This window comes from Canis aureus, chromosome 18 (assembly GCF_053574225.1).
Source record: "Canis aureus isolate CA01 chromosome 18, VMU_Caureus_v.1.0, whole genome shotgun sequence".
In the NCBI taxonomy this organism is placed as follows: Eukaryota; Metazoa; Chordata; class Mammalia; order Carnivora; family Canidae; genus Canis; species Canis aureus.
Genome location: NC_135628.1, coordinates 13,289,488 through 13,432,675, shown reverse-complemented (window position 1 = coordinate 13,432,675; position 143,188 = coordinate 13,289,488). Strand labels below are relative to the sequence as shown.

At 47.6% G+C, this 143,188-nt stretch overlaps 1 protein-coding gene and 1 long non-coding RNA gene across 2 annotated transcripts; both read left to right on the top strand.

Annotated features, from left to right (window-relative positions):
* The first annotated feature begins 22,109 nt into the window (after window positions 1–22,109).
* Window positions 22,110–23,818, top strand: LOC144288586 (uncharacterized). Its single transcript, XR_013356555.1, has 3 exons — window positions 22,110–22,163; window positions 22,767–22,900; window positions 23,569–23,818. It is a non-coding gene; the product is annotated as an uncharacterized LOC144288586 (long non-coding RNA).
* Window positions 23,819–29,030: 5,212 nt separating this feature from the next.
* EEPD1 (endonuclease/exonuclease/phosphatase family domain containing 1) lies at window positions 29,031–138,662 on the top strand. The gene is made up of 8 exons (XM_077856209.1): window positions 29,031–29,416; window positions 29,848–30,927; window positions 98,442–98,493; window positions 125,194–125,304; window positions 128,886–129,020; window positions 131,782–131,920; window positions 136,190–136,384; window positions 137,983–138,662. The coding sequence occupies exons 2-8, from the start codon at window positions 30,050–30,052 to the stop codon at window positions 138,180–138,182; spliced, it is 1,710 nt and encodes a 569-aa protein (XP_077712335.1). The 5' UTR covers window positions 29,031–29,416; window positions 29,848–30,049; the 3' UTR covers window positions 138,183–138,662.
* Window positions 138,663–143,188: the final 4,526 nt, after the last annotated feature.

The window sequence follows — 143,188 nt, the reverse complement described above, 5'->3', positions numbered from 1 at the left end:
ACCTTGGGGTAACCACATTATGGACCTGAGTGTCGGGTTTCTCTCTTGTAAACGGGGTGCAGATTGACTGATCTCTGGACTGGACTTTATTTTGCTGTTAAATTCTCGAAAAGAATTGTTTCCTTGCTGAGCATTTCAGCTTTAGGATGGAAAAGGAGTCCAGAGAGAGGAAAGGGCATCAGCTTTTCAGGGATGGATTTGGGGCTGAGGGTGAGGCTGAGGTCTCTGTCCCTGTCCTGCTGGGATCTGCAGGAGTCACTGAGCATTTTCAGAGTCAACCCCTCCCTGGTGGGAGAGCAAAGAGCTGAGGCTGGTGCAGCGCTGGCGGTTCTGATGCTGGAGGGGGAATGGACCAAGAGGGTCAGGAGAGAAAGTTAGGCAGGTGTTCTCCAACGGCCAAGTTACTCTAGAATTTCCAAATGGTGCAGGTAGACGTGATCTTCGGAGACCTGGTCTAGTGCTCCCTCCCCACAGATGTGGAACTGGCAGTTCCAAAGGTCTGAAGGATTCACCTAGGCCTCCTTCCTGGGAGCTTGGTGATTCCCCCTCACTGTGTCCTCCCCACGGAAGCCACTTCTTTCAGTTGGCTGTGACTCCAAGAAGGGAAGCTTTGGTGCATGTTTCGGCCCCAGTAAATGGCAGGACCAGTTTTCTTTAAAGAGCTTTCTGGAGGGGCGCTGTTGGTCTCATGCGGTTTTCATAGAGGATTGTGTTTCTATTTCTCAGCACCGTCAGTTGCCATGAGTACAAACTTTCATTTTTAATGTAGCATGATTCACAGCAATGCTGGGTGTAAAAATGGGAGAACTTCTCTTCTGGCGAAAATCGTAAGGCGAAACTAAACGGGGGTAGGAAACAATCATTTCTTAAAATGAGATAAAAAGAAATATTGATTAGGCTTTCATTTAGTTAAAAAGTGGAACCCATCAGACCAATCGTTGCGATTCAATTTCTCCACATTGTTCTGAATATTTTAAGCATTTCCCCCTCTTTCTGTTCTCTAAATAACCACTAGCTGTTCCAAAGCAGTTAACTATGTATATAGGGAAGGAGCTAGAAAAATTGTGAAAAGAGAAGCCCAAAAGGCAGCTGTTGGTACAAGCCATGGAATCTCCTTCGGCCCTTTCTGCTTTGGGAGACACTTTGATAAGAGACACCCATGTCCTTTGTAACCCCCCTCCCTCTCACGTCCCACTCCCCTGCCCCACCCCCTGCTTCCCATTCTTTTCCACTCCTCAGGTGTGGGAATCCTCCTCTCCAGGCATCGAGCACAGACACAGTGCCACACAAGGACCTTGGCTATGGGCAATGACAGAGGCTGAGGGGTAGCGGCTTTCCAGGGGCTCCCTAAAGACCACATGAAGGCCTCGTGGTGTCTACTCGGAATAACCGTGAGAGCCAACCTTAGTGGGGTGGTAAATGTACGACAGCTGAGAGGATGGGACCATTGTTACTATTCCCATTGAACAAATGAGAAAGCTGAGGCAGGGAGTTGGCCAAGGTCGCACAGCTAGGTAAAGGGGGAACCAGGGTAAGGAGCTGGGCTGTGAGGTCCAGAGTCCACACTCTTCACTGCCACCCAGACTGCCTCAAAATGAGACACCCAGAGTGCCTGGTGCAAATATGCCAAGTATTGGCGAGGTAACCCATACGCTGCAGCTGGGAGTGGGAATCAGTACAACCGTGTTGGGAAATCATTTGGCCTCTTTTTACAAAGTTAAACATACCTGCGTGCTATAGCCCAGCAATTCCACTTCCGGTCATGCACCTGAGAGAAATGAGTGCAAGTAGCTGCCAAAAGACGTATATGAGAACGTCCACATGTTCGTTGCACTTGTCACAATAGCCACACCCTGGCAGCCACCCACGTGTCCACCGACAGGTGATGGTAAATGAATTGTGGTAGGTCATTCAGTGAAGTACTGTACAGCAACAAGGACGGACCGACTACACCCAACAGTTAGGGTGAATGTCGCCCCCAGCGTTGAGACAGAAAGAAGCCCAGCACCAAAAGCACATATCGAGTGTTTGTGCGCATAAACTTCAAAAACACTCTGAGGCAATCCCTGCTGGGGGAGGTCAGAGTAGTGGTCACCTTGGGGGGGAATGTCTAGAAGGGGGCACAAGGGAGGCTTCTGGGGTGCCGGTAATTCACTACTTCTTGAGCTGAGTGCTGGTTACAGGGGCCTGTTATCTCTCTGGAAATCCATCAAGCCATACACTTAACGATCTGCACACTTTTCTGCAGGTACGTTTTACTCGAATACAAAGTTAAGTTTAAAAGTGAAATGTCTAGTACAGCGCCTGCCAACACAGAGAGGATAGCAGCGTGAGCCTCTTGCTTGTCTCCCTTCTGGCTGCCTGTACCTGCTGATGGCTGGATGTCCCTTGCTGGTTCCTCTGGTCCAGGCACTGGCCTTCCAAAGATGTCACAGGGCCTGGGGTCAGGGTCTGCTGGGTCACTTAGGGGATGCCCAGAGTCTGAGACCTAGGAGGTCCATGAAGGGCACCTCCTGTCTGGGTCAAGTGCAAGACAACACGGATCCCCTCAGTGGGGGCTGCTCAGTAGGTCCACAGGGGGCCTCCGCAGGTATCAGAGCTGGCTGTGGTGTCCTGGGAAGGGTTCATAGGCCAGCAGAGTCTGGTTCCAGTCTAGGCTCTGCTGGAAACTTGCTCTGCCACTGGGTAAGTCACTCGACACAACTGAGCCCCCACTTGCTCATCACAGCTTTCTCAATGACCTAATATGGGCAGAAGTACAGTGTTTGCTCCCAGAGTGATGTAAACACAGGGTCTTGTCCATGACACTGTGGGGTTAAGGGAAAGAGAAGGAAGCCCAGCCTGCCTAGAGTAGGGCCCAGCCATGCAAAGAATGCAGCATTATCCATGCTCTCCTGTCTTAGACTTTCATGCTCCTTCCACTCACCTGATTAATAAAGGCATATGCTTAACTTCTGGTGCTGTGGGCCCCAGATTCCTGCAGTGTCCCAATAACTGAGGCTGCAGCCCGCAGAAGCTTCAGGATTTGGACTTATTGCATGCCCCTTTGTGAATACCGCTTTCTAGATTCGCCGAGTTTATTTTTTAAGATTTTATTTATTCATGAGAAACACAGAGAGGAGAGAGAGAGAGAGAGAGGCAGAGACACAGGCAGAGGGAGAAGCAGGCTCCACGCAGGAATCCTGACGTGGGACTCGATCCCGGGTCTCCAGAATCACTCCTGGACCGAAGGCAGCACTAAACTGCTGAGCCACCCGGGCTGCCCAAGACTCACCGAGTTTAAAAGCAGCACCAGCTGGTTGGATTTATCAACAGGAATGGCCCTCGTTTTTGTGAGCAGTCAGAGCTTTCACATGGGAGGGATCTCAGAGGGGGTGGGTGTCTTTCCTGTTGCCGAACCCTGTCCAGAACACCCTGACAAGGTCTTGGCCTGCCTCTGTCTGAAAATCTCCAGTGCTTGTGAACGTGCTGCTTTTCACATATGACCTTCCACAGAGAGCTCCTGCAAAGAGATCTTGGCTTCATCATTGGAACAAGATTCATAAATGAGTCTCTGCCATGATGTTCAGAGGAAGGGGCACTAGGAGGGAAGGATCTGACATGAACAGAGCATAGAGTTCGCCCCTGGTGGAAAGGATATCTTCGGGCGGGGGGGCCTGGATGGCTCAGTCAGTTAAGCATCTGCCTTTGGTTCAGGTCATGATCTCAGGGTTGGGCCCCTTGTTCAGCGGGGAGTCTGCTTCTCCCTCTCCCTCTGCCCTTCTTCCCACTCTCACTTCCCACTTCCCACTTCGTACTCTCTCAAATAAATTAATAAAATCTTTAAAAAAAAAAAAAGGGTACTTAGGGGAGGTTCATTATACTATTTTAAAAAAAGAAAGATAGAAAAGGATATCTTTGGCCCATCCAGCAGAGCCTCTCTCTCAGCCTTCCTGCCATGTGGAATCAAAATGCCCCAGAACCACCTCTCCTGAGGATGCCCAACGGAGGATAGGGGTGAGGGAGGCCTAGCAGAGGTTCCAGCATGGCTGGTAAGCTCTTGTTTTCACAACATCTGTGCAGAAAGACAGCTGGGCTGGGTGGGCTGGGCTGGGCACAGGACCCAACCATATCAGGAAGGTGAGACTGCCCCTTGCAGCAGTGGTTCCGAAGCCTTCTAGAACCACGACTCTTTGATAGCATTCAAAAGTATTGAAGAGCCTAAAGAGCTCTCCTGGGTTATATCTAGCAATATTTAAAATTAAAACTGAAATTTTTTGTAAATATTTATTTGGTGGTTTATTTAAAATGACAAGATTGCCTGGATTTGAATCCCATTTCTGCCTCCTAGCAGGTACTCAAGTATATACTTGGTTGATTTTATTTCTAAAGCACAAGATCTGGAACCTCCTACAGTGAGATTCAAACCAGGGCCTCATTTCAGCAGCGAGCACTCAGGTTAGCATTATTAGCATTATAGGTGCATCTCGCTGCTGTTTCACTTTCGCAAATAGGATTAGACTAGTAAAGACCCTGGTGACAGGATGGACCCTTGCTGTAGAGATATCATCTTCTTGGCCAGAGGACCAATGGCCCCGATCACTGAGAGACCTTGGCCAGTTTTTTTAAATCTCTCACTTTCATTTTGCCTGTTCTGTGAAATGAGGTCAATAGTAATACCAGCCTCGTAAGTTAGCTGGGAGAGTTAACCACGATACGGCACTTGGCTCAGTATCTGGCACATCGTCAGCACTCGATAAATGCTATCTATTATTACTTTTAACCAAAGGTTTATGATAGCAGGTCTGAGTCACACCTCCGGAGCCCAACCTTCTAGAATACGACAAGGGTACTTGTTGTTGACACAAATTAATTGCCTAGGTGAGCCAATCTGGGATTCTAGATCATGAGTAATTAAATTATATTTCTAGTATTTTCTTTAGGTGCCTGGGTAATTAGAGGCAAAGTGCACAACCGGTCAGTGTTCATAGACCCCTTCGGGGCTGAGCAGAGCTCCTTGGACATTGACTGCACCTGCGGACACACGGGTTCCCCGCGGGCTGAGTCATATACCTGGCAGTTCCATGTCACCTGCACCAGGAGCATTATGATGGGCTCCGGCCACACTTCGAAGGGTGGAAGCTCCAGCTCCCGCCCCTTGTGCCCAGCACCCCGAGCCCTTCTAGCCTTGGATAGTGATGGCTTCTGGAACTCAAACTGATAAAATTAACAGCAAAGTCCCGAAATCCCATTTTCGGCCTGAAATCCCATATTGCTTCCACGGTCTCCCCCATCCTTCCTGGTAGTTACTGTAGATGTTATTTCCCCCCTGAGAATCACTGAGAGATGATTCAAAAATTAAAAGACGCTTCATGCGCCTCTGGGAATTCTTCTCTCAACATAGCACCGTGGACCTCTAGGGTATGACTGGCCGCTATCGGCTTTGTGGTCAAGTCATCGTTATTCAACAATGCCACAAGCATTTATTGAACTCCACCTGTTTGCCAAACATTGTGAGTAGACACAAGGATGAAGGAGTGGGCCACGTCTAGGCCCGGCCCACGGAGCTGGGTCTTCAGGACACAGAGGTGCTGCTCAAACAACTGACCAGAGTGCAGAGGGTAGGTGGGGAGGGGGGCAGCCGGCAGAGGCTGCAGGAGGCGGGGGTAGGGCAGACGCCGCCACACCCTGTGCCCCCTCCGCTTTGCCCTCGCCTCCTCTCCTTCAGTCCCTGCTGTGTGGCTGGCTCCTCTGGTCATCAGGTTTCATTTCAAATGTCACCTCTACAGAGAGGTGCTCCTGTCCGTGTGACCTGCAGTAACACCCTTGTTCCAGCGCTCTGGCACGCTGGCATGTTTTATTTCTCTTACAGCATGTATCATTATTTAAACATTTCATTTATTTGTCAGCTTGGACTTACCCTAGCATCCACCCGGTGAGCATTTGTTGGATGACCAGCAGCCTCTATGTGAATGCATGAATGATAGGCCCACAGATGTCAAATTGAATCATTAGCTTATATCACATGGGTGATCTGGAAAGGTTAAAAACAATTAATCGGACAGATGTCATTACTGTCTTCAGCATATCAGAATTGTTTCACAAATGTATCGGTCAGAGGTCTTCTATGATTACAGAATAAAGTGGACTAAAATTAACGTGAAAGAATTTTGTAACAAGGCCCTACAACTAGAAACATACATCTTAGTAAAGACTTAAGTTCTGAGACTCGAGGAGAAAGTGACTATTGCTTTTGATGGCTTCTCCCTTCACCTGTCTCAGTGTAGGAGGTCCAACCAGGTGGGGGAGGCTATTACAGGTAGCCTGACAGCCGTGCGCTGGAGAATATTTCCATAGAGATACATGTGTCTGCACCATATTTATATGTAAGTGTGTATATACCTACACACACGCGGAGGAATGGTAACACCATGGGGAGACTGTTTAGCCAGTCCAGTTTGAGCTACACAGATATCCCTGAAAGGTCAGTTATCTCTGTCCTAGATTTTACGCACACCTGCAATGATGTATTCTGGAACATTCTTGAAACTATTGAATAGTGAGTTCAATAGCTGGCAAAAGTGTCATGGACTTTTGAACCATTACCACTGATCTGGGCCACGTTTTTACATTTCTGGAGACTCATTCATCCAGGAAACATATACAGGGCTCCTGTTAGTGCCAGACCCAATGTGAGGACCAGGCATGCGGAGAACTTGCCTGAATCATAGAGACAGGTGAGTAAATGGCCGCGACGCAGGGCGCTGTTGCTCAGGTACACTTGGGGAGCTAAGGGGGAGTGAAAGGTGTTGTAGATATGACTGGGGTTCTTAGAAGGCTTTCTGCGGCTGGTCCCATCAGCTAGAACTGGAAGGCTAACCCAGGGCTTGCTGGACATAGCATAGGGGGGCAGGATCCAGGGCTGGGGGGGTGTGGGTGGGGGGCACGGCAGGCAGAAGGAACAGCAGGTGCAAAGGCAGGAGAGAAAAGGCAGCCTGCAGAGTTGGAGATGCGCAGAAGTGGACAGGGGTTATGAGGAGTTGGGGTGCAGAGGCAGGCGGGGCCCCTTTGGCAGGGACCTCATGTTCCAAACAGGGAGTTTTAACAGCATCCTGAAAGTTAAGGGATGTCCCTGAGGGATTGCTGCAGATCTGCTCCTTAGAAAGGCAGCTGGGAAGATACCCCCAAAGGGAAGAGACCCTCTGGGGAGTGGAGACCAAGTAGAGGAGCTACGAGAGAGCGTAAAAAGAGGGGCTGTCAGCACGTGGAGGGCAGATGGGATGTGAGCAGGAAGCTGAGAGGAAAGGAAGAGCAGGGGAGGAGGAGAGCCACCATGCGCCAGGCCCTGGTCTAGGCTCCCAGCTCCGGAGGGACAGAGAAGACGCATAGCTCCGCCTTATGGCTCTGGCCCTGGCATCTAGTGGGAGGGGCCGGCCAGGAATAAACAAGTCAGCAGCTAGTAAAACCAGAGCTAAGGTCTCAGGAGAAAAATAAAGATAGCAGTGCTGGCAAAGGGGCAGGAAGTTTGAAAGTTTAGACAGGGTGTCCTGTGAAAATCTGCAGGGTGTGGGGGAAGCCAGCCCAGTGGCTCTCTGGAGGGAGAGCATTCCAGGAGGAACAAACAGCAATGCAAAGGCCCTGGGGTGGAGGTACTGCCTGTTGCAGGAACTTCAAGGGGACCTTGTGCCTGGAAGGGCCAAGGAGGCAAGTAGCAGGTGAGATGAGGGAGCTGGGGGTGAAGTAGGGGCCACAAGGTTTGTGAGGGACCTTATAAGCCACTGTGAGGACTTCAGCTTTTCCTCTGAGTGAGATGGCAGCCAGTGGAGCATTGAGAGCTGAGGAAGACATATCTGGCTTCATTTTTATAGGCCGATTCTGGCTTATGGTGAAGGTCGGACAGGAAGGGCCGGGGTAGAAGCAGGGAGAACTGTTATGGCAGTGGAAGCGGAGGGAGTGAAAGTGGTCAGATCCTGGATTTATTTTAAAGGTCAAGCCACCAGGTATTGCTGATATCTTTTTTTTTTTTTTAAGATTTTATTTATTTATTCATGAGAGACACACAGAAAGAGAGAGGCAGAGACAGAGAGAGGCAGAGGGAGAAGCAGGCTCCATGCAGGGAGCCCGATATAGGACTCGATCCTGGGACTCCAGGATCACGCCCTGGGCTGAAGGCAGATGCTCAACCACTGAGCCCACCCGGGCATCCCTAATTAGGTGTATCTAAGAGAAGTTAAGGTTGACTTCAGAGTCTTGTCCTGAGCAGATGGAAGACTGGAATTGCCATCTTCCAAAGTCAAAAGGCCAGAAGTGGAGTTGGTTGCTGGGTGGGGATTAGGGCCATTATGGGTTTAGCTGGGGAGAGGTGACATTTGAGAGGTCCAGTTAGCAGTGACTTTTAAAGGTCTGGTGTCATCTGGCCTTCAGAGGGAGCTACTGGGCAGATCCGGTAGGAGGGCCAAGCAGACAGCACCCCCAAGGTGTCAGGATAGGACCATCCTCCCATCCCTTAGGGTGTCTGAAATTCTGTCCTTAAGGTCATGGTTCCAAACGGAGCTGCCCATCATAATCACTGAGGCTTTTTAAAGGTGCCGATTCCCCGGTCTCACGTCAAACAGGAATCTCTGAGGTGGAGCCCAGACCTAAACATTTTCTCAAAACCCCCTCAGGTGGTTGTGGTGGACACCACTGGGTAAGATACTAATATGGTGGATGCGTGTCATACTATTGCCCAAACCCGTACAATACCAAGAATGAGCATTGATGTAAACTATAGACTTTGCTGACAAAATGAAAACAAAACTAAGAGAGTGGAAGTTTATAGGGGATGATGGAAAAAAAGGGACGCAGCAATCTGACTCACTTTAAGGTAGTAATGACTTATCAATGTCATTTGACTGCAGCGTGTCTGTTGTGTCTGGCACTCCGCAGGTGCTAGAAGGGGTGAATAAACAGATTGGGGCGTTCATCGTCCTCGCGGAGCTTCCATTCTAGAAAGCCTATTTGAAGAGCATGGAGAAAGGAGGACAAAGGGAAAGCGCCTGAGAACTGTGCCTCAGGCTGATCCGTCTCTGCCGGAAGAGAGGCTCCTTGTGGTGTAGACGAGGAGGGTGGCAAAGCCAAAGCCATGGGCCAGGATACAACTCCGAAGAAGGGCTCCTCCTCGCCTCACCTCACCTTCTTGGACCCCAGTTGACTATGTACACCTCTACCCTAGGTAGTTTCATTTCTTCCTGTACCCCTGCCAGGTGACACCCAGAAGAATTGAAAACGGGGTCTCAGGGGCGCCTGGGTGGCTCAGTCGGTTGAGCATCTGCCTTCGGCTCAGGTCATGATCCCAGGGTCCTGAGATCAAGCCCCGCATCGGGCTCACTGCTCCTCGGGGCCTGCTTCTCCCTCTCCCTCTGCCTGCCACTTGGCCTACTTCTGTTCTCTCTCTCTCTCTCTCTCTCTCTGTCGAATAAATAAATAGGGCAGCCCCGATGGCTCGGCAGTTTGGCGCTGCCTTCAGCCCAGGGTTTGATCCTGGAGTCCCGGGATCGAGTCCCACATCCGGCTCCCTGCATGGAGCCTGCTTCTGCCTCTGCCTGTGTCTCTGCCTCTCTCTCTCTCTCTGTATCTGCCATGAATAAATAAATAAATTTTTTTTTTAAAAAAGGAAGACAAATCATCTTTTTAAAAAACCAGGGTCTCAGAGATATTTATACATCTCTGTTCATAGTGGCATTACTCAGCCAAAAAGTTGGAAGCCGTGCGGAGTGTCCATCAGTGGACGAGCGGACGAGCAAAATGTGATCTCTACACACAATGGATTATTCAGCCTTAAAAAGGAAGTTCTGACACCCGGTCTGACATGAATGGAACTTGAGGATATGATACTAAATGAAAGAAGCCCGAAAAGGATAAAATGTTGTGTGGTTCCTCTTATATGAGGTTCTCAGAGGGGTCAAATTTACAGAGGCGGAACACAGAGGGTGTTGGCAGGCAATGGGGAAGGGGACAAGGGGGAGTCATTTTATTTTTATTTTTTTATTTTTTATTTTATTTTTTATTTTTTGGGGGGGAGTCATTTTTTTAAAAAAATTTTTCATTTATTTATTCACAAGAGACACACATAGAGAAAGAGAGAGAGAGAGAGAGAGAGAGAGGCAGGGACACAGGCAGAGGGAGAAGCAGACTCCATGCAGGGAGCCCGACGTGGGACTCGATCCTGGGACTCCAGGATCAGGCCCTGGGCTGAAGGCAGCGCTAAACCGCTGAGCCACCCCAGCTGCCCAGGAGTCATTGTTGACAGGGCACAGAGTTGCAGTTTTGCAAGACAAAAAGAGGGGGTGATGGACGTGGGTGGGGGTGATGGTGGCACAACACTGGGAACATACTTCATGTCACTGACCTACATTTCAGATGGTTCAAATAGTAGATTTTCTGTTGTGTGTACTTTACCATGACTGGAAAAAGGGAGTCAGGCTCCCTCACCCCTGGCAAGCCCATGACCCTACATACTGCCCCTCAGGCCTCCCTCCCTCATCAGCTTTCCTGATCACTGCCTCTCCTCTGGAACCCCCCGGGCCCAGTTTTGAGGGCATCGGCTCTGTCACCCCATTTGCGGGGGAGCAAGCTCAGCATCAGCATCTGAGCGGCTTGCAGGCTGGTGCCCCTGAGCCAGGGGCCTGTCACATTAGGGGGTGCGGGCGGCAGGGATGGAGGGTCTTGATGGTGGGATTCACCGTGGTAACCCGACCGGAACCCTCGAGCCTGACGGGTTCTGCATTCATCCCAAAGTCAGCCATTCCCTCCCTCTCCTCCCTGTGCCCACGATCTTTCCATTACTGGTTTTTCTGCTGCTCGTTCACTCCAGAAATAGTAAATGGCATGCAAGGCGAGGTCTACCTTATTCCTTTTTTGTAGTCCTGCCTCACCACATGGTAGCACGCAAATGTTTATTAATAAAGTAATTAATGGGAAAATGAAAACAGAGAGAGAGCACCAGGTTTGGAGCCTGAAGTCATCCAAGGTCACTTTCTGCCTGTGTGACCTTTGAAAAAGCATCTAATTTCTCTGGGCCTCAGCTTCAAATTCTGTGAAGTGAATGGGCTGGAATACATGAGTAGTCCAAAGAGTGTTCTACGGTCTCCCCCAGAAGGAGTTGAATGGATGTCTTTCCAGCAGAATTTCTCTGTCTTTAATATGCTAATGGGTCTTATGAACTTTCCAGAGAGAGATTAAAGTGCAGAAAACTTTCCAAATTCTGCTTGTCCCTGCGGTCCTTTAAACATGGAACATCCATTCTGTAGGTTGTCTTTTAGTTTTGTTGACTGTTTCTTTTGCTGTGCAGAAGCTTTTCATCTTGATGAAGTCCCAATAGTTCATTTTTGCTTTTGTTTCCCTTGTCCTCAGAGATGTATCTTGCAAGAAGTTGCTGTGGCCAAGTTCAAAAAGGGTGTTGCCTGTGTTCTCCTCTAGGATTCTTGTCTCACATTTAGATCTTTCATCCATTTTGAGTTTATTTTTGCGTCTGGTATAAGAGAATGGTCTAGTTTCATTCTTCTGCATGTGGATGTCCAATTTTCCCAGCACCATTTATTGAAGAGACTGTCCTTTTTCCAGTGGAAAGTCTTTCCTGCTTTGTCGAATATTAGTTGACCATTAGCTGACTTGAGGGCCCATTTCTGGATTCTCTATTCTGTTCCATTGATCTATGTGTCTGTTTTTGTGCCAGTACCACACTGTCTTGATGATCACAGCTTTGTAGTATAACCTGAAATCTGGCATTATGATGCCCCCAGCTCTGGTTTTCTTTTTCAATATTCCCATGGCTATTCGGGGTCTTTTCTGATTCCACACAAATCTTAAGATGATTTGTTCCAACTCTCCAAAGAAAGTCCATGGTATTTTGATAGGGATTGCTTTGAATGTGTAAATTGCCCTGGGTAGCATTGACATTTTCACAATATTAATTCTGCCAATCCATGAGCATGGAATATTTTTCCATCTCTTTGTGTCTTCCTCAATTTCTTTCAGAAGTGTTCTGTAGTTTTTAGGGTATAGACCCTTTACCTCTTTGGTTAGGTTTATTCCTAGGTATCTTATGTTTTTGGGTGCAATTGTAAATGGGATTGACTCCTTAATTTCTCTTTCTTCAGTCTCATTGTTAGTGTAGAGAAATGCCACTGATTTCTGGGCATTGATTTTGTATCCTGCCACACTGCTGAATTGCTGTATGAGTTCTAGCAATCTTGAGGTGGAGTCTTTTGGATTTTCTATGTACAGTATTATGGGAGGAGATATTTGCAAATGACATATCAGATAAAGGACTAGTATCCAACATCTATAAAGAACTTATTAAACTCAACAGCAAAGAAACAAACAATCAATCATGAAATGGGTAAAAGACATGAACAGAAATTTCACCAAAGACAACATAGACATGGCCAACAAGCACATGAGAAAATGCTCCACATCACTTGCCATAGGGCAATACAAATCAAAACCACAATGAGATACTACCTCACACCAGGGAGAATGGGGAAAATTAACAAGACAGGAAACAACAAATGTTGGAGAGGATGTGGAGAAAGGGGACCCCTCTTGCACTGTTGGTGGGAATGTGAACTGGTGCAGCCACTCTGGAAAACTGTGTGGAGGTTCCTCAAAGAGTTAAAAATAGACCTGCTCTATGACCCAGCGATTGCACTGCTGGGGATTTACCCCAAAGATACAGATGCAGTGAAACGGCAGGACACCTGCACCCCGATGTTTATAGCAGCAAAGTCCACAATAGCCAAACTGTGGAAGTAGCCTTGGTGTCCATTGAAAGGTGAATGGATAAAGAAGATGTGGCCTCTATACAATGGAATATTCCTCAGCTATTAGAAATGACAAATACCCACCATTTACTTCAACGTGGATGGAACTGGAGGGTATTATGCTGAGTGAAATAAGTCAATCGTAGAAGAACAAACATTATATGGTCTCATTTATTTGGGGAATATAAAAAATAGTGAAAGAGAATGAAGGGGAAAGGAGAGAAAATGAGTGGGAAATATCAGAGAGGGTGAGAGAACATGAGAGACTCCTAACTCTGGGAAACGAACAAGGGGTAGTAGAAAGGGAGGTGGGTGGGGGGTGGGGGTGACTGGGTGACGGGCACTGAGGGGGCACTTGACGGGATGAGCACTGGGTGTTATGCTATATGTTGGCAAATCGAACTCCAATAAAAAAATATACAAAAAATAAACATGGAACATCTCACGGAGTTTGGGCTGGGAAAGAAGAGATGCCTATTTGGGATGCACCTGACCTCCAAGGGGCTGATTTAGCCTCAGAGAATCTCAGACTTCATATGAGTCTCTTTGCGACTACTTATTTACTCGCCCAGAATAAATGACTTTGGATTTTAGATTTCAAATGCTCTTAGTTACCTTTGGTCATTGCCTGCCTGCATCATACTCATAGTTGTCTGAGGTTCATTTCCCTCTGTATGTTTCTTTGTGACCTGCAGGTAACCAAGGCCATGGAGTCAGATTCTGTGAAGTTTCTCCCCCTTATCTTGGGACTGTAGGGTACCTCCTGTTACCAAGAAAGATAAGGCTCTGACACAGCATGCTCCGGCTGATGACACACCATGCGCAGGCATCTGAGTGGGCAGCTGCTATCTAGGAAGTTTGCTGAGCTGTCATTTCACCACCAGATCGTTATCTTGGCCATGTGATTAGTGGGAGGCACCCTCTAACTTGTGGGTTTATTGGGGAAGTTAAGTGTTTTTCATGACTCTGATTAACGGCCAGGTATCATTACTGACTGGGGAGCAAGAAGACCTGTCAAATCAAAATATGGGCTGCTCAGGGCTGCCAGAGGACCTGGGGAGTACTCTCTTGGGGGACACTGTAACCTAGTACAGTTAACGCTTGAACATCACAGGGGTTAGGGGCACCAGTTCCCCGTGCATTTGGAATTCCAATATAACTTTTGACTCCCCCAAAACTCAACTACTAAGAGCCTCCTGTTGACCAAAAGCCTTATGGATACTATAAAGAGTCGGCGAACACATATTTTATATGCTACATGTATTGTATACTGTATTCTAACAGTAAGGAAGCTAGAGGAAAAAATGTTATTAAGAAAATCATAAGGAAGGGAAAATACATTATAGTACTGTACTGTATTTATTGAAAAAAATCCAATTATCAGTGGACCCATGCAGTTAGTTCAAACCCATGTTGTGCAGGGGTCAAATGTATCATAACCTGGTTGATGTGAAACAATAGAAATGTATTGTCTTGCCAGCCTGGAGGTTGGAAGTCTGAAATCAAGGTGTCACAAGGCTGTGTTCCTACAAAGCTTCTGGGGAGGATGCGTCCTTGGCTCTTCCAGCTTCTTCCAGCTTTCTTGGCTTGTGGCGGTGTAACTCGGATCTCTGCCTCCAACCTCACATGGCTCTCTTCCCTCTGTCTATGCCCAGGTGTTCCTCTCCTCACAAGGACGCCAGGCCTATGGCATTAGCGGTCTACCCTGATGACGTCATCTGAACTTGATTATATTATATTATATATTTCCAAATAAGATGACGTTCAAAGGTACCAGGGATTAGGACTTCAACATACATTTTGGGGGACATGATTCGATTCATAACACCCTTTATGTCAAGGAAAAGCATATTCAGGGGCCAGCTACATGCAATATGTTGCACTTGGCCCTCTGAGCCTTGTCTGTGAACAATGACTATCTAAACCCTTCCTTGGGGGCCTGTTCTTGGCTTTCAGAGAGGAGAGTCTGGAGTTCAGGCATCTTCAGCACAGAAGAGAGTTGAGGTCCAGGAATATCAAAGGTATTTGAGGCTCTCTTTACAGATAAGAATTCATTCTCTAGTCACCATGGTGCAGGGGTTAGGAGCAACTGGACTAATTCGAAACCTGCCTCCACTACTTGGTAGCTATGTGACTCTGAGAAAAGCTCTTGACCACCCTGAACTGTAGCTTCCTCACAGGTAGATGGGAAGGACAAGGATTCCTTACCAGTGTTTCTCACCTGGGAAAGATTTTATCCCCCAGAAGATGTGTAATAATGTCTGCAGATATTTTTGATTGTCATGACTGAGGAGTGCTCCTGGTATCTAGAGGGCAGAGCCTGGGGATGCTGCTAAGTATCCTACAAGGCACAAGACAGCCCATACAATCAAGAATTATCTAGTCCCAAATGTTAACACCACCAAGGTTGAGAAACTGTGCCTGTCCTATGGGGTTGATAATTAGCTTTGGAAATGAGGCATGCAGGGTACCCAGCACATCCTTGGCATCGAGTCAGCTCAAAAAATGGCAGTCAGTCACATTGAAAAGTAGGGCGTTTGTGACAGTTGCATAAAAACATTTGAACTCACTAGAATTTTCAGAGTATGGAAAGGAAAAAGATTCTTAAACTCAATGTAGTCCCTGAATTACAAATGCTTGAGAAACATAAAAAAAGTAAAGTATAATTGGCTAACATAGATAGTGAGGCCTATAAGAAGGGAAAAAATATCAATGGAATACTTGTTATGTCATATGCTGGCCACTTTTACCCACACCACCTCTTTTAATCCTTTTAGCAACATTATGAAGTAAGAATTCCGCCCCCCACCTCCATTTTATAGATGAAGACACAGAAGCTCATGAGGGTTTAGTATCTTGTCCCTGGGACTATCTCTAAGTGGTAGAGCTGGCATTTGAGGCCAGCTCTCTCTGTCACCAAGCCTATGACTCTCTGTTGCCCCACCTGACTCACATGTAATCACTGCAACTGACAACGGTATGAGTCATGAACCCAATGGTTGGATGTAGAGCAATGCAAACAAGGAGAGCCTTAGGAGAATCACGAATGTGGCAAAGGTGCCTCAAGGATGCCTCAGGATTTCTACCATTCTGAGACCTCCTCCCTTCTTCCCAGCATTTAAGTCCAGGCCTCACTTGATGGTTCCTCTGGTGATCCTAACAACTGGACCTAGGCTAGCCTCTGGGAATAAGGCAAAATGTTAAAATATGAACCCGTTTACTTTCCCTCCTCCAGCTTCCCACAACAAGTCTTATTCCCTCAAAGTCGCAGAATGTCCTACAAAGAGGAGAGCATGTAATTTAGCCTGATATGTGATAACAGACAGATGAAGCCAGAAGCAGAGAAATCAGAGTGCATGTTGGTAAGGTTCTTGAATACACATGAAGTGATAGAAGATCACACAAAGGTAGTCATAAGGATGTGTACTATAAACTCTAAAACAACCCTAAAATAACAATACAAAGACTTATAAAAATAAGCCATAAAAGAAAGAAAATGAAATCGTAAACAGTAATCAGTTCACCAAAGAAGACATACAAGGCCAGTGAGCACATGAAAAGATGTGCATCATCATTAGTCATCAGGGAAATGCAATCAAAAGAACACTGAGATAACTTCACGCCCACCAGGCTGGGTACAGGCAAAAAGGCAAATACTCACAAACGTTGGAGAAAATGTGGAAAATTAAAAACCTGATGCACCACTAGCAGAAATGTAAAATGGGACAGTCACTTTGGGACAGTCTGGCAGGACTCAGAATGTTAAACACAGAGTTACCATATGACCCAGCAATCCCACGCCTAAGATTATGCTCGGGAGAAATAAAATCTATGTCTAAATCGAAACATGAATGTTTACAGCAATATCATTTCTAGTAACCAAAAGGTAGAAACAACCCAAATGTCCATGAACTGATGATGGGATCAACAAAAATTGTGGTATGTCCATACGGTGGAACTCATCCGTGAAAAGGCACAAAGTACTGACACACGCTACGACATGAAAGAATCTTGAGAACACTATGCTAAGAGAAAGACGCCTGTCACAAAAGGCCATATTATATGACTCCATTTATATGAAATATCCAGAATAGACAAAGCTGTAGAGACAGAAAGTAGCTTAGTGACTAGGACTGGAGAATGGGTTAGGAGTGGGAGGATTTGGGGGTGATAGCTGAAAGGTGGGAGGTTTCTTTTTGGGGTGATCAGAATGTTCTAAAACTGTTACAATTTTGTGTACAGACTAGAAATCATTGAATAGTACTATTTATTTATTTATTTATTTATTTATTTAAAAGTTTTTATTTATTCATTCATGAGAGACACACACAGAGAGAGAGGCAGAGACACAGACAGAGGGAGAAGCAGGCTCCATGCAGGGAACCTGATGTGGGACTCGATCCCGGGTCTCCAGGATCACGGCCCGGTCTGAAGGCAGCGCTAAACCACTGAGCCACCCAGGGATCCCCCAAATAGTACCCTTTATATCTCAAAAAAGCTATTACAAAATAACAGTTCAAAAGTAGGCAGAACAGGAGCACACTGACTCGTCGTTGTGGTGGATCTCAGCCCCACTTTGGGCATAGAGCTTACTTAAAAAAAAAACAAAAACTCTAATCATATCAATAGCCACATTAAATTGAAGTGGTCTAAATGCTTCAGTTTGAAGGCAGAGATTGAGAGATTGGGTAAAAAGGCAAGAAGCACCTATAAACTGTTTATAAGACACCCACTTTAAGTAGGCACAAACAGGTTAAAAGCAGAATGATGGAAAAGGATGTACCATGGTAACACTAATTTACAAAAAAAGCTGGGGCAGATATATGAGTATCAGACAAAGTAGATTTCAAAGCAGAGAATATTACCAAGGACAAAGGAGGTTATTTCATGATGATAAAACGGTTAATTCATCAGGAAGATATAACAATCTTAAATATTTATGGGCCTGATAACAGTTTCAAACTACATGAAGCAAAAACTGATAGAACTCCAAGGAGAAATAGAAAAATCCTCAGTTGGATCAGATATTTTAATTTAGCCATTTGTCATACAATAACTGAGAAGGATATTTGGAGAGTGTCTAATCCAGGCCACTCATCTTACTGATAAGGAAAATGGGACCCAGGGAAGTCAACTGACTTATGCAAGGTCACAGAGTTCATTAATGCCAGAGCCTGGCTGTTTGCCCAGGTATCAGCAGGGCTGCTTAGTCCTGTGAGATTCCCTGCAGCAAATTCAGCCTCAGGTGGGGGTGAGAGACCTACAACTAACTACAACCGTGAATAAGAGGAATCCCACTAGATAACTAGTCATGGCTGCTTATGTTTTAAGAGACTACCCATTAGTTCCTTTTCACAAATACTAAGACCTAGGCACTGTTGGAGATGATTGGGATACAGCAGTGAAGTCAAATTCCCTTTCCTTGAGGAGCTTATGTTTTAGGAGGAAGAGACAGACAATAAACAAATATCTAAGTGATAAGCGCTACGAAGACAAATAAGGCAGGGTAGGAAGGGTAGGAGGGATAGAGAGCAGGCCAGAGCTTCAGGAAATTGTGCCCACCTAGTATTTCCCCCAGACAAGCTAGTTCTGTGAGATACTCCACATAACAGGGCAAATGAGTATTGCCTGTACTGTTTCCTTCTGGAAATTTCCTATGTGTGTTAATAAATTGAAGGCCCTGAGAAGTCCTGCCATGATGAAACTCATTCCAATTTCTTTAATCTAGCTCTTTCCAACTATCGAACTTACTTTGAAGAATGCCCGTGGTACCTCTTAGACTCTGTATACTGTCCCTCCTATGCACTTTCTGGAAGCTGGATTTCCAACCTTTTGTGTCTTTAACTTATTCTTCAAAAAAGATTGTAGTTTTTCTCCAGATCAATCCACAAATGAGGTACTTAGAGCCACCAGAGAGGCAGCATGGGGAAGGACCCCTACCCTGGACTCCTTAGGGATGATTCCCAGCAAGATTGTTGGCCTTTCACAGCCTCAGAGATAAAATGAATAAGATTCAGTGCTCTCAGACCCCCTCCAGCTCTAAAATTCCACAGCTTTCTGGCCTGAGACGTTAGGACTGCGGCCAACCCTGGTTATACATGTTTCAGAATTCGATCCTGCTGCTCTGGTGGGGAGAAATTTTCAGCATCATTTATGCTCAGACTTAGGATCAGTTTGATGCGCTATCTCTGAGCTGTGCACCAGAGTCTTCTGGGGGCTTAACAAATACCCCTACTTAAATCTCATGCCCAGAGTTTCTGATGGAATTGGTCTCGGGAAGGACTTGGGCATTGGGATTTTGACCACTGTGCCGGGATTCCTAGGTGTTGTGAGGTTAGGAATCAGTGCCTGTAACACAGCCTTCACACTGCAGCCTTTCTTGTGTACCTCCACGGTCCATTACCATATCTGAGGACCATCTGGCCATCGGGATGTGTGACTCTGTAAACAGTTGTATCTTTTGTTATCAATACAAGATGACCCAAAAACCAAAACCCCCCAAAATGGAGAGCAATGTAATTAAATTCTAGCTAGGCACTGGTGCCTGCCAAAACTCTGAGCCTGAGGTCAGCATTTTCTTTATGGAAAGACAGGAACAAACATGAGAACATATTCTGGTCATGGTGGCCCCAAACTGAGTTTCTCCTCAACACAACCACAGTGATGGTCAGAGAAATGAAAAGGGAGACATTCTGCCTTGAGGGGTTCAAGATCTTTAATGATGTGTCTGGGACCTCCTCAGTTCCTCTTCCTTACCACCCCTGGATCGCACTTTGGGGGATGCTCTTTAAGGCCTTCGAAGTTAATTCTTAAGGAGGTCATTACCAGAAGTGGGGCTGTGAGGTTGAGGACCGACTTGCCAGGACTTACTTTTCCAATACTTAGGAGAAATGTGCCTCCCTCCAACAAAGCATGATTAGTAGTGGTAGAAGAGAAGAAAAAGTGAGAATCAGAAAAGTGCATCATGAGGTTGAAGCTGGTAGGGGGTGGGCAGTGGGGACCAGCTGTATGTAGCCAGGTGGGCCTAAAGGGGAGGAGGTGCAGGTGAGGTTTACCGGCTGCTCCTGTGTGTATGGGAGCCTTTCGCCCTAGCTCCAGCCAGCAGTGCTCCCTCCTCCTGGCCCATGGCCTGGCTGAAGGAGCCTCCTCATCCCATCCCCCCAAAAATGTAGGGTCCAAGGGCATTGCCATGATGTAACCTTAAGGAAGGAATAGTTGCCTCATTCTCTGTTCTGATTTTGGAGTATTCTGTGCTAAGGCGAAGCCTCCTAATTAGGCATTCAGAAACCGAAGTAATAGGCTCCACTAAGAAGAATGTTTTTATAAACCCTCAAATTTAATAAACAAGAAAGAATAAACTGTTCTGTGAAAAAGTGGAAGTCTGAAGCCAACCAGAAATGTTGCTTTTAGGAGGAGACAAATACAGCAAATGGGAGCGAGAGTGCCCCAACGTGATGATGATAATCACATCACTTTTTAAAGATTAATGAATATTATTTTCTGTAATAGCAGTAATTCTGGATGGGGAGAAAGGGAGGGCAACACAGTGCTTCTGATGGTAAATATTCCCCATTGTGGTGCTGTTAATGAAGCCATCTCGTTCCGTCGGGACTTTGCTGCAATAACCTCCAGCCAAATGCTCCCTAAGAAATAAAGTGCCAGTTGGAGAGGCATTTACCATGTCCGGGAAATGACAAAGGGCTCTGCTCTTCAGCCATGCAATGAAACAATGCATCAGCCAGTAGACTATGGGCTTTAAAGGAGAAATTTGATGCAAAGAAACCCAAACCGGTACTGCCAAAGTTTCGTTTCTGCCTTTCAAGCCACTTCCCTGGGAGAAGGCCAAGTCCAGCGAAGGAAGGAGAAACAACACTTCTGAATTCCCTGGAAGTTGTGAATGGAGGTGTCTGGTTTTAACTGGTATTGAGCTCTATTGTGGGGGCTGATGCTAAGCCATTTAGTAAAACCAAAGCGGATGCAGGTTTGCATGTAAAATTGATTGGAAACTGTCTCCTCGAGGACCCATGTTGCTAACTGGAAGAAATAAGCTCCTCTATTTCTGTCAGCAGTCAGTGACCTGGTGACAAATAGGCCAGCATTATCTGCAAACAGACAGAGGGAACCTCAATTCGACATTTTTCCCCACAATCTTTTTTATTTAGTTTAACCGTCATGGAAATGTTCGTGTTAATTCTCTCTAAAAACTTCATTTGGGGTGGGGGGTGGAGGGGAGCCTACACAACAGACAATCTGAATAGGCCTATAGCTGTTAAAGAAGAATCAGAATTAGTCACCTTCCAAAACACGATCACCCGCCCCAGATGGACGCATGGGTGAATTCTACCAAATATTTAAGGAAGAAATGATACCAATTTTCAACAGTTTCTTCCGGAAGAGAGAACTGGAAAGAATACTTTTTAAACTGATTCTATGGGAGCAGTATTACCCTAATACCAAAACCAGACCAAAAATGACATTGACATTGTTTTATGCAGAGGAACATTTCTGTATGGTATTGTTATGTCAGTGAAGTTGTGACTTTGAGACCAATCAATCAGAGTTAAAAAAAAAAAAAAAAAAGAATTGAGTATTGTTTTAGTGTAGACACTGAGCTTTTTATAAACCAAAAAATGTTTATAGCTTTTCAAACCAGAAGTGAAAAAGCCACTGAAACATCCTACAGGTTTTAATTTCTAATAAGGCAAATATCTATTGCTTTAATCCACATAAAAGCTTAAAAATTTTTTTTAATGGTTCAAGGGTTCTTGAGACAAAAAAGTCAGAAAGCCATTGTGGAGCATCCCTGGCCGTGATAGGTCCATTTCTTGCTATGACTTCATAAGGAGCCATTGCAATGGAATTCCAAGCATCTATGTCCCTGGCTTGGCCTTGATTTTTGGTCTTTCTAGCTCAGGAAGCTGGCTTTTGGTCACTTGAGGGACTTTTATCAAAGTTAAGTATTTTCCTCTTTGGTATTTTGTCTGTCTTGCTTACTTTTATTTTTTTAAAGTAAATTTCCTCTATTTTTAAATCTTTCCTATTTTTTAAAAATTTATTCTTTTATTGAAAGTTTTCTAATTTAAACATTTTTTCTGTTGCATTTCTCCTTTTATTTTTTTATTTTTTCCGGTTTTCATATTTTTCTTAACCTATTATTTTTCTCATTTTTCTTCATTGTTTTTTTCTCATCTTTTATTTCATTTATTTTTCTAAACTTTTTCTTTATTCTTTTAGTTTTTCTCATTTTTATTCTCTTCGTTTTCAAATTTTTTTCTTTATTGTGGCAATGAGTACTGAGCAGAATATATGATCTTTCTTTCTACATGTCCACAGGGTGTGAAAACCTCAAGAAATTCTTCATCCTCAATCCCATCAAAGGAGGTACTTTAGAGGAAATCCTGAAGGTTATTTGGGTGGACATGGATCATGGGAAGGAACTGATGCCTTACATAGAGCCACTCCCTAACTACTAGGAGCCTGGGCAGACTGAGTTGATGGTATCCATGGGGTACACTCAGGAAGGGATCCAGGACTCAGAAATGGGCCAGAAGTATGATGACATGATGGTAATCTGTGTGCTCCTGCCCTATAAGAAATTTGAGCTGGAGGGCTACACCATTACCCTGAAGCCCCATCCCTTGGCTGGCTGGTCCCACCAACAGCTACCCTTTATACTCATCTTGCAAGGTATGGCATAGCATCTCTGCCAACCCAAAGTGGTAGAATTTCAATAAGCCTGCCATTCCTACCTTTAATTTCTACTCTGATAATAGTCAGAGCAGCAGGACAGAAAAATCAATGGCTTGAGGACAGCCAGGAGTTAGGACAGAAGGCCAGCAGCTCAGCCAAAGTGTCTGCTAGTCCCCTACCTGGCCTAGAGAAGAAGAACACCCCAGCACAGCCCCCAGCGTGGCCCTGTACCCTCCCCAGCACCCACACACCAGAACCAGTGATGGAGTCCCAGATGGAAACACTTTCCCCCAGGTTGTATCCTCCAAAGGAAACACCCTCCACACTGGCGGCTGAGATAAGTGTCTGACCACCAGAATTTGTCTGACAGCGTGACCCCATCATCTCCCTCTGGCAGCAGCTGGGGCCAGCAGGAAGTCATTGGCAAGGTAAGGGTCCTCCACCTTCATTCGCACCTGTGTCTGAGGTCAGCCAGAAAGAACTAGCATGAAGCTGAGAGTGGAGACCAAACCTCAGGTAGGCAAATCAGTGATCAAAATAAGAAAGCATGTTGGGAGGTCAGGCATGCTCCCCGCACTTTACATGGGGCATGAAGTCATGATCTCCATGGGGCCATCAAGATAGTGTGGGAGATTGGCCAGGTGCTGGACTCAAACAGCTGTGGCAGGAACTGAGCAAGATGGACATGATGCTGTGTGGGCATCATCATCAGCCCGCAAAGAGAGGACTTTGTGCATTGGAGGAGAGAGGTGCCTCACCTGTCCAGCCTTCACTCACAGGGTTCAGATAAGAGGATATCTGGCATCTCCATAGGCTTCAAAAGCAGTCTCCAAGATGACTGCTGTGCATAAGGCATGACATGCAGCGACCTGAGGGACAAGCGGAGGGGCCCCTGGCCTCACTGGCCCCCTGGGGGAACTTCAGAGATGGGACCTGGGCACTCAGGGTCCTCTCCTCTTCCCTGGTCTTCCACATTGTCTTCCATGTTTGTGCGTGCGTGTGTGTGTGTGTGTGTGTGTGTGTGTGTCGGGGGGGATGCTAATTTATTGTTTTAAATACAATAGTTCAAAAAATCCACCTTGCTTTATTGCTACAGCTGTCATAAGACACTCACCTCCCACTTTGTAAGAGAAGAGCCCTGAATGCTTTGAAATTTTCTTGTAATCCAACTGAAAAAACCCTTCAAACCACTTTCACTGAGGGCAATCGAAGCCTGGTGAGACCACTCTAAGAATGGGACAGATGTCAACGAACTGTAAAGGGGACTCCATTTGGAGCTATGACACTGGCTTTTTTTCCTAGAAAAATAAAGCCTGAGGGTCACATCAGTCTGATAAATATTGCTGAGAGGCAACCTTTTCAGTATTTATAAGCCTATAACAATGGCAGTGTATTCTCTTTCCTAGTCCTTAGGTTGGCTGGGCTCAGCTAGGTGGTTTTCTCTGCCCCTTGTGGTCTCTTGTGGGCTCTCTCCTGTGGGTTCATCTAGCTCATGGCTGGGGTTGGCTGGAAGGTCCTAGAAGGCCTCTCTTACCCATGTGAGGCCTTCATGCTGCTTGTGGGCTGGGGTTCCCCTTCTCACAACAGGAGAACCAGAACTTCCCTAGAGCATGGCAGTTGGGTACTAAGAGGAAACATTCCAGGGGCACAAGATCCAATGGGCAAGTGCTTATCAAGTCCTTGCTTGCCTCTTGTTAATGTCCCACTGATCAAAGCAAATGGCATGGCCAAGCGCAGAGTCCACATGGGAAGGGATCACCCAGGGCTGAGAGTATCAGGAAACATGACTCAGTGGGGCCCACCAATGTCACAGTCTACCACATACTGCTGTATAGCAGAGCAACAGATTCATTTAGAGAACCCAACGAACATGTTGCTAATGGTGAGGTTCGTGGCTGAGTTCACACAAAACAGAAGAAGAAATTTGAAGGCTGAAGGGATATCCATTGCCACTGTCTATGGGGTCCACCTGTGGTCATTCTGGGCCACCAAAAGCCTCCTGGGGAGGCAGGGTTTGATTTAGAAGGTTCAAGTACACTGCCAATGCCTTGTGTTCCATCAGTTTGGGAACACAGAAACCTCCGTGATAGAGAGTGACAAATCTCTTGCTGAGGTCACACCAATATTCAGGACAGAACCTAGTTTGGTCACTGCACAAGTGTTGGTGCCGGCATAATTGTCAGTAGCCTGGCTAAACCCCTTGTTGACTGGGAAAATGGGGGCTTCTCTGCAAGGGCTAAGGTTTTGGGGGTTGGGGCATGTTTCCTTATTCATCTTTCAGTTCTCATCCTTACCTCCCAAGGAGGAAGTCCCCTACACTCAGTTATTTCTAATTTACAGCTATATCCTCTTCTCCTTTCCTTTATTCTAACATGCTCTGCTCTTACTGATTTAATGCCTGCATTCCACTGGCCTCTCGGCTCTGGGAATAGAGAAATCACGTATTCATATATTTTCCTCATCATTGTACTTCCAGAGCCATGGATGTTGAAGTTGAACATCAAAAACTGCCTTCCTTTCTTCCCTTCCACCACCTTCCCCCTTCCCTGAACCATCATTTACCTTTGAAACTGCCAACTAAGAAGCAGGACAGTGTCCTCCATCACTCTGTCCCTCTGGGGCATTGGCCCCAGGTGGGATCTCTGTGCTAAGGAGCAGTGGCCACAGGATGTGGCGCTCAGCAGGAACGGTGGGACCTTTGCCCTTTGACATTCTCATGTAACACACATGCCAGCCAGGCCCTAACCTCCAGTCCTTGGAGGTCAAATGACACTGGCTCCAACTTCCACTCCCTGGGTACAGGTAGCAGGACAGCCAAGTTCCCAGTCAGTGGGGATTCTTGAAAGTCAGACATGTCACCAGACCTCTCAGACCGTGACTTTTGCTTCCAGTGAATCCCGGATCTTTCTCTCCTCTTGCATATTTCAGCTGCCCCCTTCTCCTATCCCAGAGCCACCCAGAGAGACTCAGCTCCTCTAGCTGATTGCCCCTGAACAGCACTCATTCAAGGCCGTTACACTTTTTATTAAAGATTCAGGGTGGGGGGGTGTGTGCCTGGGTGGCTCAGTGGGCTAAGCCTCTGACTCTTGGTTTCGGCTCAGGTCACGATCTTGTGCTTGTGGGATGGAGTCCCATGTTGGGCTCTGTGCTCAGTGTGGAGTCTGCTTCAGATTCCCTCTCCTCCCTCTCACTCATGCTGGTTCGCTCTCAAAAAATAAATAAGTAAAATAATCTTTTTAAGGATGTAAGTGTGGGGGTTACATCAGAGGAGAGCCCCGCAGATTAAACAGACTGTCAGATGTCATTAGTCTGAAAGCCTCTGGTATCCCCTCTCCTGGGCTATCCCTAACAGGGAATGTTCTTTGGTCTTCTATTAGCTCCAGAGTCAACTTCTTCCTGGGTTCTTTTGCTCCCTTTCACCGCCCCCTCCTCACCTTGGCTCACCTACTCCTCCTCCCAAAACAGTCCTGCCCTCCTCCTCCTCCTCCTTCTCCTTCCTCTTTTTCTTCTTTAGTTCAAAGAACATTTCTTTTTATCTTTGGAAGGCTTTTTTCAACTTCATTGAGGCATAATTGACTAACACTAAACTGTACATATTTAAAGTGTCCAATTCTCTATTTTGACATGCACACACTCGGGAAGCCATGACCTCTCCAACATTTCCATCACCCCCACAGTTCTCTTGTGCCCTTTTTCATCCACTCCTTCATCCATCACAACCCCAAGCAACTGCTCATCTACTTTCTCCATGTATTGATTAACTTGTGTTTTCTAGAGTTTGTATAAATGGAATCAAGCAATATGTGTTCTCATTTTTTTCCTGGCTTCTTTCATTCATTGTGATGTTTTCAAGATTCTTCAATATTGCATGTATTAATAGTTTGTCTTTATTGCTGGGTAGTATTCCATCATACGCATATATCGCTACTTGTTTATCCATCCATCTACTGGTGGATTTGGGTTGTTTCTTGTTTTTGGTTTTAACAAAGCCCCCAAAACATTCACGTACACGTCTTTGGGTTTCATGCTCTCATTTCTCTTTGGTAAATACCTAAGAGTGGAGTGGTTGGGTCATATGGTAGATGAATGTTTCATTTTTAAGGAAATGGCCAGGCTGATGTCCAAAGTGGTTTTATATCTCACATTCCCACCATCAACGAATCAGTTTCAATTGCTCTACATCCTCACCAGCATTTGGTAAGGCCAGTCATTTTAAATTTAGTTGTGTTGTTGTGGTTTTGTTTGTTTGTTTCAATGCACAGTGGTTTTGCTACCTCTTGGCTTCATTTCTACCAAGTGGGCACATATGGTTAGATTAACCAGATTAACACATGCTTAGATTAACCAGGTTATGTCTGCTGTGCCAGTGAAGTTAATAGTGTCCCTTTTACCTTATAAAGTGTCCTGGTTTGTATAATAAACTATGTGATTTCCCTATTTCTACTCCACTTGGTCATGCCCCCAGGCTGTCCAACCATAGCCACAGAGGCTCATCAAGGCATTCTGCTCGACAGAGATTTCCTTTCTCTACAAGAGATTTTCGTGCTTTTCCTGAACATTTTTTCCTTAAAATCACAACAGGATTATAGGAGGAGAGGAGTGGCATGATGTAGCTTAGTACTGGGGTTGCGGCATGGGATGATAAGTGGAGGGGATAGAGGGAGGGAGTCAGACCAGGTCCTGATGACAATCATCTGAGCTAGATGCAGCCATTCTTGACATAAGCTCTGTTCTTTAACTTTTGAACACAAGAATGGGGAAACCCCCCCCCTTTTTTTTTGGTCTAAGCTGGTGTTACTTAGATTTCTGTCACTTGCAATGAAGTCCTGACCAGTATGCGCAGTAGGGGAATGTGCCTAGCATTTTGCCAAGCCCTGGGTGCCTCTCATTTCAAATCTGAAGTACTTTCTTCCTTCCCTAAGAGTTACTGTTTTTGCTGACCTAGCCCTGGGAATGAATGAATGAATGAATGAATTTATTTAATGAGACACAGAGAAATAGGCAGAGACAGGGGCAGAGGGAGAAGCAGGCTCCTGGCAGGGAGCCCAATGCGGGACTCGATCCTGATCCTAGGACCCAGGACTCTGGGATCAAGCCCTGAGCCCTCCCTCAACCACTGACTGAGCCACCCAGGCGTCCCATAGCCCTGGAAATTTAAAGCAGGAGCATTGGTCACATTGGCTGGGGGATGAAACTTCAGAGGACACTAAATGCCCAGGGTCAAAGTATTCAAAACTATCACCACATGGTTTGTTTAATCGAATCCTCTAGCTCCGTGTATCTGCTGTAATTCCGCAGGCTCTTTAATCTTTAACCAAATCGTCATTCAGTGGTAGGATCCAAAAACTGCTCTGAATTTTGGTAAGCAATCTCCATTCCCAGCTAGCATTTTCTGTCTCCTTAATGACTAGATGTAATACTTACAGAAACGTATGGATATTTACTGAGAGCGCTGTGCGTGCAGGCAAGCAACCCTATTAAGTGACGTCTTGGAACACATCTCTAAATAACAGGTGGCGCATGCCCTGTCCTAGCAGCACCGTGAGTTACTAATGTTTGAGGACACCTCTCTGAGAGCAGTGCAAAGGTGACTCTCCAGTGAAACAGCAGAGGAGGTTGAAAGTGGGGGGCAGAGTTAAAAAAGATCCTATTCAGTGTCTCCCGGGAACGTTCTCAGCTTGAGTGCAGAATTGAGGGAGGCCCCTGACACGCTGGGTCGCCTTCCCCACAAGGAGCGCCCAGACCCTGCCTCACGCCCCAAAGGTGATCTAAACTCAGGCCGGGGGTGGGGGGTGGGGTGGTGGTGCCTGGTAGTGTTTGCGCCCTGGGCGCCCCTCTCTTCTTTGGGGCTCTTCTTGCAGTAAAGCAGCTTGGTGGGGCTCGCCGCGGGCAAGCCTGAACACCCTCCGATCCACACATCCCGGCCGGGGTCTCTCGTAGCAACCCCCCACTCGCGAGCCGCAGGGCCTGGGGCAACCTCGGTGTGACCCGCCGCGGCAGCCGGAGCATCGGCCCCGCCCACTCAGGTCCTAAATCCCGCCTCCGCGCCCCGCGGCCCCGCCCCTCCCGCCCTGGCCCCGCCCCCGCGCTCCCGCATTCCTTCTCCACCCCCACGCGCTCCGGCCACCCCCCGGGTAGCGGGGCCCCGCCCCCCGCGTGCCGGCCCCGCCCCCGCGCCCCTTGGCCCCCGCCCCTCCCGCCCTGGCCCCGCCCCCGCGCTCCCGCATTCCTTCCCCACCCCCGGGTAGCAGGGCCACGCCCCCCGCCCTCCCGGCCCCGCCCCCGCCCTCCCGGCCCCGCCCCCACCCTCCCCGGGCCCCGCCCCCGCGCCCCGTGGCCCCGCCCCCGCGCTCCCGCATTCCTTCCCCGCCCCCGCCCCCCGCGCCCCGCGGCCCCGCCCCCGCCCTCCCGGGCCCCGCCCCAGCGCGCTCGGGCTCCGCGCTCCCGGGCTCGGGTCGGCGCCGGGCCCCGCCCCCACGTTCCCCGGGAGTCCCGGGAGGAGTTGCCGCGCGCGGGGGAGGCGTGGCCGTGGTGCCGGCGGAGGCGCGGGCGGCGCGGCCAGGACTTTGGCTCCGACACGGACGCCGAGCTGGAGCCGGGGCTCGGGTGCTGGGCGCCGACGCGGTCCTGGCGGATCCCGCGCCCGACTCGGGCGCAGGACTTTTCGCCTCGATCCACGCAGCTGCGGCGACGCCGCAGGTCCTGGTGCAGCCTCGGGACTCGCCGCCGCCGCCTCCGCGCCGCGCTGCAGCCCCCGCCGGCTCCGGAGAGCGGCTCCGAGAGTTTCTCCCGAGGAAGGAGCCGCGGACGCGCGTCCCCGGGGGCCCCGCCGCCGACCCGCACGCGCGGGCACCAGCCCCGGAGGCGGGGGGCCCGCGGGTCCTGGGCTGGGCTCAGGCTCCGGAGCCGCAGGTGGAAGGACGCCCCGGGGGAGCCGCGGAGAGGTGGGGCGCGGGGACCGGCGGCGGGTCTGGCGGGGTCAAGCCCCTCTCGGTACCTGCACGGGTCGGGACGGGCCTCCCAAGTTGCAGGTGGCGCCGAGGGTCAGGAGGAGGGGTGGGCGTGGGAGCTGCGCCCGGGGGGGGGGGGCGACCTGGGGGGGGACGGCCGCATCGCCGCGAGAGGTGAGAGAGGCCGGACCGGAGACGGGGCTGCCGAGGTCTCTTTCCAAGAGAAGCGGCTCGGAGCGCTTTTGGGGGCGTCATGTGACAGAAGCCGGAGCTCTGCAGGGGAGAATCCATGCGGGCCGGCCTGGCTGTGTGTGTGCAGGAGTTCACGGACTCCTGGCTGCGAACTCCTGCTCTGGCTAGGGAGTGCTAATGCAAACTGATCAACTGATCCAATCGATTTGTGTGTTTATTAATTTGTTTTCCAGGTGGCCAGGTGAAAGGCGCTTTGGGACACCCTGGGCATGGAGATTTAGTGTTTGTCTTTGGTGACCGTTTGGTTCCCTGCATCCTGCGCGCCCCCTCCCTCCTTCCGGGCCAGTAAAGGTCCGTCGGGCTTCCCCGCCTCGCCAGGCCAGGGGTTCGGTTCTCCGCGGCGGCGAGGCCTTCCCGGGCCCGAGGCCCGCCGGCATGGGGAGCACGCTGGGCTGCCACCGCTCCATACCGCGGGACCCCTCGGACCTGTCGCATAACCGCAAGTTCAGCGCGGCCTGCAACTTCAGCAACATCCTGGTGAACCAGGAGCGGCTCAACATCAACACGGCCACCGAGGAGGAGCTGATGACCCTGCCCGGCGTGACCCGCGCCGTGGCACGCAGCATCGTGGAGTACCGCGAGTACATCGGTGGCTTCAAGAAGGTGGAGGACCTGGCGCTGGTCAGCGGCGTGGGCGCCACCAAACTGGAGCAGGTCAAGTTTGAGATCTGCGTGAGCAGCAAGGGCAGCTCTGCGCAGCACTCGCCCAGCTCCCTGCGGCGGGACCTGCTGGCCGAGCAGCAGCCTCACCACCTCGCCACCGCCGTGCCGCTCACGCCGCGTGTCAACATCAACACGGCCACCCCGGCGCAGCTCATGAGCATTCGAGGCCTCACGGAGAAGATGGCTGTCAGCATCGTGGACTACCGCCGCGAGCACGGGCCCTTCCGCAGCGTGGAGGACCTGGTGAGGATGGGCGGCATCAATGCAGCCTTCCTGGACAGGATCCGACACCAGGTGTTTGCAGAGCGGTCCAGGCCCCCGTCCACGCACACCAACGGGGGCCTGACCTTCACCGCCAAGCCTCACCCCAGCCCGACCTCGCTGAGCCTGCAGAGTGAGGACCTGGACCTGCCGCCGGGGGGGCCCACCCAGATTATCTCCACCCGCCCTTCCGTAGAGGCCTTTGGAGGCACGAGGGATGGGCGGCCCGTGCTGAGGCTGGCCACCTGGAATGTGCAGGGCTGCTCAGTGGAGAAGGCCAACAACCCCGGGGTGCGAGAAGTGGTGTGCATGACACTCCTGGAAAACAGGTGAGGACAGGAGCCCACCGGGGGTGTTGGCTGCAAAGGCAGTTCTTGCACGGCCTCATCTGCGCATGCAAACGAGTGGGCTTTTAATCGGGGGTAGGGAGGGGGCAAGATTATTTAAGCAGTGTTCTTGAGGCCCCAGCTAATATTGTCACCTGTGGCTGAGCTCTCCTGCTTCAGAATTTCCTGAATTCTGAAGCCATTGGGGCTCGTGGCCCGTATCTTGAACGTGGCATATCTGAGATCAGTTCATAATTTGGGGGTATGTGGAGATTATGTTGGTGTTATTGCTTTGGAGATCGTTGTTTGACTCAGAAGACTTCATGCGGTTTATATCAGATCAGGCGTGCAGAGTCTGGGAACTCTTGCACAATTCTGCACATGAGAAAGAGCTAGTTGGATTTTTTTTTTTTTTTAATGAGAGGGAAAGTCACATTTGTTTCACCAAATATGCCTATTTGTATGCACAAAATCATCTGAAAGGCCAGGTATTTGCAAACACATACACTGTGTATATTCACCAAAATGCTGTGAATGAATCACTCCTCATTCTTTTTCCTTATTTAGCCTGAAGTTGGTGTTCAGGTCCACAATTGCAGCCCCAAATGTATGTAACCTCTCGTGTCCTGTAGCCAGGAAGGGTCAGGCTGACATGTGGTGAATATTGGCCAGATTTTCCCATCTGAACCACAGGGGAAGGAAGGGCTCCTGACTTGTAGGAAGGGCTCTTATCTCAGCATGTTTACATTATGCACAACACTGCTCTCTGTAGGAACTTCTGTTGACCGCCCCCCCCCCCCATAAAACAAAACAATATTATTGTAGCAGTAACTCCTGCTGTTAGTAAAACAGTGTAGTATATAATGCAATCAGCTTTGGGAAGGAAAGAAGTCTTTATAGTGGTCTCTTCTGGGTCAGAAATCCTCTGATCCTGGTCTTGAGGGACTGTGCTATGCCACCTGCCAGAGCTGGAGTGTGTGTGCGGCCACTAGCTACTTTCCTTTGCACTGGGCTGTCGGTGAGCCTGGCGGGGCAGCCGGCTAGTGACCTGAAGTGAGTTCTCCGCGGACAGTCACGGTGCACTGTGGCAGAGCATCAGGATAAATTAGTGAGGAATAAACCAGGTCACACCGTTTCTCTGGCTCTGTCCCGTGGCACACTGTCATCACAGGTCAGAGCACTGGACCGGGGGAGCTCCTGGGCACTCCTCCTGTGCTGCGGTGTCCTCTGTTTTGCGCTGTAACTCACTCCTTTTGCAAAATCATCTTGTATACAGGTGAGAACTAGACTGAGCACTCGGTGGTATTTATCCAGAATGGCTTAATAATTGCTCTCTTCATCCATAGCAGCATAGGTGCATGTATGGGAGAGGGAAGGGAGGGGGAGGAGAGATGGCTGTTTAATTCCTATTCCTGAGTTTTCTTAAGGCTTAATTTGGGGGGCAAGGGGGATGAATCAGGATCTGAAGTTGCCCCAGGGGGGAACAGCAGACCGGCCGCTCTTGCCCATTTACTGTGACAGTGATTTTTCAAGTGTGGTGTCTGGACCAGCATCAGCATCAGCTACTGACTTAGAGACCCTGGGTCTCTGTGTTTTCATGCATTCTCTGGGTGGTTCCAATACACACTGAAGTTTGAGCCCCATTGTACTGTGTATTGGGCAATCAGCTGTCCCTGTGGCTTGCTCTGTAAAGCACCTTCTCCTGTACTGGCTTTTCTGACAGGATCCATGAATCCATGCAGAGCTTTCCAGGTACTATGTTTTCTTTGGTTCTTCTGATCATCTCTGTGGTTGTTCAACCTCATGATGCTCTTTCTGGCCAGAGTTCGAGGGATGTATTCCACTTCTAGGGTAGATGAATGTGAAGGGTAGGAAACGGGAGAAAGGGCAGGGCACAGTTGGCCTCAGAGCAGGTTCAGCTCTGCAGTGTAGACTTGGGTCAGCCAAGGGCAGGCTGAGAAAAGCACTAGCGACTCCTGTCCAGCACGGAGTTAGGATTTGTCTTGGTGTTTCTTTTTTGGATTTCCTGGAGGGATGATGATTTGTTGAAGACATTTAACTCTGGCGAGAGTGCTAGAAGAACTTACCTGGACCTAGTAGGATGTAGAAGGGAACACCTGTAAGTAACCAGGAATGTGACCTATGTCCCTATCACATTTCTCACCCTTGGCCACGTGTGTTGTCCTGTGGGTTGGTGGTTTCTTTTGCCTGTTCACAATGTGCTCAGAGTGTTCTAGGACTCCTAGCATCTTATTAGGGTCTGGTAAACATACAGTAATAGGCTTAGGGCTTGATCCCCTGTCAAGCTGGAGCAGATCCATTTGTCTGTGTGACTGTCCTTGGGCACCAAAAGATGGCTGGCTGTTACACAGTGGGTCACATGTCCCCAGAACGACAGTGCACATTCTCCGAGAGCTGTGTGTTCATCCTGATTCACAAACATCTCTCGCATTCCAATTGATCCCCTTATTAGTAAGAGGAAATACATTTAGTTTGAGCAAGAATGGATGCTGGTAATTTTCTAGGCGGTTCTTATTTTTGTACATGTGTGTTTATCATCCAAGTATCCTTCATACTTTCTAATACTTCCATATGCATTTGGTTTCCGCATTAACCCGGGAAGTAGGTAATGCTTGTTCTTATTAATGATTCTGCATCTCTGGGCGAGGAAACTAAAACTAAAGACGTTAAATAATTTGTCCTGTAGCTCATTAGAGACTCAGCTGGGAATAGGACCCAGACCTTCTGACTTTAATCCCATGCTCTTTGCGAGCATGCAGTGTTCTGTAAGCAAGCCACCTTCATCCTACCTCTTGTTCAGGCATCCGACCCTCTGCCCAATCAAGGGCACTGGCCAGTTTGTGTGCTAGTCACATTTAAGAAAATAAATCCACTGTAAAGGCCTTTTAATGGATGCCTTGACTCCACCTTTTCTGTGTAAATTCGGTGAAATTCCTTAACCTTTCCAAGTCTCAGTTTTTCCATCTGTTAAATGTAACTAATGAAAGGAAGAAAAAAACCCTTCAAAAAAAGAAATACTTCTTTTGTAAAAGGAAGAGCTGGCTCTTTATTTTCCTTTCTGTGGGTTTGCTTTAGTAGGTATGTTTTCTTAGCCTAAAGGGTGCCAGTGTGGGACTCTAATGGTTAGAGTCCTTTCTCGCCCTGAGATGCTGCTGGGTAGACCAGCGTGTGTGAGCTACAAGAAACGGTGTTTTGCATGAAGACCGAGGTAGGACAGCAGAAAACTAGATAATCCTATGAGCACCAGGAGCCTTCAAGGACATCACCCTGTGGCACAGAGCTGACGAGTTTCATCAGATTCCTTTGCCAAGCCTCAGTCTTGGGCAATGTTACTCCTTGTTCAGTGTTTATGGAGCAAGACAAAAAGAGGAATGCTTCTGCTAAACATCCTTGCAAAATTTGGTGACAGCCCACATATGGAATGAAGATTAATTTTTAATTTTCGGTTTTTGCTGAGTAGTTGTTCTATTTTGAAAAGTCCCTTTGGTTTATGGAAGAATAAGCCCCAGTGGAGCTGACTTTGACAATCTCCAAAAAAATAAATAAATAAAGAGGTTTAATATCCCACTCGCACATTTTCCCCATGGCCTCTTTCAGAAGGGAACGTGTCGAAGTCTTTGGCCTTATAATGATCTCAATCTGTTTTCTTGCTACATGTCTGTCAGCAGTATCAAAGCACAAGGTGAATTAGTGCCTGGCAATGCACACTGATTGTGAGAAATGGGATTTTAGTTGATCAGACTTGATTAGTAGGATCAATGTAGACACAAGCTATCTTGTTGTTTGATTCATCCATTGAAAAATCCATGTTGAGTAGCTGCTGTGTACATGTGTATGCTAAATCCAGGAGTCAGCCTGGCCTGTTATTTAACTTAAGTAAACGTGAATCAGCTTGTGTGGCTCAACCTCAAAATAGTCTGAGAAACCCAGATTTTCAGGAGCGGGGGTGGGGGGGTGGCGGGGGAGTCACTGAGTGTGATTGATTTCTGGTTGTATTTTTCCCATATGAATAATGAATTTATCTTGGGAGACTGAACGGTGGGTAGATGCAGCCAGACATAACATCTAAGGCAAAACGGCCAGCAGCCCTCTTAAAGTAGAAATTACGAAAACTGTTTTGACTGTGGAAACTGAGGCTCAGAGAGATGAAATGGCATCTATGTGGCCTTCAGAAATGTAGATTGGAGTCAGGATCTGGAGCCAGGCTTTGTCTGATTTTAGAGGGGGAGTGGAAGTGTCTCTTCCCAAACACCGTGTCCTTTGACTGACCCTTGGCCCACCTGCTGTTCCCTCCCTGTCTTGGGTCTTAGCTGGCCAGGCATCAGGGCTTCACCCAGACTCCTTGGGCTAAGGCAGGCCCCTGGAGGCCTCTGCTCCTTTCCTGTTTTTCTTCCTCTGAAGGACAGGGCTTATGGTCAGAGGTAGAGCAATCCAGAAGGTGTCAGGGCCTCTCCACCCGGCCCCTCAAATGTGAGTCTATGACCTTGGCTCATCTCCAAGGTAGAGTTCCGGTTTTGTGAGCCAAGGAGCTCTGGGTGGTTTCCAGAGAGAAAGGTGGTCGGTAATAAGACTTCTGTGGATTAATAAGAGAAGATAGTGTGAATGGAGGGAAGTCCTGGTGTGTGCACAAGGCAGGCTTTTTTTTTTTTTTTTTTTTTTAAACCAAAGGAAAAGATGTTTATCCTACAAGAAAGATGGGCTCATTTGGGATCTGATTTTGGAGGTCTGATAGTATTGTTTCTCCCAGGGGATATTCATTCCTCTATTATATATTCATTCAACAGATATATCTTTTGAACTCTCACTAGGTACTGGGTTCTGTGTCAGACTCCTGATAACGAGACACAGTCCCTCCTATCATATTAGGTGGGGAGATGGACAAGTCAACCCATAACAGTGGTGAATGCTGAGGGGGGATGGAGGTGAGTTGAAGAGAAGCCCGCTGAGGTGGATGTGGGTCAAGGAAGGCCTCAGCTAAAGCTGATGGATGTAAAGGACCCAGGCATAGAAAAAGTGGTGTATAGTGGGGGGTGGGGGAACAGGGGGCAGAGCCAGATGGCTGGGGCCTCTAGGGCTCTTATTTTAGCAGGAGGAGGTCACAGTTGCAAACTTTGATGCAAAAGTTGATGATTTACCTGTTACCAGGCTGTTCTAGCTGCTGGGAGCATTGGAGGGGAGTGCTTGGAGCAGGTCCTGGAAGTTGGGTAGAGGGTACAATTTGAGAAAGTTGAGTAAAGGCTACCAAGGATAGGGAGTGGGGGGAAGGGCGAGTGGGTGGAGGTGAGAGCATCCTTTAGCGGCAAAGACTGGAAAGCCATGCCTGTGTTTTGGGTGCTGTGGGGATTAACCATGTGGATTCCTAGAAGGCAGGAGGTGGTTAAGGAATCCTGGGCTAGCCCACACGCCTCTGCGTTACATTGACATGATGCAACTTGCCGGCCTGACCGCTGCCCTCTCTTCTTGCCTCACTCTGGACGGGTCCACAGTGCCCCTTCTGGACCGGGAGGGTCTGGGTCCATAGTGGTTGGAGGAAGAGGCCTTGTGGTCTATCCTCTGTGCAGACCAGCTGTCTGATGGGGCCACTTTAGTTTTAGTATCAATGGTACGTGTAGCAATGGCATATCTGGGGGGGGGGTTTGGGGTAACTATTTCTATTAAAAGACACTTAAATTTAGTTCATCATTGGTTGAGAGCACCCCCTCCTGACGTCCTCTTCAGGGATGTTAGGGACCCAGGGAAAGCCTACCCTGTCCTCAAGGAGCTCACAATCTGACATAGGGACACATCTGCTGGTACTTAGCCGCGTGCCATGGGCTGTGAGGGAGGAGGTGAAGCTTATGCACAGGGATGTGGTACCTGTCTGCCGGGCTCCCGAGGTGTGTGCAGTCCTCCTGTAGGGGAAGGATAGGACCAGGTCAGGTGGTTGGGAGGGAGCTAATGTGGAGAGGACAGTGGGATCTGAGCGGTAAGAGCAGGGTGAAAGTCAGCAGCCCCCTGCAGTTCCTGACGCTCAGGGGTCCAGGCTGGCTCAGCGCCCAGGCTTATAATCTGAAATATTCAGGCAGGGAGCACAGCAGGTTTCCGTGAACAGTGCCTCACAGTAGAGAATAGTATTGAGGTAGGTGTTATTTGCAGTGTGTTATTTTTATCTCAAAATTACCCTACTTTACAAAAGGTTTTATCTCAGAGTTCCTCAATAATGATCTCTGCCAATAACAAAATGATGCATTTCACTAAAATTTGATGTGAGGGTAGTGAGGGTAGTGATGTATAGTTGAGTGGAAATTTCACACCAGTGACAGCTGGTGTCAAAACATCCAGCAGGTGCCACAGAAATGCCCCCCTCTACCTCTAGGCATGTAGTCCTCAGCAAATTTTTAGGAACCTCAAAAGCTGCCTGACCCTGTTGCTGTGACCATATGCAGGCATGGTCCGGCCAGCAGCTCTTATTGTAATATTTTGATTGGCAGCTGCCAAACAGCTGGAGAGGAACCCTGGGGAGGTATACTCAGAGTAAATGTTTCATTGTAAAGAAAAGTCTTGAATTCTTCTACCAAACTGCTGGATAAAGAAACCCTTGGGTTTTCTTTCCTGAGCAGAGCTGCCTCTACCTATGTTGCTTTGTCATTTGTTTCCAACAGTCCTATTTCCTGCGAATTCTATTTTGGTTCAGCCATTACCTGATTAAGCTGTTAAGCTGGGCCTTCAGTTGTTTTATCTAGAGGCCACTGTAAACTCCCGAAATGCAGTGCCGCAGCCAAGGGAATGTTGTTCATGTTGCCACGTTGAAAGCTGCGTGCATTTGGAGTGCGGTTTTGTCATGTTCCAGGGATCTGAATCCTGTTTGCTCGCCCAAAAGTTGCTAGATGAAAGCCGTACTTGGTCTTTCTTAGCTTGTGCTAAAAGCACAGTGTCTTTTGAAGCAGGAGGTCTCGGATGGATTGTTGTTTTTTAAAAAATACTGATCTAAAAAAAATACTGATATAATACTCTGTAAGGAAAAAAAATAAACCAACTTCTTTAGAATGTATTTTTGATAAGCAAATTCAGCCTGACTTATAATGTTTTGCAGTCTTCATTTTCTTAGACGACGAAAAAGTAAACATTCTGCTGGCCTTGAAGTAGCAATGATTGGCATTGGGCTGTGGACTCATCTGCCAGTAGACTCAGGGCTCTGGCCTTCCTTGCTCGGTGGGCAGCCTCTGCAGTGTCTGGCCACTGCGTTGCTTTACTGATCAGTTCTTTACAAAGTGGCTCCCATTCATTTTTAATTTGAAGACCCATTTAAAAAAAAAAACAGCAAAATACTGCAGGTCGCTCCCACCACCCAGTGGTGGTTGTATTTTCAGTGTCCTCGTGGAGAAAGTAGTTGTACTAAAAACAGAAATAATGGCAGTTAACATTGATCATTCCTGCAGCCGAGGCCCAGAGCCCAGTCGCTTCACAAGTGGGCATCACCATTAGCCCGCTGGTACAGCTACAGAGAGATGGCTCAGAGAAGCTGAGTAATTTTCCCCAAGGTCACACAGCTTTTAAGTGGTGGAGCTTGGACTATGTAGCCCAAGCAATTAAACCCCAAAGTTTGATGATAAAAGCTACTCTGAGCTCACTCATGCTCTTCCATGTGCTTGTCTTTATTCACCGCCCTAGCCTGCATACCTGCGACTGGACTAGATGTTCTCCTAACAACTTGGTTTGAGTTCCCTAGGTCATGATCTTTCATAAGTATGCGGATCTATAATGATATCTGTGGGTGTATCTCGTCCTTGTTTCTTCAGAGTGGAGCGAGGATATCTGCAACGTCGTCTGAGTGCAAGATACTATATTTTTACAACTTGTCAGTCTTTTACAATGGTCTTGCCCACACCTATTAAGACAACAGTTTCTTTAAATAACTTGCTTTTATAGAAACTTCTCAAGAATTTTTCTCAGTTTTCTTCAAAAAACTACTTCTGTTTCTGCTCACATTCCTATTTCATCTGTTGAGGTTACATTCCAGGAGACCACGGTAGCATGTACAACTGACATAAACAAATCCGGGAACAGATACAGCTGACCCTGGGTAAGCACATGATGGACAGCTGATCTGTTCAGGAGGACTCTGTGTACCATGGGCATCCATCCCTCTGCGTGTTTTCTGAAGGGACTGAGGATAGTCTTCTGGGTCCCCGAGTAGAGGTTGGTTAGGAGAACATCTATGGTGTCTTGAAAAATGCTGGTATCTGGGCACCTGGGCCCAAATAATATTATTTATAGAGTCTAAGGACAATATTTGCCGTATATGTGTATTGCAGACCTCTGGCGGTAACAGCAGACTGTTACCGACCCACTATTATTTTCTCTAGAAGATTGACTCAAAAATTATAACCAATTATAAGGTCAGGGCTCACTGTCCCAAAACCCAACTACCCCCCCCCCAAATATCCTGCAACTTTTAGAAATAAAAGAGGTGAAGAAGTAATGAGCTTTTTGTTGTTGTTTACTTGTTTGAGTTAAGACCTATCTTAGGCAGCATTTTCTCCAGTAACATAGATGGGCTGCGTATGACATTCGTGAATAACAGTAAACTGGGAGGGATTTAAGCAAGTGGACTGGACTAGGGAAAGTACCTTATAAAGTACCTCCCCAAGTGTGTCACTCTGCACCTTCTTTTTTAACTGTTCCAAATTCAGTTTTCAGGTTTGATTTTTCGTTAATGTTGAATCCATGTCCATATGAAACTATACCGGAGACCATTGTATTCAGCATGTACACACATGCTCAACTCAGTTAAATGCTGGGCAAGACTGTTTGAGGTTGATTTGTGGTCTTCAATGATGTGACTGTTATCCAACATTACTAATAAACCAACATTTCTAATAAAAATGCAACTAGTTAAATACTGTTACCAGTTTTGACATAGAAATAGAAGATGCTGCTATCTTTTAAACTTTGGGGTAAATTTAATTAAAGAGCTTCTGAGATTATAAGATGTTTGTTTAAAATGTTACCATTTACAACTATTTATCAAATCTATGAAAACCAGGCATTTCTTGTCCCTGATCTACCAAACTAGATGATGGGAACTCCCCTCTACATGCTAGATAGGATCCTGCCCGATTCATAGGCTGATTAACAAAACCAAATAGATCTTTGGGGGAAAAAAGAGTTAAACAATATGGAGACCAAGAGATGATTGTAAGATCACCCATAACCACTGATTTCAAATGCAATGCTTGCGTTCATCAAACAGCTGTGGTATTCTTATTTATTGATTGTACCTAGTAAAGGTTACATATTTAAATATATACACTTCTTCTAAAACATAAAAGTCTCTTCCATTCCTTAGGTTATTTCTAGAGAGGGAAAATGATCACTATATCTGCCAAATGCCTTTCAATTCCAAGAAGGAAAAGCAATTGCTCCCACGGATAAGATGTGTCTTGTTTGCTACAGCTGTCCTAACAAAGTGCCGCAGACTTGGTGACCTAAAGAACAGAAATTAATTTTCTCACACTTCTGGAGGCTGTAGGTCCAAAACTGAGGTGTTGACAGGGTTTTTGTTTGTTAGTTTTATTTGTTTTCCTGAGGCCTTTCTCCTTGGCTTGTAGAGGACCATCTTCTCACTGTGTTTCAAATGGTTATCCTTCAGTACCTGTGTATATCCAGATTTCCTTTTCTTCTTCTTCTTTTTCTCTTTCTTTCTTCTTTTCTTTTCTTTTTTTTCTTTTTTTTGAAGTAGGCTCCACACCCAGGAGCCTAACACAGGGCTCAAACTCATGACCATGAGATCAAGACCTGAGCCAAGATCGAGTTGGATGGTTAACTGACTGAGCCACCCAGGTGCCCCAATCAAATTTCCTCTTCTTAAAAGGACACAAGTCATATTGGATTGGAGCCACTCTAATGGGTTTCTTTTACCTTCATTACCTCTTTAGAGACCCTGTCTCCAAATGCAGTCACATTTTGGGGGTTTGGACTTCAGTGTATGGCTTTTGGGGACACAATTCAACCCATAACAAAATGATGTAAGAAAAATCGCCCAGGGATTCCTTCTTGGCTCTTTGTGAAGAATCTGTTTCTCAGGTAAAACCTGGAAAGATGATGATTCAAGATACTTGTTTAACAGTTTAAATGCTAGATAGTCCTAGAGTGACACTCTGCCCGACAAGAGGGAAGCTTTTCTTGCCAGCCACAGTCAGCGTGGACCAGTTCAGGGCTGAGATCCTTGAACTTCTCTCTTTGCAACTTGCCAATCCTTGGTTTTCTTCTGAAATGTAGCAGTCACCCCAAACCTTTTACTCATGCTGCCAAGGCAGTAGTTCCACTTTGCCGAGTTCCTTGCTTGCCCTTGGCTGCAAGTGATGGTGACACACGAGTCTGTCTGCCCTTTAGAATTTAGTGCCCTTTAGAAGTGCTGGGGAAAGGTGAGAATCAGAGGGACCACCATGAAGTCCACTCAAATTCAGCTCTCCTTGCCTTGTATTGGTAAGCACTGTAGCAGCAGGCTCCCCTGTTGGCCTGTGTTCCCCTCCAAAGCCGTCATTCTGTTATAATTGCCTGTGCGATGTCGTCTGCACTCCTAGACTGTAGTACGGCCTACTTTCAACATGATAACACTCAGGGATTTGTGGAAAGAAGAAACCACCACTGACATTTATTGAATGTTTACTTTGCCCCAAGTGCTATTGCTAAGCCTTTTATCTTCACACCATCCCAGTGAGCTAGGTAAAGTATCCCCACCTTACATGTACAGAAACTTATCTTAAAGAATTTAAGTAAACTTGTTCAAGGTCACATGGTTGGTGCACGTGGAGCAAAAAGTCAAACCCAGGAAGAATTACTTGGAGCCCAAAATCTTTTATGATCAAAGGCGGAGAATCCATAAACTTGAAGATTTCCTAGACTTTTTATATCTGAAAAACATGAAAAGCCAAGTTAAATTGGGGAGTACTCCCTGGAGTGGGTCCCAGCCGATACTGAGGAAATCATCCTATTCTATCATCCGGTGAAGTCAGAAATGTGGGGCTTTCGGGGTGCTGGATTTTTAAAATTGCGATATAATTTACATACCATATATTTCACCCTTCTAAAGCGTACAGTTCAGTGGGTTTTGGTATATGCACAAAGTTGTGCAGCCCTCACCACTATTCTAGAACATTTTCATCACCCCAGGAGGAAACTCTATATGCTTTAGCAATCATCTCCCCACCCTCAACCCAACTGCCCCAGCACCTGGCAACCCCCAAGCTACTTTCTGGACATTTCATATAAATGGGATTATATAACGTGGACTTTTCTGTCTGGCTTCTTTTACTTAGCATGTTTCAAGGTTCATTCTCGTCGTGGTATGTGTATTTCTTTTTTTTAATGGCTGAATACTGTTCCATTATATGGATATACCACATTTTTTTATTCATTTGTCAGCTGATGAACAATTGGGTTGTTTCTACTTTCTGGCCATTATGAACAATGCTGCTGTGTACATTCATGTGCAAGTTTTTGTGTGGACATCCGTTTTAATTTCCCTTGGGTATATATGTAGGAGTAGAGTTTCTGAGTCACATGGTAATTCTGTGTTTAACATTTTGAGGAACTACTAGACTGTTTTCCAGATTGGCTGCACCATTTTACATTCCCCTGAGCAATAGATGAGGTGTCCTATTTCTCCACATCCTCTCTACCATTTGTTATTCCCTTTTTCTCTTTTTCCCTTTTTCTTTTCTTTTTCTCTTTTTAATTATAGCCATACTGGTGGGCATGAAGCAGTATCTCATTGGGGGTTTGAGTTGCATTTCTCTAATGACTAATGACGATATTGAGCATCTTCTCATGTGTTTACTGTCTTTTGTAGATCTTCTTCGGAGAAATGTCTGTGCAGATCTGGGTGGGCTGTTTTCACACCTGTTTCCAAGCTGATAAAATACAAGATATTTTTATGCTAACTCACTCCTTACTCCATATCCTCCCTCTTTCTTGCCCCTTAATCGTGGGGTCATTATGCCGGAACCTAAACTAGAATAATCACTTTGTAATAGGAAAAAGTGCCCACTGTCCTACAGGAACACCCTTCCCCTCCCCACCCCATCTCAGGGGGAACATGGAGAATTCCATTTCGTGCTTCATTATTCTGGCTGGAGCGGTCTGTCAACACTGGACTTTTAACACTGCCCTTGAGAAGTACTGGATGTCTTCTGATTTTTATATTTAAAGTATATGTTTTGGATGGAACTCTAGCACTTTTTATGTACAGCCAAATGTAACATACAGCATGCCAGGATTTGCAATGAGAGGTGAGCTTTGGATGGTTCATGACAATATCTGCACATGACAGGACCCCGCACCAGAACCCTGAAGGAGCACTTTCCATAAGACTCTCACCCATCAGTGCTAGGCCTCACTTCTGTTTGGTTTATTTTTAAAAAGTCTTTTCTTCTTCATCCCCATCCCTATCCATCCCCTTCCATAGGTCCCCAGTGCAAAGTGCTAAATAAATGTCCTTAGACATCTCTTTGAAAAATGGAGTGCTTTCAATCTGCAGAAACCCTGTGTTTTTATGGTTGCCAGCTAGCTCCCTGCTCCTGATGGCTGCTTAGCCACTGGCCGTGTGCAAGGACAGGTACCACGTATACTTGTCCATCCCCAGGTGGTGACACACCATGCTGCCTTGGGTTCCCTGCTACCAGTGAGACCAGCATGTCCTTCACGTACTTTTCAGGCATTTGGATTTCCTCTTTGGGGAACAAGTTTTCTCAACTGTTGCTCATTTTGTAAACTTTAAAATTGCCTTTAAAAATGTTTTCTTATTATTTTTAGTTGTTTGGAAGTTTGTGCATATTCTAGATGCCAATCCCCAGAGATTGCAAAGTTCTTTTCCCAGCCCATCACCCTCTGTTAACTTTGCGTTTGGTGCCCTTCATGCAACAGAAATTCTTCATTTCGATGTGGTCGAGTCTGCCAGTTTCTCTTCTGGCTGCTGCTTCACAAATCCATCCCCAACCCCCTGCACTGAGTTCATACCTACATTTTCCTCTTTGTTTCTATATTTTATAGTTTCCTTTTGCATCTACGTTTTTAGTCTATCTGGAGAATACCTTTGTGTAGGGGTGAGGTGGGGACCACCTACAAACAGGTTATCCTCCCCGCCCAACTTGGGACACCACCCTTACCAGATGGGTACACGCGTCTCATGGTCCATTTGTGTGGGTCTGTTTGTTCCCACATTGTTAATAATACCGTGGTGTCTGGTCGAGTGAGTGTTTGTCCTTTGTGTCTACTTCAAGATTTCCTTAACTGTGTAAATTTTAGAGTCAGTTCAAGTCTCAAACATCCTGTTGGATTTTTTTATTGGAATTGCATGAATTTTACAGATGAAGTTTGAGAAAATTTGACATCATTGCAATGTTAGCTTGCCCTTTCTTTGAACCTCTGTATTTCTTCATTTATGTAATAAGTCTTCTTTTGGAATATTTAATAGATTTTCATATATTTCTCTGTGGAGGTTCTATGTATTGGTTGTTAGGTCAAATCTTTGATACTTTGATTTTTTATTTTTAAAATCTCAAGAGAAGTTCTCTAGTTTTGTTGTCACTCATTCTAGTGGTTAACTATCCTTATGATGACACCACTCTTCCTCTACTTACTATACATCCTTCATTTGTAGTTTAGGCCCATTTTGCTGAATCTTTCCTGGTAGAAGGAAAAACCAGCCAACCAGAACCCCTGTGAGGCTCTTTCTGGATATTTGGAGACCTCCATTCAGTCTCCTTCCACCTTATAGTCTCTCTCTGATTAATGTAACTTCATTTTGCCTTTTTCCATGGTTTGTATTTTTCAAGGATAAATCAATTCTCTGACAAATCAATACTATAGACCTCAGATTGTCCTTTTTTTTTTTTTTAAGTTTCTTTATTTCTTTTAGTAATCGCTACACCCAACATGGGGTTTGGACCCATAACCCTGAGATCTGAAGTCATGCACTCTTCTGACTGAGCCAGCCAGATTGCCTCAGATTGTCCTCCTTGTTTGAGTAGGTATATGAATATGAGTGGACTCAGTGGAAGAACCTAAAGACATGCCACCAGCTTAAACCAAGCCAAAAAAAAAAAAAAAGTAGCGACCCTAAAATATAAATGTTTAAATTCAAAACTAATGTTATTTGTGCAGAACAACTCTAGCAACAGATTGTATTTTATTGTAGGTCAACTTTGAGATCAGGGACCTTGGAATTATCTTTAATAGTTCAAACATCATTTATAGAGTCTCATTTCTTACAAATCTTATTTGCTTCTCACGTGTCCGTGGATTCCTCTCAGTCTGACCACAGACATATGTCTGTACATGCCTCCACCCACAGAGTGTCTGGATATGTGTGAGTTATAAATATACCCATCATTTTAAATAGATCTTTATCTTTAGTGTTAATTGCTTCTTTCTTCTTCCACTTTCTCAGTGAGTAAGTCAAATTGGGAGGACCTGTCTGCAGCTGGCTGTGTACTGCCTTCAAACTAACTATTTGTAAGTTCTTCTCTGTAGTTAGTCTCAGCCAAACCCAATGGTACTTGGCATCTTATTTCATCTAAAAGCAACCCAGGTGAAAATGAGAAATTTCTTTTTCTATAATCAGGTTTCTAAATGGCCCGGGGGCTGCTAAAGTCAACGTCAGGTGCCATGACCTAGGTAGGTTTTTTGTGTAGTGCAAGGCCAGATTGTGTAGTTTTTTTTTGGTGTCCAAGTAGGGGTCTTCAGTTTTGATATGAAACATTTAAAACATACAGAAAAATATAAATAAAACTTGGCAGACTTCCTCCCTCTTATCCATGCATTTTACTTTCTTGAGGGCCTAGAGCCCTTTTATCCCACTGTCATTCCTTTGGATCCCCCACCCCCACCCCATCACCACCACCCTTATGTGCTTGGAATATTTCCTTCCTTACAAGACTTGGTGGGCAGCAGAGTCTACCACCCATGGGGGAAGTTGGAAATACAAAGGCTTGCTTTCCCAGCATCCTTTGCAGTTAGGGTCTGGGTTCTGCAGGCCGGTGAGTTTGTTCTAATCTCTGAGTTGGGAGCCAGTGGTATTGACAGCTCAGAGACATGAAGAGCTCACGCCAGCCATGGGGACAGTTTGCACAGGATCGTGTCCCTGGGACAGCAGAGTGTGGCTGCTGGAGGGTAGTGGTGTCCAAGGGTGGGTGCTGTTGGATGCCTATGCTGCAACATCACGAGTTCGGAATTGTGGCAGTGGGGTGCTCACTCCTCAGTCTTGGGTCCTGTTTGCCCCTTATTCCTGATTGCCCAGTCCTAGCTTCTTAATATCCTTTTAACGAGGTCCTTTTTTGCTTCAGTTGGTTGGTGTTGCTTTCTGTTTCTTGGTCAGGTCAAGAATCCTGACCAATACACTCTGATATATAGGCCCTCACAGTAATTTTAAAATGCTCTGTAGCCAACAAAATCTTTTCTTAAATGAAATTTCAGGAGGAAGCACAGTATGCAAAGCCAATGAAAGGAGAGCCTCTTTGGGTGAAGAGTCTCCACGGTGCAAGCAAGGTTGAAAATCCACAGCCCTGGACCTTTCTTGACGTTAGATCAGTTCCTGCCTCTCTGCCTTTGTTGCCTAAGCCTTGTTTTCTCTGCCATGCAGCTACTGGATGAGCAGAGGGTGGTGCTTGCTAGTGGTTCCTCATCGGTTTGTGTTTCCAGGCCCTCAAGACTCTGGCCTTCTCTTTGATGGCTTTCACCAGGTGGGTGGTTACAAAGCTGGCCCCTGTCCAGACCCTGCACAAGTGTGGATACTTAGATCAAAGGACATTTGTTGCATGTCTTTCTTAGAGTCTTCTTCAAAACACACATCCATTTTTTTTTGAGGTTTTATTTATTCATGAGAGACACAGAGAGAGGCAGAGACACAGGCAGAAGGAGAAGCAGGCTCCCCATGGGGAACCTGATGTGGGACTCGATCCCAGGACTCTGGGATCAGATTGCCTCAGATTGTCCTCCTTATTTGAGTAGGTATATAAATATGAGTGGCAGACACTTAACCACTGAGCCACCCAGGCGCCCCAACACACATCCATTTTTAAGATAAAAAAACCTTAACAGTCAACTGATGAAATTTACCCTCACATATGGAAAAAGGATGTGTTTTAGAGTGGCGCCTCTCAACCTAAGCAATTTTGACTTACAATTTTTTTTTCACTTTGAGGTTATTATAGATCCACATTCTGACATTTGGGACCAGATAATTCTTATTTGTGGGGGCTGGCTTGTGCATTGTGGGGTGTTTACTGACATCCCTGGCCTCTATCCACTAGATGCCGGGAGCACCCTCCTTCTCCAGGTGTGACAACCAAAAATGTCTACAGGCATTCATTGCCAAATTAACGTCTCCTTGGAGGTAAAATCATCTTCTCTAGGCCCATTTGTAAAGAAGGCACAGAGAGCAGTGTGACCGTTGTGGGGACCGGGGCCTAGCCTGGCTGATTTCCCTTGGCTTCAGTAGAAGTGCTGGACCCTAGGGCATGAGCTGGGTAGGGAAGGAGGGAAGCCAGAAGGGTTGAGAGGAAGATCCCTTGGTCTCAACAAGGTTGAAGAAGGAGTGTGGGTGACCTCTAGCAACTGGAGAGCTGGGATGGGGTAGGGGCTGGAACGTGTATGATTTCAGCCATGGAGTGACTGCGTGTGGAGTAGAAGGCACAGTTAGGGAGGTAAGGCCCTAAAATTCCTCTGTACCCCTGACCCCCTTGCTGGGACCACTAAGTAAAGAAGGTACTTGGGAGCCACAGACTGATCCACCTCTCTGGTGATGAGGGTGAGCCTGGGATGTGGAAAGGGCAGGAAGGTTAAGCAAAGGCCCTATGGAAGGAGATTCCCTAAAGAGGACAAAGCAAGGTCTTCCCGTGGGAGGTTGATATACCTGCTGAACTACAGATCACTGCCAGAGCTGCTCAGAGAGAATCTCTTCCCTCCTGTGGTTCAGCGCAGAGCAGAACTCTGGAAGGAAAGAAGAGGTGTAGGGTTCATTATCTCCGGGCCTCATTTTACAATAGGAAAATTGGGTCTTATGGGAGCCTAGTGAATTTGGCAAGTTCTCTTAGGCAATGGCCATTTGAATAAAATTATTTCTGTCCTCCGATGCTGGGAGGTATCAGCTTAACAATAACCCACAACCCTCTGACCAACTACTGGGAGGTATCACTATTATCATTGCAAACGTGTAGGGAAAATATTAGCAGGGTTTGAGACACTCAAGCATTAGTGCTCCTATTTCTATGGGGGAAATAGGAACACATTCCCTTAGTAATGACCTCCCTTAAAATAAACAATGAATTGTGACTGAAATAAGGTATTATTTTTTTGTGTGCAGAGAAACATCTCAAAGAATTGTATTTGACTTTAGATCATGCTGATTTGATCTGTGCTTGACCATATTATAAATACAATCCCAAATAAACTGCTAATGCTGAGAAGCAGATAAAGTCATTTTCAGTAAGGGAAAAGAGGTGGGAGGGAAGTAGCATATGGTATTAAGTTGTACGACCTAAAAATAAAGCTGCCTGATTCTGCCCATATAGCTCTTGGGCCCTCTGAGTGTCTTCAGTGGAAAGAAAAATAATGAATCAAAAAATGATAATGTATATTTTGACTTAAAATGTGAATGCCTAACTTTTTGAGGACAGAAAGCAGATCTGTGGTTGACTGCAGATGGGCACAAGGAAACTTTTGGGGAGGATTGAAGTGTTCTAGAACTGGGTTGTGGTGATGGTCATGCTACTATAAATTCCTACAAATCGCTGGGTTGTACGCTTGCAATGGGTGGATTTTACGGTATGTAAATTTTATTTCCCTAACGCGATCCCACAGTGATCGCCCTGTGCTTAATCTTATATGACTTCTCAGCAGTTTTCCTGTGTCTTTGTTTCATGAGCCCCTTTAACAACTGCCCCACTTAAAGTAGGTCTTAAACTCTCTGTGCTTCACGCTTTTCTGGAAAAATGGTGGCGATAATGCACCTCCCCAGAGGTTGCTGGGGCACGTAACTGAACTAGTTAAGTACAAAGCACTTAGAGCAGCCCCTCTTCCTGGTGTTCTTGTCATCCCCACCACCACCTCCATCACCACCACCACCATCATCATCATCATCATCATCATCATCCAAGTATTCAGAGCTGTTGTCATTTCCTTCTCTATCCTGGCCCAAGCCCACCTCTGAGCCTCCCGCACTTTCCTTTCCACATGCTGCAGTCAGGCTGTAGCTTCTAAAAGGAAATCTAATCTTTCTGAAAACTGTGCTGTAGGTGGTTCCCCGTAGCTCTTGGGTAAAGGCCAGACTCCCTGTACTAACAGGGACCCCTACCCCAGCTATGGTCCCTTTGTCTCTGGCCTCACTTTAAGCTCTCCAGCCACCTCTTAGTGCTCCCCATGCTCCTGCCAGGCGAGAATTTTCCCCCTTCCCCATCTGGGCTCTTCTGGGAGAGTCTCTCCACTATTTCTCTTTCTGTAGGTGCCAGCATCCCTGTGGCTCCTGGGGAAGCCAGCCTGGAGCCTGTGCCAGGCCCCTCCCAAGCCCTCAGCACCGTTGTTCCTGGCATGCTTTATATACCCCCCAGGGGCCCCACAAGGTAGGGCGTGCCCACCTTCTCTGTGCTGGGCGCAGTGTCCAGCGCAGTGCCTGGCCCTTGGTCACTAACCCTCGAAGAACAGCCTTGTCTCTCAAGTGCTGGCTTGCCTTGCTGTTTGGGTTGCTCCAGGGAAATAACCCGCTCCGAGTGTGTGTTCTGTTCATTGTTAAGCAGCCTCAGATCTGGAACCCTTTCTCTCTTTGGTCTTTGTTCAGGAGGAAGCTCCTTTTGGTCTTCCATAGGTTTGACTTAGACTGGGGAAGAGCTGTGGCCTTGGCATTGCACAGGATGATACTTTTCCAAGGCAAAGATCCTGTCTCCATCTGACCTCCTGGGATCTTAAAGCCCTAAATTAGAAATGCTTTCTTTGCATGGAATTAAAGAGCTTACCCATTAACCATCTGCTCACCTGCAAACCAACTTTTTCCTGTGGAGAGCCCCTTTATTATTTTTTTTATATGTATATTTTAAAAATATACTTAACACAGCAACATTTCCATTTTAATCTGAGGAATTCAGTGGTTTAGCTTCCACCCTGATAATCAGCCTGGCCGTCTATCACCACTGCTGGGCCAGTGAGGGCTGGCAATTCCCTGAAGTTAGTTAGTTAGTTCGTTTATTATTTATTTATTTATTTATTTATTTATTTATTTATTTATTTATTTATTTAAATATTTTATTTATTTATTCATGAGAGACACAGAGAGTGGCAGAGACACAGGCAGAGGGAGAAGCAGACTCCCTGTGGGGAGCCCGTTGCAGGACTCGATCCTAGGAAGCCACGGTTACACCTTGAGCCAAAGGCAGACACTCAACCACTGAGCCACCCAGGTGCCCTTCCCCCCCCGGAAGTTTTATTTATTTATGAATATTATCTCATTCTTTTGACAATTCCATGTTAGCTGTATTTTATAATGTGCATAGTATTACATTAGTACTTCTATATAATTTATCAGTAACTTATATATGTATCTATATATATGTCATATATCAAGAATAGTGGTGGGGCCATAGGGATGGTGGGGATAGTGATGTGTTATTTTAAAATTAGAAACAGGATTACAGTGACATAAAAGCTTATCTATATGCAGCGGTTTGTATACTTTAAAAATCAGCAGAAGCTTTTCCTGAAAGGGAATTGTAGGTAGAGCTCCAGAAGGGACACAGTACGCACCCCTGTGTGAGCACGAGGGGCTGGGGCCTGGAGTGCTGCCCGTGTAACTTCCCCTTACGGCCACAACCACCTGAGGAGCTTGGAGGGTGCTCCCACGCCCGCTTCCACCCCAGGAGCTGGCTCGGGGGGGCACAGTGAGCCAGGGCCCCGAGCCTCCCACCCCAGGCACTGGGGGGGCTGAACTGTGGAGCATGGAAATGAGAACTCTTTTCTACCAGAAAGAGATTCACAGATAAAGGAATTGGGTCATTGGCAGGGCATAAGATGCTTAGAGTAGTTGTGCAGCCACTGGTGGAAGTGACACGGGGTAACGCTCCACGGCAGCCTCCTATCTGATTTGCCATTTGTCCGGTCATCGTCAGGTGTCATAGTCCATTGTAGTCCTTTTCCACTTGGCCTCGTGGGGGTTGGCAGGGAGGGCACACGTGATGGATGGGATCACGGCTGTTTTCTTCCTTCTCTCCTTCTTGCCCTGCCCACTCTCATTTCCCGTTCTGGGGATAGTGGAAGAGAAGTGTCCAGAAAGGCCAGTAAGGTCCTCATCTCCCCTGATGTCCCTTCCCAGAAACCAGGGCCCTGGTGCCTCTCCCTGGCACTGCTTTTGGAATATTGGGGATTGTGTGACTGTCCTCATGGCTGTAGATTGTCCCAGGTGATAGCAGGAGGCAGGAGAAATGACACACCCGGGATACACGCAAGGTGGCTCGCACGGTGGCCCCGGGAGGTTTGGGCCCATACCCCCAGCCCATCAGCATGCCCCTGGCCTCATCCTCCTTGCTCATCTCCTGGCCTCCTGCCTCCCCTCACTTTGCCGGCTCCAGAGCGTCCTGCACCGTTTAGGCCGGCTTGTCCCTTTCGTCACCCCACGCTTCCCTTGCCTTCAGCAGCATTTCCTAGAGTCGGGTTGGATAATCTGCACAATTACCCAGGGTGCTTTCTTGGTAGGGATTCCTCAACCCACCCAAGACCTATGAGATCTGACCTCTGTGGATGGGGCCTGGGAAGCGTGTGTTTGACAAGCTCCCTGGTGATGCTGGTGCAGGCTGAAGTTGAGGACCACGGAGCATGGCCCATGATGGTCAGCAGTAGCCTGTCCACATGCGTCCCCAACCCTTCCCTGCCTTGCTCTGCCACTACGTCCCACTGCCCTCATGCCCTTCACTGCCTCTGTTCCCTTCCACACCTGCAGGGCTCTGCAGCCAGCGTGGCACAGATGTAGACCAGGGAGTCCCTCCTCGCAGCGGCTCCCTCCTCCTGTCCCATGTCCATCTCTCTGCATTGGCAGCTATTAAACTGAATGGCTGCCCACCCCAGGAATGACCTTTCTGTAAGCTTCTCAAGAGGAGCGGTCATATCTTTGCACCACTGACGTCTCACATAGCCTGACATGAGAGGCATCAACAGAAGTTTCGAACTAAATTTGCAAGTTGAGGGTGGCCAGGGGTGAGTAGCCTGTGTCTTGCAGATCTTTCCTGCTCTTGGCCCCCAACCACCCTCCTTCTTCTAGAGGGAAAGGCAGGGACATTCAGAAATACTTTGGCGTAGGTGATAAATAGTTATGGCAGCAAAGTTAGAAAACATCTGCGTTTCTCTTGGTACCCCTGAGATCTGAGCACCTGAGCCTGCAGGTAAATGGAACTCACCGCTTCCCTTTCATAGACTTGTTTGATGCATTTTTACATCTCATTTGTTCTTTCTCCAACTCTTTGCCAGTGTTAAGGAAGAGGAGGGAGGAGTAGAAGGGGCAGGACATCAGGACAGCCTCACCGCAGAATGTTATCCCCTCCCTAACTTTGCCAACAAAAACAAGGAATCTTGAGATTCACTACGCCAATTCCCATCTCTTATGTTCCTCACCACTGACTAATTGACTAAAGCCATTGAGAAAAATAAACATGATTTATAAAATAGTATCATGGGGGAGGCAGGATTAAAATTTGTGATATGCTTCTGGGAATTTACCTTGCAAACAAACCTAAACACATGTGAGTGAAGTATGGATAAGGTTGCACATTGTTTGTGACAACAAGGCCTGGAACCAGTCTGTGTGTCTACTGTTAACCGACTGAGCGCAGCCCCACAAGAGGACTCTGCAGCTGTAATAGCAGAAAGATCGTCATTTTGGCTTGTTTAGGGAAGAAAGTAAGGTAGAGAACAACATATATACTTTTGTGTAAGAAAAGGGGAGAAAAATAAGACAATATATTTGTATTTACTGGTAAGTGCGTTAAGAGATGCTGGGTAGGGACGCCTGGGTGGCTCAGTGATTGAGCATCTGCCTTTGGCTCAGGGCATGATCCCGGGGTCTTGGGATCGAGTCCCACATTGGGCTCCCCACAAGGAGCCTGCTTCTCCCTCTGCCTTTGTCTCTGCCTCTCATGAATAAATAAATAAAATCTTTAAAAAAAGAGAGAGAGAGAGATGCTGGATAGACATCAAAGAGCCAATAAAATGGTAATCTATGGTAGAGCATGCATGGGGGGTGCGTGGGGGATAGGGACAGGGAATGGAAGCCAGATTTCTCAGTGTGCCTCTCTGTAGCATCGTGATTTTTTTTTGAAGTCTGTGAATATATTTCCTTTAAAAAATTATATACAGACAAAAATATTTCTAATATGGTCTCAAACGTAGTGGTACATCAACAGACTATTACTTTGTAATTGAAACCAGACTGGTCTCCACAGCTTTTGCCCTGCCTAAGTTCCCACCAAACTTTCACATTCCTTCCATCTAGTCTTTGCAGGGAGGTTATGGACTTTCCCAGGGGCATGTGGCCGGAAGTAGGCAGGCAAGCCGGGAAAGCCTCGTCTCCAAGCCGGGGCTCAGTCTGCACCTCCTACAACAGAAGCAAAGAGCTTCCTTCCCTTTAGCAGATGGACACAGAAGCAACATTAAAACGGCACCCTTGAAGGGAAATCCAGCATCTTGGGTCTTTCCACCCTTTTAAAGTTTTGCTTCCCTTCTGTAGAGGCTCTTTAGGGTTGTCCATGTCTAGGTATGCTCTACGTTTGTGTGACAATGACCTTTGACTCCTTGCCTCTTCCTTCCTCCAAGGACCAGGGTGGATGGATGGATGGGGTCCTCAGAGAGGAGGGCCCGGAGGGGTGCCAGTCCTCATCTATAAGCCCCCACTTCTAAGCCAGCTCACATTCCAGTTTGTTAGAATTGTTCTTCTCAAATTCAAGCAGCTGACTGTGGGCTGCTCCTGGGTGTCTGAGGATGTGCAGATGGCACGCACACATCATCGTGTTCTCCGCAGAGGCTGAACTTGGCTTGCTTGGCACAGGTTTTGTACTTGGCTAGCACACGGTCTAGTTGTGTTCCTAGGAGAAGATGACGAAGACCCAGTCGGGCTGAGCGTGGTCTCTGTTTGAAAAAAATCTGATCTACTTGGTAGACCATCCTGACAGGAGTGTGCACTTGGGCTCTGTCACAGGAAGGTCGTGCTGTGGGGATGTTGTCAAGACACTGCCCGTCAGTGCAGCAGCTTCACCCCCAATGGGAGAGCAGCTTTGCTCCAAGTAACTTATATTTTTGTTCATTTTCCTCAGACTGTGTGAATTTTTCCACAGTGCTTTGGCTGCTTGAAACATAGATTGGCATTCCAGTCTGGATAATTGTGTAGAACCTGGATGCTCTGTCTCTCTAGGCCTGTCTCCCCGTTCTAGCCAGGTTACTCTTGGCCCTTATTTTAAACATTTATATTCTAGTTTACAGTCTCACAAAAGCCATAAATTCTTAATGAGACTGAATATAAGCAGAGAAGCAAATGTTGTATCTTAGAGTCTTTTCTACTTGCCCTGAGTTTCTTTTTTTGACTTTCTCTAGGATGAGGGTTGGAACATTTTTTCTCCAAGGAGCAGATAGTAAATATTTTAGGCTTTTTGGGCCATACCATTTCTGTTGCAGGCACTCTGTTCACTGTCATATAGTGAAAGCAACCACAACAACACATTAATGAATGTAGTTGTGTTCCCAGTAAACCTTTATGGACACTAGCATTTGAATTTTATGTAGTCTTCTCATGTGAAAGAATATTCTTCTTCTTTTGATGTTTTTCAACCATAAAAAATGTCAAAACCATTCTTAGTTTACAAGCTGTATAGAAATAAGTGGCAAACTGGACATGGCCCATGGGTTTGCAGTTTGCCAATGCGTACTCTAAACCCATGATGTGTTTTGATAACTTCTAAGGAAAAGGCATCATCACATACAGTCGGGAGCTCCTGGTATCTAACCTGGAGCCCATCTTATCCAAGTGACAATCACAGAGTCAAGAATCAAGTGTACCCTGGGAATATCAGACCTGGGACCATGTGAGGGCGGAAGATGCCCCTGGAAGGACAAATCTGTGTTTCTTCCTTCTGAAGAATTCCAGTCCCTTCAGTTTGAAACAGGAGTAGTTCACTCTCATAACTAGAGAGCAGGTTGTTGACTCCCTTTGCTTTATAAAATGGCATATTCATAAAAGCCACAAAAACTTTTGCAAGATATCTGTAGGAGGTAAAGAGTCAGTGATACGGTGAACACCCATTTGCTGCCACCCAACTTACGAAAGAGAACACCATTATTTTAAAGCTCCATTTGTGCCCTGCCCATGCAGAGATGACTACTTGGGGAAGCTCGTGTTCATCGTTTCATTGCTTTTCTGGAGAATTTCACCATGGGTGTTTGTGTCCGTAAACAGCTGTGTTGTTGAGCTTCAATTAATGGAGTAAAGTGCCAAGTGTTTCTCCGCAGCTTGATTTTTGTTGCCCTCAGGCTTGTGCTCCCGAGGTTCATCCATGGTTGTGTGCAGAGCCATGATTCCTTCAGCTCCACCGCCGTGCCAGTCCGTTGTATGGGTGTACCACAGTTTACTTATCCATTATCCATCCTACTGTTGATGGACATTTAGATTGTTTCCAGTCTTTTGTGATCACAGGCAGCGGTGCTACAAACATTCTTATGTGTGTCTCTTGGTGCCTGTGGGCAAGAATGTCTCTTGGGAACAGATTAGAAGTAGACTGGCCAGTTTTTGGTGTCGCATTAATACATTTTTATTTTATTGACCACACTAGCTTCAAGCATCCCTTTGCCAGACATGATTTAACAGTGATTGGTGAGCACGTAGATTCCCAGATCCTGTGCTCTTGCCCCTATGAACTGTGGCCCATCACATTACTACCTTAGAAGGACGTTGCACCTTCCAGCTGCTGAAGGTCACTGGTAAGATAGGAGCATCCTGAGTTGGGGATGGCTCCCATAGAAAGGAGAATCGTGCCTCTGCGTCTGTTCATGGTTCCTAAGTAGCCTTGATGTTTCGCTCAGTGTCCTTTGTTTGGTGGCAGTGTGTTTGTTTGGCATGTTGTTAGGCTTTGTAGGGATCATATGTTCTGGATCAAGTTTCTTTTAAGCTCCATAAAAGGCCTTCACCTTGGTGCAAAAGTGTACAGCATAAATCAGAATATCCCTTTACCAACTGGCAAAAGGAACCACTTAACATTGGAGCAAGTATAACTGGCTGTTATGTTATACATATAGATATTTGAAGTGCATTTACTTACTTTTTCTTTTCTAGAGATTATTATTTATTTTGCTTGGTGGGTTGCTTTTCTCCCCTGGCATTTGTAGAAAATCAGCAGCTTATGAGCCTATCTTAGCATTCCCTGGGGACCCAGAGGCCAGATGGCCAAGACTTTATTGGCACCCGGGCCTGGTTATAACAGCTCTCTGGGCCCTGCCCTCCCTGGGTAGTAGCACACCGATTTCTCTTCCCTCTGTCTTTCACCCTCCTCTTCCTCAAAAATCTATGTCTAGTCTTTAGTTTCCTCAGGATTCCCAGGGAAGGGTGACAGCGGCCGGTGGGGAAAGGGCTTTAGGGCAGGCTGGGTCTTCTGACCCTGAAAGGTTTATCTCAAGTGGGATCAGCCTGAAGTTCTGAGTATGATTCCCAGAGAGAGAAGCAAGGCCCATTCCTCCGGCTTCAACTCCAGACCTTCGATGAGAGTCTTGGAGGGGTTCTGTTCACCTCATTTAAAGACCTAAAACACACATCACTGTATCCTTCCATTGGATTCTGAAAATATAGCAGCAGCCTACTGGAAAGACCCGATAATTGTCTTTTTTTCCCCTCAGGACTTCATAAATCAGAATTTCTGCATCGATCTAAAGGAAATAGAAAGATTCAAGGCAAGCAATTAAAAGTAATTCAAAATAAACGTACAGTTAGGCATGCATAAATGTGTATTTGTGTGGGTGGGGAGAGAGGCAGGGTCATTGCTGCGGCAGGGGGGTATGCAAAATTTGGACTGATTACAATTTTGTAAGCTAGCCATTCTTTCAACAGTGTTAGGAACTATTATTGGAAATGTCAGATACCAAAACCGTGTTTCCGTATCCTGTGTTTCTATAATGCAGGTTAGCTCAGACACTACTATGATCGTAAATATGGCAACGATGTCAGTCTAATGTGGAAGCCAATTGTTCCCAGAGTATTAATATTATTTTGCAGCAGTGCACAAATCCAGCAAGGCAAGGAGGAACCCATTCACCTTGTTCTGGGTTCGTTTTGGCTGTGCACTCTGTTCCGGAAGCAATTTTGCATGGTTCTGTCTGAGTTTTGTGCATTTTGCCCTTGTCGTTCAAAGTCAACACCTCCCACTCCCTCATTCCTCACCTTTAATCAAGCCACCTGTACATTTTACAATTTTAAGCGAAGTCTTCTTTTCTGAAAGTTTTAAAACTTGTGATAACACATACTTAACCTTAACGTAAAATTTACAGTTTTAACCACTTTTAAGTATATAGTTCATTGGCATTAAGAATACTCATGTTTTTTTTTTTTTTTTAAAAAAAGAATACTCATGTTTTCATGCAAACATCCTCACCAGGCACTTCTAGAACTTTCTTTATCTTGCCAGACTGAAATTACGTGCCTATTTAAACATTAATTCCCCATTCCCATTTCTTCCTCTGGCCGTTGGCGACCCCCATTCTAGTTTCCATCTCTAGGCCTTTGACTGTTCTGAAGTGTACCTCATATAATGGAATTATACAGTATTTGTTCTTTTGTGACTGGCTTGTTTCACTTAGTTTAGTGTCCTCAAGGTTCATCTATGTATGTTGTAGCATGCGTCTAAATTTCTTTCCTTTTTAATGCTTAAGAATATTCTACTGTGTGTATAGAACACATCTGGTTTATCCACTCACCTATCTGTAGACACTTGGGTTGTTTCTACCTTTTGGCTCTTGTGAATAATCCTGCTAGAACATGGGTGTACAGATAACTATCTGCAAGTCCTGTTCTTCTACTTATTAGTGATATAACTTAACTGTGCTGATACTTTTTTAAACTGTGATTGCTAGTTTCTTTAGATCTCTGGGTACAAGTTTGCATCAGTTTTGAATGGTATCTTTCTGTTTTTCTATAAGCACTGTTATTTTTTTACTATAGAACTTTCTGGAACATGTGCTTTTTTTGATAATCAATATAGCAGTAATGATCGTATGTGATGATGAGGCCAGAAATGAGTAGGAAGAGGCAGTGATGTTTATCAGTCATTCTGTGTGTCTGGCACCTCCTGGGAGAGTGCTGGGATCAGTCTAGATGGTGTGGTAATGGCCTTCGATCCCCACAACACTGTTGAGAGGTAGGATGTAGCAGCTAGCTGTGTTGTGACTAAAATTAAGACGGGCGGGCTGGATGGCTATCATCTGGGTCCTACAAGAACCCAGTGGCTATGAAGCAGTAATTAGCTTCAATAAAAAGCAAAATTTCCATTAGTCCTTTCCTTCACGCAGGTAAGAGCTTCAGTAAATAGATGGTGAGAGTTAATTCTACATCCGTTTCCTCTTGTCCTGATTCCTAGTCATCTGTTGAAATGAACGGTTGTGTTAGAGGAAGAAAACAGATGGGTGGTTGCCGGAGAGGTGGGGGCAAAATGGGTGAAGGGAATCAAGAGGTATAAACTTGCAGGTATAAAATAAGTCATGCCACTGTGATGTACAGCATGGGGAATATACTTAATAGTATCATATATACTGTGTACGGTGACAAATGGTAACTAGACTTACTGTGGGAATCATTTCACAGTGCGCACAAATGTCAAATCACTATGTAGTGTGCCTGAAGTGAATATATCGTATGTCAACTATACCTCAATGAAAAAAAAATAACAACTTTAAAAAAATCGAGCTGTGAAATAGGTAATCGGCTGATTATAGACACTTATTTTTAAGTATGTTTGGGAAATGAGTAGATGAATTCTTATGGAGCTCATTGGTTACTTTATTAAGGAAATGCCAGATGTTATCAAAGATTCATATAATTTCATGTTCATATTTCATATTTGGATATGCTTTATAACAACTTATTAGCAAATGTTAGTTTCTACTTTTAAAAATACCTGTTTAAAGCATGACAGATTGAGTGTCCTTAGTGGGTTCAACTGGACAGATAGTGTGGAAATTTGAACAGTGACCGGTGCCATTGAGACGTTCCTAGCCTTCCCGTGGCTGCTGTTAGTAGGTGGCAGACCATTTCCTCTGTGCCCACCCCCGCAGGACCAGAGCCATCGCAGAAGCTCCAGAGCACCAAGCCCAACACGTGGCACAGTGTGGTCCTCAAAAAGATATTTGCTGATTGGTTAACCCAATTTATGAAAATTTCAAAATGAGTACTAATCTGAATTCCAAAGGATGGACCATTTTTCAGGTTGAAAACTATTTTTTTGTTTTGTTTTGTTTTTAGCGCCAAGTCCCAGAAAAAAAAAAAATCAATGAATGGTTTTATTTAGTCTTGAAATAGTACTGATGTCATTATTAAAATTTCACCAACTATGGTATAACAGATTCAATGTCTTTATGTTACCAGTGACATTAATTTTCCTAAATCTCTTTGAAGTTCTTTGCTTCTGTTATCTTCTTGAAGTAGGTTTTTGTTAAATGTGAGAATCTGAAATTCCAGTCGGTACCTACCATGGGTAAAGAGCTTCTAGTAAGTATGGGTGCTTTAGGGATAGAAGAAAACATGTATCCTACCACTCTCCAAATGACTGAGAAGGAAGGCTTCCCAGAACTTCATTATTCTAGCTCCCTTGCTAAGGTTATTTAATGCTATGGTTAAGAGTAGAGATCTGCAAATAGTTCAGATCCTGTGCCTGACGCTCACTGCATCTGACATGTTAGACAAATTATTAACCTTCTGATGCTCAGTTTCCTCATCTATAAGATTAAAAATAAACATGGGCCTCTTTGATTTTGATGACATGTAGATGAGAAATGCACATAAGGCTCCTTTAGCCCGGGGCCTGGTCAATGCCAACCATTATTTTTAGCTTGGGTGACTCTTGATCTGGCTCTTGTGTCAATCTTCCACTCTTAATTCCCGTACATAATCAGCCAAAAATCAATATAATCGTGACCAAGAAGTGATTCTTGTTTGATTTTTCAAAGGCTACACATTTCATCTTTAAGCACAGGCCACTCTTGAAGGTGAACCTGAGCACGGCAACAGCACACAGGTTGGCCTTCGTGGACTTGTGGAAAGAAAAACATCTGGCAGCCTTCATCGGCTTCCTTTGTTCCTTTGGGTTTATTTTCGTTCTCCGAGTCTGATACCTAATGGAAGCCTGACACACAAAAATAACACTAATCCGAGTACAGATGTAAAACAGCCCGCTCTTTGAAGGTGGGGGAGTTGGGGATGAAAGCCTGTAGCTTGATTATCCCCCAGTTATTTTTAGAGAGGAGAAACCCACCATCAAGTGATTGCATATCCTTCCTGGCCTCTGCCTTCTGGGTTTGTGTGGGAGATTCTGAGGCTGGCCAGGAGCGTGACTGGTACCCACCACACCAGAATGTTCGGGCTTCCTCATTCTGGTCTCTTGCCAGCCATCTTCTCTTAAGTCATTACCGGTCATTGACCTCTTCCCCAGGAAAATGCTTAAGAGGTTTCTGAACTTGAAAAGATTTCTACATTCACTCTTACTCAGGAACTTTGCAGTTCCCTTATTTGGGCCAGGTGGTGTAAAATCAGCGCTTGAAAGTGACCGGATTGGTACCGAGTTAGAAAGTGTCCGTGGAATCTATCAAGGGAACATTCTTCTGAGAAGAGTTGGTTTGTGCCAGATCCCATGACCATGGACACCACGGTTACTGGTCCTAAAATTAAGCATGTACTTGGCCTGCCCCAAGTGAGTTCATGGGACCAGGAGAGATGGACTCCTGAGGCCAGCCACTCTGAGATGGCTTCTTTTAGATCCTGAAATTGGTATTTCAGCCTTGGCCCCTGGCTGTGGGTGAAGCCTTTGTGGCACAGCTGTACAGGTAAGCATGGGAGGAGGTGTTAGCTGCACACACAGCGGATGGGGCCAAGGACGCAGGAGTAGCCTGGAAGCAGCTGTGTCCTCCCCACTGTGGCCAAGACCAGAGGTGGCACCGGCCGGGGCCGAGTGTCATTGGCTTTCCACGGTAAGACTTCCAGCCCACACTGAATAAGAGGGATGAACACTGGATCAGGAATGATTAGTGACCCATTCAGCTGCCTGGGCAAGCGTGAGCCACCTTAGGTGATATGCACGTGGGCACTGCTGATGAATACCAGATGCACACTCATGTCCTGTCCATCCCAGATGGCACTGCTGCCTCTCCAACCAGATGCCCTTCATATTGTGACTCCAGGGTGCCCTTTTTTGTTAGTTTGAAGGAATATATCCTGGTGAGCCTGTGGCCAGAGACCACAGCCTTTTCTGGAGTCTGGGATCCCGAGGCTGGTTGCGATCCCTGCCACGTACTTTTGACATTAAATGGGCAGGTTTGGGAGGCCCTGGTTTGGGGCACTCAGGCTCTCTCAAGTCGTTGGACCCTATAGGTTAAAATACCTCATCAGTACAAGCCCTGCACTGACACATGAAGGCCTGAGTCAAATTTAAAAGAAGACTCTGGGCACCCAAGTCTTTCACCCTTTGCTAAAAGCGAGCGCATGAGCTTTGCATTTGCAGATGCGATGTTTATTTTTAAACGCTGAGAGTGACACGGTGTATGAGCAGTGACGCATCCCCAGCCAGCTAATCTGTATTGTGTAAAAACACACAAACCACAAATTATTTTTAAAAGGGAAGAAGGCAAAAGAACAGATGCAGCAAACTCCTTGTGTCATGTGAATCAAGGGAAAAACTCCGCAAGATGCATTTCTGAGCAGTGGCAGAGGGAAGACCAGCTTGGCTAGAACGAAAGGGCAGGAAATTGTCTGCTTGCCTTCTTGCGGGGTGGGGGGTGGGTGCTGTTAGCTGATACTTTCCTTTGCCTCTAACTTTTGGGGGCCCGATGATATCCATCTTTATGTGAATGTGTTCCTTCTTTCTCTTAAAATGAATTTGGATGACTTTTGTGTATATAGTGAAAAGTGCAGAAACTGGAAGTACAGAGTGTGTAGGGTATCACAGAGTGAGCAAACCTGGGGGCCCGGGCACTAGAGCCTCCCAGTCAATGGCCTGCGTCTCGACACTGGATAACACTGGGGAGAGCTAGTTTACTAAAGTCAGACTGTCATAGAACCCAGCTCCCCTTGTATTACAAAAAATGGATATTAAAGCCCGAAAAGAGAAATGATACTTTTTGGATCAATAACCAAATTGTGCTTCCACGAATGAAATTAGAGACCTCCTGGATGGAGTGGGACGCATTCCTTCTTCCCTCCCTAGTTCAGGGGACTGGTTGCTCTGTGTGTTCTCCCTGAGGATGAGTGATGGCCCAGATGCCCCTGGGCTGGAGTCAAAGGCTGTGGCACAGGGTTCTTTCTGCCCATCGGTCTTCCGTATGGGGCTCAGGACTTTGCAGGCAGCTGGGGAGGGACGGCCTGGCCCAGCCCCTTCACTGCTGCTCTCCAGGTAGTCACAGCCTGACCCTGCTGGGCCCTGGCCCATGTCTATACTAGAGCAACTTCTGGTCCAGTGAAGGAGATGAGCAGGGCATAGAGTGGGACATTCACAGCATGGAAGCTAACCAAATCTTGGGGTGGGTGGGGTATTGGGGAAGGCAGGGCCTTCTGGAAGCTGGGGTCCCTGGAGCTTTTCTGGACTTAAGTCTCCACTAGGAGAGGGTTATCTGGCCATGTCAGGGCACACCGCCATCAACACGTAATAACGAAAACTCCAGAGTTTCACTGGTCTTCCTGTGTCCTCCTCGGCCCCTTCCACGATATTTCTCTGCCCTTGGGGTAACCCTGCACCTCAGAGTGGCCCAGAGAAACTCCCAGAAAAACTGGTGATGAGTGCTGAGGTTTGAAGTGCCAACCAGGAGGAGTTATGTGGAAGAGGCTCTGGGAACAAAGTTCCTGAACAAGAGAAAGTGCAAGAGGCCCGGAGCCAGGAGACAAGAGAGTGCTTGGAGAATAACGAAGGCCAAGTATGGTGAGTGTATGGGAAGAATGGCCTGGGGGAAATGAGGGAGAGAGGAGGCTGGACACAAAGGGAGGGACCCCCACGTACAGACCTTGGAAGGCCACCCTTATACACTGTCAGGTGTTGTTCTGTGTTCTGTGAGGGACAGGCTAGTTTAAGGACATGTGCCCAGCACGGTGTTTTCTAGTGGATTCAGGAGTCTGGGCCATCAATAAGCGACCAGGAAGTGACTAGGAACAGACCAGCCACACCCGCCCCTGGAAACACAGTTCTTAAGGCTTTTTCCAGAATAATGATCACCTCCCTCCCTGGTGGCCTTGGGGGCCATATCGCCGTGCTGCACCCAAGTTGGCAGTAAACTTGAGCCTTGGACAGGATGTGAGGGGCTCGGAGAGTTTTGTCTAGAGCCTCTCATCTTGGCTTGAGTCCTCAGGGCCAGGCCACCCCCACCCCCACCCCTCCTGGCCCCAATGCCTCACCCATCCCCACCCCCCGCCCATCCTCACCATCAATCCTGAGATGCACCAGTCCTGGGGTTATTTTGTGTGGCCTTTGAACTCCATGTTTTGAGTCTTTGTCATTCCAGAAGAACGATGCCTACTTCTGTCGTGAGGTGGAAATAAGGTCCGAGTTTATAGGCGAGGGATCTTTTGGATTTCTCATTCCACGTGGTGAAGAGGCGGTCACTGTCTGAAGTAGTGGCTTCAGCTGGCCCCCTCTTACAGTGGACGTCCTCTCCTCTGGCACGTCTTCCAGGCCTCAGGGACCTCCTTGGGAACAGCTTGAACATACGTGGAGCCAAATTCATGCTTTAGGTTCAGACCCATATCCGGGCTTGTTGACTACAAGTTGGTAGAAGAAATCCTGGAATGTGGGAATAATTGAATGAACCAACCAACAAATGAATTCTAGTTCCAACCTGGCAGAAATGTTGAGTTGGTGATTTTTACCGCAGGGGTACTTACGGCATCCTGCCCCGTCCATTCCTTTGTGTCCTACCTCCGTGGTGAGTGTCCACTAGGGGTGGGGGCATCAGCACCTCCCGAGTCCTGGTCCCTCCTGCCACCGCCTTCATTCTGAGCCTTGGTCCACCCCGTATTCCCCTCGCGTCACAACTTAATGGTTCTGAATTGAATCCTCTAGAGTTTGTGCATACTCATCCCAGGTCTTGGTCTCCCAGGAAGGGCCCTCACATGGCTTTCCGGGGGGTGCTCCTTCAGTGCAGGGATGCCACATGGAGTGGACTCTAAGTGGTTGTTAGATCTTATTAGAGAGTGGTCCCCAAATCTTCCCATACTGAAAGTTCACCCAGGCATCATTTTAGAGATGCAGATTCCCGGGCCCCAATCCCCGTGAATTGGACTCGGTAAGCGTGGGATGTGAGCCAGCAGTCATAACCTCTGAGAGAACCGCAGATACCGTGAGGCAGGTAGCAGTGGGGTCGGGGGGACACTGTGCTCTGCACCTGGTGGGGGAGCCCCAGGCTAGGGCTCCTGTGCTAGGCAGGAGAGAATGGTGGAGTTGACCATGGGGGTCTGCCTTGAGAGAAGTAGATGGAGAGGCAGCCTCGGGTCCTTAAACCAGCCCTTCTCATCCCAGCTTGCCTGCCTGGCTCTTCTGGAGGTGCACATTTTTGGGCACAATGTGGGCAGTTTATCAGAAATCCACGTGTCCCTGCGTCTGCTAAGATTTGTTAGCTGGCTCCGGTGCTGATTTGAGTGTGACTTTACCTGGTCTCCAAGCATGAGGCACTAAACCTCCTGCCCTTGGGAAACTACTAAAATCTTTATTTCGGAAACGAATCATGCCCCAGGTCAGAGCTCCTGATTTGTGGTGTGTCTCTCATTTCTTCTTTTGTGCCTTTCTGTATTCCCTTGGCGATCAGGTATTACTGAGAGCTTCCTCTTTAGGGACCTGCCCAGGCCCTGGTGATGCCTTGAGAAGCCAGAGCCAGGGACCCCTCCTAATGCCACAGGCGGGTACCCTCTTAGTGTGGAGTGTGGGGCTGAGAGGGCTAACAGGGCTGGGGGCCTGACAGACTTGCCGTAGGAGGAAGGAAGGGGGGCTGTCTGATTTGCTCCTGGGAGAAATGAGGGGACTCAGGGCAGCCAGGCCCCCGCAGCCGGCTTCCCTGCTGGAATGCTGCTGGCAGCAACTCCATCCATTACCTGCTCCACCCCAGGAAATCAAGGGTGGGTCTGAAAAATAGTTCCCTTCCTAATGATTCGTAAAAGAAGCCAGGAAGCTATCAAGAAAGGCCTGAGGCCCTTAAGCACTGGGATTGTAGTGACTTCTCCAGTTTTAGTTAGGGGTTCTGACAAAACGTGCTAAGGTGAGTGGGGGTCCTCTGGGTCTGCCTACAACTTAGAGCAGAGCTCTTAACGGCTGGAATGTCAAGGAGCTTCTTCCCTGAAGATAAAAGGGAAAGCTTTAAAAGATGAGACGTCCTGCATTCCTTGGTTTGTGGGAACAGGATGAGTGCTATCTTAAATCAAGGCACAGTTTAAGACTGAAGGGTGCTTTGGTTATGATGGTTCCATCTTCCAGAGGCCTCAGGCCATGCTGTGTCCCCAAGTGTATGTCCACGGTCACAGGTGTGAGCCCACCTCCGTCCATCCATCCCTGTCTTCGGGGATCTGACTTAGGGGGTCCCTTGTGGCCTGAGCAGTGAGGCTGATAGAATGAGGATATTCTGCTGGATGTGCCGGGAGTTCTCAATAATGGGGGGAGGGGGGAGGACCTTAGGGAGGCCCGGAGCCGGGTTGGGGGGTGGGTGGGGGTCCTCCTTGCTGCCCCTCGGAGGTAGAAAAGTGCCTTGCACATTGCAGGGGGTCTCAGGATTGCATACCCACCCAGCCAGCCCAAGCAGGACCCAAGCTTTGCAGAATGCCTTCTACTGAAATCCTGGCCCCAAGGTGCAGGTTTATCCTTGGGAGATAGGAGACAGGAGCTCTTTTTCTGTCTGAGAAATCTAAAGAAAGTTCTCCAAAAGTTGCAGTGCCTTGCCAACTTTTAGCACATGCTGCCTCAGACCTGTTTATTTAGGATGCTGTCCTCCCTAGCAGTCTCTCCTCTGGGTCTTGGGAAATGCCTTGGTTTTCTAGGGACTGTCTAGATGGTAGGAATTTTCTAGGAAGGGGGATTTATCATTATTATTATACCATCATCATTATTATCATGAGTAGTAGTAGTAGCATTAAAAGCTCTTTATCCCCTCCCTTAAGAATTTCAACTTTTCTAATTATTGCCATGGCCCTCAGAAGGCGGAAGGGTGGCAGCTTGCTAAGAGATGGCAGGACATGGTGTTGGTGGGAAATGAGACCTCATGCCTGGGTTTAATAATAATCAATACTAATAAGGGCTAGGATGAATAAGTCCACGACTTCTGGAACTTCCAGGACCCCCAGCCGGGGACGAGCTTTGCAGAGCCTTAGGAGAAGGAAGTGCCGTTGGATACGCCTGGGTTCAGACCCCAATTTTCCATCTGCTGCTTGGGTGATGGCCTCCCCTCTGAGTCTCAGCTGCTGTTCCCTAAAATGTGAATCATATTTCCCCTCCAGAGGCTTTGGTGTCCCCCACACCAGTTTCAAAGACATCTGGGTATTTTCTCCCCCGTCACGTGTCTTTAAGCATGCCCAGCTTTGCTCCAGATGAGAACCCAGCTCTAGAAGGACAGACGGACTTTAAGGGAATCGTTACATGCACCTTCCAGCTTTTGAGCATGGCTGCTTTGTGGTGCTAGATCTGCCCTTTGGAACACGCCTCTTGGGAAGAGGACTTCCAGGGATTTGTTCATGTTTTTGTTTTTTCTGTCCCAGAGATTACTAAATTTCCCAGGCCTGATCTGTGCCTGAGGCTGTGGTGGCAGAGAGTTGCTGGAGTCTTCTGCAGGTTGTCTGTTGTGCCAGCTAGCTGTTAACAACCATACACCCAGGTTTCCCGAGTCTGGTGGCTCTAGGCATGAGGCCCTTGAACGTGCACCAGAATCAGCTGTTGGATGGGTGGGTAGCCTCCAAGACTCCCCATGGGATACTTACTAATTACAAAGGAAAAAGTAGAAACTTCCCACTGCCTCCACAGACACCACCATACCGAGACAGCACGCTCATGCATCTCCTGATACGAGGCCCCGAGAAGAGCACAAGCTCACTTCGGTGGTGTTTTTGCCAAAAGTACATAATCTGAATTTTATCATGTGGAGACAACACATAAACACAAATTGAGAGCTACTTTGGAGATTCCTGGCCAGTACCCTTAAACTGTGTCAGAGTCCCGAAAGACAGAGAAAGCAAGGCTACGGAGTGGCTCTGTGCCGGGTTGCAGAGGACCAAGGGGACGCGGTGGGTGGGTGCAGCGGGTCCTGGGTAGATCCTGGAGCAGGAAAAGAACCCTAGTGGACAACTGGTGAGATGCGACTATAGTCTGTAGAGTGCTTAATAATAGCCTTGTGTCACCATCACTTCCCTGATTGTGATAATTGCATGGTTTTGCAAGATGTTCACCTTTCAAGGAAGCTGGGTGAAGGATCCAGCGTCTTTCCCACACCAGGGTGTGGAGAAGGGTGCTCAGGTTTTGAAGCCAGAAAGGCCTGTTCTGGGTTCAAGTCTTACCTTTGATAATGATCAGCTAAGTGACACAGGTCAGGGAGCATTACTTGTCAGAGCCTCTGTCTCCTTCCCTGCCAGTCTCCCGCTGTTACTGTGAGCAGGGGGGTACCTGTATGCACCCCACAGCATGTAACGTTCCCTTCCCCAGTTGTAAACCAGGCATTTGACTTCTTCCCCATCTTCCAGCCCATCCCATATCTCTGCCGACCTCCACCATGCACCCTCTCGTGCAGAATTTTCAAAAGTCCGCACCTGCATCTATGCCCGAGGTTCTACAGGTGAGAAACTCTCTCTGTGGTTCTTGCCAGAGGAAGCCTGAGGTAGGATTAAGCCCCGGCCTATCCTGCCTCCGCTGGATGGAGCTCATTTTGCCAGCTCTGGATCCCTTTAGGATTTTCCTTCAAAGGCTCCATGCCCCTGCAGCAGACCAGCAGCAGCATCACCTGAGAGCTTGTTAGAAGTGCAGAGTCTCAGGCCCACAGGCCGAGACTGCATTTTACCAGGTGCTTCGTGATTCAAGCTTGAGAAGTCCTCTGCTTGAACCGTGAGCAATTTGCCTTCTCGTGTGTGTGTGTCTCTGCAGTAGAGGGCCCGACGAAGGCTGATATGAGAGCTGTGAAATGTGAGCGCAGGTTAGAAAAAATCTTCAGGATGCATCGTTCTGGGCCGGACCCTGGTGTGGCATTCTCTCCCCCGGAGACTTCAGAGGCCTGAGATCCTGCCAACAGCCCAGAATTTCAGCCAGGGCCTGAACACATGGGGTTGCCTGGCCAGGGTCTTGCTGGGGAAGGGTTGTTTATTTTCTGTGAAGACGTGGGTTTCTCACCCTGTTTATTAGCCTGTGCCAAGCATGCCTGGGGCCTCCACGCACAGGGCTGGCAGCGTCCAGCTGCTCCCAGGGTGCCCGCAGGAAATGGGTAATGGCACAGGTTGCTTTTAAATGATAGGCTTTGTTTGTGGCAAGACTTGATACCTCTCAGCATGACAGGTCCCACCTAGCTTGTCATTTAAACTAAGCTCACATTTCTTGGATGATCCAGGGCGCCCAGGAGCTGAGCCATGTGCCTTATGCACCTTGTGTTTAACTGTCTCCATGCCCCTATAAGGTAGGACCACCACGAGCCCCATTTTATAGCCCTGGACACCAGGGCCTAGAAGGGCTGAGAGGGAGGGGCTCAAGGTCATGTCGATTGTAAGTGGAACTGGGATTTGAACCCAGAGCCTCCTTCCTGAACCCTTTATTGTACACACCTAGTTTCCCTTCTGGTGTCCGAAGCAAGACATGGGTAAATGATGCCTGTCCTGGTGCCAGTCCTGGTGGCCAGACCCGAACCAGCGTCCAGGCTCCTTCCCACAGCGGTTGTGAAGTGTGACCATTTCGGTTGGGTCTGGAGCAGTCAACAGAGTTGGCTGCGCCCGGATAGGAAGTAGCTCAGGAAAGCATGACAGGTCACGTCCCCTGCCGCCCGGGCTCATTCCTGTTCTGTGTGCATTTTCCTTCCTTTCCCTTCCCTTTCTAACAGATGAGCAGAGGAGAGCAGAAAACCACCAGAAATTAAATTAATGCCCAGGCAGTTTGGTTTATCCCCAGGAACTCCAGCGCAGGAGAGGCTGGTGTTTTTGAAACTGGTTCTCTTTTAGAATCAACTGAAAGGCTCAGAGGTAATTAGCTGTTACAGAAAGACTATATCGTCATTTAAAAAAGCTGCCTGGTGGGAGTAATCATTATTTGTAATGGGGTGGGAACATGGCAGTAAAAATAGGCCCTGGGCCTGGGCCTCATTTGCAGGACCTAAAAGAAAACCAGCCAATTGGCTTAATGAAAATTAGGCAGCGGCCCAAAGTTGTCACTCTCTCACTTTTTAATGTGAAGGAAAAAAAAAAAAAAAAAAAAGCCATGAAAAGAATGCACTTTACTGTGAAAATTTAGAGGAGTCAGAAAAGCACAAATAATGAAGAAAAATCTTCCCTAATACTACCATTTGAAAGAACTACTCTTCGTTCTGCATTTCCTACGCTCACAAATAAATGTTTATTTGCACAAAATTGGGATCACAGTGACGTATAGTCTTATGAAGTACTTTCCCCCTGAATATTATTTCAGTTTCTCCCCCATGTCATTAAATGTCCTTTGTAGTAGCCAAACGACTGCATTCGATAAAGGCATCGTAATTTATCTAAGAACAGCAGTGACAGGAGTGATGACGAGGACCGCCAGGCGAGGCTTTGCATGGAAGTCGCTCTGTGCCAGGCGCTGTTCTGAGCTTTATGTATGAATCCACTTTATCGTCACACAGTCTATGGGATGAGAACCATTGTTCTTCCCATTTAATCTTTGTTATTTGACATTTAAACTTTATGAAACAAAAATGTATTTTAAACAACTTCGTACTAAACACACATCTCTAAGCACAGCCTTTTTTTCCTGTAGGTTGCTGCTGGGTCAGAGGGTCTGCACGGTTTAAAGCTTTGATGCACTTGCCCTCTGTGCTAGGGAATGGGTCTCCATCTCCACTCCTGTCTCATCTCTTCTGCCTCTTTCTTTGGTCTGGAGGTGGCCTCCTGGTGGCCCACCAGGTGAGCGAGGGCCATCTGCTGTCTACCGAACATTGCAGCTTGTGACCAAGGGGTCTGGATGGAGAGCAAAGCTTTAGTCCGGGTTCTTTGGGACCCACTGCGCTGATCACTCGCTTGGCCCTTTATTGTGCCATATAGTCATTTAACTCCAGTCTCCTGATGTGATGTCTCCCAATTAGGCTGAAAATTCCTTGTGAGCACAACTGTTTTTCTTGTGTTTTCTCAAAGCTCAGTGTCCTATGCAGGCTCCTTATTCTGTAAACATTTGCTGATTGAGCAGAGAGGAGGAGAATAATGTCAGTAAATATGGGTGGATTTTACTAGCAGCTGAAATAGATGTAGGAGGGGGGGGTGAAATCTGATCACTCCCCTCCCCCCCCCCCACCCGCCCCATAGGCCGAACCTCCAGTGAGCAGGCCTCCTTGGGAAGCCCATGAAGCCCATTGGGTTGCCCATTGGATTTAAAATTCCATTGGGTTGCATGGCTGTGGGTCATTTGCCCACCTGAGGAAGGACACCGACCTTGACTCATAGAGCCCCCATGCGTGTCAGGGCGGTCTGGCTCTCTGGGGTTTGCAGAACAGAGTGGGAGTGAAGTCTGGGTGTGCAAAGCCTGACAAACAGATAGGGCCTCCTGGGCTACAGAGGCTGGGGCTGCCATTCTCCTGGGTGCGTCTCCCTGCTACCTGGGCCTGGGGAGCCTACACGGAGCTCCTGAAGCGACTGGGAATTACTGTACCGTGGTGGTTTAGAAAGAATGGTATGTTCTTTAGAACAGGATACAGATATCTTTGATTACTTCCTGGGTGCTGCATCCTGGGCTGGGCACTAGGGATGAATGAATCAGGGCTCTTGTCCGCTAGGAACTGAGGGAAGATCATCCTGTGATGGTTGTAAGACAGGATGAAGCTTAGCTGTGCATGAACAGTTTCTGTTCCCATCAGTGGCCTGTACGCGCAGGCCATCCCCTGGCTCTCCACCACGCTACGCTGGCTCTGCATGGGGAGAGGGTCAGGTGTGCCTGGAGCCCTGGCCCTCAAGGCAGTGCAAGGTGCACAGGGGGAGGGAGGGCTGGCAACCAAACAGGACCAGCAGACATCACGGTGCATCAGAAACGAACGTGGAGAACAAAGTCCCAGATGTGGCAGTGGTGTGGGCTTTGTGTCACTCACTTGTTTCTGTGCTGGGGGGATTATTTTTACCATGAGGATGCAGCCAGGTGTCATTTGTATAAATAAAATAGAAGATAAACGATAGAAAAGAAAATTAATCTTTGACTCCAGACTCTCCAGAGACGCTTCCCCTTCCAAACTGGATCGTCTCTAAGTCACTGGCCCTTGATTGTTTTGTGATGAGGAAGACACGTTCCATACTTTACATGGGGGAGGAGGGAGCGGCCTGCAAAATACTTCTGGCCTCTGGTGAGCTTTGTAAAGGGTTTCAAGTTTCACTGCCCAAGCAGCCTGGATTCCTTCTGGGCCCCAGCGCTGCAGGGGAAGGGGAAGAGCGTGGCTCTCAAGTGTGGTTTCGAAAACCAAGCTGCAGGTGAGAAGCACGGAATGTGATTCTTCCCCCCCAGATGAAGTGGCATTAGCTTTTGAACGCTACACGTAAGTTTTGAAAACGGTGACAAGGTCCCAAAGGGCGTAGGCCATTTCATCAGGAGGGGTGACAGCAGGTAGCGTGTGGAAACCAGATCTCTGGCTCTTTTTAGAATAAAAGTTGTGCCTCAGCAACGGGGTATTTTTTGCAAAGAGGAGACGGGGGCTGCAAAGAGTGCCAAAGACAAAACCCCATAGGACCTCTCTGTCCGACTCTGGGGTAACGGGGCCATTGACCTAAATAGGGGCAGGAACCCGCTGAGTACAGTGAGCTCACGCAGCCAGCATGGGCTGAACTGAGGCCGCTGCATCTCCATTCACACACCAGCCCGTGTGCATTCAGGCCCCAGATGACATGTGGGCTGCCTTCTCGAGCCAGCCGGACCCCCCTCCCACCCACCCACCACCCCCCACACCAGCTCTCTCTCCTGGCTCCGGGAGCCTGGCTAAGGACCGGGTGGTAACAGTGTGAAATCCCTGGACAGTATACGATTTTTATCATAAGAACCCCAAGAAACGAATGGACTGTGTTATGCTCCAGGGCTAGGTCAAGGGAACAATTCTCTGGACCGTCTAGAACAGCGCTGTCCAGCTGAAACACAGCGTGAGCCACACAGGCAGCTTTTAATTTCCTGACAGTGTAAAAAGGTAAGACGCGACAGGTGGCCTTAATTTTAATATTTTTTATTTAATTCAGTATTTCCAAAATATTTACATTTGATGTTTATGCAGGTAATCAATGTCAAAATTACTAATGAGGGGGATCCCTGGGTGGCTCAGTGGTTTAGCACCGCCTGCAGCCCAGGGCGTGATCCTGAAGACCCCGGATCGAGTCCCACATCGGGCTCCTTGCATGGAGCCTGCTTCTCCCTCTGCCTGTGTCTCTGCTTTCCTCTCTCTGTGTCTCTCATAAATAAATAAAATCTTTAAAAAAATTACTAATGAAATGTTTTACATTCTTCCTCTGTGCTCTTGGCTGCTGTATTGGAGAGTGGAGATCTAGAAACCAGATCACTCAGCATCTCATAGAGTGAGGGTGGAGAGCTGCCAGGATGTGGTCGGAGCCCCTAGGATCACTGTGGCAGTTGATATGCGGTTCTCATAGCTTCTTTTACCATTTAAAAAAAAAAAACAACTTTAGACCTTAATAACTAAAGTTATAAATGCTAATTCTTTATATTTTCATAGTATTTTTCCATTACAGGATACTTTAGTATGTTTTCTTTTGCCCCAAAAACTCTGGGAGGGAGGCAGGTAGGTACCATTCCTTTGGCAAATGTTTGTCAAGGGTTTACTGGGTTGGTAGGCCCGGATTTCACATACAGCTCCTGCCTTCTTGGAGCTCAGATGCCAGTGGAAGTGAAAAACTAATCGTTGTGTCAGTATGGTTGGAACTATAGTGGGAACGTGAGCAGGGGCTCACGGGGCGATAGGACACACAGAAGAAACACCTTCATTCTGCCCAGGGGTGTCAGGGTAAGCTCTTCACAGGAGGAATTTTTGAGTAGAAAGATGTAGAATGAGGAGGCCTTTGCTAGGCAGAGGTGGTAAAGGGAGATGCATTCTGAACATGGTCCATTTGGCTTAGAACTTGCGAGCCTGGTATGCCCATTTTACAGTGTAGACAGGGTACCGGCCACCGGCTTGAAGTCCCACTGGATGTACATAGGACAGGGTTCTGGAGCCCAGGAGTTCAGGCTAGCCATGCCTAGGGCAGCTGTTCATCTGGAAAAAGTGGTTTCTGGGCCAGTTTGTTAGGGAGAGAGTAGTGGGAGGGGCCTTACCCTGAAAATTGTCCCTTCCAGGGCCTTTCCTGCCTGTAGCCACCATGGTTTGTTTTGAGACTGAAATACGAATATCCTGCATATGATACTATATTTCCATCATGTCCAAGTCCAGTAGGGTTGTGTGCTTTAAGTACCGTTTGCCGTGTACCTCTTGGAGTTATTGGGGAGTTTTGGGAGAGAAATCACTATTTCTGGATGATTCCAAATCCAGGCACACTGACTGCCCTCCTGGAATCTCAGTTCACAGATCTTAACCCAGACAGGGATTTGGGCTCTTGCCTTTTGTCTATAAAAGGCCCTCGGCCACCACCAGGGCAGGACAGAGACAGCGCCCACATGCCTGCCGGAAGCCTGCTGCCCTCCAGGAACGGCGAGCCTCCTCTGTGCTCAGCAGTTTTTATTTTTATCTCATCAGCGTGTTCCTCCTTTTAAAGTGTGAATCCTAGTGACCCGAATGAGCCTGTCTGCCTGGGCCTGGGCCAGCGGGACCAGGTTACTCCAGTTCAGAGGCGTCCCTGGCCTGGGATCGCAGGGCCGGGGGTTTCCTGTGTGACTGGCTGCAGTGGGGCAGGGCGGGGTCACCCCAGCCAGGAGCCCAAGTGGCCTGCCCGACCCGCCAAGCGCCAAGCTCTCGAGCTGGGAAAACGTTATGCTAACTGTGGACTGGGGCCTGCCTTCCCCTCCCGCATCCCCTGTATAGCAGCCCTTTTAAAAGAACAAGCAAGCAGAGTTGGCATAATTCAAATTAATATTTAGAAACACAAAGCCAAGTGTGTGTACCTCTCAGAGTTTGGCCGTAGATAAAATTCAGGTCCGCTGGCCTGGCTGTTCATGCATGTGGGGCTCTGCTGAGATTTTATCCTTGCTGATGCATCAGAACAACAAGGTTTCATGTTCAGAGCTGGGCATCGGGGATGTGCTCTCTCCCTGGGTGTGAGTGGTCAGCGGCGGCGGCCCCAGCCTCCCAGGGAGGATATGGGTAGAGTTTTAGAAACAGGAAAGCAGAGGCCTGCCCTGTGCCTCTCTTGGCTGATGCCTGAAACTCACCTGACTCAGAGGGAAGGAAAATAACCTTTGGGGGCCCCCTGTGCTATGCTAGGACCTGATTTAAGTACTCTGCCTATGTAGGCTTGTGAGTTCTACACAACTGTTCCGTGAGCTTATAGTTATTGGAGGGGGTTTTCCGTCCAAGGGCAGTGGTTCTCCAAGTGTGGTCCCTGGACCCGCGGCACCAGCCTCACCTGGGAACTGTTTAGAAATTCAGATTCCCAGGGCCCAGCCATGATCTCCAGAAATCAGGACTCTGGGGAGGAGCTCAGTTGATCTGTGTTTTAGCAAGTCCTCCGGGCAATCCTGAGGCACTCTAAAGCTTGGGATCCCCCACCCAAAAGGTGAAGATCACAGACCTGGGGCCAGTCTGGGCTCAGGTCTCAGATGTATGGCGTTGGGTTGGGCAACCATTCTGTGCCTCAGTGTCCTCATCTGTATGTTGAGGGGTGGATATTAATAATGGATTACACTAATGTGTGGATTCCATTAAGTAATTTATGTTAAAACTAGGAATGGTGCTGGGCACATGCCCAGCACACCCTAAGTGTTTGCTCTAAATATCTCAAATTTGGCTTTGATCCCAGATCTGATTGGCCTCAAGGCCATTTACTAATTTATTGTACTGGCTGTTTTGTAGAAACCGAATTCATCTAGCTGTTACAGCATCTCATTCTGCAAAAATGTAGGGTGTTCTGTAGGCCCAGGCTAGCAAAGAGGTTCTTTCCTCATTGTCACCCTAGTTCCTTAGTAGGAGCTGCTTGGAACACTGAGAGAAGGATTTTAAGGCCATGCCTGATCTTGGCATGTGTGTGTCATTATTGATTAGTGATGTCTGTCCTGGGTGCCCATGCAGGGTCCTTCCTTCCTGCTGTTGGTGGTGGTTGTTGAGCAAACTAGAGTAGATTTTCTTTCCAAGATTTTATTTATTTATTTGAGAGAGAGAAAGCGTGTGTGAGAGAAAGACATCACGAGCACTGGGGAGAGACAGAGGGAGAGGGAGAAGCAGGCTCCCGCCTGAGCGGGGAGCTCAACGTGGAATTCGATCCCAGGACCCTGGGATCATGACCTGAGCTGAAAGCAGACAGACACTTAACCGACTCAGCTACCCAAGTGCTCCCCCCTTTTTCTTACAAGTAAGATTTATGTATTTATTTTAGAGAGAGTGCGTGAGCAAGCAGGGGGAGGGGCAGAGGGAGAGAGAGAATCCAGAAGCAGACTCCCTGCTTAGCACGGAGCCCGAAGCAGGGCGCAATCCCAAGACCCCAAGATCACGACCCAAGCTGAAATCAAGAGTTCGCCACTTAGCTGACTGAGCCACCAGGCGCCTCAGTAAATTTCTGATCCTTTCCTGTTACTGGGTTTTAATGGGAGGCTGTTAAGAGTCACCGCTAAATACCACAGACCAAAGGAATTATTGTGGGATGCATGTGTTCAGGGTGGGTTAGCAGGAGTCTGCATGTGGTTTGTGGGTCATGACTGGCCCAGGAATTAATGTACTCCTTGGCCTGGTGCTGCCCCTTTTGGGACTTGTGGGTGGCTGTGACCACAGGAAAGGACTGGTTAGGGATTTGGATGTTCTAATTCCTGGCCAGACACCTTTCTATTTTATCACGATTAATAGTAGCTCTTAGCCCCGTTTTGCAGATAGGGAAAGGGCTGTCACAGCAAAGTACCACAGACTGGGTGTCTTAAACAACAGAAATGTATTTTCTCACAGGTCCAGGGGCTAAAAGTCAAGGTGTCACCAGGGTTGGTTTCTTCTGGGGCCTCTCTGCTTGGTTTATACATGACTATCATCTCCCTGTATCTCCATGTGGCTTTCTCTCTGTAGCTGTCTACCCAAACTTCCTCTTCCTTTTTTTTTTTTTTTTAAGATTTTATTTATTTGAGAGAGAGAGCGCAACAGCTCAAGCAGTGAGGAGAGGGAGAAGCAGACTCCCTGCTGAGCAGGGAGCCCCATGTGGGGCTAGATCCCAGGACCCCGAGATCATGACATGAGCCGAAGGCTGACGCTTAACCGACTAAGCCATCCAGGCACCCCCAGACTTCCTCTTCTTAGAAGGACACCCTCTGTGTTGGATTAGGGCTACCCTATGGCCTCATTTTAACTTTACCCCCCTCATTAAAGGCCCAATCTCCGATTACAGTCACATTCAGACATCCCAGGGATTAAGACTTCCACACGTGGATTTTGGCGGGGGGTACAATTCAACTCATAACACCCAGCCTCAGAGTATCCATGTGGGTCTTTCACAAAAGGGAATCGTTCACTGACAGGTTGGCCCTGAGGTGACTGAGTTCACTGAGTACAGAGAGGAGGAAAAGCCAGCTGAGAGGGGTGAGGGAGTTCTCTGAGGAGCATGACATTTTGGACATCCTTTAAGCATGACTTTATAAAGCAGAGAGGTAACTGGAGGTAGAGAGGTAGGCAGGGGTGTGGAAGAAAGGGAGGACCCTGGTTTTAGGAGGTGATTGGTTGTAATAGTTAAGGCAAGTGATAATGTTGTTGTCATGACTTACTCAACATCCATCCCCCCCCCCCCCACACACACACTAAGAAAGGGAAGCAAATAGTGACATGCTTTGCCTGGTTCACTGCTGTGTCCTCAGCCTAGAACTGTGCTAGGCACAAAGTAAGAGTCTGGTAAATACTGGTTGAATAAATACAGGAAAGCATGATGGTAAAACATAATATAAATGCACAGTATTTAAAGTAATGTTAGTGTCTGAGTGGAGACACAGATTAAAGGGACAGAATAATATCTCAAAAGCCAACCCTAGCATTTATGAGCAGTTAACATATGATGATGGAGCATCACAAATCAGCGGGGAGAAGGGATGAATAATTTAGTCAATGACCAATGCAAAATAATTAGGTCCTTTCCTTACAACATGTATCAAAATAAATTCCAATTAGACATGTCAAGTTAAAACATGAAAAAACTGGGGCAGCCTGGTGGCTCAGTGGTTTAGCACCTGCCTTCGGCCCAGGGCGTGATCCTGGAGTTCTGGGATTGAGTCCCACGTCAGGCTCCTTGCACGGAGCCTGCTTCTCTCTCTGCCTGTGTCTCTGCCTCTCTCTCTCTCCCTCTGTGTGTGTGTGTCTCTCATGAATAAATAAATAAAATCTTTTAAAAAAAACATGAAAAAACTAAGTATATGGGAATATAGTGAAGAGTTGGCTTTCTAAGCATGAAAAACACTGGGGGAAAAAGAATAAAGAGCAGTGGATTGGACTGCTTTTAAAAATGAAGCACATAACTTAAGGCATATATCACACACCTTAGAAACAAAAATTTATTGTCAATGCAGAAAAATTACTACCTGTGACAGAAAAACACATGTGAAGCCTTTAATATACACAAAGTGTTGCTTATTTAAGTCTATGGGGGAAAAAACCATTTATATCTCAATAGAAAAATTAGATAAAGGGGAGATGTAGATAATGCATACAAGAAATAGAAGCAACCAAGTAATATAGGGGAAGGTGTTTGACTCAGCTACTATCAAAAAAATGTAAAGTAAAACAAGATATAATTTTTCTCCTATCAGGTTACCCAGCAGAGGTTGGGTTGCAAAAGGCATTTTTCTAAATTGTTGGTGGGAGTATAGCTGGAGAAAGCTTTTCTAGCACACAGTTTGAAAAGGCTTAACTACGTACATATCTTTTGACCTAGTAAAGCCAACTCTAAAATCTAACCTAAGGAAATAATCAGAAATACATCTCGATATATGTGCAAAGATTTTTATTAGAAACATGAACTATGTAGGGAAAAATCTGCATGACAGCAATGAAGGAAACAGCAATTCAATTACAGTACATTCACCCAGTAAATATCACATAGCCTTTAAAAATAATTTTTAAAAAAATATTTATTTATTTTAGAAAGTATGTACAAGCAAAGGGGGAGGGGCAGAGGGAGAGAATCTTCAAGCAGACTCCCTGCTGAGCATAGAGCCTGATGTGGGGCTTGGTCTCATGACCCATGAAATTATGATCTGAGCTGAAATGAAGAGTTGAATGATTGACTGAGCCACCCAGGTGCCCCAAAAATAATTTCTTAAAGATTATTTCATGCAACAGTTTTTAACCAAGGGTCTTTATTTGCATCATGCTCACTACTGTCCCAGTGGCTAAAGCAAGTCACATGACCAAGTCACTGACTCATAAGATGTGAGGACTGACGGCCACTGGCTTATCAGATATATTCATCTTATGATTACGGTTTCTAAACACAAGACACGCAAGAACACGTGCACATGTGCGAATAAGACAGAATGTTATCAGTGGTTATTTTCTAATTTCTTTCTGTGTATTTTCAAAATTTTCTATAATGAATATATATTTTATCATAAGCAAAAACTATGACATTGAATTAGAGAAGTGTGGCTATGGCTTTGGAGAACTTGATAAATGATAAGGGATGGATTCAGAAGATGGTTGGGTGGATAGAATTAACCTGTGTTGGTGGCTTTTTAGGTGGTGGATATGGCAAAGAGTAGGTGGGTTCCAGATAATGACGCTCAAGCCTTGATTGGATGGTATCTAAGATGCGGGGAGGGTATGTAGAGCAGCTTTGCTGGGGGATAGCTCATTTAATGTGTTGAGTTGAGGTCCCTCTGAGGCATTGTAATAAGAGTCCAGCAGATATTGGAAATACGGAGGTCGAGTTTGGAAGGGAAGTGGGTGCTAGAGAGAGAAAATTTTTTTTGAATCACTGCTGGTCATTGTGATAATATATGATTGGATCTTTGAAAATATGATTGGACCTAATATTTAAGGCCCTGGCAAGACAAGTGTAAGGCTGGTTCCAGTTCCAGACACTGCTTCAGGGTGGCTTTCCTCAGAAGGCCTTCCCTGCCCCAGCTCCAGAGTAGGTTAGCCAACCCCCACCCTGGACCCCGCCATAATGCACTGTCACAAGTACCTTTTGGAGCACTTGACATGTTTGTAACAAAATAACCACATGTGTAGTTAGTTCATCAGTGGGAGTGGCCCCACTATGGATTGTCAGCTGCATGAGAGCAGGGCAAGCCCTGTCTTGTCCACTGTTGTTAATCACTGCTGTTTGGCACAAGTTTTCTGGCACAATGATTGAGCCAAAGCACACAGCAAGCAAGCCAGAGAGTAAATGGGTAAGAAGGATTTAGAGAAGGTGTTGGGGGCCCACAAGCCTATCCAGAGAAGGGTTTCAAGGAGAGAGCAGGCCCCAGTGCCAGGCAGTGGTTAGAGGTGGGGAAAGATGGGTTTTAGAAAGAATGGAAGCAGGTCCGGGGAAGAATATGATCAGTCTTTCAAGAGCATAGGTGGGCGAGTTGGTCTTGGAAAAGAGGAGTAGAAGCTCTTCTGAGCAACAAGGTAGTAAAGACGATGGGACAAACACATGAGCAAGAGGAGGCCGTACAGTAAATTGGACATCATGGCTCCAGATCAGCTGGGCTGAGTACTCTCTGACATTTGATTTTTCAAATAGATGTCCACAGGAAATAGATGTCCTGTTTGAGAAACAAAAGCTGTAGTCCTATCTTGCACCCTCACCAAGCCACCGAGAGTCCCCCAAGAGAGCCCTCCTCACCAAGTCTGGTTAAGGAACCCTTAGGTGTAAGCCATATAAAGTTGTCTGTGCTGAAATCCTCACATTCTTAGTTAGGTGTCATATTTAATTCAGTGATTCTTAAAGTATGGTTCCCAGTCTGGCAGCACCTGCCTCTCCTGGGAACTTGTTGGAAATGCAAGTCCTCAGACCTGCTTAAATAGAAAACTCTAGGGTGGGGTTCAGCCCCATCTGTTTTATTAACACTGGGCTTAAGAACCACTGTCTTAACTCCAGAATACAAGCCAGTGGTTCTTAGACGTGAACTCGCTCCACTGACACTGATGCAGGATCCTCCAAGTGCAGGGATGTCTCTTTTCTTCCTGCCTGCTTCTTGGAAGAGCTTTTGAAGTTGTCAACTTAAAACCCACTCTGGAATTCGCTGAGCTTGGAGGACTGGGCTGCTAGAGTTCGAGGCCCCCGTCTTGCCCTGGCTTCTTCCCTATTACATGGCCAATAGTTTCTGCTGGGATCCTAGGCAGCTTTCTGGGCCTGACTCTGCACCGGAGGTTCTGAGCCAGCTGGTCAAGAGTGAGGGGAGGAGAGCAAAGAGGGGAGGTCTCCCTGAATTCAGTATTTTAAATTAAAGACAGTTAAGAACTGGAGGGGCCTGAATTACAGGCTGGAGGATAGATAAGGTTTCACACTTAACAGCTGGAATTCATAGCGCTGGTGTCTGGGACCTATTACTTTGAAGACACTGCAAGACGCTGTTGTTTAACAAAAACCAGCCCCAGCCCACCAGCTGCTGTCGTCACTGAGACTCAGCACCCCGCTGGGACACCAAGCTCCTGGTGCGTCTTTGGGTTTCCTGGACATAAAGGCTTGGCAGTGGTGGCTGCTACTGTTACTTTTAAGGGACTTCTTAGCTGCAGCTCACAGTATGGACACCCAGCAGCAAATGTTAATTGATAGAGAGATAGAGGGAGTTTTCTCCCCTTCCTAATTTGGAGGGACAGATGTCCAGAGACCAACCAGATCTCCACACATCTGAAGCTGACTCTAGAAACCAGGGGTTGAAGTTTTACAGATAACCGAGGCTCTCGGCAAAGACTAAGTGGCCATTTGTCCCTGCAGTGAGATGCTCACTCTCCTTTTGAAAGCCTGTAGATATGATATTTTAGGAGCCTCACTGCCTGGGATTTGTGTTCCAGTCTGTTCTACATGGTTGAGTGCAGTGTTGTGGGTAGATCCTGGGGCGCTGTGGCTGACACCATCCCCTGATGTTAGGGTTATTCCTGGGTGGGAGGCCAGTAGGTAAGTGCCTGTAATGTCACTCGGGAGCTCCCTCTCCCTTTCTGGAAAGCCTCTGGTCCTCCCTGCAGACTGCAGACTTGTGTCCAATCTAAGTTCTTTTGTGTTTTGCACACTTGTTTTTTTTTTTAAGATTTTATTTTTTTATTTATTCATGAGAGACACACAGAGAGAGAGGCAGAGACACAGGCAGAGGGAGAAGCAGGCTCCCTGGAGGGAGCCCCATGTAGGACTCAATCCCGGGGTCCCAGGATGACACCCTGAGCCAAAGGCAGATGCTCAACCGCTGAGCCACCCAGGCATCCTAGCATTTTGCACACTTGTATAGTGACATCTTTTGCTGTTGCTCAAACCATAGGGAAGATGGGAGTCCTCAGTTCTGGCTCTACTTTACCCATAGGACTCTGAGCCAATAAGTAAATCTTTCAAAATACTCTTTTTTACCCTCTCTGAAGGAAGTAGACGTTAATCATACTTCTTCCAGCTGGTGGACCCATATATATACAACTTTTTTGGGCAAAATATTGATAGTAGTTATTTATCAAGAATTTTGGGGAATTTAAAAGCCCTGTACATACTGTTCTAGTGTCTCCAGAGAAATATATCCAATTAACAAAGGAGAGGGAGGAGAGAAATGGTTTGAGAACTTCCACTAAGGTACAGAGGTGTGATTGTTCATTGATTGCCTTGCACAGGGCTGCTCCCACCCCACACCCTACTCCAGGCCTTCCAGTGTGACTCATAAGTGCTGGAAGATATTTCCCTGGGACTGCTCCCTTCTCTCACCATCATCACTCACTGACTCTGATGAAAGAAGAATTAAAATGTTCAGTTTTTCTGATGGCCAAATAAATGTAAATTTAAACAGCTTAATAACACCTTTTCCATGTATTAGATTAGGTAGTTTTTACATAAATTATACAGGGCAAGGAAGCGGGTCATACAACTGCTTGTGGAAGTCTTAAGTCTGCAAAGCAATTTTGCAAAAGTTATTTAAAATCTTAAAAATATACATAGTCCTTGACCTCTTAGAAATGTATTGTTTGAAACAGTTAAAGTTATGCAGAAAGTAGTATGTTCAGAATTGTTCACCAAAGTGATGGACAGTGAAAAATTTGAAACAGCTGCTGGGATGGAAAAAATTTAATCTACCCTTCTACGTTCTTTGGCTGATCTAATAATTACATTGACATAAGACAGATTAATAGGAGAAAAACAATTTTAAAAAATTTTATACCTATGAGAGCCTCATAAAAATATGAGACCCAAGGGCAAGTCTGGCAGTTGAAGCTTATATGCCATCCTGAGCTAAAGAATGCTCAAGGGGCCTTGGGCTTCAAAGGGGAAGAGGGTGATTCACAGACGAGTAGATGCAGGATGAGAGCAGATATTTGATAATTGGCTGTTTGCTCTGCCATAGATGGGTCATTCACATAGAAAGTTATCTCTGGTAATAGCTCTCTTTTTGGGCCAGGCTCCATGTCTAAATTGTTTTTGGTAGTTAAGGGAGAGGTAAAAGTTTTTCTTGAATCTGCTGAGCCTTGATTGCCTTTAGCTCAAAACAATCCCCATCCCAAAGTGGCATATTGTGGGGCAACGTACTCTGCTCCTTATCACAGCTTTGATGTCCAGCAAAGATTATTAAATATAGCATATATCTGTATTTATATCTCTATCTCCATTAAAATGACATGGAATCATGACAATTAATAATGACAATAATTTATAACATAATGGTAATTTAAATAATAGAAACAGCATACACAATATAATTCCAATTTTACAAAATGCATATATTCATTTTATTCAAGTCTAAAAGAATATAGATGAAGATATTAATGATAATTCCAGGGTGGCAGGATTATGATTAATATTTCTTTTCTCTGTCTCTCTCTCTTTGTATTTTTAAACTTTTTTCAAATAAATATGTGCTTTGCAAATGACTTTTTTTTTTTTTTTTTGGCAAATGACTTCTTTAAAAAAAAAGTTTCTGTGAAATATGCCCTCATAATTGCTGCTTTAAACATCTCCCTGCTCAGAGAATCTTACTGGCTGGTTTGCATTATAAGGAGGAATGAATATTTGCTTTTTAAGCTGATTAATGAGGCCATTGCTTCTGACAAAACCCAGGGGTGAATTTTGTCTGGCCTAAAAGGAAGAGAAGCCTAGCTAAGAGGTGAAAGGTCAACATTGAAGCCAGATGAAAAATTTTGGCTGAAGCATTAAGTTGGAATCACAGACCCTGCATTGTGTTGTGTTAGATAACTTTCTGATTTCTAGTATGTTATTGAAAGTGGAAATTTTTTTCTCTTGCACATTCAGTTGATCACTCTTACTATTCCCCATAACTAAGTTCTTAAGAAGGTGCTAGTGCATAGTTGAAAGCAGTAGCAGTAGCCACCTTGGGCATATATGGCACTCTGGTGGTTACTAAGATATGGGCAGTGGGCTGAAAGGGTCACAAGAAGAGCCAGTCTCATTTGGTCTTGAAGTGCGCCCGGAAGAATCATGTATACTAAGTGTTATGTGAAAATAGCACTCTTTCTTGGCTGAAAATATGTGATCAATGTAAAGTTGAGCTTTAGAAATATTCATTTCTAAATGGTGGCTTGTTGGAAACATTAAAAGGCAGAAGGGTTGAAGCTGAAGGGAAAGAATGGCAATTTAGTCCAGGTTAAGAGAGACTTTGGTTAATGAAAGCTTCCCAGAGAGCCTTGAGAAAGGCCTGGAGGATAAGCATTCATACTGGTGGATCTTCCTTAGAGCTCCAGGGTGGGCTTTCACACTGGGGTCTAGGAGTCTGCAGGGAGTGGTTGAAAATGAGAGGAATTACTTTGAAGCCAGTCTTTGTGGAAAATACCAGACAAATCACTGGGCTGCAGCTTACTTTGAAATGCATTAAAAAAAAAAAAAAAAAAAAAAGATGGGTGGGTGGGTGGTTAGGACAGATGTATGATAAAGCAAATAGTGTGACATGCTAATGATTACAGAATGTGGGTGGTAGGTGTGTGTTTACTTTAGAGTTCTCTGAATTTTCCTGAAGGTTTGAGAATTTTCATAATGAAAATACCAGGAGCAAAAAGAGCAACTAGTTGGCAAAACCTAAACTTATGGACATTTACAGGAAAGACTAGGTAACAAGGAATCCCCCATGAATCCCAAAATTATAAAAAGGGTAGGGACCAAAAAAATACCAAAACCCATAATCATCAACATGGTAACTGGCCAGCACTCGTTTAAAAAACAACAGTGTGCGTGTGTGTGTGTGTGTTGCTTACTTCCATTCTCACAGAATTTGATGCATGTAAGGAAATACATATAATGCAAGAGATTAAAATGTTGGAAGGAAGCTTTGTGAATGGAAAGAGAAAACAGAAGGATAAGACAAGATCATCCCTTGAAGTACATCCCACGTAGTTCTGAAGGAAATGCTAGGAAAGACCCTAGGAAAGTGGAAATGTAGAGGGGAACAGGGTCAGCTATAGTCCTTACCCCTTACCAGGTGAGGTCATGCAGGATAGAGTGGTCACTGTCCCCACAGTACATAGTTATTTGAAAAACTCATTTGATCTGGTTACTTATTTTACCTCCCCCAACAAAAGCCAAGGAACAACCAGAGGACTTAGGAAGAGCCCACTGGGGAGGAGTGTGGTGAGAGGTATTTCTTCCTGAAGGAAAAATTATCTGTAGATGGTATCTGCAGCATTTTCTGATTTGTATTGGGCAGATAGCTCTTCTTGGGTGGAAGTGTGTTGAAAAAAATTAAGGGGAGAAAGGTATGAGTTCCAAGAAGTCCCCAGTTCACTTGGATTAGAGAAGGCATAGTACCAATTTGAGAGCCCCTTTGGTTTAGGGATCTCTGAGCCTACATCTTATCATAACCACTTGGATTAAGAATGACCAAGAACCTCATCCAAGTTCTAAGGTTCCGCCATTGTATGTGACACCAGGGTGGGAATTTGGAATGGAATCAAGAGGTGCCAATCAGGATTTGAATGATGACTTCGCTCTTGCTATGTGGCATAGCCCCTCTATTGTCCTCTCTACAGCAGAGCTAATGATGCCAGGCCTTTGTGATGGGCAGACAAAATGGGGGTGTTTGTGGGGCATCTAGCTCTGCGCATTGCAGATGGCAGACTGAGAAGACAGTTCTTTCCCTCTCTTTTAATCCTCTGCCCTGATAATGAACCTATAGCTGTACCTCAATTCTTAAAGAAATAATAAAAGTAGTTGATAATTTTTCTCAGTTTAACAGAAGAGTTTCACCCTTCAATTTAAAATAACTTGATACTTAATTTCTTTTCAACATTTTTTATAGTTTTATCTTTGGGGCGGTTCAAGTCTTTACCTTTTTGTAAAGAGACTTGCATTCTGTATGAATGGTACAGCTTTGAACGAGTTTAAGAACCAATTCTGTAGTGCATGTTTTGCTTATTTATCTGTGTATCTTTTTATTTTCAGTTTAGAGGATGAAGGAGAACAAAACAATGTGGTCTACTCAGCTCCAGAAGAGTTATAGCATTCTTTATACTTCTTTGAGGGACAGTGGTATGGACTGATCTGAAATTAAAGTGCTAGCAATTAAAGAATTTAATCAAATTATTCAATAATGATAATGACACTTCAAGTGGTAACCCCAGTGTTAGAAGGCCTGGCATTATGAAATCTGAACTTAGCAATTCCATGTTTATAGAAACATTTCCAGGTTGTTGATCAATCATTTAGAACTTCAGTGGCTAAAATACCAATTTGATTTTTAGGAATGAAAGCTTTATATTCTTATCAGTTCTAAGGAAGATGAGAATTGTGTACCAGGTCGTCTCCATATCAATTAGGATAAATATTAATAACCATCATTTATTGACTACCTGCTATATACTAGAAGGCAGTATTCTACAATAAGTCCCATTTCATTGAATCCTTATGATGACCTTATTAAATAGAATCATTATCTGGATTTTACAGATGAGAAAATCCAGTCTCTGATCTATTGTCATCTCATGGGATAAGTGTTCCTGACTTCTTCACAGCACACTGGCCACTTACTACTCCTTTACCCTGCTTTAACTTTTATAAACTCATCACCACTAGGCACATTACATAATCACATAATTTATTACGTATTCCATTTGTAATAAATATAATAGAAAAACTGGTTTGTTGCAGATCACTCCTCACCAGTGGTGTGCTGGAGCTGGTCCCCACTTCCCTAGGGCCAGTGGTTAAACATAAGCCAGCAGACCACTCTTCCCTACCCCTTGGCAGAAAGGAAGCTGCATGAGAGTAAAGATTTTGTTCTGTTCATTGCTTTTTCTCTGGTTCCATACGCCTGGCACATAGTAGGTGCTCAGTGAATATTTGTTGCATGAGTAAAAAGGGGTGAGTGCTTTTAAATCATACAGACCTGGGTGCAGTTCCATGCCCTCGTGTGGGTTTTTCACAAGACACTGAATCTCTCTGAAGCTATAAAATAGGACTTGAAATCCTTTCCTCTTCAGCAGAGAGTAAACTCTCCCACAGCCAGTAATAAGAGAAAGTAATATTGTAGCGTACAAATCATCAAATCAATCCCTGAATATTCTTTAGCTTTGGAGTCTGTATTTCATTATAGCTGTGTCTATGAGGAGAAACTCTGAGGTGAAAGTACGAAAGGCTCAGTGCAGTACCTGATGTCTGGAAGACACTCTGTTAATGGCATCCTCTTTCTCCTGCTCATTGGTTCTCTCTACTTGTCAGTCTGTTCCTGGGTCTTTTCTTCCAAACTCCCAGAATAAAATTGCCCAGTCTACTGTAGCTTTATCTCCTGCAGTTAAACCATGCTATTAACTTTCTAATGGGATTTCCTGTGGGGCCCCAGACCTTAGATTAGGTTAAATGGTTCAGCCTTCTAAAAAGTGGCATTACGTAGGCAGTTTGCTGCTGAGAACAAAAGTGCAGGTGCAGAAAAGTGATTCCCAGTCTCCAGTTGGGAGCTGGCCTCACTTCCACTGTTAGCTTGTCCAGGCCTGGATCTGATCATCTTCAGCTGTCTTCAGTTAAAATCAGGCTTCCTGGGGCACCTGGGTGGCTCAGTGGTTGAGCATCTGCCATGATCCCAGGGTCCTGAGATCGAGTCCTGCAACAGACTCCCCATAGGGAGCCTGCTTCTTCCTCTGTCTTTGCCTCTGTCTCTGTGTCTCATGAATAAATAAAAAAAATCTTAAAAAAAAATCAGGCTTCCTCACTTCTGGCCATGTGACTGGTTTGTGCTTGAAGAGATTTCCAGAAGGTGCTATCCTGATTCCACCCTGTGAGCCCCCTCCAGGTGATCAGCAGCCCTGGGGCCTGAAGCCATGGGAGCCCTGAAGCTAGATCTAACAGAGGGAGATGGATTCTCTTTTGGATACTTTTCCCCACATGGAAGATGAAGAGTGCTGCAGTTTGAGGAAGAGCCAGTCTTTCCATTTACTGAACAAGCCAATTGCCAAAAGCAAGAGATTAGACATTATCCTGCCCTTCAGAGACCCCATCTCTGGAAATATCAGCTCAGATACCCATGATGATGTAGAAAAATAACAAAAAGAAGGAATGACCAGTGGTGGAATCTTGGAGATAACAACTGGGGCAATGAGGAGGTGGAAAGCACTGGGCTTGGGGAGCCTACCCAGGATGTTGCTCATGACACAAAGGGTCCCCAAGAGGAGACCCCACCTCACTACCACCCCTATCATCCCCTGCCTGGAAAACAGTGAGAAAGCAATTTACACCTTTTTCATCATTAGTTCCTGACTCACGTACTTGAAGCAAATTCCAGCTGGTTAGTCTTTCTTTTCTATCCTCAGCTACGAGCCTTGGACGTGGGCCCTTCATCGTAGAGCCATCTCTTTGGGTTTTTCCCCCATTGCCAAGTAGAGAAAGAAAACATCAGACTATAACCAGATGGGAAATAGGGGGAAACTGGCATGGTTTCAGCGCATTCTAGTAAATCTACTCCCCAAAAGCAAAGTGTTACAAGCAGGGTGCCCTGGCAGCTGCACATGTTGGGAAACAGGATGCTTTCTCTCATGAATTGACTGAGAGTCTCTGAGGAAGAGGCAAACCTCACTAGAGTAAAGGTTCTGAGTTGGCTGGAAGCTATGCCCTCAGCCAGTCCCCTCCCATAGCAGGTCTGAGAAGGAGATCCATCCTTGATCCAGGTGAGCAGAAAACAGAACCATTGTCAGTCTGCTCATAATATCTGTTGAAAATCAACCATTGGTCGGTACAAACTTTTCCTTATTTAAGGATGAATAAGACAAAAAAGAGTTCATGGAAAAGTCCTGCAGAACAAAGTAAAGTCAGTGGCTTCTGAAGACCCAGAAAATCATCTATAGCAGGTCACAAAAAGAATTTGGGGGAAATGTGTGACATCCTCAGCATATTACAAAAAGATATGTCCTCTCTGAAACAGGGACAGAAAAACATAAGGAAAGGATGGGTTGATAAGAAAAGACCACAGAAATAAAATTTTAAAAAGAGATTCAGTGAATAAAGAAAGGTTTTGAGGAAACAAAATTCAACAACAGAACTAAAACCCAAATTAGCAGGAGTATAAAGAGTATTTATGTGTGGTAGGCTGAAAAATGGCTCCCAGAAGATATCCATGGTCTAATTCCTAGAACTTATAAATAATGTGATGATACATGGTAAAAAAAGACTTTGCAGATGTAATTGGTTAAGTTAAGCATCTTGAAAGATGGGGAGACTATACTGAATTGTCTTAAGTGCAGTCACAGGTATCCTTATAAGACAAGCAGGGGGAGATTTGATAGAAGAGAAAGCATTGTGATCAAGGAGACTGAGACATGTCATGGGATGCTGGCAGCCACTGGAAGCTGGAAGAGGCAAAGAACACATTCCCCTCTAGAGCCTCCAGAGGGAGTGTGGCTGTTTGAACACCTTGATTTTTGCCTAGTGATACTGATTTGAGGTTTCTAGCCTCCAGAACAGTGAGAGTAAATATGTATTAAGTTACCAACAATTTGTTAGAGCAGCTCCAGAAAACTAACACTAACACTATGAGAAATCAAATCAGTGATGTGAATGAAGGGGAAGGAAAAAAAAAACAACTTTGAGAAATGGTTCTGGAAAAAAGAAAAGAAAGAAATGGTTCTGGAAAATACAAGGAAGAAAGAGAAAAATAAGAGACAAGTTTACAAATATGGAAGACAGAACTAACTGCCTATGTCCAGGTTATTGGTGTTGGTGATTACTAGGATCAGTGATCCAGCATCAGCTACCTCCCTGAGCTGCAGAGAGATTGGGCTCACCATGTTCTGAACACTATTAGGGAAAAGAGGTCCAGGTCTGGGCATAGCCTGGGAAACATAGAGAATAACAAGGCCAAACGGGGGGAAATTCACAAAAATCCAAGTAGAGGAAGAGTAACAAAAATCAGGTTGACTTTTGGCTTGTTCTCTGTAACAGAGAGTCTACGTCTATGGAAACTGTCAGAATATTAGAACACCTGGGAGTTTTCTGTTGTCTTGTTTTTAATTCAGATACGTTCCCAGGCCCTGTATCACTCCTCCTTATGTGGAGTCTGGAAATCTGACATATTAAAACATCTTCTGATTTTCAAGTAATTTGGGAAACCATCTATAAAGTTTTGGGGGCTATGTTGTAACCCAACAATTTCACACTCAGCTGAGTTGTCCATTGTGTATGACGCCAATCAGAAAGACATTCTCAGACAGGTGAGGGCTTAGGAAAACATATGAACATGTTCCTTATTTTAAGGTTTACTTTAAAGATATATTGTAGAAGTTCAAGATATTTAAAAAATACGGCTCAAGAAGAGGTAGCACAGGGGTGCCTGGGTGGCTCAGTTGGTTAAGCATACGACTCTTGGTCTTAGTTCACATCATGTGATTGAGCCCCATGTTGGGCTCCGCGTTCAGTGGGGAGTCTTCTGGAGATCTCTCCCCCTGCCCCTTTTCCCTTTCTCTCTGTAAAAGGAAGAAGAGGGGGAGGAGGAAGAGGAAGAGGAGAAGAAAAAGAAGTAGTAGTAGTGGTGGTGATGGTGGTGGTGGTAGTAGCACAAGCCCTGGAATCAGTAGAACTAGAAAGCAATTATTATTTTAAGTTTGGTAATCAAGCAAATAAGAGTGTCAGAAATTGTTCTTAAGACCAGCTATAGAATGGAATCACAACGTGACTATACTCTGGATCTAAACTGTAGGGTATTGTTAATGGAAATCAAAAGGGAACAGGAGGTAAAGGTTTGTTGTGCTGCTTGTCTGGAAATAGGTTGGTAGCACAAAAGTTGTTTCTTTCTTCTTTTCTGATCTTTAGAAAAGTGTTAATAGCTGAAGAAAGACCCTGAATAATATTAGTACCAATATCCACCATTGACGGTGGTTTACTCTGAGCTAAGCAAGGTGCTTCGTACTTCCCTTGTGTCATCTCTGGTCAAGGTCACAGGGTGAATACCAGATCCCTGCCTCCCACCTGCTATTCTTAAACTTCCTTTAGGTCCTGCAACCAGTAGGTGGTACAGCTTGAACTGCAGACTGACTGCAGACCCCTTCCCTAATCCCCTACATTAATATGAAAACTTAGGGACGCCTAAGGGTGGCTCAACAGTTGAGCATCTCCCTTTGGTTCAGGGCGTGATCCCGGGTCCTGGGATCAAGTCCTGCATCGGGTTCCTGCAAGGAGCTTGCTGCTTCTTCCGCCCATGTCTCTGCCTTCTTTCTGTGTCTCTCATGAATAAATAAATTTTAAAAATATGAAAACTTAAAGGTACACACTGGAGATCTCCCCCACCCAAAATTTCTAGAACTACTCAAACCCTGGGAAGTAGAAAAGCATCATAAAAAAGACCATCAATAGATCCAAAAAGACCATCAATAGATTTTAAAAAGCAGAAAATATACAGAGTACTTCCTTTAACTTTAGTGCATTAGAATTATAGAAAATACAAAATGATACAATTTAAAACGCAATTACTTAGAGATAAAAAAATACAATCCAAAGAACCGTGGATGCTGATAAGAGATCAAATTAGCAATTTCAGACTTGGTGGTAGGAAGCAAGAAGGCTACGCAATGAAACTTGAAACAAGGATGTATATTCTCATAGAAAAAAATTCATGGCTTTATAAATAAGAAATCTGAATAATGAATACCTGACTCAAGAGGTAAATAGAGAAACTCAAGAAAACAATGGAAACTTGTAGAAAGGAATTAATGAAGGTATATTTTGACCTACTTAATTAGAAAAAAAAAAGGTCGACTTGATAAATCCTGGACCAATTTTTTCAGAAGACCAATGAGGTAGACTGATTCCTCACAAACCTAATTTTTTAAATGAGAAAAATATCTATACATGTTAAAGAAAGAGGAAGAGGATATAACCACAGAAGCAGATGTTGTTTTTTTAAGTTAAAAGTTATCACTAGCATCATTCTGTGCTCAAAATTTGAAAATCTGAATGGTCTGGACAATTTTCTAAGAAATTTCTAAGACATGGAAATTACCGTAATTGATTCAAGCAGTTGAAAACCTGAATAGAACAAAAACCATAGGATTGTCATAAGAGGAGTTTCCTGCTCACTGCTTAGCACACTAGTTTTTTTCTAACCTGCCAGCGTGAATTCCATGTAGATTGTTCCAGTGCTGGTGTTGTACTGGTCAGCGCTTGGCTTTGGGAAGGGAGGACGAGATGGCCATGTGTGTTTGGCAGCAATGGGGTGAGATGCTGAAGAGGACATGTCTGAGAAAAGCAGCGCCTTCCCTGGGAGCCTGCCTTCCCTCTGAGGCCTGTGTGCTCACTGACATCCGGGGGCTGTGTTTTCCCAGCCCCGAGCCAATGGTGGAAGAAAATATAGCATTAGGGAAAACAAGTCTGTATCTAAGATCCATGGCATCTTCAAAAATGTGATGATCAAGAGAGAACTCTTCCTTACTTTCTTCAGGGGAAGTTAATGTGGAGCCTTCCTTCAAGGAGAAGGGACAAGTATTTGGATTAACTGGGTTGACCAAGTTTCTGAATTCGACTTCCGTGCAATGTCCTAAGTGGCCTCCATGTCCTGCATGGGGACATATGGATAGAAGGTCATCGTTGCCTATGGCTGCTGCTGGGTGTGATTCCATCTTCTCTCCAAATTGTGCTCTTGAGCCCCCTGTCCCTCGCTGGGGGGAGGCTGCCTGGAGTGTCCCCTATGCTGTTGTTGAGATTTAGATCTTGTCTGCCAAAGATGCAGGTGGGAACGCCTCCCTCACTTGCCTGGCTCCCGGTTTGGGCGGGCATGCTGGGTGCAGAACTTGGGTCCCACTGACTCCACTCTTGTCCCCTACTCCTTCCCCACCCCAAACCATTCACACCAGAGCTATTTTATACCTTTTGTGGGCATCTTCTGTGTCTTGGGCCTCTATGACATCACTGCCCTAACTCATCACTAGCTACCCTGTGCCTTCGAAGTACAGTCCAAACTCCTTAATATGGCTTACCAAACCTTCTAAGCAGGCCTAGCCCCACTTATTTTTCTACAGAATCATCTTTCAGCACCTACCCCACCCTCCAGATATCCCTGTGGTCCCTGGTCTACCTCAGTCTCTGGTGGCAGGGCGGTGGGGGGGTCATGTTTGCTCTACCCCCTGGTTCCTTTGCTCCTGCTTTCTCCCACTCCATAGCTCTGCCTTGTTGAAGCCCATAGGCCTCAACCTTAAAGTCACTTCTCAGGGAACCTGCCAGCTTTGTGTAATGCCCTTCCAAAGGACCTCATGGCACCCTGTGTTTGCCTCTTGAGAGTGCATCTTGTGGCTGATGCACATAGCAGGTTCCTCCATTAGACTCAGAAGTTTGAAGGCAGAGGCTGTGTTTGCTCATCCCCCCATTCCCAGCGCCCAGTAGTGCCTGGTGCATAATATATAGCCCTTAAATATTTTATCCATGCGGTGAGTGGATGGCTCCATGGTATATATACATCCTTTGTGCATTTACCAAATGCTGCTATGTCTCATGCATTATAATGTGTCACTTCATGAATGCAGGGTAAACTCAGTGCCAGAATCCTGAGAGGGAGGGAGCTGGAGTGAATTCTTGAGTCTGGTGCCCCTTTAGGCCATCCATCTGTTCTGGCCGCATGAGTTTCTGCATAGTTGGGAGTTTGGCCTTTGAGTGTTTTTGCAGCACCCATAGAGCTGTCTGCCTCTTATCTGCCTCTTTTCTGCCTTTTCAGGGACCATGAAGGTTCAGTCTTCAGCTCTAAGCCACCCCAGCCTGCAGGGGAGCCCTCCAGCTTCCGTCTTTTCAACTTTGCTGCGTTTCTTCCCTGCTTTCAATGTCTGCCTGGCACTCTCCCCATCGCCCCCTCTAATTCCTTGGCAGACCTTGCTGTACCAGGCTCCATCCAGCTGAATAAGACCTCTGCCCTCAACCAGCTTACCTCCTTTGTAACTCAGGCAAACATTAATCACATGCCTCCTAGGTCTATCCAAGTGTTGTCCACTTTGACTTCAGAATTTGCCCCTAAAGTTGTCATTTTTCTAAGTAAATCACTGCTACCAGCTGCTTTTGTGTTACTATTTGCCTCTGTTCTCAGCAGAGTGCTGAAAAAGAAATTGCTGTCATTGTCACTTCCATCTGATGGGAGCTCTGCTGTTTTCAGAGGATGGTGACCAAGCCCCGGGCCTCAGCATAAAGATATGCACTCTGGAGTCCAGCTTTGCCAGTCCACAAAACCCAGGAAGGTCTCAGATACACCTTCCCGGGCCCATGCCCCAACAGAAGCCTCGCCTCCTTGAGGGCAGGGACAGTATGTGCTCATCTCGGACACCCAGATGCCTGGCAGTTCCTGAACTATAGGAGGTGTTCAATATACATTCGTGGAATTTATCAAAGGACAGAAGGAGGAAAGGGAGGAAGGAGAGGAGGAGGAAGGAGTGAAGGAAGGAGGAGCAAAGCTGACACTGAGAGGTAAGGGTAAGAGATGAGAGGTGTCAGTTGGAGGATTTGGTAAAGGGGTTTGCAGCAAGTGACATTTCATCCCAGGGACTATCTGTATCAGATGAAAAGATACCATAAATTCTGAAATAAATACTCCCAAATTGGAGCGTTTCCAATAAGGGAGGAAATAACATTAGGGTAGTTATATAACAGGAAACATCTCATATGTTCTTAAAGGCTGCAGCTCTAAAGAAGGGAAAAAACCCCACAGCTCCCAGAAGAAATCCAACAGTGCAAGCAGCTGTAGCAGTAACTTCTTATTGACATGCGTTGTTTCCATTTTAAAACTCCAGCCCTACAGATTTGAATGTCTTTTCATCTCCTTTCCACCCTTTCTCCCTTTCTCCCCCTGCCCCTAGAGCAATCTCATCTTGCATTGCTGCATTTTGGTAGTGTGGGAATGCTCCTATGGTTTTTTTTCCCTGACACACACACCCCCATGTGTTAATACTGTTCAGTATTGGTTTTAGAGCAGATTTTTTATTTGTTTATTTATTTATGAAAGACAGAGAGAGAGGCAGAGAGAGAAGCAGGCTCCATATAGGGAGCCTGATGTGGGACTCGATCCTGAAACTGCAGATTACACCCTGAGCCAGGGGCAGGTGCTCAACCACTGAGCCAGCCAGGCGTCCCTTTATTTTAAAGATTTTATTTATTCATGAGACACACACACACACACACACAGAGAGAGAGAGAGAGAGAGAGAGAGAGAGAGAGAGAAGTAGGCTCTGTGCAGGGAGCCCAACGTGGGACTCGATCCTGGAACTCCAGGATCACGCCCCAGGCTGAAGGCAGACGCTTAACCGCTGAGCCACCCGGGCGTCCCAGTTTTAGGGCAGATGTGAAACGAGTTTAATCTCACGTGCCCGCTTCAGTAGATTGGTTGGGTCTCATTGGAGTGTTGAGAAGGATTCCAAACCTGTGTCTAAGTTAAACGGGGGCAAAGTTGACGGAGAGAGGTGGAGAGGGTTGGAGAGCGGCACTAGGCGTGCGTGTGTTTGCCACGTCCTGTTCCAGGGGCAAGTCAGAGCAGGGGGTGGCATCCTTCAGGCTTTGACTTAGATGAGAGTCAACTGATGTTGTCTTAATTTCATTTTCCCTTAGCGCCTGGCCCTGTTGGTTTTCAGCTCATGTTCTGTGGTGGCGTGCATGTAATATCTTTGCAAGCAGGGATAAAAAGAGAGTTGAATATCTTAACTGTGTTTAAACCTTTCCTCTGATCTGGTTGATGTCTGCTATCCGATCCCTTGAATCTGACTTCAAGGCCATGGACAGGGGCGGGAACAAGAGACTGCTGAAAAATGTCCTCTGGTAGAACTATTTTCCGGTGGTTATTTCAGAAGCAATTTAAGCTTCTGAAACTCGAGCTCCGATGGAAAACCCCTAACTTAGCACGTAAGTCGCCATCCAAACCGGTGGCCTGGAATTTAGATTCGTGTGTGGGGAATCAGAATGTGCTGAGGAGAGGCCAGGAGCTTTGACTGACCACCGGGCACAACCTGTTAATAGCAGGCATTTGCACAGATGCCTCTAGTGCCTGTCGCCAAGGGGAAACATGCACAGTCATCTTTTTGAAGGCAGTCTTTTTCAGAGGGAGAAACTGAGGCCCGGCTGCTGATCCAAGCTGGATTGGGCCAGCTCTAATATGGACTGGGCCCTGCCAGTCGGTAGGAAATGTTCATTGGGTGCTTTCCGTGTGCCAGTTGTAGACACTGTGAGTGCAATGGTGAGAAGACCCTCCAGCCCTCAGCCGCCGGGAGCTTCCTTGCTGTTTGGGAAGAGACAGGCCAAAGAACCCCAACATGTAAATGCTTTGGGGGACTATTAGCAAGTGCACTGAAGAAAATACAACGTGATGATGGGGGGCGCTGCTTGACCTCAGTGTCCAGAGAAGGCTGCCTGGAGGACGTGGCGTTCCCGGTGGGCCTGGAGTGCCACAGCAGGCCGGAGGCCGGTGCTGTAAAGATCTTGGGCAGGACCCACGCCAGACCAGCAACTGCACCGAGGTCCGAGAGATGAAGGAGAGCCGGTGTGGTCGGAGCAGAGGGGATGCCCCGCTCGGAGAGTTGCTGAATTGGGGGGTGGGGGGGTGGGAGGGTCTCGTAAGCCGGAAGACTTCCCTTGCACCTCCTAGAGTTGCTGGTATGTGGGCCGTTGCGTTTGGTTGGATGTGCTTGCTTATTTGGAGAGATTACGAGGAGTTCTGTCAACTCAAGTGAACCTTCTCGTGAGCGTAACCCGTTTGGAGGGAGGCTCGTGGTACAGGTGAGGGGCCCAGAGAACCCCGGCGGGGTGGAGCGCGGAGGCCGGTGACCATGCACCAGTGGCCCTGCGGGGAGGGAGCGTGGTGACCACCGGCCCCTGACCTGCTCCCTAAACGGCCTCAGGGCGCCCCGGGCTCCTCCCAGGCACTGGTGAGTCCAGCCTCGTGTCCACAAGCGCTTCGAAAGCGGCGTGTCCTGCATCCGCTTCTGAATTCCCATCTCAGTTGCTGAGCACGGTCCGGGCTCCGGCCCCTAACGTGGAAACCGGTGGGCTGTGTCCACTCCACACCCCTGCTCTCTGCTCGGTGCCCCCGCCTCTGCCGCTGGCCTTCTGTGGGTCGCCCTGTCCCCAGGCGGGGCTAGCCCAGCCCCTCCTCCAGGAAGCCTTCCCTGTCCCCCGCCAGCGCCGGGCCGCCCTGCGCATCTTGGCCCGTGCCCTGTGGCCTCCAGGAGGCGGCGAGCCCCGGGCGGGGAGCATGCCCTGGTCCTGTGCGCCCTCGGCTACGTGCACACGGTCGGGCGCGGCCAGTGTGCAGCCAACGGCGGAGCAGGCGTCCACGTAAGCGGGGATCGTAGCGCTCGGCTTGTTATCGTCAAGGGAAGGTTCATCCTGAACAGGGGCCACTGTTTTCTTCTTTTTCTTCCTCTGAATTAGTTCAGATCCCTTACATGAAAAACTTTTTTAAAAAATTTTATTTATTTATTCATGAGAGACACACAGAGAGAGAGAGAGAGAGAGAGGCAGAGACATAGGCAGAGGGAGAAGCAGGCTCCATGCAGGGAGCCTGACGCGGGACTCGATCCCGGGTCTCCAGGATCACGCCCTGGGCCGAAGACAGGGGCTAAAGCGCTGAGCCACCCAGGGATCCCCTGAAAAACTTTTTACGGTGAAGTGTACATAACGTAAAATTTGCTATTTGAGCCACTTACGAGCATACAGCTAAGTGGCATTAAGTACATTCACACTGATGTGCAGCCGTGACCAGCATCGATCTCCAGAACCTTTTGGCCATCCCCCAACGAAACCCTGTACCCACTACACAGCAGGCCCCCGCTCCACTCGCCCCCGGCCCCTGGCAGCCACGCTTCTACTTTCTGTCTCTGAACTCGACTATGCTAGAGGTACCTGATAGAAGTAGAATCGTGCAATATTCGTCCTTTTGTGTCTGGCTTGTTGCATTTAGCAAACCGTCTTCAGGCTTCCTCTGTGTTGTAGCACATGCCAGGACTTCCTTCTTTCTAAGCTGAATAACAATTCCATCTTATGTATGTACCACATTTTGTTTATCTCTGCATCCGTTGGTGGCCATTGTAGTTGTTTCCACCTTTTGGCTGTTGTGACTCATGCTGCTATGAACACAAGCGTGCAAGTTCTGTTCCAGGCCCTATTTCCAACTTTTCGGGGGTATATGCCCAGAAGTGAAATTTCTGGATCCTATGATGAAATCCACTTGTACTATTTAGAAACAGTTTTAATAGTTCTGAAATGGTCATTTCAATTCAAAGCAAAGGTTACTTTAGATGGGATGAAGCAGAAATGCAGGCTGACATGTCAAATTTTTATTCTCGTGACTTGGCTGATGGTTGGCGGCGTGAAATGATTTGTTTCAAGTGTGGTTTCAATTTTTTTCTTACAGCATCAAGCTTCTAGCTGTGCAGGAACTACTTGACAGAGAGGCCCTGGAAAAGGTAAATATTTTGTTCTTACTACCCCACATTCACAAACTTAGAGCAGAGTGCTACACATGGGAAGAATTCCACTCCCTGTAGCCAGTGACAGCACTTACTGCAAAGTGGGTCTGTTATTTTGTGTTAACAGTCAGTGAACCATGCAAAATTTTCATCCCAACTCCCCACATTGCTCATGTCCTGTTACAAACCCAGCGTTGCTCAGCTCTTTCAGGGTTGTGTGAAAGTGGAGGCTTGCCATGCTCTAGGGCAGCCTTTCTTTTCCTCTTAACACCAGGCACTGGACCCGACTCCATGCTGGCCACTTCACTCCATTTCTGCTTGTGGGTATTACTCTTTGGGCTTGTGGATGATAGAATGGAGGCCCAGTGAAGTTAGGTCACTTGCCCAAGGAAAAATAGCTAAGCGACAGAGTAAAGGTCTGAACCCCATGGTTCCATTTCCCCAGTCAGTGCTTTTTCTGTTTAACAGGCAAGTTCGTGAGTTTGAACCCCTTTTAGGCTATTTGTTAGGACTAAGAAACTCCCTCCCCTCCTCACACTAATGGTTCGCTATGCCCCGGAAAGGATATCCAGGGCCTCAGCTTTCTGTGGTCAAGTCAAGCACATAGCCGGAGATCCTTTGGCAGTCATGAGTTCAAGTTCTGTGTCCAAGGTGGGGTGGACTCTGGAAAACAGACCAGGCAAGACCAAGAGCCACCCCATTAGCCTCCCAACTCATACCACGCTGCTCTCCTGGGTGGCTCTCTCTCTTCCTGAGTACGTAGCTGTGAGTGCTAATTAGAATCTATAATGTTAATGTAAAAGGAAGTGGTTAGAGATAAAAACACTATTATTATTTAATTTGTAGATAAATTTGCAATATTATTTTATTTGTAGAATTTTAAATGGTCCGTCTGCTGGTTGGCACCAAAGCAAAGTGTTTAAGCACCAAACAGTGATGTGCGGGGAAGGGGCTGCTGAGCTCTGATTCCAAACTTAACATTCCTTCAGGCTCGTTTTCATCACAGATGAAACAGGGATAATGCTGCTTTCCTGACCTCAAAGAGGCAGCATGAGAACCAAATGAGTTAGAGTGGCAGAAGGGCTTTCTGAATGCCAAAGCACTTGACATATTAATTCTTAATTACTTATATTAATTCTTAATAGACATCCAGCCATTAAAATGTACGAGGCCCAGCTCTAAAAGATATGTTGGGCCAAATGACAATGTTGGATGTGGATTTTAGATTAGACCAAGGAATTACATCAATATGAATTTTTCCTGAGGTCGATAACTGACACGTGTAAGAGAATGGACTTGTTCTTAGGAATTTATACACTGATGTATTTAGGAATAAAGGGGCGTGCTATTTATAACTTCTTCTTAAATGATTCCGAAAAAAAGTAATGGAGATATACGTATATATATGTGAACTAGAAGGACGCAGAGCAAGTGTAAATGATAAAGCAAGTGGGGCATGGCGAAGACAGTTGGCCCTTCTGGGTGAAGGAATATGCAAAGATTCTTTGTACGTTCTTGAAATCTTTAGAAAGCTACCTCTCCAAAACCAATTTTCTTCTCAGTATTCTCTGAGAATAGTTTTTTTGTTGTTATTTTCCTCATCAATGTAAAAAAAAAAAAAACCATCAGACAAAGCTCATAAACACATGGCGTCCATGTACTGAGCTGTATCAGTGTAATGAAAACATAGGCACTGAAAGTATCGATTAGGTCTTTAAGCTGTGTTAGTGTTTGATTTGGAGAAGCTCCATGGGCAAGCCAATTTAGGGGTGCTAACTGCTTGGGAAACCTAGCAGAGAAGGGGGTCAGGGCTCGCTGTGGGTGGCAGCAGAGCCGTGTGCTGCCCCGAGGGTACAGTGGTGAGCCTGCCATGGAGCAGGTGTATAGTGTGGGGCTCAGAGAGTCTGGCCCAGAGCCTGCCTCCTCACTGGAACATCTTGGGTTACTAACCCTCTCTGTGCTTCAGTTCCCTCGTCTATTAAGTAGAGGTCTTTATAATCCCCAATTCACAGAGATTTGGAGAAGATGAAGTATTAGACAGTCAATGTAAAGGACGTAACTCTGTGCCCACCGCTCAGTGATCCCCAGATCACTGTATGTGTTATCCTGCCCCATGCCCTCCTCCCTCTTTCCTACCAAGTCCGATGATGGTTTTGTATCATTCCCCTATCTCCACAGATGACAAATAGAAAGATTGACAAGATGGTCTCAATACGCACAGAGGCCAGCTGGGAGCCAAGTTCATGTAGCATCCTTCTTTGTTCCTTCTTTTGTTTGTGCATTCATTCATGCATTCATTCATTCATTCATTTATACCAAGGCATCTGTTGAGGTTTCCATGTGCCAAGCAAGTAGCAAACATTTTTAGGGAAGTCCAGAAGCCACACGTTGACATGAGCTTGGTAGTTAATGGCATTTTGAGTGACACATGGTATGTTACCTGGCAGAGTACTACTTTTGCCCAGTTCAAAGGCTGGAATAGATATGTTCCCAAAGACCTCCTGATGTACAGATTTTCATCCACCTGGACAAGTTAGAGAACCACCAAGTTCTTAGTGAACTGCAGAGCTTTGCTACTCAAAGTGTGGTCCGTAGATCAGTAGCATCGTCAGCTTGTTAGAGAGGCGGAATCTCGGACTCCACCCAGACCCCCAGAATCCGTCTTCCTTCTAACAAGACCCACTGAGTTGTGTGCACTAAGACGCAAGAAGCTGCCCTGAGGAGGATCACTTACGATCACCATCCCTGCTGCTAACTAATCCACCCGAATAGAGAACCTCTGAGGTGTCAGATTTTTGCTTTTGTGGACAGTTAAGCTCTTTTTTTTTCCTCCTTCTTCTTTTGCACCAGAAGAGAAGTAAACATCATCATTCTATTTGTATGAACCTGGTTTTTAATCTTTAGTTTTCCTGCTTCTTCCTTTCATTTAGGAAATAGTCTTATTTAATTTAATAGGTAGAGCCAGAAAGGCCTCAGCTAGACATACATCCTGCAAACTTCAAACCTCTTTGACTAACTTTGTGGCAGGGCTTCCGATGGCAATCTGCCTTTGGGCTTTGCAATTACTGAACTCCCAAGATCCGCCGTGGTGGAACTGGTCCACCTCCAGACGTGGTCCCCAGAGCAGGGACCTGCTGCCTGCGTGCATTCTCTTTTAAGATGGAAGCTGTTCAGGAGTCATTTCTCTCATAGGTACTTGCAGGTTAAGCCAGACCAGTAGATAGTCAGATTGTGTTAAACATAATGTAAAAGGCTGAAGAGAAGCAGTCTCCTAAGGTACTTAGATTTCTGGTGCTTTCCCCCAGTATTAGGCATTGTTATTATGGTCTTAGTATTATAGCTTCAAATTACCAGCCATCTGCCCGACTTGTACTTTCCCGGGTTTTAGATAAAAAACCTGTCCGCTGTGAAAGTGGTGAGATTTTCCTGGCTTCCGCAGGGCACGGAGCCAGCTCAGGGGAGGCTCTGTTATGCAAGAGCCAAGGTGCCCTCCCGGCCTCAACCCTTTTTGGCTGCTGGACCTGGCTGAGGACCTTCCTTGGAGGCCCCAGCCCCCTATATAAAACTGATCTCTCTGGTTCCCTTCTACCCTAAAATTATTGTGATTACTTTCTCAGTTGATGCTAGATCATGTTGTGAAGAGGGAAAAATTATTTTTTTTTCATACTCTGGTTTTTAATATTTTCTCTGCTGCTCTGCCCCAGTGATCCTTACTGGGCTTTGGGGCCTTTGCATTTCATCTGCCTTACTCACCATTAAAACACACTTTCTAGGGCAGCCCAGGTGGCTCAGCGGTTTAGCGCTGCCTTCAGCCCAGGGCGTGATCCTGGAGACCGGAGATCGAGTCCCATGTCAGGCTCCCTGCATGGAGCCTGCTTCTCCCTCTGCCTGTGTCTCGGCCTGTCTCTCTCTCTCTCTGTCATGAATAAATAAATAAAATCCTTAAAATAAAATGAAAAAAAAACACTTTCTGGGGAGATGTAAGTTGTGAGTATGTGCCCAGTGACCCTCACACACAGATCACTAGGGTTCCAGGTTTTGCTTCTAACCCTGCTGTCTTAAGTCTGGTACAGTAGATTGGGGTGGAGGTTAGGGACCCCTGGGGGGATTAGGTTTCTGAATTTCTCTTCTCTACAAATACTGCAAAAACATCATTTCCTGGAGCTATGTCAATCATTTGTCATTTATTTAAAAAATAAGCTATAAACCATAGAATTAATTAAGTCTCTCTACCAATTAGTTGTATTAAACTGTTGAGGAATGTCTGGGTGGCTCGGTTGGTTAAATGTCTCCCTTCGGCTCAGGTCATGATCCCAGGGTCTTGGGATTGAGCCCCACATCGATTCTCTGTTCAGCTGCTTTTCCCTCTCCCTTTGTGATCTCTCTGGCTCTCACTGTCTCTCAAATAAATAAATAAAATCTTAAAAAAAAAAAAAAAACGACTGTTGGAACCATGAGAAGATTACTTAATATGCATACATGTCAGGACACACGACACCGCGCCCCCCCCCCCCCAAACGACAGAATGTTTTGCATTTAGCCAGGCTTTGTCATCAAGCATCTATCAGGTGCCAAGAGCGAGGACCCGCTCTGAGGAGGAGGCACACCAGCCTGTTCTCTCCGTTCTCTTTGCTTTAAGTGTGGGACGCTTTTGTTTTTCTGAACTTAAGGCACACAGACTTGTTTCCCAGGCTTTATGCACAGGCCCGTCTAATGCCTTGAAACGTGGCATTGCATGAAAGGAAATAAAAATATTGGTACAGCTTGATTTTAGTACGATCGGTTTTCAATGACCCTTTCAAACAGCTTCCTGCAAAGCTGCAGACAATAGTTTGGCCGTTCACTCCAGCTGGAGGTCACCCTGTTGCTGGATGGGCCGGAGGGCAGTGCCCCGGCTGACCCAAGCCGGGATCCGAGTCCGCCTGAAAAGCTGCCTGTGTGAGGTTCAGGCCACCTGGCACTTGGCCATTGCTGTGCTTCCCCCGCCTTGGCCTCTCACCGCCAGCTGACCGAGCCCACGCTCTGTCCCCTGGAACCCTGGCTCGAGGGCTCGAGGGTGCACACACTGGGGTTGAGTCCAGCTCGGAGGTTCACTAGCTGGGTGGGGGGGTGTCTTGGGCAAGTTATTGATCAGATTCGGTTTCTTTTTAACATGGGGGAAGCTCATAGTAATACCTACCTCCCTGGGATATTTTTTATGAGAATCAAGTGAGATAACGTGTGAGATCAGAGAGATTATGTAGAGAGTGAGCACCGGAGTGATGGTGGCTAGTGCTGTCTCTGCTACGGAGATGATCCCTGCCGTCACCGTCAGCATCATCAGCATCACCAGCATCACAGATACCTCTTTTTTCTCCTTTCTCAAGAAGCCCAAATTGATACTGAGCTGATGCCATTAAAGGACATCGAAAAAGGAGTTACCACCCCTACCCTCCCGCCGTTTGGCAAATTTCTAGGACAAAAGGCCTGCCGGTCTCCATGCCTGTTCTTGGATATTTTCCCTAGAATTTCAGCTATGAAGCCCAACTCTGAGTCTAGTTTTCCTGCAGGTGGAGCAGATGATCCCACAAAGCCCTTTTGGCACTTTACCTGTGAGGTGACATGTATAACATTTCACCAGCAAGCCCGGAACTCAAAAAACCTAACTTGATACTTGCACGTAATGGCTAGTCAGGGACTTCGGCAGCTGGCGCCTCGTGGTGGGCAGGGCAACATTGGAATTCGAAGTTAGTGGCTTCCTGGGAACTTGTTTTTTTAAGATTTTATTTATTTATTCATGAGAGACAGAGAGAGAGAGAGAGAGAGAGAGAGAGAAAGAGAGAGAGGCAGAGACACAGGCAGAGGGAGAAGCAGGCTTATTGTGTGGAGCCCAATGTAGGACTTGATCTTGGGTCCCCAGGATCACACCCTGAGCTGAAGGCAGACGCTCAACCATTAAGCCACCCAGGCGTCCCTCCTGGGAACTTTTAGAAGGAAATAGGAGGTAAATAATAGTTGCATCGATGTGTATGAATGACGTGAGGATGCTTGTATCTGTAACTGGTGACCAGATTTCCTGAACATAGGCACAAGTACATACGGACGCTCAAGCTCTAACATTACATGCTTTTGGAGTGTTTTTCGCTGCGATTTGGACTTCTAGTTCATTGAGTTTGTGTAACAATCGAGTACTTAACACTGTGCCTAAGTTATACCGAATACCAAGGGGGCTAAAGTTATATAAATACATTTGAGTGGAATCTATAGAATCTCAGAATGCCAGAGCTGAGGGCAACTGTTCAAACCCTGGAATCTAACCCTGTCGTCCTGCAGACGGGACATGGAGGCCGAAGCACCTGAAGCGTCCCCCTGGCCCAGGGTCCACAGCAGGTGTTATGGAACTAGGAGTGACCACAGCGGATGGGGCTCCATTCCAGGGATCCCTTCAATACCACTGCTGCCACCTCCCATCATCTCATTTGATCTGGACATTAGCTTTAGCAGACTCGATGGAAGCTCCTGCCTCTGCATCTTCCAGGAGGGGGAGCTTGAGCCAGAGGGTCTGTCCCTGGCCAGGTGATGGAGAGCTGAGACTCTGTCTTTAAACAGTATGACTTGTAGTGGGACGGACACAGGCATGTCGCGTTTGTCTCTCCAAGCAACCTTTGGTCCCACGGGGGAAACAGAGAGCATGGGCTGGGGGCTGGAGGAGGAGGAGCTGGGAGGTTCAGGGCTCCGGATATGCAGACTGTGCCACGGGAGCATCCGAGAGTGGAGGCGCTCACAGGGCTGCGAGGGCTGCGGGAGTCCCAGGGCCTGCAAGGAGGGCAGTAGGGAACACGCAGCAGACACCCTCCGCATAGACTCCGTGTCAACACGAATAACTTCAAGAATCTTGCATAAAGTCTACTTAAAAATACCTTTTAAAAAATAGCACTCTGTCTTCATTTAAAAATGTCAGAATGAGATTCCTCAGCTCCCTTGGTTTATTTTTTTCTCCCTTGCCTGGCCCTTCGTGTACTCTGAGCCTAATTCAAATGCCAACTTGAATGGTCAGTATTCATGTGTCTGTTGCTTTTTTTTCCCCCCCAAAGTGGCTTGAGCCAAACCAGTGTCTAAGCATGATTAAACTCATTGTCATCATGTTTCTGGCAGGCAGCTTGTTACCTACCTTAAGGGGCCAGGAAGCAGAAATGGAGACCCCCGTGAAGCTCAGGCTCCCCGTTTGCTGTGTGGAGTCTGGCTCAGGCCCACTACCAGGCGCCACAGCCACCCCCTCACCAGCTCTGCTTCCTAAACTACACACTTAGACCCCACCCCTGTTCTGGAAAGGGCTGTTGGCTCAGGTCCCCCCAGGCACCTCAGCTGCCAGAAAATGGAACATCTTAGTGAATTATGGGCCAGGCTTCACAGTTCATTAAAAAAAAAAAAAAGATATATTTTCTCTTTATTCTTTTAGAATCACCAAGATACCATGTATTTTTAGGGGCTCCCACTACCTTTCTTTCTTTATGAAAAGCTTTTATTTGAAGTGAGCAGAATGAAGAGTTCCAAATAGAGCTCTTAAATCCCCTTTAGCTTTCTTAGCTATCAAGGATAAACAAATTAAGAGATTCTTTTAAATATATTACATTAGAAAAGATATTTTATTTTACTTTTTTTTAAAAAATCTTTAAAATCTTTATATTTTATATTATATAAATACAAATAAAAAAATTTAAAAAATTAAAAAATCTTTAAAAAATAAAAATAAAAAATAAAAAATCTTTATTTATTTATGAGAGATACAGAGAGAGAGAGAGAGAGAGAGGCAGAGACCCAGGCAGAGGGAGAAGCAGGCTCCATGCTGGGAGCCCGATGTGGGACTCAATCCCGGGTCTCCAGGATCACGCCCTGGGATGAAGGTGGTGCTAAACCGCTGAGCCACCCAGGCTGCCCAGAAAAGATATTTTAAATAATGGTATAGAATGTTAAAGTGGCGATAAAGCCAGGGTCCCCATTCATTGCTGGGCAGCACTGGTGATGAGGCACTGTCCTTCTGGAAGCTCCTGGGCAGCATAGTTTATCAGCCTCTTAGATGCCCTTGCCCTTTAGCCAGTAATCCCATTCCTGGAAGGAAATGATCCCTAAGAACAGAAAATAAATAAGCATGTTATATCATTATGAATAATTAATAGCAGTTGAGTGCTCAGTGGGAAGGGAGGTGTTAAACAATCTGGGGTAGCAGTCCCCAAACCTGAAATGTGTCGCTACTTGTCCTACTTTCTTCTTTGCTACTGTCCTATTTCTCTTCTTTCCTGTACTTGGAGTTTCCTGTATCTTACACGGCCAGCCTTCACCCTTCCTCTGCTCTCCTGAACCCCTAGGAGCCTGGCCCCTGGCCCAGTTCATCTACTAAATCATAGCTTACCCTAGCCAACTTCTAACCCGAAGCATTTTTATTTGAACTTTTCTTTTTCTTTTTAAAAAACCATGAACTGATTTTATATAGAACTTAAAAATTTATAGGCAGTTGTCCATTTTTGGTCATTTCTGCATAACTGTTTCTGTTTTTGTAATGAATACATAATGATTTTATATTAATAAATATTTCATAACATTTTGAAGCCACTTACAAACAATGGTAGGAATTTGGGAATGGGAAAAGGAAAGAAATCATACCTGAAGCTTGTCTTGTCTAGGTGAGTCTGAACCCACGGCCGCCTTCTACCTCTGATGGTTTGTCCCTGGGGCTATCCTTCTTAATGGTTTTGTGACTTTGTCTTCATACTCTAGATTCATTATTTCTTTGCCTCCTAATTGATTCTGTACTTATAGGGGAAAAAGGAGAAATCTTATCACGTCCATATGGATTGCAAACTCAGCAGAGACCAACACAAGGCTTATAACAAGAGCAGAAAGATAATTTCATTCAGGCTTCAAAGTGGAGGGGGCCTTGCAAAATCACCACTGTCCATGTTTTTGCTAAGAATTATATTATCATCAACTAGAGAGAGTTTTGCTGGCCTCTTGTAGCTGCTTATAAATGATGGGCTGGTCTTGTGCACTTGTCTAGTCAATGATTTAAATAAACACAGTGTGTCCGTGTTAGTATTTTTCCTGTGCTGACTGACTCTTGGTTTGTGATGCTCTCTCTCCTCTTCAGGAGGGCATCTGGAGGCTTCAGTTCTGGAAATGGCAGCGTAGCTTATATCAGTATAACCTTCCCTCAAATAACAATGATCAGCTCTGGGTCAGATGAAAGAATGGAGAGCTACCCAAAGCAGGCAGACGCAGGAAAGCTGTCAACCCTGGAAAGAAGGAGCCAGCACTGGGTGAGATTCACATCTGCTGGACTTTGCCTCTGATCACATTGCCCATCTCTGTGTGCAGCTAGAGTTGAGGCAGGAGATCTTTTGGGGGATATCATGAGTCTTCTCTCTTTTTCTTTTTTCTTGGTCCGTCTAGCTACAGGTTTCTTGTTCTTTGTTGTGCTTTTCAAAGGACTTTTGAGTTTATTGTTTCTCCGTTATTTTTTTATCTTCTATTTCATTCATTTCTGCTCTGATCTTTCTCTTTTCTTTTGTTATCCTTGCTTTGGGTTTAGTTTACTCTCCCCTCCCCCCGTCCCCACACCCCACACCAAGTGTCTTCAAGTGGGAGATTAGGCTATCGATTTGAGATCTTTCTTTTTTACTAATATAAGCATCTATAGCCATAAATATTCTTTCAAACACTACTTAGATGACTCCCATAAGTTTTGGCATTTTGCATCTTCGTTTTCATTCATCTCAAAGTGATTTTAGTTTGCCTTGTGATTTCTTCTTCTTTCTTCCCATTGGGAATTTACAAATGTGTTGTTTAATTTCCACTTATTTGTGGATTTCCCAAAATTCTTTCTGTTATTGACGTCTAATTTTTTCCCATTCCACAATGGTCAGAGAACATGGCTTTACTTGACTTTAGTCCTTTTAAATCCTTCAGAGCTTGTTTTATGGCTTAGAATGTGATTTATTCTGGAGAAAGTTCCAGGTACACTTGAGAAGAAAGTATATTCTACTGTTGTTTGGCTGAGTGTTCTGCAAATGTTTACAGGTCTATTTGGTTTATATTGTTGCTTAAATCTTTTATTTTCTGTTAATTTTCTGTTTAATTGTTCTAACCATCATTGAAGGTGAGGTATTGAAGACCACACCTATTGTTCCTTCAATTCTGTCAGTTTTGTTTCATGTATTTTGGGGCTCTGTTATTTGGTGCATATAAACTTATAATGGTTATGTCTTTCTGATTGAATGACCCTTTTATTATTATAAAATGTCCTTCTTTATCTCTGGTAACAGCTTTCATTATAAAGTCTATTTTTCTAATATTGGTTTAGCCATTACAGCTTCCTTATGGTTGCTGTTTGTACGATGTGTCTTTTTCTTTTTACTTTCAATCTTAATTGTGTCTTTGAATCTTAAGTATATCTCCTGTAGCCAGCATATAGTTGGACATTATGTTTTACCCAATTTGACAGTCTCTGCCTTTTGATTGGGTTATTTAATCCATTCACATTTATTTTTTTAAGATTTTATTTATTGAGATATAGAGAGAGCATGACTGGGGTTGGGTAGGGCAGAGGGAGAGGGAGAAGCAGACTCGCTGCTGAGCAGGGAGCCCAATGCGGGGTTCGATCCTGGGACCCTGAGATCACAGCCCAAGCTCAAGGCAGATACCCAACTGACAGAGCCACTCAGGTGCCCCAGTCCATTTACATTTAATGTTATTATTGATACGCTTGAATTTACAGCTCCATTTTACTTTTTGTTTCCTATATCTTGTGCCTCTTTTGTTTCTCTTCCCCCTCTTTCACTGATTTCTTTTGTACTAAGGGAATATTTTCTAATGTAGCATTTTAATTTCCATAATGATTGTTTTCACTATGATTTTGAATTATTTTCTTAGTAGTTTGCTGTTGAGTTTAGCATATAAATCCTAATTTATCAGATTTATACTAATTTCTTTCAGATTAGTACTAACTTAATTCCAATGAAGGATAAAAACATTACTCTGTATTCCCCCCCTTCTCCTTTTTAAGCTGTTGTTATACATGTTACATCTAACTACTATGCTACAGACCCAACTATGCAGTGTTAGACTCATTACTTTATTTGTTTATCTTTTGAAGAAGATAAGAGAAGTACAAGTATTTATTTATAGCATTAGCTACATTAACCCTTATATTACCATTTCCAGTTTACTTCATTTGTCCCTGTGGGTTCACATTACCAGTTGGCATCATTTTCTTATTGGCATCTATCGGGCATCATTACTTCATATGTATATACAAATGGATGAATGAGTGGGTGGATAATGGGTGAATGGGTGGATGGATGGATGAGTGGGTGGGTGGATGGATGGATGGGTACATGGATACATACATACTTATATGCATGCATACACAGTTGGTGGGCAGACAAATAGAATATATTAGATTGCCGTATAAAACTTTATTTACTGCTCTGAGTCATGGTAAAAAAAATTTTTTTAAACTGCTGTCCTAGAGTTTGTTGGCTTGGAACAGGGGAAGAGTCTTGCTCTTAGTTGAAAGGCTTTCAGTACTTGAAAGGCTTGCCCTTAGGTATATCCTGAGCCCTTTCCCCTCTGACCTCTTTAGCCTCTTGACTCTATTTTGCTTCTCAACAAAAGAGAAAACGTGCTCAACTCACTGTATTCCCCAGAATTGTTGCATGTAGCCACTACCTTGCCTAAACACTCACATAGCCACAGTGACAGGAGTTACATGCAATTTCCTGCCTTATTTAATCCACCCTCAAATGCTTCTGTTATCAGGAAATGCTAACAATGAGCTGGTACTGAGAACTTTCAATTCACTTTTTTAGAGAATTCTGAGACTTTTTATGAGTGATTCATTCTTTCATTCATTCATTGCTTGAGAGCATGACTTTGTACTTAGCAAAGTTTGGGTTAGTTTGTCATTTTAAATGAAACAGAAGGTCAGGTAGGTAAAACTGTTTTTGCTCGGTTGCTAAAAACAGTTATGCTGGATGCTCTCCGTGGGTAAAATTATCCTGATTGAGCTGGTCACTGAGGCTTGCTTTGTCAGAATTAATTCAGTGGAGAAATCTATCACATTGTTAGCTACCCATTTAGAATGAGTAATTCCTACAGCTGATAAAATATTTTTTTTATTAACCTTCAGGAGGCATTGAAATGGTGAGCTTGGGCAAATTCCAAACTTCTGGGAAAGCATCCAACCTGCTTTCAGAGATTTTTGATCTATCTTGGTAGAATTTCAGGAAAGTGTACCGGCATTCCTTATGAATGCAATTCAAGACCCCTTTCTAGATCCTAGACTTGGTTTCTCCTCCCCATTCTGACAGTGCTGCCTTGCACTCCTTGCCTCGCCCCTAACCTGTCCCACCTAACTCTTGTCCATGAAACACAGACCCATTTTCTCAGGCAGAATTAATCTGGTTGGAAGAAGATAACCAGGGAAAACAAAGCAGCTCCCCCTAAATGAATTATTCTAAAATTACCTGCCCTTCTAGTTACCTGTCAGTGGCTTTCTGCATCAGTAGCCAATCAAGGGATGTATTTAATTTAAAAAAAAAGAGATGTATTTAAGTGACTCTGTAGAGTCATTATTGAGACACAGAGCATCTTTCTGATGTGTCCAACCCTAGGGATCCACCAGAATCAGAAGTGCCCAGGACTCAAGCAGGATCCCCAGCATTTATAAGCCAAAGACTGAACTTGGAAGGAAAAGTGACAAGTTCTGGGTGTTTTTTTTGCATGAATTTCCAGCATTTGCACCAGCTCCAGAGATGGGGGTAGAAGCAGCGGGGGTGGATTAAAGCCTTTCCTCCCTTGATTACAAAATTATGAGGCTATAGTTTTGTATGACTGTGAATCTTCTCTATCAGGCAAGACTTGTTTCCCTTCTTCTCTTCACCTGGCTGAAACCTCTAGTTAAAGAACAAATTGCTGCCTATCGATTATACATTTTCTCATTACCCAGACGTCCCTGTTGTGCACTCTGTGTGGCTATATTTGTGAATAAGAGGGGAAGAAGTAACAAGTATTTTTAGGCTTCATTTCAGGATGTGACAGGGACATTTTTTGGTGGTGTTTTTGGTGTTTATTTAGTAGAAGCATTTAATTTGCTTTTATTTATGAAAAAAAAGATGCCATGTGTGTACATATGCCCTCACACTTGCACGTCTTCTTCCTGGGTAAAGTTCAAGCCAACTGATCAGTATTTATACAATGGCTAGAAAAGTGAGATTTCCAGAAAACTTAAAAGCAGAGAGAAAAATCAAAACATATAAAAAGATTATTTAGTCTCTGTAATTTGATTTTGCTTCAGTCCTTCATTTATGATGAGAGCAGACAACCCTTCTAAAACACCAGGTGGATCATCTGACTCCTAACCTTGTTCCTACTTCAGTTGGAAGCTGAAGGGCGCAATGGGGTCAGACAGACAGGGATGTGGGTCCTGGCTTAGCCCCTTGCCTTCTGGGTGATCTTGACCCCGCCAGCCCCACATTTGTCATTTCCCCAGCCATGGTGTGTGTCTCATCAAGCAATGTGTGCCAGGAACCAGCAGTGGCCTTTGGCTCGTGGTGAGCTGTCTGGTCGACAGGCTGTTTTGGTTATGACTCATTAACGTGGACTTCTCCGTGTGCCCTGCACAACACGGTTCTGGCATCTGTGCCATGGCCCATGCCCAGTGGATGACTTGATTTTTCTAACACTTCTCTCTGCCCTGTGGGCTTTTGTTCAGCCCACCCCCAGTAATTTGAAAGGAGCTGGACAGCCTGTAAAGCTCACCTTGGGCCGTTATCTAAGTACCTCTGGCCAAAAATGTAATGGAAGGGGAGGTTGTCTGCAACATAGTTTGGGGATTTGGCTTCCCATCTCTCCCATTAGCACAGAAAGCTGAGAAGCGATGAGTCTCGGGACGTTCTCCAAAATGAGAACGCTATTTCGCGAACCACCACCTATAGTTCTTGCTGCCATAAAGTGCCTGGGGGTGAAACATCGCAGGCCTCTCCGTCTCTTGCTGCCCACGCAGAAAAGAACAATCAAATATATGTGGTTTGCCCTCAAATAATTTAGGAGATATGAAGGCTTTAAAGTGTAGGATTTGGCATCATGCGAATCAAAATAAAAGAAGTCATGAATCAGTAATACTTTCACTCACAGCTTTGAAGTCTTTATTTTTATGATTATTGTTGCTAAGGATGGAAGGCTGCATAAACACCATTTGGAATAGCTGGAGGCTGGTGTTTTAGAAGAAAAATGGCAACCAGAGCAATTTCCCTGAGGGTCCCTAAGAGCTAATTTTGTTTAATGTGACGGTGCCTGAATAACTCTGGCTTCTTCACAGGGACACACGGGGATGCACTGGGAGCTTTGCAGCCAAGCCTGAGTCTAAGAGTGAACGAGTCGTCAGTGTTTAGGGACTGACAAAATCCATCTCTGGGAAGAAAAGATGTGGGTGTTCTTGGAGGAGGGTAGGGATGGGGAGCTAATGTGAACCGTGGCTTTGTGCGGCTTCTGTTCTGGATTATTTTCTTTGGATTTAAATACCTAAATAATGGTTTCCTACCCTCTTGTCTTGGCTTTTTCTCCCTCCTATCTTCCTTTTCCACGTCCCTACCCTTTCTGTTGCCATATCTGAAACCTCAGAAGCAAAAATATTCTTATTAATAAATTGTCCTGTGGGATGGTTTTTGGAAGTTTAGTGATACTCTTCTCCTGATCTATACACAACCTTTTTTTTTAAACCTTATTTTTTTTTATTTTTTATTTTATTTATGATAGTCACAGAGAGAGAGAGAGAGGCAGAGACATAGGCAGAGGGAGAAGCAGGCTCCATGCACCGGGAGCCCGATGTGGGATTCGATCCCGGGTCTCCAGGATCGCGCCCTGGGCCAAAGGCAGACACCAAACCGCTGCGCCACCCAGGGATCCCCTGATCTATACACATCTTACCCATTTTTGTGCCTATTCACCTGAACATATCAAAAAGGGAAGGAGATTCTAGAAAGGAAGAGCTGCAGCTGGTTAAACCAACATGGTTTGTCTTAGGAAATGCTATTTTCCTCTTATAAGCATGGAAACAGAGGCCTTTTTGCTTACAGGTAAAATGTTGTAACATAAATGGTTGACATTTCCCATCAAAATTTTGGTTCAGCACTTCATTAGGAAGCACTGAATGAAACTGTGTTGGCAACCCTCATTGTTGGCATGTTTCTTAGGTGATATAAAAATGTTAGCATCTGTGGAATGGCATATTCCGAGCAAACCATGGCCTGGCAACCCCAGGGTTTCTGCTCCGAATTGGGGTGCTTCACTCTGCCTACAGCTTTCCTACGCTCTCCTGAAATAGCCACAAAATCCTCCAAAACTCAGTGCTATTTTCAGACCTGCTTCCACTTACAATAATTTGTTTCGATCATTACTCACAAGTTTAGTGCCTAATTTGGGACAAATATTTATTTTATCTGCCCTGAAACGTCTTTTTTGAGCTTCAGAGAGCCTCTATTTCTGGGATTACTGGTGTGGTCCTCTTCCAGGTGCTCAGTGACCTTGTGGTGGGAGCACCAGAATGACCCGCATCCAGAGGTGGCACTGACCCCCCTGTTCCCTGCGGGGTGGAGGGTTCTGTGACAGCCCGTGCCTGAATAGTGCCTGGGGTAGTGCCTGGTGTTTGTTGAATGAACAGAGTGGTTCTTCTGCTTTACCTTCAATATCCAATCCATTGTCCAAGGCACTTCCTTTATGATCAACATAAAATTCCCATCCCATAAAGTTAACCACTGCAGACTACATTCTAAAGGGCATCATCCAGTGGCATTTAGTTTATTCACAGGGTTGTGCAGCCATCCCTTCTGTCTAGTTTTAAGACATTTTCATCATCAAAAAGGAAACCGGGTACCACATGAGGAGTCGCTCTCATTCCCCCTTCCGTGGCAACCACCGGTCTGTTTTCTGTGTCTATGGGTTTCCTATTCTGGGCATTTCATATAGATGGAATCATACAGTATGGCCCTTTTGTGTCTGGCCTTTTCACTCGTATAATATTTTTGAGGTCCATCCATGTCAGACAGGTATTAATATGCCATTCCTGGCGGTGGGTCACTACTGTTGCATTATGTGGATAGAGCACATTTTGTTTATCACTCATTGGTTGATGGACATTGGAGTTGTTTTTTTTAAATCTTTGGGCTGTAGTGAATAGTGTTGCTGTGAACATTCACATACTAGTATTGGTTTGAGTACCTGTTTTCATTTCTTTTTTTTTAATTACATGCAAATTTTATTAAGAATTTCAAATTAACATATTTCAGATTTCTAGCATGGAATAGAACCATTTTGGGACCGAAGCAATGGCGTAGATAAACACCGATATCCCTTGCAATGCCAAATTTATTAAGAAAACAATTCCTCTGCAAACCACATCCCCTTTATATAACAAGATGAAATAGTATCTTCCCCTTCACTTTGGCAATAGCCATTACCTAAAGGAATGAAAAAAACAAATAGTGGGTCTGCCACTTAATTAAAAATGGGATTCTATCTTTAGATTAAAAATTTTTAAGTTCAGAAAAGGCTGTAATTAAATGAGCCTTTTGATCAGCAAAAACAAAAATTAGCAAAGAACATCTAATCAAACAACCAAAAGCATTTTGAAAATAAAGAGGGAAAACATAAGGTGTTTTCATGGCATTTTTTTTTTCCTACACACTCTCACAACCGGTTAAGGATTTCCAGGAGTTAATTAAAATCTCAGGAAGGAAGGAAGAGCATTATACAAATAACAAGATGTGTTCAGATTCCATGATCTTAATGCTAAGTTTTCAAAAAGGAAGTTGAAGGCAGGGATCCTCTTTCCGTGGCCTTGTCCTCACAGAATGGCCCAATCTGTATAACCACCCCAAGAGCACATGGGAGACCTGTGCTACCTGCTTTAGAAATATCAAACCGGTGTGGTGGGAACAATTTGTATCCTCTTGTTACCGATGAGGAAACCGAGGCATGGAGCAGGGGAGTCATCACTTGCCCAAGGTAAGTGGCAGGGCCAAAGTTTTGATCTTTATGCAGCCTCTCTCTAGAGTCTATGTCCCGAAGGTCCCCCTTAACTAATGGACATGACCCCACTGACATCACAGTGGAGTAGACATTCCACTGAGTTCTGGCCCAGTGATCCCCCCACCTTTTGTACACACCTGAGGTCCTCACAGATAGATTGACAGCAGGACAAATTCTCTAAAGAGACCTTTTAATTAAAAAAAAAAAAAAAAAAAGCTAGAGGGAAAAAAATAAAGGTGCAAGTGGTCTATCTGAAGGTGAAAGAACCTCAACTGTTTATGAAGAGTCCCATCGCTTGTATCAGGGCGTTCAAAAGAGAAAGCGTCGCTTCCTCTCCGATTGTACGTTTCGGGGGCTTAAGGTCTGGGGGTTCACACTCCACACTCTGAAGATCAATCGGGAGGGCCTCGCCTACTTAAATAGACTCACCTGTGATACACGGACGGCACCGATGGATTTTCAGAGACGAGGACGTGATCATGGTAAATGCTCCCTTCCTGAGGATGAAATCGCTTTGAGCAGCTGAGGGTAGAATTGGTCTTAGGTGATTTTAGGGTGTTGATAGTGAAACGAAATGAGCCTCAAAAAAAAAAGCAGAAATTCCTCCCGCCACCGAAAGGCCCAGCCCCACGGGATGGCCTGCCACGTCCGAGCCCAGCAGGGGCAAGACCCACCGAGGGGACGAGGAGGCCTAGTGCGTGGCGCCCTGGTAGCTGGAGGAGGGCTCCGAGCCGCAGGGCTGTGCGGAGAGCCAGGTGCTGTGCGGAGAGCCACGGAAGGTGAGGGTGCTCTCCATGGCACGGTGTTCTAGATCTCTCTACAAGTTATCCTATAACGAGCTTGTGTTCCTTGACATCCGGGCGTAGGCTTCAATGTAAAGAGAAGGGGGGAAAAACCCCACCGCAAAACGATCACAGTCTTCGCTCCCATCTGAGGTTAGGGATCTTCACATCCAGAGACCTTTGGTGGAGAAAAGAACCTCTGGAAGTGGCCCTGCGGGGCGACAGTGACAAGGGCGGTGGGGGGTCCCCGGGCCGCGGCCGCTGCCTCCCCTGCCAGCCCAACCACCGCCTCCACGTCAGTTCCCCCTGCAGAAAAATGCTCCAGTTGCCCTCCAAAGGCCCTTCTTCCCCCTTCTGCTAGTTTTTAAGCCCCTTTTTGGGGAAACAGGTGGTGAGGGACCTTTGGAGGTGCAGAGGAGAGGCCACCAGCACCAGCAAGCGCGTGCGGGTGTCCCTTCCCTGGACTCTCTAAGAGCAGCTAATGGTTAGCTGCTGGTGGAGGCTGAGAAACACCTCTGTTTGCTCTTCATCCTCCTCAGCGGATAGGCGTGCCTACCCAAGGATGGCCAGCCACCCAGAGTCCCTTGGGGCCCAGGGAAGAGCTAGGCCCGTGCACAGGGGTGCGGGGCTGCAAGCCCATTGCCAGTCTCCACTGCTGGTGGTGGGTGGGGTCTGAGCCTTGGGTGGGGGGAGCTGTGGTCTGGCGTGTTGACCTCTGCAGAGCTGCCCGAGACCCATCATGGTCCCCAGGTCATGCGGCCTGGTGCACTGGTGACGGAGCAACGTTAGCACCTGGTAGTCGCTGTAGGTCCTAGGTCCCGAGGCCCAGGTCTGGGTCCCCAAGGTGCAGGGAGTGTGTGCACCGTCACGCGGCACAGCCGGTAGGCCTGCGTCTCCTGAGCTGTCCTCCTCTGTGCATCTCAGCTGTCGAGCCAGCCAAATGGGGTGCTCATCCTGCACGGCCCACCTGCCGGCCCGGGTGACTTCGCCCTGGTACTTGGCCTCGCGTGTCAGATGGGAGTGTTATTACCTGCCCTACGGGGTTAGCGTTAGGGTTACATGTGAACATCTGTGAAAAGTGCCTGCCGAATAATTGGCACTTAATGTTGGGTCCCTTTCCCCTAACCGCCCCCCGCCCCCATCGTTTACACAGGGTTTAGAAGCTGACCTGGTTGTAGATTATCAGCCAACTGTGTTTCTTACTGTTGTTGGATTTAGCCAAACCTAACCTGTTAGAATTACTGCCTCTTAAAACAGTGCTCTTATTCTGGACGGTTTAGCCAGGGGTCTTTGGGTGGGGCCTGGCGGACATGAGGGAAGCTGATGCTGTTTTGGGAAGAGTGGAATTCACTCTCCTGTTTGCGGGGAAAGCCATTTTTTTTTTTTTGGTAACATTTTATTTATTTATTCATGAGAGACACAAAGAGGGGGGCAGAGACACAGGCAGAGGGAGGAGCAGGCTCCATGCAGGGAGCCCGATATGGGACTCGATCCCAGGACTCCAGGAACATGCCCTGGGCTGAAGGCAGATGCTCAACTGCTGAGCCACCCAGGCGTCCCTGGGGGAAGCCTTTGAAAAATTCACCCAATGTCCTGTCAACACAGCTTCTTTGTGGAGTTCATACAGCGATTATCACAGAGAAAGAGGGAAAAAGAAGTCTTAGTGTATATGAGACTCTCGTACCCCCTCTCCCATCCTTACACTCCCCCCCCCACCCCTCCTCCTAGAGTTCTAGAATCATACAGTACTGGAGCTGGCCATGCCCTTGGGAGGGTCATCCCCTCCCATCCCTACGCTATATAGATGGGGAGACCGAGAGCCAGGGCCCCGAAGCTCCCCTCCTCTTCTTCCAGCCCAGGAAGGTGCCCCTCCGAGGAAACGTGCAAAGCGAGGAGGAAGCAAGTCCAGTTCTTTCTTTGAATATTGGGAAGTGGTAGTTTCTCGTGGGCCCTTAAAGAGCAGAGGGAGAGAGAGTGACCTGCTCTCTCCCCCTCCGCAGACTTCTGGCCCCTAGGAAAGGACCTGGTAGGCGGTGCCGTAGCAGTACTGGGAGAGGGGCTCCGTGCCCTGGAGCCCCCCGTCCCCACATGGTGCTCTGTCCCATGTGGCACCTGGATATGTACCTGTGTTTGCATTGACCTAAGACAGAGTCTTCTTTCTTCTATGACGGTCCTGGTTCTGCAGGAACATAGGGCATAAGCTGATGAGCAAACCTTTCCTCTCCTGGACAGATTGAGACAGAAAGAGGGTTGAAAGCCTTTTCACTTTTGCTTTATGTCTGTGTCACGCTCCGTGTGAGCCTCCACTCTGCAGAGAGGCCTGCCAGGGCCGGTAAGGCCGCCGAGAACCGTTCAGGCACTTAGCTCCTCGTACAACCAAGCAGCGTGACCGAGCACACGGCTGCCCCGTAGGCCTTCAACATATCAGCATCTTAAAGTCTAAATATCCCAGGAAAACTTTTAGGGGCTTGTTATAGGCCTGTTGTAGGGGCACCTGGGTGGCTCAGATGATTGAGCGGCTGCCCTCTGCTCAGGTCATGATGTCCCCGTCCGAGGATCAAGCCCTGCATCGGGCTCCCTGCTCAGCGGGGGGTCTGCTTCTCCCTCTCCTCCGCACCTACTCCCTGCTTGTGCTGTCTCACTATTTCTCTCTCTCAAATGAATAAAAAATCATAAAAAAAATAGGCTTGTCGTGCTTAGCAAGCCAAACGTGGTTAATATTTAGTTGACACACAGATATTAATTTGCTTTTGCATTGATGTTTTCCCTTAAGAGTGCACTAACATTTTTTAATGATCATGACCAGGGGCGCCTGGGTGGCTCTAGTGGTTGAGCGTCTGCCTTTGGCCCAAGACGTGATCCTGGGGTCCTAGAATCGAGTCCCACATTGGGCTCCCTGCATGGAGCCTGCTTCTCTCTCTGCCTATGTCTCTGCCTTTCTCTCTCTCTCTCTCTGTTTCTCATGGATAAATAAATAAAATCTTAAAAATAAATAAATAAATAAATAAATAAAATCTTAAAAAAAAAAAAGACCATAACCAATATTTGGTTTCACTCTAAATGTGATCATTTACAGGTGCCCATAGATGTACCGGCTTCTATTATTGTCCATAACATTTCCATCCTTGAAGATCCTGGCAAAGCCAAGAGCCCCTCCTCGCTATTAACATTACAAATAATGTCCCTGTCTGATTTGTTCTGATTCCTGTAGTATTGGAGTGAAAGTTCAGCCTCTTGACCTCACCTTGGTCTAAAACAGGGACGCCTTTATTTGATGATGGCAATTTATCTTTTTAAAGGAGAGCTCACCTCTGCTGCTTTATCCATCATACACTGCATTTTCATAGCTGTTGCTGAGCGCACAGGGAAAATGGGTGGTTCACATGTGGAAAAGTCATTATCAAGGAGAAGTTACACCCACAATCCGAAAAGCAGGCAAAAACAACCAACTCAAAGCAGGGCAAGTTTATCTGGAAATTTGACCCAGAGGGTTCTAAGTGAAAACACCCTTCCCCCCCATCCAGGAAGCAGGATAAGGGTGGCCATCTGGAGTTGGCTTTTGGAATGCCTGCCAGTACTCTTGCTGTTCTGTTTCCAGCCAAGTGTCTCGGTCACCACTGTAACACACCTTTACATCTAGCTCACAGAGCCCCCGGGTCTCGTTTTAACCGGATAGGAACGGTGTTGGGACCACTGAGCTTGCTGGTGGCTGGACAGGCCACCAAGTGAGGTTGGAGTGCCTTTCCCATTTATGTTTCTCACTCAGGACCAGATGAATAAGGAATATTCATTTCAGGAACGGGGAGGAGTAGAAGGAAAGAAAAAAAGTTCAAAGGTCCACAAACAAAACACCGTGGGTCTCAAGTCTTGGAATCCTCTGTCACCGCAGAGATAAGCAGAGTCAGCTGATCCAGACAGAGCCAAGGGGCCGCACATCTAAAACATGGACAAAGGAGTCTTTTCCTTTAGGACCTGACATTCCTAAGCGCCAGTGCCTTGAGCATCTTGTAGATTGGAGTTAAAATGTCTGACTTTGAGGCCCCCTCTTGCCGACCCAAAGGGTAGGGTGGATGTGGTGTTGATGACCAAGTGCTCTTCCGTCTTGACCAGCTGGTTGTGGGGCTGATGCTAAAAAGAATGATGGTATCACCCCATTTGGTCTGGGGCTAAACAAACAAGTCCAGCCCATGGTAGTCCTTGTAACTTATCCTTGGAGAGACAAGCCATAAGGTGGGATCCTCGGGAGGCACCCCTTTGATTCATTCGTTTGGCAAGTATTGGTGGCGCGCCTCCCGTGCGCGGCGCTGTAGGCAGGCTCCTTTCATGTTATTGCACAGGATTATCTGAGGAGAGCCACAGTCAGATGCTTTCACAGTGTGGGCTGATAGCTGAAATGGTATGTTTGTTTTGAATAGTCAAAACTGTCTTTCTAGACCACAGGTATGAAAAATATGAAGGCTGAGTTCAAAATCAGCAATTGTCGAGCCTCGTCTGAGCTTCATCAGACTTTAAAGTTGCTCCGGGAGCTTGTGGGAAGTGCACGGATCGGCCCTACACTCAGAAATGCCGATGCAGCAAAGGACGGGGCGGGGGCGGGGGTTCCCAAATGTGTGGTTTTAAAATCAGGAACCAGCGTGCTTTTGACGGAGGCAGGCAGGCCAGGGGCTCACTCCCTGGGTTTTAGAAACACATCTGTGAGGGGTAGTTTCAGGTCGTGTAGGTCAGTTACCTGGGAGATGTTTCTCCCACTATACGCATCTCCCCATTTCCACCCCTTCTGGCCTGGCGAGCCTCTTTTACTCGGGAGAGTATTATTTCTGCCTTCTGATATGTGGGCGAAGCAGAACATTTGAGAACCAACTGTTCTGAATAAAACAATTTCAGGCAGAGTTCAGATGGAGGGCTCTCAGAGGATGCTTTTGTTTTCCTGCGACATTTTTAGGAGAAAGGATCTAAGGCCTCAGTGAGGCGGCCCGGCCTCCCGTGGGAGCCTGCCCTGCCCCACCTAGCCCACCTGTCCAGCCCGGAGGTAGAGCAGCAGCAGGTAGCCCCCAGCTCGGACCTTCCCCTGACACCTGCCCGCCGTGCAACCCTGAACGTAAACTCACGTTCGGGTTTGACCTTTCTGCGCTGCATGCACTTTGCTCAGGAGTAACTGGAAGGACGTCTGCGTCCTGGGGCCGGATGGGGGAGGTCCCGTGAGGGAGATGATGTGTACAAAACAGGACGGCTCCGCAGCAGGCTTCGCACACTTGCCAAACTCGGAAATCACTCCGGGATCCTGGGAAAATGCTGACTTCAGTGCAGTGGGGCTGAGGTGAGCCTGAGACTTTGCATCTCTCGCGGACTCCCAGGTGAGGTCAGGGCTGCTAGTCTGTGGACCACACTCCGAGTAGCAAGCAGCTCTCTCTCTCTCTCTCTCTCTCTCTCTCATTCCTCTGAGTAGCAAGAATCTAAAAGTGTTGCTTGGAACTGGGAGTGCAGTTGACTCCAGTGAACAAACTGGCAGTTCTTCCAGCCCTGGACAGAGAAGACGGTCCCACGCCTTACCTAGCGCTGCTCATGCAGATGGGGCGTAGAATGCTTCTAGCCATAAACATTTTTCCCCTGGTCCCTTCAGCTGTTAATTGCATCCCATAACGTAAGAACTACTGAAGAATAGGGTGTGGGGCGGGGGTAGGGGAGGGAGGAGATCATCTACTCTGTGGGCCGAGGGAGGTTATCAAGAGCAAGGCTTCAGATGTACAAAGTATAGGTGGCCCTTAAAATTTAGGGCTTATGGGTTCCTTAAATCTCTTAAGAGTTTACCTGTGAAAGAAAGGTTTTTGGATAGAAAACAAAAGGAGAGTGTCTTTTCCTTCATCCAGTAGCACCAACTTTAGGCTGGGTCAGAGTCACCTGGAGGGGCTGTTAAAATGCAGATCACCTGGCCCCAGTCCAGAGTTTCCAGTGCGGTCTCGGGTGGAGAGGGGCCTGCGGATCTGCATGCTTGATGAGTTCCCAGGTGACCACACTTTGAAACCCAGCACATGTTAGGCCCAAGAGGCCATCTCTAAGGGTGGTGAGCATGGAGAACAGTGTCCGCCGGTGCCACCTCTTCACATTCTCACCCTTCCTGTCGAAGTGGCATTGCCAGGAATGGGAACGGTGCTCTCCATGAAGGGGAGATTGACCTGTCTCCAGGTGACTGAAGGTTCTGTAGGGTTGGGAAGGATGAGATTAGTGGTGCCTACATGGAGCTCTTCCCAGTACAGCGGGGGTCCCCCCCAAAGACTGGGGCTCTAATCTGAATGGTTGGCTAATCACCTGAGGGGGCTTTAGAAGAAAAATAGAGCCCCTCCCCCTAGGGTGCTTCCCAGGAGATTGGGGGGAGCAGGCAGGTGCGGGACTCCCTGCGTGGAGAAGAGGAAGCACCAGATGGGCATTAGGAGCTGCTTTCCTTTTTAATGATTCTCGGATTTGGCTCTAATGATCACTCAGCAAGCACATGATTCCCCGGCAGGAAATTGGACCCTTTGTGTAGTACATTTCCTCGCTGGATCCCTAAAGTTATCGTCAATACATTCCGGCTGCAGTTTCCAAAGTGCTTCATTTCCCATCCGTGGATGGCTTCCAGCCAGGACCATCTGGCCAAGGGGACCCATCTCGGGTGAGGGCCCCATTAGAAACAGCACTGTCCACAGCCCCTCAGCCCTGATAAAGGCCCCGGTGACCAAATCCCAAAGAGAATACTTCTCAGGCAAACTCAAAATCAGGTTAAAATTGAGGCCATTATTTAGATAAGGAGCTGCAAGGAGAAATTCTCCCTTTTGATTGTCATACGCGGATTTGAGGAGTGCCAGCCTTCTTGGAGTGTCCTGGTTCAGCAGCAGATGCTCAGAGAATGTTCCTGGGTGCCATGCTCTGTGCCAAGGGGACTTGGGTACAGTCCCTGCTCTCATACTGTCTGTGGTCAGTAAGGGCAGACGCTTAACTGTCTACCTGTAAAAACAGAACCCCAAGAACCGCGAGTATCTAACAGAACTCCCATCATGCTTCCTCCCTTGCGCAGGGAGGGAGGCCTCATCTTCCCTCTTACAGCATAAGCAGTGTGAGGGCATTCCCAGGAAGGGCCAGGAATGCAGCTCTGTGGAGGTGTTCCTGCAGGGGGCTGACAGCTGTTTGCCCTCCCACACCCCCATCCCTGTGCCACCTACGTGGGGCCCCCAATGCCACCTGCGTGGGGCCAGGTGCTTCTGAGGCTGTGGGCAGCTGCAGAGGCCCTTCCCACCTTGGTAAGCATCAGAATCCCCTGGAGGGCTTCTTAAAAACAGATCACTGGGCCTCTTTGACGTCTCTGATCCTGTAGGCCTAGGATGGGGCCAGAGGATTTCTAACCAATTTCCAGGTAAGGCTCCTGAGCCCCAGATCATACTGGAAGAACCACAGGGGTAGCAGGTGAGCATGGCCATCACAGCTTACCCCGGGGACAGATAGAGCATGATTGAATGACAGGCAGGAAACCTTCCGAGCAATGCTGGTGACCCGGGTGAGAGAAGAAGGGTCTCCGAAGCAGGCCACGGCCATGGGACCAGAGAGCAAAGAGAGGGAGCCCCGGACACGTGGGACAGTAGAACCAGCGGGCCAGGCCCAGTGAGAGAGGGGACCAGGGAAGGGAGGGAAGAGTCCAAGCAGCCACAAGGATGGCCGTGCAGGGCACTGAGACGGGAATGGGGATGGGGGAGGGGAATGGCTTGTCTCTTTGTGACCCGCCGGGCTTGTGGTTTGCAGAGATGTTCAGGTGGAAATGTTAAAAGGGTTGTCAAAGTGCTATTGGAACCTCCGGAGAGAAATCTGAGCTGCAGGTACGGCTCTGGGGGCCTTTGGGACAGAGATTTAAGCTAAAGCTGCGGAGCTAAGTCAGATTAGCTGAGGGCAGCTCCCTGAAGAGAGAGTGATGAGGTGTCCAGAAGGACACCCCAAGACTCCCTTGGAGGGCAGGGCACGGAGAGAGGTGAGTGGCTTTGCTGCGAGGTGCATGAAGCAGACACGGCCGGTGTCACCAGGAAGGGGCGGAACCAGGTGTTGGGGCATCTCAAACACTAAACCCAAGTAGGACACATTCTGGGGAGCCCTCAAAAAGCCATCCTCAAGAGTCTGGGTTGTGTCTGAGGCGTGAGTTAAAGGAACTGATCCACACATTTTGGAGCACATCGTTGGTTAACTCCTCACTTACGTGGCCTGTGTGATTTTCACTTGCTTTGGTGACCCAGTGGCTTTACAGTTCCTAGGCCACATTGGTGGCACACACGTGAGCAAAAAGAAGTCACACTTGGGGGGCGGTAGCCACCCATGGCAGTGGGGCTTCCTTCTAGGAAAAGAATCAGAGTGAGCAAGATGGTAGTAGTTCAGGATGAAGTTTGGGGGGTCAGTTTTTCTACCTCTAAGCTAAGCTCCCGGGAGAAGAGCTCATTCCTCTTCCCTCCTCCACACTTGATACCGATCTGGACCCCCGTGGGACCTTGAAACCACTGGTTTTACAAGGATAAAAAGGATTCTAACAATTTTGAGCTATTTGTACTAGAATGCTACAAAAAAGAATTGATTGCTATGAACTGAGAGGGCCCCCCCCAACCCAGGTGATTATTGTGTGTTTTATAGATCGTTTGCTTTTTAATTTGTTGGGCTTTTTCAGACCCCTGGGTCTTCACAAACCCTAAGAACATAGGGAAAACGTCCGACAAGTCTCTGAATAAGGCTGATGAGTCAGGGTCAGGCATCTCCTGGTTCCTCAGGCTGCTGCCCCCCCCACCCCCCCGCTGGCCGCAGGTGCTGGATGCAGGATCACACACCGACCTGTGCTCTGTCTTTGCAGTTCTGTACGGAGCTAAACCAGCCCATCCTGCCCAACATCCGCAAGTGGAAGGGACCCCGGGGATGCTGGAAGGCGGTTGTTGCTGAGATGCCCTCTACTCAGCTCCAGAAGGTACCTTCTTCTGCAACACCTGGATTTTATCTCCATTTTGTTGAAACAGCCTTTTCCCCTAATCACAGACGTTTAAAATTTTTTCTTTGCCAACATCCTCGATGCTGTTTTGCGTTTCTGCACGTCTCTTAGCTCTTTGCCATTCATCTCAAAATGCCCTGGTTCTCGTTTCGTATGTAGATCGGGAATGGACTCCTGCCCAGACGGAAATGGGAGTTGGGGGTGTTGGGAGGAGAAGAGAAATCCTGTCTGGAGCCAAGGCTGCGGATGGGGTATTTCTGTCCTTTGTCCTCTTAATCCCGTCTCCACAGTTCCATTCTCTGCCAAGTTTGTGGAGAGCCCATTGTTTCTTGACTGAAAACTTCAGATTCACTTAATTCATACGCAAAGCGTTTGCTTTCTGAGGTAGAAATTGTGCACATGGAAATGTTCTGTGGGCATGTTGAGCAGATTGTCATTTTGAATTTTCTTTCGTTGGTAGTTCCCCTGTGGCTGTAGGGATATGTTTCACTCTTACAGATCTATGCAAAACCAGTTTTTACACACTCGGAGTGTTTGATATTCGTGGGATTTTATTTTATTTTATTTTATTTTTAGTTTTTATTTATTTATTCATGAGAGACACCCAAAGAAAGGCTGAGACCTAGGCAGAGGGAGAAGCTGGCTCCACGCAGGGAGCCCATGTGGGACTCCATCCCAGGACCCCGGATCACGACCTGAGCTAAAGGCACGTGCTCAACCACTGAGCCCCCTGATGTCCCAATATTAGTGGGGTTTTGGATTTTAAAATAGACTTTCAAGAGTTAATCATGAGTCAGAAACTGTGTCATTACATAGTTTTTCTATAATGCAAATGTATTTTTCCTCTCTAGTATACCTGTTTATAAACATACGTGAATAACATTTATGTGAGTGATATGGATGAAAAGTATCCAACCATTTATTGACAATAAGCTCTCTTTTTAGCTGCTACTTAAAAATGTGATGTAAATCTTCTTTCTCTGGGTTTTATGTTTTGGAGTGTAAATGGTTACTATAGGTGACAGCCAGTGTACATTCCCCATAGGCTAGAAATTAAGCCAAATTGGGACATAGCTAGTCTTTCCCTCGGTAGCCCATGGCTGTCCTTTCTCAGTCTACATAGAACTAATAATACCATCTTACCTTTAAAAAAAAAATAGCACTTTGTACATATGTAGGTTCACTAAGCTCTTGTAGTCCACTTAACACTGCTTATCTGCTGGGAAATCATCAGGTTACTACGTGCCAGGCACTGTGCCACATGCCAAACATACATGGGTGAGAAACACAGACCCAGGGACCCAGCCCTGCCTGGTTTTAGTCCTTGCAAGCCCAGGGCCGGAATCCAACCTGAGCTGACATAGCCCCTCCCTCAGGGAGCTCCCGGCCTATTGGAGGCATGAGGCGGGGAACCCCACTCGAGGCTGGGGTGCCTAGGCCATTGGAGGACAATGTGCAGTTGCAGGGAGACCCGAGTTCAAGCCACTTAAACTTCTCAGCCCCAATTCCTTTATCTCTAAAATGGGAGCAATAGCCCCTTCCTTCTGTCAATCAGCAGGAAGCTGTAGGATTTGAAAAGATCAGGTGCACTGAAACACAGGCCAGGGCCTGGCGGGCCCACGAGAGGCACTGCTGGCCTGGAAGTCCACACCTGTGTCAGGCTGCGGCTGGGCCATTGTACACTTGTTGCCGTGGGGGCAGTGCGCCTAGTGTGGACACATCTCCCGGTGTCTCAAAAGATGCAAATATCTAGACTTTAATGTGAAAGTTCCTGAATTTTGAATATGAACAGATAACCGAAAAAATTTTTAAATGCTGTTGAATAAATTGTGTCTGCAAGTTGCATGTGTTCCATCTCTACCCAAGACAAATGTGGGCAGGTGGTGGCAGCAACTGCCATTCCCCCAGGGCCTGAAGTGACATCGGGTGCCCCTGCTCAGCTCTCAAGCCCTTGCCCCACAGCTGGGCGGGCGGGGGGGGGTTGGCGGCTGTAGATGAGAAGGCCCACACCTATAAGGCAAGACCGTCTGCCCGGCAGCCCTCTGGCTGCCACACGGCGGGGTCGGGCTCGAACCCAGGTGGAGCCCTGGCTCCAACACTCCATCTCCTACTGCCCCTAGTGGAGGTGCGGCCGTTCTTCAAGAGACAGGGCCCCCGGGACCAGGGGTCGGGAGAGACCCCCAGAAACACCTGGTGCTGCTGGAAAGGCGGGTGAGCAGGTGTGAGGCGCGGCACCGAACAGGCAGGTGCTCCCCGGAGGGCTCCTGGGCAGTGGCCGGTGCGCCCTGGGGAGCCCCTGAAGCTTTTAAGCAGAGCTGAGCCTCGGAGAAACAGTAAGTGGGAGGATAACCCTCCAACGCTGAAAGGGCAAATCCCATTTCACTCACTTTACACCCAAGGAAATAGGTTTAGAGAAATGGAAGGCTCCGTGGTCTCACGGCTGAGTGACAGGGGTGGCACGAGATCCAGGGCTTCCAGTTCTTAAACTGGCGTCCTCTCCGGCCACAGGCCTGTGGTCATAAATGTCAAAGTGCACAACGTGCAGAACATGGTTCCCCTCCCTCCTCCCCAACACGAGTTGGTCTGGTTAAGGTGCTGAGCCCAGCAAGGCCTGGGGCTGGGACCTGAGCGGACGCTGGGGACTCAGCACAGGCCACTCTGGTTGTGCAGAGTCATTTCCTCTCTTTTGGTAATAAGTGTCTCCGGCCCCTCCAGCGATGCCACAGATCCCGCTGCCAACCTCTGGCAGCAGAGCCTGCAGATGCTGGGATGGGCTGGGAGAGGAGGCTTTTCCTCTTTCCAGAAGGCCCCACGGACAGCAGCAAGAAACAGGCAGGTCATCTGAGGCCAGAGATAGTGGTGTTTAGTGTCAGGCCTCAGGACACCCCTGACGCCACCCGCTGGCCCTCACAGGGCCCTGTCCTGGGGCTGCAGGCCCCTGTGTGGGCCCTGTCCACCTGCAGAGGGCCCTTGACCGGGTCCAAACCCCTGGGACTCTTAGCACTGACCTCCATCCATCCAGCAAATATTTATGGAGGATTTACTAGGTGCCGGGTACTTACTGGTCGTGAGCTGCAACTAATCAGTAAGCAAAGGCCACCCTTTGGAGTCCTCTATTTGATTCTCAGCATCGCTGTTTACCAGCAGTGGGGTGTTAGGGAAGTTACTTAACCTCTCTGGGCAGCTCAGTTCCTGCTTGGTGGACGCGGGTATGAGATCTGACTCCTGGAATGTGATGATTAAAAAGACAACTCTGTGCTTAGTCAGGGCTCCCCTCACATCCCTCCCAAAATGATGAGAGCCCAGGCACCCTTGGCTGCGCATAAACCTCTGAAAGTGGCAGCGTGGGAAGTTTGGGGCAAGGGGACAAGGAGGAGCATGCTATAGCTTTGGGGTCTCCTTTTGTTTCAGAAACAATCCCCGTGCATGTGATCCCAGGACCCAGTGCAGAGACCCCCCCCCCCATCTCCTGGTTTCTCCTGCCTCCTCCCCCAGGTAGGGGCTGAGCCCTGCCACAGAACCGACTGCTCTCCAAACTGACGCGCCCCCTTCTCCTGCAGGGCGCCGGGTTCTCAGGATTCCTGTGGGATGCTGCGGCCGGCGTGGAGCTGAGAGACGCCACCTCGCAGGAAAGTTCTCCTGGCAACGGGCACGGGAAGCCGTCGGGTCCCAGCCCGTACCTGGCGCGTTTCAAGGTACCGTTTGTGTCGCTGTGAAGGTCTACTTCTAAAAGGGGGGTGGGGGGATCCCTGGGTGGCGCAGCGGTTTGGCGCCTGCCTTTGGCCCAGGGCGCGATCCTGGAGACCCGGGATCGAATCCCACGTCGGGGTCCCGGTGCATGGAGCCTGCTTCTCCCTCTGCCTGTGTCTCTGCCTCTCTCTCTCTCTCTCTCTGTGTGACTATCATACATAAATAAAAATAAAATAAAATAAAAAAATAAAAGGGGGTGGGGGGAGTCCCTTTGTAAACTGTGATCCAGAGCAACCTCATCTGCTCTGTCTCAGGGCCAGGTTGCCATGTCCTCTTGGGGCTCCCTTGGCTGATGAACTTGTCCAGGGCAGGAATGCGAGGGCCTGGGGGTGAGGGGACTCTAGCTCCAATAACACTGGCATTTGGGCAGGAAGGGGATCAAGTGGCTGGTTCCCAAACCTAATACAGGTCAGAATTACCTGGGGAGATTTTTTTTAAATCAGGTATTCCTGGACCCTCCCCCGAACACGCAGGATTTCTGGAATAGGGCCCAGGACTGCCTGTTTTTCCAAGGCACCTTTAGGGCTTCTTCATCCCTCTGATATTTGGAAACCACTGTATTTAGAGGACAGCAGAACCTGTATCGAGGACAAGGGGATGACCCTCAAGGGGTCATTTGGGTTCAGAGGGGATGCAGGAGGAGCCTCTGGGCTCTAGGGTCAGGGCAGCCCCACCACTGACCTCCTCCAGATGAGCCCCTCACATGGGAGCGTTGGCAGGCTGATGTGAGCTCTCCCTCTGATTCGCCTGCATGTCCCTGGGCAGTGCTCAGAACGGCCAACGGTCAGGAGCTCGGAACTAGGGGGAACAAGGAGCCAGCAGCCAGAACCCATCGCCCAGTGGGCACTCAATGGACCTTATCCCCACAGCACTTACCTGTGAAATCACAGGGTCGGGCAAGAGCGGGCCCTTGCTACCGAGCCCAGCAAGCCACCTGTGGGGGTCTGAGGAGCCTTCCCCCTTCTGTGTGCTCCAGACCAGTTCGGGAGCCTCAGAGTTGCTTCGAACCACAGCACAGTCTCTGGCAGCTCCCGGCTGGGGCAGCCCTCGGGGGCTGTGTTGGCTCGGGTTGGGGTCTAGTCCAAGCTCCTGCCCCTCCCTAGCTGCAAGGTTGCTGGGGTTCCGTGTGCACACCCACCCCGGGGTGTCTTAGGAGACAGACGTGTAAAATCAGCCAGTTATCATCTTTAAAACCTCCTAATGCCGCACTGGCATTAAAATTAAATTCATGAGTGACACACAGAGAGAGAGGCAGAGACACAGGCAGAGGGAGAAGCAGGCTCCCTGCAAGGACCCCGACCTGGACTCGATCCCGGGTCTCCAGTATCACGCCCTGGACTGCAGGCGATGCTAAACCGCTGAGCCACCAGGGCTGCCCTGGGCTGCTTTTCTTTTTATGTAAAGTGGTTATACGTGCTTTTACCTGGCAAGACAACCCCCAGACCAACCAATGTCTCTAAAAGTCTGGATGGTTTTTGTTTGTTTTGTTTTTTAAGATTTGAGAGAAAGAGAGAGCGTGCACACAGGCATGAGCGAGGGGTGGGTGGGGGCAGAGGGAGAAGCAGACGCCCTGCTAAGCAGGGAGCCCCATGTGCGGCTTGACACCAAAACCCCAGGATCATGACCTGAGCCGAAGGCAGACGCTTAACCGACTGAGCCACCCCGGCGCCCCATGGCTGGCTGCTTTTAATGGCCAATGAGAAAATGCTACCGTGTCCTGAATTATTGGTCCAAATCCTTTAACGTGCTTAGGAGGGTCCCTCGGCCTCCTATCCTTCACGCCCCAGTCTGGGCCGGACAAGTGGTATGGTGTGGAGATGTGCCTTGGCTCTAGCCCCCTCCCTTGGCGGGGTTTCCCTACCTGTGGCCTCATGGTTCCTCTGTGGTCACAGCTGCAGAGAGCTCTCCAGGCTGGGCGGTGGTGGGCAAACTGGGGTCAGCCTCCACTTCCTGGGGGCTCCCCCTGCACCCCCTTCCCTCCTGGCAGTGTTTAGTGTTTGTTGCCATGACAAGCGGAAGGGCAGGATTGCTAAACCCCGAGCTGCTGAGCGATGCTGTGGTGCTCAGGAGACGGGCTCTGCCTGCAGGCGCCTGGACCTGCCCACCAGGCCCTGCACCCTGGGGGTGCAGGATCAGGGCATAGCCCGTGCTGCCGACCTTCAGCCAGATTCCCCGCTTGATGCATTTGAAATCTGGAGAAAGGGAGCATCCGGGCATAGTGGTCTCCAGAGGGAAAAGCAGGCGAAGGGGGGCGGGGGTGGGGTGGGGAAGGAGACGGGCCCCAGCAGGGGGTCCTGGCAGAGGGCTCGCCAACTGGCCCTGGAAGGTGAGAGCCCCAGTCTTGGCTAACGACCGGCTGCCAGAGCCACCACCTCCTCCGCCTTTGGAGTTGCTTCGAAGGAAAAAACAAAAAACCCAAACCTGACATTTCCAGATGTGCCTGGTTTTTCCAGACCCTCGGTTGGAGGAGACGGTGTGATGTAGGGGAGTGGACTGATAGAACAAGGGAGATTTCGGTCCTACAGATGCCTCAGAGAAAAATCTAACCTGGCACCACCTTGCATGAGCTCTCGGGGTGCAAGCTACTTGGTTTGTGTTTGCTGTTGTCAACACCGTGCAGGAAGCGATTCGTAACTGGGAAGTAACGAATCCAGGAAATAGGAACATCTAAGCCCGTCCCTGTTGCTTTGTTTCCTCTCGCCTCAGGTGGGAAGTAATGACTTGACCCTTGTGAACCTTCACCTGGCAACCTTGGTCCACCCAGGGGGCGAGAATCCAAGCAGGAATCACAGTGACAGCCACCGCTTGGCTAGCTTTGTACAGACCTTGCAGGAAACCCTAAAAGGTAGGAAATGGTCTCTCTGTCCGTGGCTAGGTCGACGGCTCCCACTTCTGGAGGGTGGGCATGGGGTTGCCTCTTCCGGGCATCGGTCCTGTCCCTTAGGCTGTCAGCGGTGGTGCATACTGAGGCACAGAAGACCACTGTAGCCCCTGTGTTCAGGGAGCCCGGCCACCCCCGTGCATGGGGACCTCTTTGTCTCTTTGGGCCTACTGTGCACGTTCCGTGGTATCGGCTAATGAGCTCTTCTCTTGGATGGAAAGGATTAGGGGAAAAAAAGTGCTGACGCCTTCCCCCGTGACAGGTCCTCGTGGGTTCAGCTGCCCTGGTGGCAGTGCCACCTGCAGATTTGCACGTGCCTGCCTCTGAAAGAGAGGCTGTTGGTGACGCACCTGTGAAAGTCCCGATTAGCACAAGTAGGCTTTTTCTCCCCAGTGGGACGCAGGTCGCACCAAAGGGGTCCTGGAGCTCTCAGAAAATCTAGGTGTTAATCTTGGCTCCTTGGCAAGCCCATCTGGTGGGGGCCTGGCCAGTGCTCACCTCACAGGGGGGCCCGGCGGCCGTGGTGACCGTCTGTGGCCGCACCAGGCCCACAGCAGGGGCTCAGGGGCCAGGAGCGGACTCCCAGATAACCAGAGGAGTTGAGAGCACACCGGGAAGAGCAGAGCTTCTGGAGGAAGTTGGCCCTCTGTTTCCAGGCTCTGGCCCAGCAATACAGAAAGTTTTCCTGGGTGAGGTTTCCTGGAAGGAAAGAAACGTTGAAAAAAAAAAAAAAAAGAGGAAACGTTGACCCTGCTGTAAAGACGGGGATGTCGTCGGTTTGGCTCAGCTTTTTTGGAGGCCGACCCCTCTCGAGGTGACGGTTGGCATCTGGAGGCTGGAATTCTCTTACACGCTCACCAGTATTCTCTCGTTTTCAAAGCCTTTCGCGTGTTAGGGTGCCCCCCCCCCCCACGTGGGCGACTCATGAGGATCCAGCTGTAGAAACAATCCAGTCACGTTCTAAATTCACATTTTAAAATGGTTTTTTGGTTGTGGTCAAGTGTATGTGACCTGACGGTTACCATCATCCCCACTTTTAAGGGTGCAGGTGGGTGGCGTGAAGTGCGCTCAGTGGTTCTACAACCGTGACCCTCGTCCGTCTGCAGAACTTTTTCACCTTCCCGAGCTGGGAACTGTGCCCCAGCCCCGAGCAACCCCCTTCTCCTTTCTCTTTCCCTATGAACTCGGCCGCTCCCGGTACCTCCCCGAAAGTGGGACCGTGCAGTCAGTAGCTGTCCCTTTGTTGCTGGCCCACCTCGCTTACGTTAGGTCTTTATGGTTCATCCACCGTGTAGCATGGACCAGAGTTTCCTTCCTTTTTAAGGCCAAATACTGTTTATTGTACGTCTATATGGCATTTTGTTTACCCACTCGGTGGTTGATGGACACCTGGGCAGTTTCGGTCTTTGGCTCTTGTGAATACTGTGGCTGCGAACAATCGCTTAGGCACCTCCCATTTTGAACCAGGATGTGCTGGGACCAGCTTTCTACCTACTAGGAGTGTAAAAAAAAAAAAGTCAAAGGTGTTTAAGCTGAGCCCCCCCATCCAAGAAGCATCTCTGTGGGAAATCGTTCGCCCACAGCTAGTTCCTAACCTAATTCAAAAGGATGGCCTGACAGCATTTGAAATCTGGGGACATTTCTGTTGTTCTCAACCTCAAGCGCTTCCTTATCTGTACACGGAAGCAGAAAGGGAAAATGCCAGTTCGTGACTTCTCTGATAGCTTCTCACTGTTTTCTCTGACATCCGGAGAGCGAGCAGGTTCTGGTACCAAGTTGCCCAGGGGACTGTTGACCCACCGCCGGGCTGACCTTGACTTGTCCAGGTGTGGACGGTGACACATGTTCCCCGCGCCCTTGTGCTTATAACCAGGATCCAGTTGTTGCCCGGTGACCCCGCAGACGCAAGGATTCAGGAAGTGCTCCAGCCTGCCCAAGGTGCCAGGGCAAATTGATTATTAGCAGGCGAGGCTGAGCTAAAACAAAGGCTAAGCTTTTTATCCCACGGCCTTCTATCAGAGCAAACAGAACCGATTTGATTAGCAAACTCTGGGCCTTTCTGCCTTGGCCTGGAATGTGCATCAGGGTTGACATCCGTGTGTGGCGTGCCAGTCTTCTGATGGAATGCTCTTCTTTCAGACCCCACCGGGACTCGCTCCGTGAACTCAGCTAGCAGGGGACAGTGTGCACAGTAATGCCTGGCGTTGGGTTGGGCCACCCCTTGGTGGGGGGGGGACCAGCTCCTGCTGTTGCCTGTGGCATTCCGCGGACGTGGGGACTGTCTGAGGACATCAGCCCCAGACATTCCCCACTCACGCCTGGGCACTAAGGAGCCCACCCCAGGCGGATGGCTTTCTAGAATTCAGGAGATTATGGGAGAACCTGCACACCTGTGGATTCTCAGAGGCAAGGACTGTATGACGTCCTCAGCAACGCCGATTTAACAGAAAGCAGATGAGTCCTAGGAGACCTGGAGGTGCCCGTTCAGAAAGGGAGCTGTTATTGTCATTCTTGAAGTGACGCAGAGCTGGGTGTGTTGACCTTGGACACCAGCATCTCTTCCTGATTTCAGAATTGGCTTTGTTGGCCCAGACGTTTTCAGGTCTGCGTCCCCGTGAAAACTTCTCTCATCGTGTGGGAACCTCCTGCCTTGTTTCTCACAACCTTCGGTGTTATTACTTAATTAAGATAAGCCTCTTTCTCTTCCTTCCTTTCAAAAATTGTGTCTTAATTCTGGGGTTTTCCTTGTGCCTCATTCATCCGTTCATCGCATACGTGTTTATGGAGTATCTGCCGTGGTGCAGGTGCTGTTCCAGGCACGTGGGGTTTTGTGCTGAACAGCCCCCACCCACGTCCCCGTGGCTCTTCCATTCTAGCTCTTTGTGTAGAGTCCTGGACTTGAGGGCTGGCCTGGTGACTCGAGGCAAGCCGTTGAGCCTCTAGAGACTTAGCTCCTCACCTGTGCAGAAGACCCAATACCAGGTGAGGGCTCATGGGTGGGCCCTGGTCAGGTTAGCAGTGGTCAGGTATGAACGGTTTTCGGGTCTCCTTTCCCATTGAGGTTGGCACTGATTTCTCAAGACCACGTGAGCTTGCCCTGCTTTGGGCACCAAGGTTGTTGAGATCTAGCGCAGAGGTACCATTACATCTCTTTCGGCCACGTGGTAGGGCCACAGGAGAGCGTCCCATCCCATCCCCTTCTGTCCTTCCTGGCCCCTGGCTATGGTGGTGGTGGTGGTGGGGGGTGTCGTCTGCAGTGCCCCAGTGCCCTCTGCTGGTGGCGTGTCCTTTCACTCTAGATTTCTTTGCCTCTGGCCATTATTGCTGAAACATATTCGTGTCCAGGAACGCAAAAGACTTTGCTGAGTGTCTCAGATACCTGCGGCTCTCGTGTATGAACTGCTCTCCTGAAAGCCTCCCTATGCAAGTTAGGGCAGGAGCACTGCTCCCCACGGCAATGCGGTTTCCCCCGGAGGGAACCTCGAGACAGGAAGTGATGGTCGGAGATGATGGGACTCCCAGAGCCTAGCTGGGGTCCCTGATGTCCTCTCAGAATGTCTGCTCCCTCTGGGGAATACTTCGTGATGACTCCACTTACTCTAGTGTGCATCAGACAACGGTAGGAATGTTGCAAATACTTCAAAGAGAAACCCTTTCTCCTCTAGGCCCTCTGTGTCCGTCGGTTTGGGCTTAGACCGACTGTATTGGTCTGGGTGGGTTAGACCATAGACATTTATTTCTTCACCATCCTGGAGGCTGGAAGTCTGAGAACAAAGCGTGTGCAGGGCTGGTTTCTCCAGAGGCCTCTTTCCTTGACATGTCGGTGGCCACCATCTCGTATCTTTGCATATTTTTCTCCACCGTCTCCAATGAATGTTTGTCAAGCTCTTGTTAAATATCTGGCTGAGACCCTCAGGTTTTGTTTTGTTTGTTTGTTTTTTTCCAGCCACAATTTTGCAACGCATGAGCTGGAACAGGGGTGATCTCTGCATCCCACAGCTCCTTTTCCTATTGGGTTACTGACCTACTTTTAAAGTTTTGTAGATATTTCGGCTTTTTGTTTGTTGCACAAGGCATTTAGAAAAATTGGTAGAATGAGAACCATAAGCCTTCCTGACCCTGGGGCGTCCAGTCAGAGAATCGAGATCCCTCCCGCTTAGCGTGCCGCGATCAGTAGTGGGTTTACCTCCCGCCATCTCCTAAGTGCCTGATTTTCTTTCTTCCCACCTCCAGGAGAAAAAGACATGATTGTTTTAGGGGACTTTGGCCAGGGTCCCGACAGCAGTGACTATGATATCTTGAGGAAAGAAAAATTTTACCACCTGGTCCCTGCGCACACCTTCACCAACATCAGCACCAAGAATCCCCAAGGCTCAAAGTCTCTGGATAACATCTGGATCAGTAAAAGCTTAAAGAAGGTTTTCACAGGTAAAGCGGACGTCGCTCATTCTTTCCCCTGTTCAGAAACGGGAGTTGAGAGAGACCTGTCTGGCCTGATGGTTCCAGATCCTTTGGTTTGATAACTCTGGTAAGGGGTTATCTTGCCTCCTCTGTAGGCATTTACAGGATCACATCGTTCAGGTGCTTATCTAACTATCATTCAAGCAGAGCCACTCTGAAGAGTCTGGTGGGGGCTGGGAAAATAGTTAGAAGGCGTTCACTGATCTTCAGCTACAAATTCAGCGTGTCCCGGGCAAAGCTGGTTACAGGCCAACAGATACTGGCCCTGCGATGAGCTGATAGCTTTCTCGAACCTTAAGGACACTTAGTCATTGAGCAAACCTTCCTCAAGCCTCCTCACATCCAGGCCCCGTGGTGTGGCCTGTGGTTTCCTGCCAGTGCCCCGAGGAGCAGCCACTGAGGCTGAGCAGACACGTGTCGGAGCCTCGGGGTGGGGTGCGGGACGTGCTCGACACGGGCCCCACGAGGACCCCACGAGGACCGGGCTGCGGTGGGTGGCTAACCTCCATGCGGCCCCGTGGCCCCCGCCACCCACAAACCAGTAACCTGCTGAGCGGACTTTGGGGCAGGAAACAGGCAGAAATATGACCGTGACCGTAATGTCTTTTGATGAATGGCAGGGACCGTGGTTCTCAGTCCTGCCTGGTGCTTTGCCAAGTGCCAACGTGTCCTACATATTATACCTCAGTGAGATGTTTACAATTTGTGCAAGTCCCAGTTCTGGGGTTCCCCTGTGGAAGCCTCACGGGCAGCCAGGGCTGAGGTCCTCAGGAGTAGAATTTCCAGTCCAGACTGTGTCACCAGCTGCTTACACCTCTCTGGGTGCTGGTTGCCCGTTGCCCTGTGTGAGGGAAGAGCTGAAGGATGATGGAAGTGGGTCTCCGGGGGAGTGACAGTCACCAAACTAGGGGAGACATGGTTTGCAGAAAAACACTGCTGGTCAGAGGCTGGGGCAGCCTGTCCAGGCGGCCAGGAGGGTCCCTGAAGACGACGGGGTTCTCATCACAAGAGAACACGGAGCCAGGGGGAGGTTAGAAATCGTTTCCTCTGTCCCCTTGCTGCTAAGTTATGGAGGGTGATGTGCAGGGAGGAGCAAAAGAACCGAACAGACAGGCTTTTTCCAAAGAGGACGTGCAAGTTGCCGACACGTACGTGAAAAGACCCCAATGTCGCTGATCATCAGAGTGGGGGGGATGCAAATCAAAGCCACAATGAGCTGTCCCACCTTTGAGAGCTATTTGACGCTGCCTCAGGTTCATTCTTGCGGCTCAGGTTAGAAGAAGTATATGGTGAGGAGGAGGCCAGCCGTAGGCCGGCGGGTGGGTAAATGAGCGGGAAGCGTAGACGCAGGGGGATTTCGGTGCCTCCAAGGTAGGCTAAGCCCTCGCTTGTCCGCCAAATCGAATTGGCCGAAACCTTTAGCTTGCCCGGCAAGCTGGGTCTCTGAGGGGTGTTGTCAGGGGGCGCTGGCTTGCCGACCTGCCGCAGAAGCTTCCAGCCGCCAGCCTGTGCCCCCTCCCAGCCCCGGGCCTGATATCTGGCCCTCTCTTTCCCTGTCACTCCAGGTCACTGGGCTGTCGTGAGAGAAGGCCTCACGAACCCCTGGATTCCAGATAACTGGTCCTGGGGCGGAGTGGCCTCTGAGCACTGCCCTGTGCTAGCTGAGTTTTACACTGAAAAGGATTGGAGCAAGAAGGAAGGCCCTCGAAACGGCAACGGGGTCACCTTGGAGCGAAGTGAAGCCAACATTAAGCACGAGCGATGATGGCACCAGATCTCTTCTCCGCCTCTGAGCCCGGAGCCGGGAGCTCCCCCTTCTAGAACATGCAGGCAGCCCAGCTGCGGTTTGGCCTTCAGCCTGACAGCACTAGCACCTGGGCTTCCACCTGCCTCCTGCCTTTGTTTGTGGACGTTTTGGGACCTCTGGTGGGGGAGGGAGGTGCCGGATGGGCAACTGGCAAGCCCCGGGGGGGGGGGGGCTGAGCTGTCCTTGTCCTCTGTGGGTGCCCCTGGATGGCACGTGCAGAGGACTGAGCTGGGGCTCCCGGGGCGGGAGCGGCTGTCCCAGGCCCCAGGCCCTGTCCGGGCCACGCCAGAAGCTCCCGTTGGTGACCACCAGTCCTCGATGCTCTGGCTGCAAATTACATAAAGCTTTTAACTGTGACGGAGCTGAGCACTCTTCTCAAACATTTTGAGTGGTGATTTTTAGTTTTGTTTTGAAAACAATAAACAGAGATGAACCTGACTGGTTGCGGTGAGAGTCCCGGGGGTGGGTTCCTGGCAGTGGGGCCGTGTTTTGTGCCCATGAGGCTGTGGGCCAGCGAGCCTGCCCCTCTACAGTCTCCCCCCACTTTGCAGAGGTGCCTTGCACACCCCCGTCGACCCCCTGCGATCACTATAAAATCTAGGGCTTTCTCTCTCCCCACCTGTTCTTCGTCTTCTGAGCCCCTTGCTACACTCTCGTGCATCGAGCACCTAGTCTGTGCCTGGGACAGTCTGTGCCTGGACTTTCGGCACAGGCCCCCTTGGGCTGGACGAGAATTCCAACAGAATGATAGTGTTTCCTCCCTCCCTCCCCACCTACTTCAGTTTTCAATCTGATCCCTGGCCCAGAGCTGCCCTGTGGGGATTCTGAGGAATGTCTGTTAATTGTGGATCCACAAGAAGCAAAGCCTGGGAGTAGTGAGGGAGGAGGGTGTTTTGGGGGGTGGGTGGGTGGGGATAAGCACATGTAAACGGCCCCTAGGCACCCTTCCCTTAGCTGGCATGGTTCTCCCTTAGATCTCCTGTGAGACCAGGATTATAACACCCATTTTATAGCCACAGAAACCGAGGCTTTAGACAGCTTAACCTCCTACCGGTCACATATGCGGTGAGTAAACAGGTGGGATCCAGGCCCAGCCCGAAGCCCGCGCCTACACGTCCATTCTGTGCTTGCTGGCGCCAGGGCTGAGAAAGTAGCCTCACTGGTGGTGAGAGCCCTGAGCCTAGATGATGGGCTACCCAGGCCACCATGGGGCCGAGGGTTTATTCCTCCCCCCACGCTGAGAACCTGCTGTGGGCCGGTACCCAGAAACCGTCATCACCACGCACTGTGGACCCCACGGCTCGGGGCCAGGGCCAGATGCGGTGGAAGCGGCCTGTTTTCCATGAGACCATCTTTTGGATCCCCCCAGCTCCAAGAAGCGTCACCGATGATCATGGCCCTGGGAAGGAAGTCTTTGCTGGGCGTTCTGGGGCTGCCTGGGCATCCGCCAGCCGCTCCGAGGGACCCTCTCCAGCGGGAAGGTGAGTAGTGCCTCTCCCTGGGGCTCGGACTGTGCAGCGGAGCACGGAGCCTGTGACCGCTGAGCTTTCACCAAAAGCACTGGAGTTAGAAGGAAGGGGGAGAAGGGGGGAAGGAGGAGAAGGGGGGGACCTCCCAACCCAACTGAGCAGACCTCCTCTGGTGCCTCACCTCCACCAGCGCTCACCAGCCAGCTGCCCCAAATCCTTTTAGCCGGATTGCCTTTTGCACCAAAACGATGGAAAGAAAAGGCCTCTTAAGTGAGAGGAGAGGGGAAGAGAAATCCAATTGCATGACCTTGACGAAGGTCATTCGGTTTGGGCTGGAGGCTGGGGGAGCTGAAAGCAGCAGCCACGCCTCACACGCCGAGTGGCCCGGCCTCGTGGGCTCCTGACATTCAAGCCTTGCTCAGGAAGCCTGGCTGGGGGGGGTCCGCAGAGGGAGATGTTCTAGCCTCCGCCTTCTTGGTTTTTGCTTTTGGGGCATGGATTTGGCTTGTTTTCTGCTCGGTTTTGCCGTCTTTAACTGAGTTTATTTTAAAGGGTGGTTTTAGGTTTATAGGAGACGAGGGCAGAAAGCACGGAGTTCCCATACCCGTCCTAGAGTTCCCCTGTTGACGTTACGAGGTGTCGTTGCTCCCACCGGCGAGCTAGCCTGGGCACGTTATCATCCACCGAAGTCCATAGTTCACAGTTCACTCTCTGTACACTCCGTGGGTTTCAACGAACGTGTGAAGACCGATACCCGCTTTGCTCGGCTCTAAAAACCCTCTGTGCTCGCCTGCTCATCCCCTCCCAGAGGCTCGCCCGGCAACCACTGGTCTTTCTACCGTCTCTGTAGTTTTGCCTCTTCTAGAAGGCCGTAGAGTTGGTCAGTCTGTAGCCTTTCCAGGTTGACTTCTCTGAGCAACCTGCGTTTAAAGTTTCTCTTTTCACGGCCTGACAGCTCATTTCTTGTTATTGCTGAATCACAGTCCACTGGATAGAATTTGTCTGCACCCCCACCCCGCCTTCGAGTCATTTCTAAACCCTATGCTTCTCCAGACTTTCCTCCCACCCCGTCCCCAGCTCCGTCCACAGATGTAACATTTCCATCCCTTCTTTCCTCCCCATTCTTTTCTTCCTTCTCCTATAGTCCTCCAGGATTGTTCGAGAAGGGGCCCAACCGCGGAGCCACTTGGTCGTAAAAGCCAAGAGGAGCCCCCTGATGCGGAGCTGGGTGTCCAGAGGGTGGGTTTGGGCAGGAGAAGTGAAGGATTAAGTGCTAGGGGACCCGAAAGCCCCAGGCACCAAGTGGAAGCCCTGGTGTCCTCCCTGGGTCACTCTATCACAGGGGCACCACGGGCGAGCAGAGCCCCTCCCCTCCTACCTCGATGGAACCTTCCTCTCCTGACCATCGTCCCATGAGAGGTCCTGTGATCGGAGAGCTCCCCTCCTCTGTGCAGAAGCCGGCCAGCGGGGCCCAGGGCCACCTCTCTGAGCTCTGCTGCACCAGCCCTGCCCTTTTGCTGTCACCAGACTTAGCAGGGGTGACTCAGAGGGCAGCCGGAAGCCCTCCTGTGCCACAAATAATTAGGCCCCAGCTAGGACCCCCTCACTACCATTCGGGAAGATGTCAAGGGAAGCAAAAACAGGAGTGGCCCTCAAGAGAGGGCTGCATTCTTCCAAAGCCAGAGAGATGTCATTTTCTTATTTTCTTCTTTGCCTTTCTTTGGATCTAGTGGTTTGGAGCCCACCCCCCATCCCCCCGCCTGCTCCCCTGCAGATCCCATCCCACTCGGGTGAGTGAGAACCTGCCAGGCCGATGTCTCCGCCATCCGTGGAATGGGAGGTAAGTGCACGTCACATGCCGCAGGGTTTGCTCTCCACGGAGAGGAATTAGTGGCCTCGGCGCCACTCAGTTACCTTAGGCTGGCTCTTGTTTTTAAATAGTCCTTGGCCACGCGCACTGGCTCCTTAACCTTCCTGAGCGCTTGACACTTCCAACTGCTCTCTTCCTCAGAAGGGCCCAGAGAGGTCGGTGCTCTTGTCTGCGTTCCTCTTACAGATGAAGGAACCGAGGCACAGAGAAGGTAAGTGATGGGGGCTCCGGTCTCACCGTGGTGAGGAGTGCACTTGGTCTGGGACACGTCAAGCCGACCCGGAGGCCTGTGGAAAATCAGTGGCCCTGACAAAGGCAGGTGGGACTAATGCCAAAGGGACAGGCCGGGGAGCTTTTGCTGTGGCTTCCTGCTTTCTGGAAACTGCTCGGGAGGCTGAGGAGCCGAGGGTGACCTAGGCCTTGGCCTTTCCTCGGCAGCACACAGACCGAGGGAAGCAGGTGGGAGAGAGGCAGGGTGCCCGGGTCCCCTCGCCGCTGCAGGCCAGCGGGCCAGGTGCAGCCCGAGACAGCAGGACGAGCTCTGACGGCAGCGGGAGCTGTGGTCTGGCGCATACTGGCTCCTCTGGCTCTCGCCTCCTGGGGTGGCTCCAGCTCCTCCCTTTTTCTCCCATGGGTGCCTGGGTGGCCTGCTTGGGCTTGGTAACCTGGGCAGCTCAGATCCATAAGAGCAGTGAAGGTCAAGGGCCTGTGAAAGAGCATCAGGAAGGAAGGTGCTGCTTTGTGTCTGGAGAGCCCTGTCCTCGGGGGCAGTGGTTCCTGGGGGCCGGGGGAGAGGGCGAAAGCCTCAGAAGCCCTTCCGCATCTGCTTGTGTCTTCCTGAGTTTGGGCTCAGGCCCCGTGAGGCAGGTTTCACGTGGTGCCTGTGGTCGTGGGGATGCTCCATAGTGTCTGCTGAGCAGGCTGGGCTCCAAGCAGTAGTCAGGGTTGGAGGATGGACTTGCCCCAGCGCCCTGCTGACTTCCGTTATGATCAATTATTTATTTGTTTATTTACTTTAAAGATTTTATTTACACATGAGAGAGAGAGAGAGAGAGAGGCAGAGACACAGGCAGAGGGAGGAGCAGGCTCCATGCAGGGAGCCCGACATGGGACTCGATCCCAGGTCTCCAGGATCATGCCCTGGGCTGAAGGCAGGTGCTAAACCACTGAGCACCTGGGCTGCCCGATAAATTATTTAATTAAATGTTTGGGGGGGGCTGCGGGGAGCATCAAGGACTTTGGTTTTGCCGTGGGGAGTGCGATTGACCTCCCTCATCGTGTGATCCGGGCAGAGCCCGCTTGGCCGCGGAGGAAGGTGTCCGACCAGTGGGCCCAGGACCGCTGGCTTCCCGGGGTGGATTCTTCCTTCGGGTTCTGAGATGTGCCGAGGTGGCGTTCTTAGAGATTCCAGAGACGGCTTTCTCCGGAAAGGAGGACCAGCAGGACGCCGTCCCCGTTCTGTAAGGAATCCTATGCATTTTCCTGGCTATACAAATCTCCACTCCCCTTCACCGACTCCAAGCTCGAGGCCAGGGAGGAGGCGGTGCCAGGATGAGGTCCGCTATGCCACAGACTCGCTGGGTGCGGGTGGGCACACTGACAACTGCATTTCCCTGGCCTGCGCT

Bases quoted from the DNA above. Each gene is read 5' to 3' on its own strand.
- EEPD1 (XM_077856209.1), top strand. From the start codon at position 30,050: ATGGGGAGCACGCTGGGCTGCCACCGCTCCATACCGCGGGACCCCTCG. The intron at 131,921-136,189 runs GTAGGAAATGGT...TCCCACCTCCAG, and splicing joins CTTGCAGGAAACCCTAAAAG to GAGAAAAAGACATGATTGTT. The intron at 136,385-137,982 runs GTAAAGCGGACG...CTGTCACTCCAG, and splicing joins CTTAAAGAAGGTTTTCACAG to GTCACTGGGCTGTCGTGAGA.